The following is a 144,179-nucleotide window of genomic DNA, read 5'->3' on the forward strand; positions in this document are numbered from 1 at the left end:
TACAAGAGGACACGTGGAAATTACATCTTCACTGTAGTGATGATACTGTGGTTGCAAACATCTGTCAAAATTCATTCAACTATACACTTTGAATGGTATGTTTTATTTTGTGTAAATTTCACTTTAACAAAAATAAATACTCTATAAGAGCATTTATGATATGCTCTTGTATGGCATGTAATGGTAATACATGGGTTGACAGTATCAATCTGAGGCAATCTTGATAATGGACAGCTAAAATTATACTATTTGGAAAGTCTAATATAAAAATGCACCTATCTTCCAAAAGATTATGATGACTTCGAAATTCTACCAGTACTGAGCTGTGCCTATTGAATTTTTGAGCATTAAATTCCCAGAAAAATGTCATTTGGAAAGGAGAGTTAAGTTCTCAAACATCGTCTCATTTCTCTAGGAAGAAATAACTTTGGAGCAGTGCCAGCTACGGAAGTCGGTGAGCAAACAGGGGTATGTGAAGGCAGGGATCCTGGATGACCCAGAGTGAGAGTGTCCTTGGATGAGCACTGGCTGTTTCCTAAGATCTCTTCTGTTCCATTTCAGAGGCAAAATGTTGGAGAAACTCATTCCTGCACTCATACATGAGGGCCCGCTGAATTCAACTCCTCCATCCTAGACCTCTTGCCAAGGTTGGTGGCAAAGCACGTTAACTGCTTCTCTGTGCTTCTTCACATCCACCAACTACTTTTCCGTGTCATTAGGTCAACTCAATGTCCCTTGTGTGTCACTAATAAAGGTAGGTACTCTTAGCATTCCTGTTTCACAGATGGGAAAATAGAGAGCTCAGAGTTGGAAGGAAACACTGCACTGTGAAGAACTCCCAGAGACACTCCCTCGGGGAAACCCTGAACCTAGTAAAAGACCACACCTACATTTAGCCACCTTTGACAGAGAGTTGAAAGTTCAGAGTAAATTATTGTGCTGAAAATAGGAATAAGGGGCAGGTTTTATCTTTCCATAAATTATTTCAATTTCCGTGACTTGGAATTAGGATGCTGAGACTCACGTTCTTACTTGTTGTATGTGTTGCTCTCCTAGACCTTATTTTCACCTACAAAATTGGTACACTAACATTCTTAATTCCTAGAGCTATTGAGATATCAAATAAATAATGAATACTAAAATGGTCTGTTTAGTGCAGGTTATTAAACTACTATTTATTGTTAATAATCCAAATCTATACAGGAATTATAAATATATTTTTATCAATATTATCAAAAGTATTTTTCCTATGCTAATTATAATTTTTACTCTTCTTTAAAATTTGTTTATTTTACAGCCAGCCTGGTCTACAAAGCTAGTTCCAAGACAGCCAAGGCTACATAAAGAAACTCTGTCTCACACACACACACACAAAAAAAACTATTTTAGTTTGCATATGTGTTCCTAAGTATATGTATACGCATCACATACATGCAGGTGCCCACGGAGGTCGGAAGAGTGCATTGGATGTCCCAGAACTGGAGTTATAGGCAGTTGTGAGCCACATGGGGTGGGTGCTGGGAACCACACTGGATCCTCTGAAAGAGCAGCTAGCACTTTTAACCATTAAACCATTCTCTCGGGCCCTTCAGTTATTTTTGCTTGAGATAGAGTCTCACTGGCCTGGAACTCACTATGTAGACCAGGCTGGCCTTGAACTCGTATAGATCTACCTGCCTCTGCCTCTCTCTACTGTTTCCCTCAGCATCATTGCCCTCCTCCTATCAGCCTTTTATTTTATTTTTTTGCCTTGGGAAAGTGTTTGCAGATCTAAGAAGTAGTCTTTTAGCAAGTTTGCTAACTCATTGTGACAAGCTACCAACCCAAATCTTCCTAAATGTTACCACTACACAACTATTAGATGCAGCAGTTATCCTGCCTGATAGAAGAGTCTCCATTGTCCTCTTTATGGCCCTCAAAAATCTCCTTACTCTAGAGTTACTCCAAGAAATTATTTTGTTTTCTCTTTTTCTTTGTCCCCAAAGTACTCTATTGTCGTAGTATAAATGCTGGCAGCCAAGGGCTGAGAATATAGGGAGAGGAAATTCATATAAAAAGTAATAGGCAAGTTTGACTCCATCTTTACAATTTATTTTATATGAAAGCTGTCAAAAATATTTATTGCTGAAGAGATAGGCTGTAAAAAACAAAAACTGAACTTAGGAGACTGAGTCCCCAGCTCCAGTGGTAGATAACTCTGACTCCATTAGGCAACCCTACCCCCATCCCCCATCCCACCCCTATGCCCCAACCCACATTACACCCTGCTACAGAAAAAGAACTGGTTGCACATATACATTCTACCACCAGCTTTTCACGTTATAACAATACACTCAACACAGGGTATTTGCAAGGAAATGGTGATGTAGCATGCAGTTCCAAGGGCTCAAAGCCCAAGGTTGAGTGGTGTCCCATTGTTTTGGCTTCTGGTGATGGTAAGGGAGAGTGGCAATTCTGGCAAGAAAATGTATAGGAGCAAGTGGTCCTATCTCCAACAGTAGAGGATGGGAAAGGCCTTTCCATAACAGCCTTCTTAAGAACTAATGAGAGTCCATAAGAACTACATCATGTCCTCAGTGACCTACAAACACATACAGGCATGCACATTCATTGACAGACTCACTTTCAAGCTATTGATATCTGCAAATTGACAGCTCCTGAAGCAAGTCAGCAGCAAGAAGACAAGTATGTTTCCTGTGATCTGCTTGTTTCAGATAGCCTGTCTATCTCTCCTTATGTGTTTTCTCCCCAAGAGAATCTCCAAAGAACCCAAGCTGTTACTCTCCACAAACTGACAGCAAGGCTCCATTGCTGAAGACAACACCTACACAACTCACTCAGCTGGTGCCCACATAGAGCCTTCGCCTCTATGCTCCAGCATCTTTGGTACAGGAAGGTACTCTGTGGACTACCAAAGGAGACATGTAAACACCAAACCAGCCACAAATCCTTTATTTCCAATGGTGTACTGCCTGCAAGATTTACTAGGACAACGATGGCACAAAGCTTGTGGGGTAACCAACCAATAACTGATTTGACTTAAGGGCCTACTCTACAATATATAACCCAAACTGCTTGGGTGACCAAGAACCTGAGACTAGATAGCCCAGAGACCTAGAAGAAAACCAAATAATATTATTGATCTAAAAATAATGTAGTAATAAAATGACTCCTAATGACATTCAACTATACTCATAGATCATTACCTTGTTCAGTTATCATCAGAGAAGCTTCCTCCTACAGTAGATGGGAACAAATATAGAGACCTACAACCAGACATTGTGCAGAAAGTAAGAAACCTTGGGACATTCAGCCATAAATGAGATATCCTCATCAAATTCCTCCCTCAGAGCTCAGGGAACCCAGGCAGAGTTCTGAAAGGTGAAAGAGTGTAATAGCCAGAGGTGGAGGAGGACATCAAGAAAACAAGCCCTCTAAATTAACATGAGCAAAGCTCATATGAACTCACAGAGACTGAAGCAGCAGCGTGCACAGGGCCTGCATGGGTCTGCACCAGGTCCTCTGCATATATATTATGGCTCCCTGTTTAGTGTTTTTACAAGATTCCTGAGTGAATGGACAAGTGGGTCTCTGATTCTTCTGTCTCATCTTGGGCTCTTTTCCTTCTGTTGGTTTGTCTTGCACAACTCCGAGGTGATGGTTTTGATTTTATTTTATCATATTTTGTTTTTTTTTTAAATGAATGAATAAATGAATGAGTGAAAACCTAACCACTAGGGTAAAGGTTAACACTGAACTGTCACTTACAGTACCTGCTGGGATAGAGAAAATCAGTTTTCTCCAATAGAGTGACATTGGGTATTATCAACCACTCCAGTACAGGCCTCATGTTCGGGAGTAGTTGGTCAACATATAACGAACTCCACAGTATTTTTGTGTACTTTTATTTGGTTAGAGTTTGGTAATTTTTTTTCTCTTTAGGCATGGTTTTGTTGTTTTCTTGTTTTAGGGGGATTTTGTTTTTGCATTGGGTATTTGTTTGTTTGTTTTTTGAGAAAGAACTTAAAGTTGGGTGAGTAGGGAGGGGGAAAGGATCTGGAAGGACTTGGTGGGGGGAGAATAAGGTCAAATTATATTTAAATTTTAAAGTTACTTTAAATAACAAAAAATATAATTGTTTAAAAAATGTGTTTTCTTTCTTTTTTTTTCTATGCCTTTTAAAGACCTGTTTCTGAGGGTAGATCAGAAGCTGGAATGTTGGTTTGACCCTCTATCCATTGATATAGCTTCCCTAACTATAGGAGCTGGGAACTGCGATAAGATGAGAGAGTTCCCTGTGGCCACCATGTCTTCTATCCAATAGAAATGAGCTTTTCAAAGATGTGTATTTCCTACTCCCAAAGATGCCACCCAGTGTCTTGATCTGAACAGGGAGAAAATTAGAAAATTCTCTTTCTGAGCAGCCAGCCCTAGACTGCCTGATGATAGATACGTTTAATCCTGTAGTGTTAGATATTACTTTCTCCCATGAGATCTGGGAACTAGCTCAATTTTAACGTGAACTGGGACACACGTGCCACAGGAAAACAGTTGACTGGAAAGCAAGAGAAAGAATTTTCTCACACCACAATCAATAATCCCCACCTTACCCACAAAGCCTTTGTCATTGTCCTAAAGTCTTATAACACAAATCTTAAATGGTCTTATAATTAAAAGAGCCAGATATTGGGGTGAAAGCTGAAAGATCAGAGAAGCAGAACAGCCAGCCACTAGCTTACCTCTACAAAATCCTCAGCCTCAAGAGAGCAAGTTCCTGTTTCCTCATGTCTTATATACCTTTCTGTGTCCTTCCATATTACTTCCTGGGATTAAAGGCGTGTGTCACCACTGTCTGGTTCTGTTTCTCTCATGTAGCCAAGTGTGGCCTTGAACTCACAGAGATTCAAACGGATCTCTCCCTCCTGAGTGATAGGATTAAAGATGTGTGCCACCATTGCCTGACCTCTATGTCTAATTTAGTGGCTGGCTCTGTCCTCTGATCCTCAGTTAAGCTTTATTGGGGTACACAATATATCACCACAAAGTCTTGCTAAGGGGTCTGTCATAGGGTCTGTATCTGCTCCCCCCACTTCCGTACTCCAGAACTCCCTCCATTGTGCCCTCTGCACCCTGTACTACATGAGAATTGCATATGATCCCAGCACTTAGGAGACTTAGACAGGAAGATTACCATGAGTCCAAGGTCAGTCTAGGATACAGTCAAAAGAAGAAAGGGAGGAAGGGAAAGAATGAGAGAGGGAGAGGAGAGGGGAGGGAAGGGAATTACTTTTATGCTCAGCTTTTCTGTAAAGTCAGTAGAAACTTGATTCTGCCCTGAACTTGTTTCTGCCGGGGAGTCTCAAGTAGCACCTGTTACCTCTCCCCTGCCTCTTAGGCTACTAGACCAGATCTGCTGGAGTATGCATCATGCCTCTCACTGCTGCTTGCAGCCCATCCTCACTCCCTTCCCCTAAAACTTCACAGCTTTGAATCTGCAGCGCCTGCCCATCTCTCCCCATCTCTGCCTCTTCCTGTCGCACCTATCTGCCAATCCCTTGGTCACTCTCCTTGTGTTCCAGAGATTTTTAGCTCACAATTCACTGCTACTCTCTAAGAAAATGCCTCTGAATTCTTGGTGATTTCAGTTCCATATTGATGATCCACTAAACACTTTGGTGTGCTCCCTCCAGTGATTTCATGTTAACTTCTACCTCAGCTAGTCTTCTCACGGTCAATCTTTGGTCCTTGTCTCTTCCAAGATATGCAACCATTAATCATCTCAGACACGTCATACTCAGCTCTCAATCTGCTCTTTCCAGTTCATTCCCTCTAGTCCCTCTGCACCAAATCCTTCAGCCACTAGGACCTGCTCCATTAATTCTACCACTGGCTCTTTGTCCTTCACCCTTCATGCCCTCTCTTTCCTCATCCTATTTAAGTGCCACGGTCTATAATTGTGACAATTCTCTTGCACACACCCTCAACTTCTTGTTTCTTCCTCAGTTTTTCAGCCCAGATGCACAATCATGCATGCTGACAGGAACTGCTTAGAGTGAAGAATTCGGGACTTGAAATGGACCTAGAACTACTGTAGTCCCGTGCCCATGCACTCTCCTAGACGATAACTTCCTATTTTTCCTCTCTCCTCAAGCCTCCAAGGTCTCTTATCTCACCCTTCTTGTCAAATGATAAAAAACAGAAACAGTCAGAAGATAAATTCTGCAGCTCCCATTGCCTCAAACACTGGTTTCCCAGCTTCTGTCTCCCATTCTCCTTCCAGTCTGGTGTTTCTGCAAGTGGACCACCCCAGCTTGTAAGGCTAACCCCTCCATATGTGCAGCTGCATCCTTCTCCCCATCAGTTTTCCTTCCTGTTGGGTCGTTCCATCACACACAAGTATACCATCTTCCCTCCAGCATATCGTCTATCACTTTCTTTCCTGTCAAGATTAATGGAAATCATTCTCCCAGCTGCTGAAGCCAGAACACACACGGTCATTCTTTGGTTTGGTTTGGGTTTTTTTTGCGGGGGGGTGGGGGGGTGGGGGGTGTTTTTGTTTTCAATAGACACTTTATCTTCAGTGATATAAATGAAAGTTCATTGATAACATAATAAACTTTACTTCAATAAACTTTTTCAAGCCCAAAGGATGAGGTCTGTCAGTTGTAATCTAAATTTTGCCTCAAGTATTACAAACTCCATCCATGTCAACACTGGAATTTTCAACTTGCACATGGATAAACTCTGATCAGTGACCAAATCTGAAAAGCAAGTACACACTTCTGTCATCTGAAAAGTCCTTCAACAAATCCCATGTACTCACTCTTACTTTTTATTTACTTAGATGCCTGCTGCCTGTTGGTGCTAAAAGATGACTGACCTAGTAGTTTTCTCAAATACATTTAGAGAAAATCATATCGAAAGACTTACATTTTTCAAAATCATTAGATTTAGAATTGATTGATTTGGACACATTTTTTAAGGACCAAACGGGGCCAGGGATGCTCTCAGTGACTTCAGCCAGAGGAGTCTCTGGTGAGGAGGTAAGCTAATGTACAGGTTTAAGAAGGCGGCCATTCTATACTCTTTTAAAGTTTTCTAGTAACTGGATGAAAATATGGGATACAAGTTTGACGATATTGGCATGACTGCCATGGCTAACAAAGATAATAAAAGTAAATAACCTGATTTTTTTTTCTTTTTGCTTGTTTTCTGTTGTTTCTTACAGCAGTAGGGTCCCTTGTAGCCAAGCTGGCTTAAACTTTCCACGTAACCAAGCTGACCTTCAACTCTTTAGCTCCACCTCCCAAGTAGCAGGTTACAAGTTGTGCACTACAAGGTTAACTTGAATTTGTAACTGAAGTTATTTAAATGGTATTTGCCTGTAGATATCCGTAAGAGGCAGCAGGCTTGCCTGTCATGCAGCAAGGCTCTGGACTGAACATCCAGTACCACAATGGACGTACAAAATAGCCTTGCTCTTAAAGATGGGTATTTTTGAAAGACCTTTTATTGGTACCCTCAACCAAAAAAAAAAAAAAAAAGGTGTTTTCATCTCCCCCTCTGGGGTGCATGCAAGATTTTAAAATGTTTAAACCACACACACACACAAACTACAGACTATATGTTTTTTTTTAGAGAGCCGGGTTATTTTTTTTTAAGTATCGGTTTGCTAAAAGTTAATCTTACATGCTTGGAATTTTTAAATTATTTCTAATATTAATAATTATTCATTTCTATTCTTTCATAAGTTAAAATATTAAGAAAAAATCTTTACAAAGCATCATTTTGGCTACTGCATTGGGTGTAGTTACTGGAAGAATTAATGTGGACGTATGTTCTTCCATATTCTTTCAGCTGTAAAAATATTCATCTTAGAAACAAATATAGGAAAGTAACACACACTGCACAATGAGTGGGAACTTCAAGCCACACAGACCTGTAGTTACAGTTGTACTCAGTGGGACTTTCTGGAAGTCTAGAGTCTACAGTGGGGTAAATACATCTTTCTTCTTTCCTCAAAGGTTTCAGCCAGCGGAGGTGGAAAGCTGAACATGCTACTGACCTTAATGTTTGCTTTCCAACCCCTTTTCTTGATCTCACTCTCTAACTCCATACATTCCAGACTGCGTGGTGGATTTGTGATGAGCTTACAAAATAAAGGGAATTTTCTTGCTCATTTGCCTGAAATCTTGGCTCAAGTTCACCTTTTTAAACAAAATAATAAGCTCCAAAAAATGCCCACAAGTACAGCTGTTAAAACTCCTTTAAAGATCTTCCTAGCCAGTGGCCCTATGGTTTGGGTCTTCCTGAGGCCTGTGAGATCCACACGGCTCTCTTTCTTTTTTTTAAAATTTTATTTATTTATTATGCATACAGAGTTCTGCTTGCATCCTGCAGGCTGGAAGAGGGCACCAGATTTCATTATAGATGGTTGTAAACCATCATGTGGCTGCTGGAAATTGAACTCAGGACCTCTGGAAGAACAGTCAGTGCTCTTAACCTCTGAGCCATCTCTTCAGCCCCATGGTTCTTTTTCTTGACTTCTCTTTCTTTCACACCAAATATTCAGCCCACCAAGGAACCACTGGTTCTACTTTCAAAATCTGGTTGCTTCTCAGCTGTTCTGTGACTGCATATGGATCTAGGCAAATCTCATCTAGTGTCTAGATTACGACAATCATCTCCTCCCTGGCCTCCCTACATCCACCTTTACTACCCAATGCATTAACCAAAGCGACGCTTGTAAACGTAAACCCACCATGCTACCTCTCTCCACAGACCGCCAGTGTTTGCCTCACTCACTCAGACAAAATGCCAAAGTCAACACAAAGACTGACGAAGCCATTCCCTGTTCCCCTCTGACTGTCTCCAGCCATTCCCTTAGCTAGAGCCACCCCCTTTCCTTCTTTTTCCTGTGAAATGCTAGAACATTCTTCCCAAGGCTTTCACTGCTCCCTCCTCTTCATGAAACAGTCTTCCTTCAGATAGACATAACCGTCATGAGCCCTGTTTTCTCACAGCCCCCTTACGGTTTTACTTTTCCCAAAAAAATTAGTTTCTAGGGGACATTTTATTTAACCCCTCGACTTTAAACTGTACTATAACAGATACTTACTATTCTTCCTTGTTTTATTTTTCTTTATAACACTCATCTTCTACACAACTTTAAGCTTTTGTCTCTTCCCTACAAACACTGTAAAGAAACCAAAAGAAAAGCATTTGGTTCGTATCTATACTACCAGTGCCTAGCAGTTTATCACATATTTATTCACATTTTTGTTGGATACTCTTAACACCCCAGCCAGGTGATCTATATCATCTTGAATAGCAGCTATGCTCACCACTTTACTACAACACAGTCTAGCTTCTTAGTGACCAATCATAGTTCCCTGACTTCAGCCCACAGCACAAATCATACAGATGGGCTTCTACATTGTCTTGGTTTCCTCTCCTGTTGCTGTGATAAAAATACTCTGACCAAAGCAGTTTTAGAGAGAAAGGACTTACTTGGCTCAGAATTCCAGGTCACAGTCCATCACAGCAGGGAAATCAAAGGGGACGAGAACCTGAAGCAACTGGTCACATCACACCCACAGTCAAGAGTAGAGAGCAAGCAGTACGTGGATGCCAGTGCTCAGTTAGCTCTCTTTGCTTACATAATCCAGGTCTCCCTTCCTAGAAAATGATGTTGCCTGCCAGTGAGTAGATCTGCCCACTCCAGTCAACCCAGTTAAAAAAAAAAATCCCTCACAAGTATGTCCTCAGGCCAACCTCATCTAGACAATTCTTCACTGAAACTCCCCCAGATGGTTCCAAATTTGTCAACTCTACAAGCTAAACTAACCACATTGCATGACTATGTAACTGATCTGTGCTGTAGTTATTAACCTGAGCACCAAGCCTTCCTGAAATAACCCAAGAGACAATAAAATGGTTTTGTATTAAGACACTAGGTTTTGGTGCCACTTATTACATAGCAAAAGCCTGTTGAGACATTCTTATAACACAGCTTTTAGAAATTATGAATAATTCTCTTCTTAGTAAGTTAGACATTCAAAAATGCCCCCTAGTGATTTAGTTATCAATAAAATAGATTACTCTTTATCAGTCAAGTAGGCCACTTACGTAGCAGATGTATAGATCGTAAAATACAAAGCACCCTATAAGCAGTAAAAAGGTACTGTTTGCTTACATAATAGTACAGGCACAGTGAGGGGTTGCCTTAGGATTTCTATTGTTATGATAAAACATCAACTTGGAGAAGAAAGGTTCAGCTTATAACTCTCAGGTCACACTTTATCACTTAGGGAAGTTAGGGTAAGAGCTCAAGACAGGAACCTGGAGGCAGGAGATGATGCAGAGGCCATGGAGGAATGCCGCTAACTGGCTTGTTCTTCCTATCTTGCTCAGTCTGTTTCCTTATATGCCCCAGAACAACCTGCCTAGGGAGTGATAGCACCCACAGTGGGCTGAGCCATCCTACACATCAACCATTCATAAAGAAAGTGCCACACAAGCTTGCCTCCAACCCAGTCTTATGGAGGTATTTTCTCAGCAGAGGTTCCCTCCTCTCAGATGACTCTAACTTGTGTCAAACTGAAAACAATAACAAACAAACAAACAAGCAAACAAACAAAAAACTACCCATCATTGTGATTTTCTTCCATGTAACATGCAGTCCAGTCTAACAGATACACAGAATCTTCAACATGTAGATTCCAAAGTCACCGTGAAAGTTTTCTCTATTCTCACTAACCAAAAGAGGAAATGAGCATTCAGGAGCACACATAGACAATCTGCAAGACTGTAGCTTGCACCAATGGATTCACAAAGGAATGGAAAGATCCACTTAGGAAGCATGAAGACAGGAAACTATAGAGAAAGGGAAATAATGATGTCTCTGTCCAGCTAAAGATGATGACCATATCTGGAAAGATTTTGGAACTCATTAACAGAAATGCACCATTTAAGCATTGCAAGTGGACTCATTTGGTGATTACCTGTCGATCTCATTTATTCTCTGGCAAATGTTTGGTCTTACATGAAGCAAAGAGGAGATAGAGGACAGTAGAGAGAGCAGGTGTGAAGAACCCTCATAGCTTTCCACATGGAAACTATCAACCCTCCTCCCAGTCTACATCCCCTACCACAATAACAATTTTAACACCATCTTACTTACAGGAACAGTAGTGAGTCTGACAGTTTCCATCCACTCACATACCTTCCAGCCTACCAGATGACTCCAGCTAAGCCCCAAGTAACTGGTAATTAACTCAGGGAACATTAGGAATATAACATAGTATGATTGATTGATTGACAGGGTCATAAAACTACCAGTTTTGATAATGGAATTGAAATTTTCATTGTATGAAGATTTAGCCTTGGCTCTCAAAAGCATTTCAGAATGTTCTCAATTATTAGGGGAAAAAAGGTTAATTATTAGGGAAGACGTGTGGACATAAAGAAAATGTGACTACCAGGAAAAGTCTCATTGGGGTCTCACAGATCTCACTTCAGTGCAGCATTTTAATGCTGTTCAGTCTCTGAATCCAACTAACCCTGACATTCTGGAGAGGCAGCCTACTTATTTAGAAAGGTATCATGCAATATGGTTTCTATTTTCATATCCGTTTCCACAGTTCTGTTTTATTATAAATCTATTCTTGTAGCTTTAAAACCGAACTATGATGTGAGACTATTCTGGGGATGTTCGATACTCTCTTCTTCCAACAGGACACACATTACCATCCATTTGCCTTGAGAGGTTAGTGTCAGGAAGAGGGAAGGGCCGCACTGAAGGCGGAATCCAGTGCAAGCTAGAGAGGTTGAAATGCATGTCTCATTTGAGAAGACCCACGCGCCTCAACTTAGTTGCTTTGTAGATTTCTTTTTGAAGAATCTATTATCCATGCTCCAGTGAAGGAAAGGAAGCACAGAGGGCCTTCTTAATGCAGAAAGAAGACAAGCCATGGAGTTGTCAAAGGTCAAAGGTCCCTCAGAAACAAAGTCAGGGTTAAAAAGATGGGATTTTGCTGAAGCACTTTAGGAGATGCTCAGACCTACAGAGAGGGGTATGGGAGGTTCTACTTGTCACATCTGTTTTTCTAGGGCAGGCTTTAAAATAAAACTTAAGGACAAAAAAATTTAAATGTTCCATTAATAGCACAGTTTTCATAAATATTGCCTCTGAAAAACTATCTATTTGCACATCCACGCCATCACCTGGGGGTGTTTATTGTGCTCTATTTGGAAGTGGTAGCTGGCTTCATGTGACTCAGAGAGAACAAAATCTACATATGACAATCTGCCATCTCAATCCTGCCATTCAAGGACAAAGGGAGATCAATTTGGATTATTTCTGTTAAACTACAATGTAACAAGAATGAAACTGGCCGAATTTGTTTGGTCTCCAAGTTCAGGTTGTTTGAACTCAATTGACTTCAATCAGTTCCCAGAGCACCTACCAAACTGACTTGTATCTCAAATACTGTGAAGCCTGCAGATGTCTACAGGGCTCTCTCTGACTCTGGGCTGGGTCCAGTGAGCTCAGACCAGAGCTGTCAGCATGCATAGCAGTGTTTTGGTGTCCCAGATGGGATCATTTCCACTAAGAGTCACCCAAAGAAACCCGATGACATCACTTTAACGTTCGTTCCCTTCCTCTGTCAAGTTGAGACTGTGAGTCTCAACTTGTGGGTCACAACCCCTTTGGGAGTCACATATCAGATTCCTGCATATCAGATATTTACACTGCAATTCGTAACTGTAGTAAAATTACAGTTATGAAGTAATAAAGGAATAATTTTGTGGTTGGGGTCACCACAACACAAGGAACTGTATTAAGGGCCACAGCATTAGGAAGGTTGAGAACCAGTGGCCTAAAACTATCAACATTTATGCGAGTCTTTTGATGCTAAACCCTATTTTCTTCCATAATATTTTATTGTTTTGGGGGAAATTTCACATCACGAACCCCCCAGCACCCTCACTTCCCAGTCTTCCCAGATCCTTTCCCCTACCTTGGAACATGCCCCCCCCCCCCCAAAAAAAAAAGAAGAAAAAGAAAAAAAACAGCCAAACAAACAAACAAACAAAAAGTCCACTTGAGCATGGTCAAATTCCTGGTGGCCGGTCCCTTAAAGAAAACTGAGTCCTTCCCCGCCCACACCCTTGCCAAAACCATCAGTTGTGGAGAGCTACACTTCAGCATCCTTATCACAAATTCTAAGGGTTCTCTTCAATGGCTTTCTATCTAGGCTGTTACCTTTGGGAGGTGGGGGCAAGAGTTGTCACAGAAGCCTTTTATATTCCTCTTTCTCAACTGTGAGACCGTAGTCATCAATACTATGGAAAAAGCATCAATACTGTGGGAGCATGGATGTTGTACTTACACATGGTTTCTGGTGACATCGAGGACCACAGGCATCCACATGGTCTCTGGGGGTCAGCACATGCCAATGACCTCAGTATGGTCTCCAGTAGGAATACAGCTCAAGGACATCAACACAGCCAAAACACTATTTTTAAACTTTACAATAATTTGACAGTTAACCTGAGGAGACGAACACCATCATTGTCTTCTCTTTCTTGTGAGCTTTAGAAATAAGAGAGAACAGAAACATGCCTGGCATGCCACACATTCTTAATAGACTGTTCTCTACAGGAAAGCCATGCTCTATCTTGAAATTACTAAGATGGCAGTATATGCACACACCACCCTTACACAGATCACTTGTCAAAAGCATAAGCTAAGCTCACTCACTGCGACTTCTCTTTTGCATCAGACGTATTTCAAGTGCGGTAGAAAAAGTTACACAGAAACATCTCCACAGTTAGGTTCTGGCCTATCTGTTATCTCATCTCAAATGAATAAAGCACAATAAGGTAGTAAAAATACTCTTTTTTTTTTCCCCTGAGTCATTTAGCAAGCATTTCTTGAGAACCTTCAGAATTTAATGCCTAATATTGCTGGGAATAAAAAACAAAAATAAGAAATACAGATATAAATTCAAAGAGTGCACTGAAATGTCTTACCTTCATTTTCAAAAAGTTATTCCTAAACCTGAATAGATAATAACAACCCAACAGAATGGTTGGCACCTCAAGACCCTGTTTCCAGTGCAAAAGTCCATTCTTCCCCATGTTCCTGTTCACTGACCCAACCTAATGCTGGTCCCTCTCATCTGCATTATCTCATTTTGCAGATGTGTCTGCATTACTTTTTAGAGATAGATATTTCATATCTTACATTCCTTCCATCTATTGACATAGGAATTGACAAGCCATATGTATCTTTCTTTGTAAGTAGATGGCAAGCTTTTGAGGGAGTGGTGGCTATGTCTTGCCCATGTCAACCCCACTCCTTACTCTTTTTATGTATTCTGAAGGTCCTCAAGAAACGTTTGAAAGTGGATCAGCAAAAACCGATATGGGATTCATGCTGCCTGTCTTGCTTTTTTAGGGCCCACCCATCTTCATTCACTACGATCAGCCTACATCAGAGACAGCCTACATACTTGGGGGGGTCTCCAGAACAGCTGGTGAAGCAAATGGGAAGTGAGCAACTTACACTGGTAATCAATATTGTACCTCCCCTCCTTGAAGAGAAGCAGATGTTCTGCATCCTCACAATCAACATTTGCAAACCCTTTCCCAGCTTTCCAAAGCCTTGGTCTCATTCCTCTGTTAACACTGAAGTAGATAGAGAGTTGCTCCCACTTTACTGTTGGAAAAACACAAGTGGTGACTGACCTGCCTACCTGGTAACCTGTACTAGATATTCCTGTTTACACCCAGCTCTCTCTCCTTCCCCACTCTGCTGTCCTCCCCAGGAGACTGACCTGCACAGCTACTGTCAACAGCTCACCTATTCTCCAGCTCTCTCTGAGACCCTGCAGCACTCCTTATTGGTTCCCCAGAACCCTACCCTTACCTTTGTGAGTAATCTTTCTACTAAGTGTTCTTCAATTGCTGTAGTAGACATACAATCTGTCTTGCTGGGATCCTGAGTGCTATATAGCAGTCTTGATCCCACCTTCTAACTTTTGCTCCATCCTTTGGGCTCCAGCTCTAATCACTTGCTGGTCCTGATACCAAATGAGAAGAAAGAGCATCTTCACATTACACTCCACAACTCCTACTAATTGCTACACGTAAGGGACTGGCATGAGATCAAAAGCTCCTACAATCAAGGCTGCTCCACTCTGCTCATGAGCTCAGATGTGGGTACCTGCAGACAGCTGGAGCTTTTTCTCAGTAAACAAGCAGGCTCCAGCTGCAGGGACATTAGTGGAAGCGAGACAATGCAATGACTCATCAGAGAGGCTGAAGTCACTTGACCCCCCTGTGAGTCAGACAGACTCTGTTGTCAACAAAGCACTGATCTGAATAAAAACTAACCCAGTCCTTTGCCTCATCTGAGTTCCTGGCAATCAAGGAGTTAAAAGACCCTGGGAGTAAGAGCCTCTGAGATCCTCCCCTGAAATATTCTGTCCTTCAAGTCCTCCAAACTACCTTTGATAGCCCTCTCCTTTTCTCCCCACCTACAAAAAAAGGGTATTTCTGCAAATGAATCAGATAGAGGCTCACAAGGGCTGCGTTTCTGAGATAAGGAGCAGAGGCCAGCAGCCAGCCAGCCACTTTGCTTTAATCATTTTGTGGGGCTTGGTATCCACACCTCCAAAGCTTTGCTACTCCCATCTTTCAAATTTTAGCTCTAACAAGAAACTCAGTTTGAGAGGCAAGTACCCTCAGCTGGCTTTTCATACAGTCTCGTCCCTAGCTTCTCCCTCTCTCGGCTGAGCCTCCCTCAGCTTTTGCAGTTTTAACACCCTTGCCACTGACCTGCCTGGCCTTGCAAGCTTTGGAGTTGAACAGTCACATGATTTGGTGAGCATCATATGCTCAGTGAGATAACACTGAGCATATACCAGGTGTCCATCATATACTGCAGCCTTTGCTTAGCCATTGAATTGTCTTAATAACTCCAGCAGACAGCATATCTGTGTATGTTTTACAGATGAGGACAGGCTCAGAAAAGGGTTTGGCTACAGTTATCCAGTTAATGGTAAAAAGGAATTTGAATTCAGCCTTACCTATCTCTCAAATCCATACACTTAACTATTATCCCACTTGTGCATACATTTAATCATTTTAGTTTCAGTTATCTACAACTCTAGATAGAAACCCTCAGCACAGAGCAATATACTCCACTATTTCTGGCACTTAAGTTTAGCACCTGGTTATTGCGTACCTATTCAATTGCTGCGCAGGATACCAGGGGCACAAAGTGGGAATCTCTCTTCCAGAAAGCGCCCATCCTAATCAGAGGAGAAGCCAATCAACTTCTTTCAAGGCAACTGGATGCCTTTGCACCATGGGATCATGTAACATTGTATATCAGCATCAAAGCTGAAGGACTTCTGCTTGTTACTCTACAGCCATAACTAAGACCCAAACAGGTGAACAGTGATAGGTATACTTAAGGAAACACTGGGAAAGCAAAGAGGTCAGTACAGTAGCCTGACCAGAACTTGAGGGTAAAAACTTTGAAACAGACAGTATTTCTAAGTCTGGAACATAAAGTCACTCCTCCTCATAGCAGGACTCACTCATTAAACGAACGTTTTAGGACCACGTGTGAGCTATAAGTGGTGCAAAGGGAGGAAAGCCTGATGAGTAGAAAGACAGGCAAGTCGACATTTACAGCCCAACAGGAGAAAATCATGGCAGCCACTGCAGCATCCCATGAGAAGACAAGAAGAGAATGTCGTGAATCGGGGGAGTACGGGAAGATGAGGGGGTAACAGAAAGGAAAAGGAAGTCCCAGTGGGAGTCAGCCAAGGGAGACAGTCGGGCAGAAAATGCCAGAAAAAATAAGACATGTTTTTTTTTTTTTTTTTTTTTTTTTTTTGGTTTTTCGAGACAGGGTTTCTCTGTGTAGCCTTGCGCCTCTCCTGGATCTCGCGCTGTAGCCCAGGCTGGCCTCGAACTCACAGAGATCCGCCTGCCTCTGCCTCCCGAGTGCTGGGATTAAAGGCGTGCGCCACCACCGCCTGGCGTTTGTTTTTTTGTTGTTGTTGTTGTCGTTTTTGTTTTTGATTTCACCTCCATACACAGGAATGGAGGTAAAAGAACCTCAAGAGATTGGGTGGGAACCACTGAACACATGCCTAAGTTTCTACCATTAAAGTCAGCCAGAAGTTTATCCTTTTGAATTTAATGTTTTTAAATAATACAGTCATGGCAGCAGATAAACTATATAAAAGGAAATGCGTTGAAAACCATATTCCCATGCCCACCCCCGGCCTTACACCCCATACTCCCATCCTCTATCCTTAGATAACTGTAGCTAGAGTTTTCCTGCCTGGCCCACAGTCAGGACAAATCTCTCACCCGCCAGTCCCACAGCCGCTCAGACCCAACCAAGTAAACACAGAGACTTATATTGCTTACAAACTGTATGGCCGAGGCAGGCTTCTTGCTAACTGTTTTTATAGCTTAAATTAATCCATTTCCATAAATCCATACCTTGCCACGTGGCTCGTGGCTTACCGGCATCTTCACATGCTGTTTGTCATCGTGGCGGCTGGCAGTGTCTCTGACTCAGCCTTCCACTTCCCAGCTTTATTCTCCTCCTTGTCCCACCTATACTTCCTGCCTGGCCACTGGCCAATCAGTGTTTTATTTATTGACCAATCAGAGCAACACATTTGCCATACAGAACATCCCAAAGCAGATAACTACAAATAGTGCTTTGCTTTTCCTTCCTCTGATTGTAAGTACCAAGGCTCCGTGTATGCACACCCATAACTAAAGCTTTTCTGAAGATCCATGCAGTTGTCAGCATTGTGTTGCCTGGGGACAGTAAATTCTGCATTCTAATATTTTAAAAGAATGATTTTCTTGGATCGCTATTATGGTTTGGTAGTCTTCATGAATGGAATGCCCCTTGGATACATTATATTACCATCTTATAAACAAAGAAATGAGACTTAGAAAGGTCAAGTAACTACTTATCTATTTCCGAGAAGCAGTCCTACCATTCACCTGATGACTAAAGCTAGAAACCGAGTCTCTCTGTCTATTTATATAAGTCAATCACCAACTCTTTCTGATTCATAGTCCTTACTTTTCAAACCCACCCTCTTCTCCCCACCTCCATCACTGGCCCTCACTATCCCTCATCTGGTCAATATTATTTACTTTCTAGAGGTCTCTCTTTCTCTCTACTTACTTTCCAGGTCTCTCTCTCTCTCTCTCTCTCTCTCTCTCTCTCTCTCTCTCTCTCTCTCTCTCTCTCTCTCTTTCTCTCTGACCCCAGGCTGATATTAACTCTAATCTGTTCTTCTTTCTGCTGCTGGAATGATATAATACATAAACCTTGGGTGTCTTTCTGCCTAAAAATTTTTCATGGCTCAGTTTCTGAGTATATAAAGCTGCCATGTTTGCATAGCTGGGCCCCAACCATATTTCCTAACCTCCCACCACAAACAACGCCACAAAAAAAAAGAAAAAAAAATTCAATTTTCTAAATTCTCCAGCTCTTTTACGCTCTGGGTCTTTGCCAAGCCAATTTGTCCAGAATCCCTCTTAGTAAACTGCTTGTCCTCCAGCTCTTGGACTGCATTTTCTGGAAGCCCTTCTTGTCTCCTCCAAATAGAGACAGGCCCTTCTCTCTTGGGAATTGCTTAGATCTGATACTGTTTAAATGTCTGATACTGTTTAAATGTCTGTTCCCTAAAAATTCATGTATTGGACACTTTTATTTCCAAAGTCAGTAGGAGGTGATTGGTAGAGCCCTTGTGCCTGGATTAATCAATTCACAGCCTAATGAGTTATCAAGAAAGGGGCTTTATTATAAAACAAGCTCTCTAACATGCCTGCTCTTTCTTGATGTCAACCCTGCATCACAACTTCAGACCTGCAGAGTACTGTATCAGAAAGACCAAGCGCAGACTCTCAAACTTGACCTTCACAGCCTCTAGAACTGTGATAAATCAATTTGTTCTCTTTTTGTGTGTGTGTGTTGTTTTGATTTTGGTTTTTTCGAGACAGGATTTCTCTGTGTAGTTTTGGTGCCTGTCCTGGATCTCGCTCTATAGACCAGGCTAGCCTTGAACTCACAGAGATTCACCTGGCTCTGCCTCCCAATTGTTTTCTTGATAAGGAACCCAAAAGGAAATGTTCTGTTACAGCAACAGGAAATATAAAGATAGTATCCATACTACAACAGTTATCTCTGTATCTAATGGTTTGTGTGTGTTTCTCTACCCTAAACTTCATATTCTTTCAAAGTAAAAACTGTTTTCCTCCTCATTTCAGGTTCTCAGTCCTTAGGATGGTGCCTGTGAAGTGGTAAGTCTTCAACGTGTGCTTCTGAGTATTTACTACATAGATGACTCCAAATTCTAAGCTCTCCTCATCCATTTTTCCAGGTAGTCTCTCAAGATACAGTATTACCACTGGTACAGTTTTGCAAGGCACATAATTTGAAGAGAAGTACTTGTATTATGAGGACACGGTCTAATCTCAATAGAAATTAAGAAAGGTCCTGGCAGAGACCATGACAGAAAATTACAACCAATAAAATGCAGAGTTGTAGATCTACAACACAACTCTTGCACTTAAGGCTCATGTATCATTTCAAAAGGAGAGGAAGAAACACAGAGTCAGGAGTTACATCCACAAATTTTCACCAACATGACTGCCTAAATATGAGCTGAACAAGGACTACACGAATAGACAAGCTCACATGGACAGGGAAAGTCCACCAGGCCTCAACCCTACATAAAAAAACTATAGATAACTGAGAGATGGAGAAACAGTCTTCCCTAGAGAAAAGCACACAAGTTGATTATCCAGTACCAGATGGTCAGCCCTGAAAACATACACATACGAGTAACATTATACATGCTAAGCATGCTGAATTTAGGTATTTAGAAACACACACACACACACACACACACACACACACACACACAAAACGTGGTCAGCCCTGAAAACATACACATACGAGTAACATTATACAGGCTAAGCATGCTGTATTTAGGTATTTAGAAACACACACACACACACACACACACACACACACACACACACACACCACAACACACAATGTATGTAACAGCAATTAATGAAAAAAGAGGCCATAAATTTGAAAGAGAATAAGGAAAGGTCTATGGGAGGGTCTGGAGGAGGAAAGAGATGGAAAAAAATGTAGTTACAATCTCAAAAGAAAATCACATTGAAATATAATTTTTCAATTTGCAAAATAAATAAATAAATAAATAAATACACATTTCTTTTAAGGAAGAAAGAGGAGGGAGGGAGAGAGAGAGAGAGAGAGAGAGAGAGAGAGAGAGAGAGAGAGAGAGAGAGAGAGAGAAGAAAAGAAGAAAGGTCCTGTAAGACCTGAATCATTATGAGGGTGCAGAGAACCTGCAGGAAAAGTCGGGTCAGATGACTCTAAAATGAAGATAAATTTTACCAACTTCTCAACTTTGTCTTCAGCAGGTCTAGACTCAAACAGATGAAGGCAGGCTTTAAGCTTCATAACCTTTATTACTAATCATGTGCTGACCCCTGTTATGTTATATGGAGTCAAAAAAGAAATGCAATATTAAGAATCCAGAATCCTAGATGAAATTGCTACCACAAGTCTTGGGACTATAAAAAGAGTTTCCTCTAATTATCAATCCTAAAACCCGAGTGTCTGTGAGGATCATTCCCACAGCTTTCACGTTTTCAGGACCCTAGAGTCACTTTCCTAACAAGTATCCTAGATGATGATGATGATGATGATGATGATGATGATGACAATTTAGGTAATGCTTGAAGTTGTCAAGTCCTTTTTACTATACAACCATGTTTGAATTTATTTTTTGACACAGAGCCTCACTATATAGCCCTGCTGGCCTGAAACTCACTATATAGATCAAGCTGGCCTTAAACTCAACAGTGATCCACCTGCCTCTGTCTTCTGAGTGCTGAGATCAAAGTTATGCACTACTATGCCTTGCTGAATTTTTATTTATAAATTATATCATGTATAAATGTAAAATGAAAATAAATATAATTTATAATATTGTCCATCTGCACACTGAGGGCTCATCTCAAGTATACATCAATGTCCAGCCCAAGCATGGAGAGTGCCTCTAAATGAAACAGTCTCAATGGCTTCATTTAGGAAGATATATAACTTCGAAACTTAAAGTATCTATTTCAGTTTATCTAGGTACCAGACACTGTGCTAGACTAGTTCATCCATAGTTCATTTAATCACCCCATAACTGATAATATATTATCAGTTATATATAATATGGCTCATATGTATTCCCTGAGTCTGTGTATTGTAACTTAACCTACAATGCAATAGTATTGGGAAGTGGAGTATTTAATAGGTTGTTATGTCATGAGAGCAGGACTGTAGGAGTGAGTGCATGTGTTATGAGACTGGATGGATTCTCCTCCTTCTTCTTTCCCGTCCCGTGCCCTCTCACCCTTCCATCTTCTGATGCAGGATCATGTGGCATGAAGGCCCTCAACAGACATTAGTTCTGTGCTCTTAGACTTCCCAACCTCCAGAACTGTGAGCCGAGTAAATTGATATGATTTATGAGCAATGTAATTTATCATATTCTGCCATAGCACCATAAAACAGACTGAGGCAAAGGCCACCAAGCATGAGGACATTGCTACAATAAATAACTGAAAACAGGGAAGTAGCTTTGGAACTGGGCAATGGGTGAAGGCCGGGAGAATTTGAGAAATTGGCTAATAAATTCATATATTTCCATACATGGAGTGTTCATTGTAATACCAGAGGACTTAGAAGAGAAGGCATTTGGGGAATATCCTATGTGTCATGATCAGAATGTTCATAGAATTGTGAACAGTAAAGGACATTCTGATTTGATGTTGGTGGAAATAAGGAATAAGCCAGTTACAAGGAAAAACCACCTTTGTCATAAAGCAACAAAGAACTTGGCAGAACTGTGCTCACGTTCTAGCAAACATGTCAGTTTGGACAGTGTGACATGACATTGGCACCTCAAAGCTCATGCTCAAGAAATGCTCAACCGAACTTTTAAAGAAGTCTTACAGAGCCAGCTCACAACAGCAAAGAGCTTCAGAGCTCACTGAGTGCCGGGGCCGAGGTGCAGATGAGCCACAGCGGCTGAGGACTCAACTGGCCTCTGGCAGAGGCCGGATAAAGAAAAAAAAAGAAAAAGAAAAAGGAAAAAATGTCTTACAATGTTTTAAATAAGCTTGTGATTTTGTTAGACCACATTTGTAGCTATACTCAGCTTCATATAGCAGATGGACACACCTAGGTTTTTATGAGTGTCAGAATTTAAGCACAATGAACTAGCATGTTTGGAAGAAACTTCTTAGCAAAACATTGCAGGAGCTACATGGTGATCTTCATACTTGTCTATAGAGTAAGATGTTAGAGGAAAGAAATTATTTAAAGACTATGGTGATATTTTATTTGTGCTGAAATGTGATTTTATTTGTATGTTAATAAATAAAGTTGCCTGGAGATCAGAGGTCAAAGCGAGCCATAAAAAGAAGTCCAGCAGTGGTAGCACAAGCCCTTAATCCAATCACATGGCAGGCAGAGTCTCTGTGTGGTCAAGGACACAGTCAAGCGTGGTGACACGAACCTTTAATCCCAGTATGAACCATAGAGACCTGCAGATCTGTATAGACAGGCAGTGACAAGGAAGTCATGTGGTTGGGTTTAGAGCCAATGAGAAGGCAGAACAGAAAGGCAATAAAAAGACAAGTCAGACAGGAAGAAGCTCGCTCTCTCTGAGGAAGCTACTTCTGGTGGTAAGCTAAAGTTAGTCATGGCTATTTCTCTGATCTCTTTGGCTATTAACTCTGTATTTGGCTCTGTGTTTCTTATTTACTAAGACTGTTTAGAAATTCATCTACAAAAGACAATATATAATTTACAAAGAAATAATGCAAAACTATATGGAAAATTTACACCCTGTCTAGTTGGAAGTAAAGAAACATGTCCAAAAATATGGACAAATGACTCCTTGGTAAAGAACCTTCTCAGAACAGAAGACCCTGAAGACATATCTGAAATCTCAGAGGGGAGTGGGGACTGCCCATACCATCAGGTCTATCTTAAGAACAAGGATCTCAGGTACTCAACACTCATTCTCCTGGACTGCCGCAAGTGACTGCTCCTAATTCTAACACAAAACCCCCAGCTGCCCCAGATGTGGCTTGTGTGTGCACAGACATAGCTCTACAGCACCACACATGAAGTCTTGCCTATGTCCATGAGACAAATAATTCTGCAAGATGCAAGGACTTTGGAAGCATGCCACCCACATCAAGAGTTCAGAGGATGTTATCTAGAGACCCAGACAGAACCTGTCACAGGAATGGAGCCACTATGCAGAATCCCCATCAGAGCAATGCCCAGTAGGACATGGATTGCCTTTGAAACACCAGAAATGTAGTCCCCAGCATGTAACATAGTCGGGAAGAGCTACAGTCATAACACTGCATACCCAGAGAGCTGAGGTGTGGTTTCAAAGCAACACGACAGACTAAAGACAGAGAATGACTACTAACATTTACAGAAGTGGACACGCAAACTCAGTGAGAGATGTGAATTTGGCCTAATGCTTCATGGAAAGAGGCGAAAGAAACAGGATTTCAATGGAGGCCTTTTGAGTTCCTCATCATATTCTGTGAGTTGGTCATGAGCTTATGTGACTGCAAATGACACAAATTTGGCTAAACTTAACTAAAGGGTAGGGGTTCTGTTTTGTTTCTTAATAAGGAAATGTCTGATGTATGGAATCCAGACTAAGGCTCCACAGTGGCACCAGGAACACAGGTTCCCTCTCTTTCTCTGGACCACCATCTTTAGCAGGTTGCTTTGTTACAAATTGTCTGGCCGACTTCCAGGAATCATAACTATGTCCCTAACAGAAAATAAAAAGAGGGTGGAAGCTGAAAAGCCATGTAGGAGATGGCTCAGTCCACTTAACAGACCTTCTCAGAAGTCCACTTGGAAACCTGATCTCACACTTCATTTGGCCAGATCTGTGTTTCCAAGCTTTAAATTGTAAAAAAATAATAATAATAACAATAATAATTTCTTGTAGGCGAAAGAGGATGGGTTTAGGGACTGCAACAAGGAAAATCTGCCACATTACTTCTGCCTTAACCCTAGAACTACTGTTAAGATTGTGTCTATTGCATAAACTAACTCAGTCTTAGGATTCCCAAAAACACAGTACTGTCCATCTCCCCTTCCAGTACAAATGCAGTTCTCCCTTAGATGAGTATTTATAATCAGCTAATAGTTTCTGGAATGGGGAGGAAGATTTTCTTCAGTGGTGTGGCCACTGGTAAGGTACCCATGCTCCCTTAAGCAACCCCAGGAGGGAAAAGGTCAGGACTTTACCTTGAAACCCATTCTGTATGAAAGGAGATTCAGCTATTGATGTTTCCAATCTAACTATAAACAGACTATATATATATATATATATATATATATATATATATATATATATATATATATATCACCTTTACCCTCCTACACGAGCTTCTTAGCACTAGGAGCTATTACTTGTCCGTGTCTATACCCAGCATCACTACCACAATTAAGTGACCTGAGAAAAGATGCAAGAAATAGAGAAATTACTTTTTTGTATTAAGATTAAATTAGTCTTCTAATCATTAAGAAGTCTGTCCCTTCTAGGCCATCCCATTCAACTGTGCTGATACCTCAGGTAATAAGCAGTATGAGGAGGGAAATATTAGGTCACACTCCAGATGACAGTTGAGATAGTTAGAAGGCCCTGAAGAACCCTGGAAATGATACTAATTAGGAAGATGGCAGGATGAGCTTGTGATCTTGACACACACCACTGAGGAAAAATAGGGCTCTGTAGAGTCAATAACCCCACATCCAAAAATTCACCACTTTCCCCCATCTGTGTTCTTATCACAGCCTTTGGAAAAAGTTTTTAGCAAGAAAGACTCAAGAAATCAAAGAAAATGCTAGGTGATTATGTGTGTTCAAATGATTGTCTCTCTGGGAGGTGGCTCTCATCCCACTTTCTCAGGTAACAATCTCCTACCTGACTACTATCACTACACAATTTGGGATGGTCACATACATGAATAGTTTTCCCTCCAAGGCAAAGGGAAGGAAACAAGCAAAATGGAGAAGCAAGTTCACAAGGTTCAAGACAACCGAGACAAGTGGTTGGGAGCTATGTGCTTCCATCGGACAAAATAAGATCTGATTTGGGGAATATTTAATTTCTCAAAGTTTCTGGATATTCACTAGTAAAGGTTTGGGGAGGAGTGTTCCACTATCATTTCATCTAATCCTCTTGCATTCCTAAAAGACCCCACTTCCAAATACTATTAATATACCTGTTAATATGCTGGATATGAGGTCTCCAATAGATGAACTGGGGGGGGGGGGGCACACACTGATGTCCTAGCTCTACCTCATTCCAAGTGCATGCTTAGAATATACAGGACACCATGAGATCTAATGTCCCCCAAGGCTTCCAATATAATCAGTGATTAAGAATGTGAATACAAAACAATATAAATTCATGGTTAATTTGACAATAGATGTTGTAAACATTGAAGTCATTTAGAGAGAAGGTAGAGTGAGGAAGTCTGAATTACAGAAGCTGTTATGGAGAAGAAGCTCCCACTGAGGTCAGAAGACTACACTAAAGAGAGAGAGAGAACAGGATGACTAATAATAGATAGCCCTGATACATCTTGTCTGCCAGGCACTTATATCCATAATTGCTCAGAATCTTCCTGGAAGGCAGATGCTTTCTCTCTACTTTATGGAAAAGTAAACTCAGGGTCAGAGAGGTGAAGTAGTTTGCCCAAAGTCACAAAGCCTGTCAGTCATCAGTCCAGGATTCAAAATAAGGGTTTTCTAATACCAACACTGTATTTCTTCTGCTCTTGTGTTGTTTTCTGCTGTCAGGTAAAAGACAAGAGCTAAAACAAATGCTCCTAACCATAAGGAGCCTTTGGGGGCAGGGCACCAAGGCAAACCCTGGAGCTAGAATCACTATGTCAAAATTAGTACAATGAGTTAGCTCCTAATAAATGAAGTAATTCCTTTTTAACACTTTTTCTTTTCTCATCTAAGGAAAAAAAAAAAGATAGCCAGGTGGTGGTGGCACACACCTTTAATCCCAGCACTTGAGAGGCAGAGGCAGTTGGATCTCTGTGAGTTTGAGGCCAGCCTGGTCTCCAAAGCAAGTTCCAGGAAAGGCACAAAGCTACACAGAGAAACCCTGTCTCGAAAAAAACAAAAACAAAAAGAGCTGAACGACCAATAGCTAGGCAGGATATGATAGGTGAGACTTCCAGGGAGAGATAGGAACTCTGAGAAAGAATTGGATTTGCCAACCAGACACAGAGGAAGTTGGACGTACAGTACTGAGAGGTAATAAGGTACGTGGCAAAACGTAGATTAATATAAATGGGTTAGTTTAAGTTTTAAGAGCTAGTTGGGAAAAAGCCTAAACTAACGCCAAGTTGCATTATAGCAAGATATGGATCAGGTTTATTAAAATCAATAAGGTACACTCACGACACAGAACAAGGTTGATGCTGCCGCTGATCTAGCTGTGGCTGCCCTGCTGTTCAGCCCAAGGGAGATGGGAACCAAACTGCAAGCCACGCTTCCCCTCCACTTGCTGCCTGCTCTGACTAGCCCAAGAGAGAGCGCAGCCCTTCCTCCACAGGTTCTTAAGGGGTCTCTTATCTTTGGAAAAGACCACGCCTGTTGGGCCAAACCGTTCCATTCAATTGGTCATTGGACCGAATGGCAGAATTCCCACATTTCACAACTAATAAAAAGTCTCCGTGTAGTTATTTGTGAGCTGGCAGTCCAAAGAAAGATCTGTTACAGTAACATCTTTGAGATTTGAATAGGAAGGTGGGAGGGCTTGAGGGATCATGAGACTTCTTGGAGGACTCTAAACTCTCACAGGCCCTGAAGCCAGCAGTCCTACCAAAGACTACCCTCCTGGTCCTAAAGTGTTTCTACTGAGTGTTCTTCAAGACTAAGGGCCATGACTTTCACCAGACAGGAGGCTGAGGACTGCCTCGCCGAGTAGAGCCCCAACCTGAACATTCAGCATATACTCCATAAACAGAAGGAATTAAGCTGCGTGCCATGAGCCGTAGCAGCCAGCCTTTGAAACATCATTCTGTGGAATGAGGCAACGGAAGGTGTAGCTGCACCTGAAAGAAAGACTTAAATGTGCGTCTGAGGGAAAACTTCCTGGTCTGACCACTACAGTCTGTTCAACAGCCCACCGGCCTACAGAGAGGGCCCCCCGGCATAAAATGCTCCAGTCTCCTTGTACCGGCTGTGTTCCAGGAAGAGGCCTTTAATCATCTCATCATCCGGTCAGCAAGAGCAATTTAGGCCATGGATCTGTTAAGAAAAAAAAAAAAAGAGTCCGGACTGTCAGTTTCATGACTTTCTTCCTAAATGGTGACATTTACAGTCCCAAACCCCGCTCCAATCAGAACTGGAAACTCAGGTTTCTGACTTCAGGGAACAGAGTAATTGCCACCTGCTGTGGATGTAGCTAGAGTTAGCTCCTTCTGCCCAAAGACTTCAAGGCACTCCATGAATTCTTACAAAATACTGTGAGAGTGCAGAGAGGAGGAACCCTGCCAAAACCAGTGGGGGCCCTAGATCCCCGATGCTAATCAGATGTCAGTGGAGTGGAGGGATCCAGAAGTGTTGGGGCCTCCTGCTGAGTTCTTTGGAAAAGTCAGAAAAGGGACAGGACCCCATCCAGTCATGCAGGTACTTGCTCATTGACTCTTCCCACAATTGTTCATGGGCAGCATTTTACTTGACAAACCCTGCTCTACCTAAGTGCTTGGAGGTGACAGAATTTTAAAGAGGAATAATAGATGCAGGGCAGCGTTGGCGCATGACTTTAACCCTAACACTTTAGGAGGCCGAGGCAGGCAGATCTCTGTGAGTTCGAGGCCAGCCTGGTCTACAGAGTAAGTTTCAAGATAGCAGGGCTACATAGAGAGACCCTGTCTCTAAAAACATTCAAAAAAAAAAAAAGGAGGAGGAGGAGAGGGGAGGAGGAGGAAGAGGAGGAGGGGGAGGAGAAGGAGGGAGGGGGAGGGGGAGGAGGAGGGAGGAGGAGGGGGAGGAGGAGGGAGGAGGAGGGGGAGGAGGAGGAGGGAGGGGGAGGAGGAGGAGGGAGAGGAGGAGGAGGAGAAGGAGGAGGAGGAGGAGAAGGGAGAGGAGGAGGAGGGAGAGGAGGAGGAGGAGAAGGGAGAGGAGGAGGAGGGAGAGGAGGAGGAGGAGGAGGAGAAGGGAGAGGAGGAGGAGGGAGAGGAGGAGGAGGAGGAGAAGGGAGAGGAGGAGGAGGAGGGAGAGGAGGAGGAGGAGGAGGAGGAGGAGGAAAGTAACTTATCTCTTTAGAAGGGATGGGAAAGCAGGCTCAACAGACAGTACTTATGAAAGAGGTCGAGAAACCAGCCCTAGTCTGCAAAGGCAGGCTCCAGACAGAGCACCGGAAACGTTCAGAGGTGTTCCCTGGCATAGAAAACTCACATTACTTGACTAGAATCATGTGGATATTTGAAATCTGAAACTGGTCTAATGTCCAGCCTCGAGTGCATTTTTGATGAAGCTTATATTTAGGAAAGAAACACTTCTTAAAATGTGTTTCCCTCGGTAAGCTTAAAACTAAAGTTCTACAAGCCATGGTTTTCTCATACAAAAAAAAAAAATAAGGACAAAAATACTCATAGTAAAATAGGACTCTTTTCTAGATTAAATTTCATGATGGGAACTTTATTTCCAAGAACAATAGAGTGTCGGGGACCATATTTTTTTCTCTCCCAGGTGAAACATAAGTCAGAATACATTGGACAATAAAGTACCACAATCACAGGAGATAGATGAGTAACTGTGACCGAGGCAGGTTAGTACCTTGAGATGGCAAGGTGATAGCCCTGAGAACAGGGACAGACACGAGGCCTGGCAGATGCTGTGAAGTACAGAGACACAGCTGAACATCCAAATACATCAACCAGAACGTTCAGTGTAGAGGTCCCAAGTTTTCTGTTCTGCCTGAGAAGATGGAAATAATTCCAAGGGTTCACACAGAGTCAGAAGTAGCTCTTTTGTCCTGACTGAAAAAGTTCATGAGGTATGAGGTAAAATAATTAAAAGCTTTTACCACAAAAGTAGTGTAAAGTTGACTTTGAATACTGTTCTTTATTTCTATCTAACAAAATTCATGAATAAAACTGAAAAGGGTCAAACTACTTTTTAGTAGCTTATCTATATCTTGGGATAAAGCTCAAGAATATTTAAAGGCACACAAATATATCTAGCATCCAGTGATACAGAATGCACAATATCCAGTATTTAATCAACAATAAAAAGTATACCAAAAATCAGAAACAGAAGTATTCATAGAGAAGAGAATTCAACCCCAAATGCAGGACACAGATGATAGAATCAGTAGAAAAAGAGCGCTGAAGCAATTGTGTTCACATGTGTAAGCGCTAAAGGAAAGACTGAACATGTGTGAGTATCTATGACTCTTATGTGAAACTTTTCCTGGGGAGACGTATGCAACACACACACACACACACACACACACACACACACACACACACACACACACATACACACACACAATCTACTCACCCTAAATAGGAAACCTATGACAGACCAAAGTACTGATACCACCAAAGTCCAACTTGGAGAACCAACGAGTTTTACTGGGAATGTGGGTGGGGATTACTACAGCAGAAATGACTCAAAGACAAGCTGAATTACCAAAGCCCACCCCAGCATGGGTGACAGCTCACAAAAGCTGGGAACCCAGAGCACCCTGCACAGCCTGCAGGCAGCTCAAAAGGGAGAAGAGTGTTCCTTCCAGGTGGTTCAGGTGGTCTGAGCCTCTTCCAGGCAACGGGGCTTGTGTCTTAGTTACGGCTATTATTGTTGTAATAAAATACCATGGCCAAAGAAACTTGGGGAACAGGGTTTATTTGCCTTATGCTTCCCCATTCCTGTTCAGCATGAAAGGAAGTCAGGACAGGAACTCAAGCAGGGCAGGAACTGGAGGCAGGAGCTGATGCCGAGACCATGGAGGAGTGCTGCTTACTGGTTTAGTTTACTCCTAATGGCTTGCTTAGTCTGCTTTTTTATTGAACCCAGGACCACCAGCCCAGAGTTGGTACCACGAACAATAGGTTGGGCCCTCCCCCTCCCTCCCACCTCAATTACTAATTAAGAAAATGCTCTACAGTCAGATCTTATGGAGGCATTTTCTCAGTTGAGGTTCCCTCCTTTCAGATAACTCTAGCTTATGTTAAGTTGACATAAGATTAGTCATCACAACTTGTCTGAGAATCTTCTTTGCAGCTTGGATCCTCTGAGAGTGATCCTTATTGTTTATTCTTGGGAAGGAGGGGCCTAATGAATCTGGTCATTTTCAGGGACTTCCTGAAGTTACTTTATTTACTTCTTGTCTTAAGGCATTTCCCTGGGGAATAGAATGTTTCAATCTCCAGGACACTGATATAAAACAATGACAAACCTTATTTCTAGATAGGAGAGAACTACAGCACCAGAGATTTAAAAAAAAAATGCAGGGGCTAGAGAGATGACTAGGTGGTTAAGAGTAGGTACTATACTACTCTTGCAGAGGTTCCAAATTCCATTCCCAGCACTGGGTGTTGGGTGGCTCACAACTGCCTGTAACTCCAGCTCCAGGAGATCTGATGCTCTCTTCTGACCTGGGTGGGCACCTGCTCAAAATGTGCACATAGGCCCCCCCAACATATACACATATACATAATTAAAATTTTTAAGAACATAAAGATACAAGTTTCTAAAGTATATTTTAAGTATAAAATTAAAAAAAAACAATTGATGAGATTAATGGCAGATTAAACATCACAGAAGAAAACACAAGTAACTTTAAGAACATAACAGAAATAATCTAAAAAGAAACATGGGGAGGAAACAATAAGGAAAAAAAATGAATACAGCACAAATGAGCTTTGGAGCAAACTTGAGAATCATATGATATGTGCAATCAAGGGAGCAGGGAATGAGGAATGAAAAGAGCAGAAAAATTACTTGATGAAACAGTGGGGAAAATTCAAATGTGTTGAAAATTATAAACTTGTATGCAGATGCTCCCAAACTTGTGATGGAGTTACATCCTGATCATCCTGCTCTAGCTGGAAACAGATTTTTGACACCTAACATCACAACTTAGCAACACAGTGAGTGCACTAGGGCTCATTGGTAATTGACCCTGTGATAGTGTGGCTCACTGTGAGCAGTATTTTGACAGAGTATGTTCGCTAGGAAAAGACCCAAGTCCAATATTGAAACTATAGTTTCTGCTAAACATATCTTGGTTTTGTATCATCACCGTAAAATGAACAAGGTTCCAATTGAATCTTTAAAAATCAAAGACCCTTTGTCACCCCATGGGTGAGCCTATGTGTGAGGAAGGCAGTCTAAAGCGGGAGGGAGGGGGAACAAAAGACAGTGACATCGTGTCAGCACATGCAGAATCCAGATGTGCAGACAGACATCACAGTGGAAGAGGGCTGCTCTGAGGGGGAAGAGGACCAATGTTCGGGTGGGGGAACAAAAGGTGGCAACAGGCAGGTAAGTATGCACAAAGTACAGCGATATGCACCCATGTAAGGTGACACACGCCCTTGGGAAAGCACTTTGGTAGCATCCTGAAAGGCTAAACATACACCTACCATACAACACATTCATTCCAGGTTAGGTTTTTACCTTAAGGAAAATAAAGTATATGGCCATGCAAAAATGTGGTCATGAATATTCATAGTCGCCTTACTTATAACGGTCCAAATTTGAAAATGACCTAAATAAATACTCACCAAAATGTAGATAAAGAACTTGGAATGGCCACACAATGCAAAGCTTCCAGCAGCAGAAGTGGATGAACTAAAACACAACAGCCTGATGAATCAACGTGGCAGTCGCCAAACAAGAGATTACCTCTAATAAACTCCTGAACCCACATAACCTACCAAAGCAGAACCAAGAAAAAAATAGAAAAACCATGAGTACTGAAATTGAAACAATAATTAAAAATCTCCCATCTAAAAGAAAAAGAAAATTCTAGGACCTGTTGACTTTACTACTGAATTCTATAAAATGTTTAAAGAACTAATTCCAAAGAAAACATTTTTTTTTTTTTTTTTTTTTTTTTTTGGTTTTTCAAGACAGGGTTTCTCTGTGTAGCTTTGCGCCTTTCCTGGATCTCGCTCTGTAGCCCAGGCTGGCCTCGAACTCACAGAGATCCGCCTGCCTCTGCCTCCCGAGTGCTGGGATTAAAGGCGTGCGCCACCACCGCCCGGCCAAAGAAAACATTTTTAAAAAATGAAATGAAAGTCACTCTATTAAATGTATTTTGGGAAGGCTAGCATCACTCCTGACACAAAAACAGACAAAGGCTGGGGATAGGATGCATCCCTGCCATCTCTGCACTGAGGTGGAGACAGAAACATCATGAACTCAAGGTCATGCTCCGCCACAGAAGGATTTGGAGAATAGCCTGGGCTAAAATCGACCCTGTCTCAAAATGTAAATAAATGAATATTTTAAAACAAAGATAAACTTTTTTCTTTAACTAAAGATCCAAATCTGATGAGAAAAGACACAAAAAATGCTCAACAAAATACTAGCAGTAAACTGAGCTCAGTGGCACATTAAAAAGATCTTGTATTATAGCTTTACAGTGCTTTTAAATCACTTATCGCATGCCTTGCTGTAGAGGCTGAGGACCTGGTAATGGTTCAGTCCATGCTGCTGCAGCCACCGTCTTTGCCAACTAGGACCCAGTTTCTGCAGCCCTCCGACATGGACTGAAGACCAGCAACTCTCCAAGATCTTCCCCTGGGACTGCTGGGGCATTCAGCTTCATGGTTCTCTGCCCCACCCCACCCCAGCAGACAGACAGACACTGCTGGGCTATCCAGCCCCTACTGTGTAAGCCAATCTAATAATGGACCTTTTACAACATATGATCATTCTACTGTTTCTGTTTTTCTACAGGACACGGGACTGCCACAGTCATCCTCAGCAAAAGGAAGTCAGAGGCACACAAAGCTGAATTGAGGACATATTACAAAGTTATACTAACCAGTGTAGCATGGTACTGGCATAGAACGATACACAGACCAGTGGAATAAAGTATAGAACCCCTAATTTTATTGCAGGCTATTACATATTATCAAATTACCATAATGTACCCCATAAGTATGTATCTCTATTTAAAAAAAAAAAATTCTTCCATCTTGGCAGGAATCATGCAGATATGTCAGCTTGGACCCTCATACATTGTTTTTGTTGCCTACAACGCTCTAGCTTTAAGTTTCTTACTGGCATTCCCCCATCACTCTACCTTCTAAAATCAAAAGTGAGGGGCAAAGAGATGCCCGCTTCCAGGCTTGCACCATTAGAGGCTGATTGAAACAAACGCTGCTCTCTCCATGAACAGGGAAGGAAGAAAGGGAGGCCAGAGGAGAGTGGGCGGAGCATCCGAGAATGGAGAGAAATACAGACCACGTAGGAGAGTGTCCTCATACCTAAAAGAATCAGAAATGCTGCTCCTCCAGGAATGGTAGACACCACAGAACTTAAGTGTGATTTCTAGTGCCATCTACTGGGACGCATGGGAAACAGCTGAGGCTGGAGTTGGGGAAAGGAGGAGGAGGAGGAGGCAGGGACCAATTAGTTCAATCTTCTGTCACTTTAAGGAGGCAGCTTTTCCTGAGACTGGCTCCTTTTCTGCCTGTTCTAACAAGGATTTGAGACTCCTAGGAAATAGTCTAACCTTCTTCTGTGCTATCTCATGACTGTGTGGTTCCAGGACCCATCTGTGTAAGTTAATAGTTGCCCTAAAGTCTACAGAAGCTGCTGTCTTCCCTGTACATACCCTTCACAGAAAGGCATGGGATAGCCTCTCAAAAAAAGGGGAAAAAAAGAAAGAAAAAACTCTAATGAATAGGAAAAGGGGAAACTCAACTTACCAACCCGATTTCTTACTGACTGTTTAACAAGTATGTATAAACCAATCATCAAGCCAAGCCCCAAGAAACAAATTGGTCTAATTGTGGTTTCCTAGAAGCCTGGAGCTCCCTTAAGCAGAGCCTAGGATAGTACTCAGTGTTCTGTTACAGTGGAGCAGGAAGCTGCTTGCTTCACAGAGGAAATCACCCTCTGCAGCAAGTTCATGTCCTCAGCTGACTCAAAGGACATCTACTCAGGGCAAAGAACGGAGGATGGGCTAGCATATAGAGGCAAAAATAATCACCAATTACCAAGCGATGGCTGAACTTGTACCTTAGAACTACGCTGCTGACCACTGATGGCGACTCGTTCCTGATTCCCAGAGTATGCCCAATCAGGGACGGAGTCTTCAACCTCAGTGACCTTTAAAGCTGCCCAGATTATTAGTTTCCTAGGGCTGCTGTAACATGCTACTTCAAGCTTAGAGGAATGCTGTGGGATGGTCTGTATGTCAAATGTGTTGCTGATTGGTCAATGAATAAATCACTGATTGGCAGTGGCCAGGCAGGAAGTATAGGCGGGACTAACGGAGAGGAGAATAGAGAGAACAGGAAGCTGGTGGGGGAGACACTGCCAGCCGCCATCAGGATAAGGAAGATGTAAAGTACCGGTAAGCCACAAGCCACGTGGCAAGGTATAGATTAATAGAAATGGATTAATTTAAGCTGTAAGAACAGTTAACAAGAAGCCTGCCACAGCCATACAGTTTGAAACCAATATAAGTGTCTGTGTTTACTTGATCGGGTTTGAGCGGCTTGGGACTGGCGGGTGAGAGAGATTTGTCCTGACTGTGGGCCAGGCAGAAAAACTCTAGCAACAGAGGAACTCAAACTTTTTTTTTTTTTTTTTGGTTTTTTGAGACAGGGTTTCTCTGTGTAGTCTTGGTGCCTGTCCTGGATCTTGCTCTGTAGACCAGAACTCAGACCTCGAACTCAGAGATCCACCTGGCTCTGCCTCCTGAGTGCTGAGATTAAAGGCATGCGCCACCACCACCCAACCAAACAATATTATCTTATAGTCTTGTGTCTTAGTTTCTATTGCTGTGAAGAGACATCATGACCATGCCAACTCTTATAAAGCAAACATTTAATTACAGTGGCTTACAGTTCAGAGGTTCAGTCCATTATTGTCATGGTGGGACAGAGCAGCAGCATGCTGGCAGACATGGAGCTGGAGAGGTAGCTCCGAGTTCTACATCTAGCTTGGGCAGCAGGAAGTGAACTGAGACACTGGGTGTGGCTTGAGCATATATGAGGCCTCAAAGCTCACCCCCACAGTGACATACTTCCTCCAACAAGGCCATACCTACTCCAACAAAGCCACACCTCTAATAGTACCACTCCCTGTGAGATTATGGGAGCCTACTACATTCCAACTACCACATTCTGTAATTCAGAAATCCAAAAATGGATCTCATTGGCTAAAACTGAGTTGTTGGCAGTTTCAGCAACGCTGGAGTGTGCAGGGCAGAGAGCCTCATTCCTGAAATACCTGGCTAGTTTTCTTACATTTCCCAGCTTCTATAGGGCAACTGTATTCCTTGACTAGTGGCCTCCTTCCATCTCCAAGGCCAGCAATGACCAGTGGAGTCTTCCTCACATTGTTTAACTTTGATATTGACACTTCTGCCTCCTTCTGCCATTTAAACAACCTCAGGATAACACTGGACCCACCTCAATAATCCAAAATACCACCATAGTTTAAAATCAGCTGATTATCACCAAGCCCACCTGCTACATTGATTCCCCATCACAGTGGGCTGGACCATACTCAGAGATTGCAGACATTTTTAAAGAAGCGTTATTCTGCTTACTATGCCAAGTGAATCCAACGTGCAGTATGGATAAGAACTGTTTCTATACCCATACAAGACACACTAGGGAAGTCACCCAGTTAGCAAGTTAAGGCATGACAGGTTGGCACAATGACATTGGTACAGGTGTGGGGTAAGAGGCAACAGTCAACTTTAATCACTTTACATTGCTGCAGAACTTGTTTGGTAGGGACCAAGGTATCATATTACATGCTCATCCTGATCCCTGATTGTTCTGGAAAGCGAACACTGTATACTCTCTCAGATTGTGAGAACCATTGCATGCAACCAACACCATTCTAGAACACTTGAGTTAAAACAAGGTAACTTTTCAGTTTGGACTGCAAGCTATCAGCTTGCTCTTTGCAATATGCTCAGAGGCGGGGCGGATACCAGACTCTCTCTATTGACAAAATTATTAAAGCTGGAATGGCTACCCACTACATCTCTCTCTCTCTGGCATTCTGCATTTCTATAGGCTATCTCTTAGGTGGAAGATGAAACTTTCTGGCACACAGGTTAAATGTCTTCAAAATAGTTTTTGATTGACCAACGCTTTAATACACACCAGCTTACCCCCATACACACATTTGGAATTTCTGGCTCATGGTAAAGACCTAGCCACACTGGGGTTACCTTTCTGGCAATCTACAGGGATCTAAGATCCAGGAGGGCCTTTCCATGGGTGTTTCTTCTCTGGTTTGCCTATGTTCTTCCCCTAGCATTTGTTTTATTAACAAATGAGTTTATTAACTCACTTCGCAATCTAGTAACGGCTTGAAGCCCACAACTCTCCTTTCCCGGCACCTGCTAGGCCCAATGTTAGGCAGAATTCTTATAAAGGGGGAAGGCTCATAAGGCCCCACCCCTTCCCAAGGAGCTATAGTTAATATCTGTGGGGGAGGGAGTGGGAATAATACTCTACAGTGGAGTGGTGTAACCACTGGTGTTGCTCAAGTAAATAACCTCCACCTATGGTCATGCAAGCAATACTAATTAAATGCAGTGGTCTACCAAGAAAAAAAATGAAATTTTTGTTAGGAAAAAGGTTTGTTGAGAAGGAGAAGATGAGAGAATAATGGGGTGGGGAAATGTAATCAAAGTACATTACATATATCTGTGTGTACATACATACACACACACACACATACACATACATACACACATATATATCGAATTGTAAAAGAATCAAGTTTTTAAAAATTCTCATAGAATCGTTTGCCTGACACTAAGGCAAAAGTAAATCATTCTTTAGTGGGGAAGATGGGACACAGGAAGTGACTCTGTGTACATAAAACCTCTGTGAAGCTAGTGAGTGCCCCAGGAGTCCGATGAGGGCCTGGGTGAAAGGCCAGCAGCTGGAGAACATACTGGTCTTCACTGGTACAAACTTCCTTTGAACAGGAAATGAGACTGGAAACTGCTCTTAGCTTTCAGTTACTATAAAAATACTTGAAACAGACCAACTTTTAAGGAAGAACGGTTTATTTGGCTTAGTCTGGAAGTTCCAGATGGAGTGGGCAAACCCATTGTCTTTGGGCCTGTGATGAAGCAGGGCATCATGGAGGGACGATAAGGCAGAACAAGGGCTTCACCTGACAGCAGTCACAAAGCAAAGAGAAAGTCCTGTGTCCCTATAGCCCTTCCAGGGCACACTGGTGACCTAACTTCCTTCACAAAGCCCCTCCTAAAAGTTCCTCCATTTTCCAAAGGGGCCACAGGGGCTGGGGAGCAGTTTTCAACATATGACCTTTGGGAAGACACTGAAGATCCACAGAGGTGCACTCCCCGACTGTAACTTCCGCCCTCGGTCTTCCCTCAGTCTCCAGAAGCAGATACCAATCCTGCTCTTCTTCCATAATCACACTTTAAAAAAAAAATTACAATCATCCCAGGGGCTGCCTCCCATCCCAAAAGATGGGAGGCATGTAGCTGAGTATGAAACCAAGAAAAACGTGAGGTCTAAAAAAACTGTGCATCATACTCCAGCAGCCCATGAGTTCAAGTCAGTTGGGGCAGAAAGCTGAGAGGGCTGTCTGGCCCCACTGATCACACAATCTTCACAGTCTTCAGCATATCTGACAGGACATAGGTGTCATCCCAAGCCTGCCCAGGCTTCCTCAGGGTCCGCTCCAAAGCCTGGGCCATTTCCAGGAGTTCTGGGGTAGCAAGTTTCTGCTCTGGTTGCAGCTGACAGAACAGGATCTCATTCACTTCGCCCTCAATTCGCCGGACATACAGGAGAGGGAAGGCTGCCTTGAGTCCAGCCAGCACCGAGGCTTTTAACTCCAGGTCACGACACACAAGGTTAAGGATAAAGATCCCTGTAGAGCGGGAAGGAAAGAGCGGAATGACCACAGGTCCAGAGATACGCATAAGGAGAACACAAATTTCTGCACCAGGGAGGCTGGTGAGTGAAGAAAGGAAGTGGAGAGCTTGCAGAGAACCACAGCACACAAAAGCATAAAGACTATGGAAATGTGAATATGTGACACATAAAACAACTTTACCTTACTCTTCAATTTTCCCATAACTAACACATTACTTTAATATTCTTCAGACCTAAGAAATCTTTTAATAAAAAAAATAATTAATAACCTCCACAAAGACAAATTTCTCAATTCCACAAGGATGTTGTTATGTTCTTGACACACACACATCACATGGGTATTTACTATCCAGTGAGAAGGCCAAGGTTGTGTCTTCTGGCAATCAAGGTTCCAATCAACCCAGTTCACCAGAGGACTTTTAAAATGCAAAATATCTAGGGGGTTGTGGCCACAGGTTTCAAGTGACAAAGAACTACTTCAATTCCGAGGGTTACCGTGGCAAGTCTCTCAACCCAAGTTTCCTCATCTGAAAATGGCTTCTATGAATAGTAAGTAACACAATGCCAAGTCCAGAGCATCTGAAAACCATTCGCGTGGGAGCTGGAGTCACCAAGCTGCCTCAATGTGAACTATGACCACACTGTAGACAAAAGCTGAACACTTTCATAAACCATGAGCAGTTACAGGCCGTCGTACCTATTCAAGATACCTGCAAACAAAATTGTCATATAAATAGCACATACTAAGACTATTACTGGTAACACTACTCATATCACCCTCAAATACTAGTGCTGGACAAACGAATTGTAGCACAGTCACATGATACCAGCAGCAGTACAAATGGACAATATAAACACAACACCGTGGTTGAATCTCACAAACATCAGGTTGAGTGAAAGAAAGCAGACACTTAAAAGAGTCTAAGACCTGTGACTCCACCTATAGCAAGAAACAAACAGGCAAAACCAGGCTGTGATGACAATTAGTTTAATGCTTAGTTTAACCCTTAACAGAGGAAGAGTTACTGAGGAAGTAAGAGGTGGACTTCCAGGATGCTGGAAGTAGTGTTTGGTGCTGGTAGATAGTCAATTCGGAAAAATTAATCAAATTACACATTTACGTGCAATTTTTATTAAAGAATAATTTTGTGCCGGGCAGTGGTGGTGGCGGCGGCACACATCTTTAATCCCAGCACTTGGGCGGTAGAGGCAGGAGGATCTCTATGAATTCAAGGCCAGCCTGGTCTAGAGCGAGTTCCAGGACAGAAAGATCCTGTCTCGAAAAACCAAAAAAAGAATCATTTTGGTTTTTTATTTTTTAATTATGTATCTATGTGATGTGGGGAGAGGGGGGATTGCATGCTGTTTGCAGGCACCCAGAGTCTAGAAGAGGGCCTCGGATTCCCTGCAGCTGGAATTAGCGGCAGCTGTGTGAGTGCCGGAAACCTAACTCAAGTCCTCTGCCATAGCCGGCAAAGGCTCTGGGCTAACTCTCCAGCACAAGAACTTGTTTTCAAAGGCCCTTCCCTCTTTCCTTTCCAATCTCCAGGGTTTCTTACCTTCACGAGATAGGATGCTTTTGACCTTCTGTAGGAAAAGCTGGTCCACAAATGCTGGGGGAGGACAACTCATTCCCAGTGTTGGATCCTTACTGTCTACATCAAACATGATCACATCATACTGAGGTCGTGCTGCGAAAGAGGAGACAGTGAGGCCTTGTCTTTGCAGGATAAGATGACATCATTTCCATTTCCATATACACACCTGCTCTGAAACCTGCTGTGGGCAACTAAGCCTGGAAGATGACTGGAGTACCTTGCCTATTAAAGACTCAAATGTCACGGTTTAGAGCAGTCTTTCTCATGAAAGTTCAAACTGGCCTACAATACAGATGAGCATTTGTCCGCATTTAGGAGTGCCTTCCAAAGGCACACCTTAACAGGCTCATTCTATCATGAAGGATACATGCTATGCGTGTGGTTTTTAATGCTGAAGAAACGAGCATCACTTTTAAGTTTCCACATACTTGGAGAATGTGATGTCAAACCCCACGGTGGTGGCAAGAAGATGTGAGGAGATAGGAAGCCTGTGGTACTTTCTGCCAGTTCCCCAGGCAATTCTAAAGTATAACCAAGTCATCTGGTCAAAGCAGCTGCCCAGCTAAGGCTGACCAAGCACACACTAACTTTAACCAGCATCACCAGGATCCTATAGACAAAGTTAAAGGAGGAACAGGAGACGCACTGAGTCCGGTGTTTTACAGAAAAGTAATGTGCACTTATATCTTATGTCTAAGGCACAGAGTGAAGGAAATCCTGCAACAGTGTTTCTCAGCCTCACGCTGCTGACATTCTGGATAAAAGATTTTGTCATTGGTGACAGTAACAACGTTCCCTCCAATTTGTGACAACCAAAACCATCTTTGCAGACCTTGCCAACTGTCCCTGAGGGTGGAAGTCACTGACTTGTGTGAATGTAGCTTTACTCGATTTCTGACTTCACCTACAGCTGAATGGTTTATTTTAAAAAAAAAATCAACATATGCCCTATCTTTTCTTCCTTTTCTCTACTCATCAGCTACAGACTCCAGCTTCCTTGGAGTGGTAGGAAGAGGAAAGGTTGTAAGGTCAGAAGTGGGGACTTCTGGTCTGTTTTATCAGTGGCTACACCCCAGGAAACTGAATTCATAGCTATATGAAGACACAGAGGGAAACCTGACAGGAAGGCCTCAGAGAGATGGACTCTAGAGACCCCTGCGGGCCTGGCAACCTAGACCAACTTTCCATAACTACCACTCCTCCGAACGCTTCAGACAGTACCTTCTCCTCCTGCCAGGCTGGTAATGTAGTCCAGGCCATCTGCAATGTGAACCTTCATCCGGTCACTCTGTGAGAAGCCAAACCACTGGGTGGCCACTTCCAACATGGATGAGTCAATCTCAACGGCATCAACACAAGACTTGGGGAAATGATCATGAATGAAGAGGGGGAGGCTACCCCCACCCAGGCCCACCACCAATAATGTCAGTGGGGTCTCTGTAATAGAAGAAGAGAACATCATTTTGCAATCTGCTCACTGGAAAGTCTGTACAGGGAGAACAAAAAAGGGAGCTGAAATTGTTGTTTTGCCCAGTGATAGATATTTAAGGACCTAGAAACTGAGAAGTCTCCAGACATTGATCTTTCAGACTTGGCTTCATGTTGGCTAGAACCAGATAATGAACCATGCACTATATTATGGCCCCTTACAAACCCCAATGTAACTGGCTGACATGCTACCAAGAGTTCCTAAAGAGATATTGGATCTACTCCCATCCTTGGAAATGGAGGCACAATCTTATTCATAATCACAAAGTAGTATGAATGCAACATCCCTCACCCGCTCTTAACTCAGAGGGTCCCAACTACCTTTTCAGACACCCCAACAAAACAAGCACAATCCATTCAAGTTCTTTAAAGCACAGAAAACAAAGACCCAAATCCTGTCCTAAGCATAGAACCACAGTAACCACAAGAATACTAAAGGAAGGAAACAAACAAATCACCAAAATAGGCTATACTCCAAGATTAACTAAAGCAGAGTTAGGGACTTCAGGTGAAGACACTTGGGAGTGAATACATCAAGATCCTTATTAGTGCAAAGTTGTCATTTTAACTACAGTAAGAATTATATTTTATGCTCACATAAGGCACTACTGAAAGCCACACATTACCCAAAGGCATTGAAGACGTGAGAAATGTACCATCCAGTTAACACCACTATATACCCGTGAAAATTTATAAATAACTTAAAATTTTATGGATAACTTAAAACCTGTGTGCTTCACCTAACCTGGCTGAATGTATTTTATTCCTTAATTGTAAAGCAAAATAAACAGAAGAAAACAAAACTTATACCCCAACACAGGCAGCTATTTCAAGATGGCAGGCTGTTTGAGGCAAGTTACCTACAAGCTCATTAATGGAGAACGTAGTCCAGATGAGGGAGGATAGGAACTTATGTACATCTGTCAGTCTGTAGTAACTGTGTAAGCTACACTGTGATGTGCTCACCTCTGCAGGCTTACATGCTCTGACTTTGGAAGGCAGTGGCATCTCTTACCTAAGAGCAGCTCTGGGTTTCTCAGCAGGGTAAGGCCAGCGATCATGGCTTTATGGTGTTCACAACAGAGATAACTCTTATCGATGGACTGCCCTGGGGCAGGAGGGGAGTCCTCGGAAGTATCAGCAGGTCGCTGTTTCTTCCTGTCCTTTTTCCGTTTCTTCTGGGCTAAAGGAGAGAGTCACACTACTAAAGTCCTATGCTTTCTTAGGCCAGCCTTTGGAAATTAAGGGACAACAGCAGCAGTGTGCTGCAACAGTTTTAAACAGATCAGAAGAACCAACTATTAAGCAATTTTCTTGCTCATTGGTTGACATCATATAGACAGCCTGAAATTGACCACTGAGGGAATATTTACACCATAGAAATTGGCAAATTCTACAAATCAGACCCTCCTCACAAAGACATGGTTGTTTTAATATTCACCATATACTGCTGAATACCAGAGGGCCAGTAAAGGTACACAGCAAAAGCATATTCAAAACCTGGAAATATTAACTAAAGGGCCTCAAGGCCCTCCCCTCTGAGAATGCAAGACCAATTACAGGAGGAAAGTGGACTCATTATTCTTTTACAGAAATGTGAAGTCACTACTACCTCCCCAACACCACTGACTATACCAACACCTTTTACTCTGAGCTCCTCTCATAACTGTTCCCAATTCTTTGCCTGTGAAAAACTGAGCATCTCAGGTATTCAGTGAAGTACACAGTTAACAAGTGGTGCAGGTAAGACATGAACCCAGGACTGCTTGTACCCCATACCTATAATCTTCCTACTAAGTCTCCTAGACAGCATACCACTGATAAGGAAATCAGAGGGTAAAAACCCTATAAAAGACCACTCCACTTTGCCTACTCCCTGGAAGTCATCCTAAATGGATGGCTCTGAATTTCCACAGGAATCTGCACTTCCTAGAAGCATCAGAACTGATGTGAGGCAGGGGATACTTTTCAGATGTTAATCTCTTCTGAGTAATTGCTACTTTGTGGTCATCCATACTCTGTGATGGATACTGCTCCTCCCAGGGGAAGAAAAGGTTACCAAGAAGGCAAGAAACTTGATATGTCAGGCAGTGGTGGCACACCTTTCATCCCAGCACTCAGAGGCAGAAGCAGGCAGATCTCTGTGAGTTCAAGGCCAGCCTGGTCTACAGAGTGAGTTCCAGGACAGCCAGGGCTACACAGAGAAACCCTGTCTCAAAAAAAAAAAAAACAAAACCAAAAAAAAAAAAAAAAAGAAAGAAAGAAAGAAAGAAAGAAAGAAAGAAAGAAAGAAAGAAAGAAAGAAAGAAAGAAAGAAAGAAAGAAAGAAAGAAAAACAGAAACTTGATAATGTGGAAAGACTTGAAACTCAAAGTGGAAAGAGCAAACTGTCCTCTTCAGCCATTCGACAGAGGTGTGGGATGAGATTAAAGGAACTTGCAGCCTGAATTACCGGATTGAGGGTGGGAGCCCACAAGCATGGGGAATGCTCCAAAGAAAATCCTTGTGAGAGTACGGGCCAGGGCGGACCCCTGACCTCGGGAGTCTGACTTCTCCCAGATGTGAGAGAGGACAGCAGGTCACACAAGAGCAGTGACTGGGAATCAGGACACCCAACTTCAGATTTCTGTGACCAAAGGAAGTTATCCTGGAGACGGGGACAGCAACATTTCCTTTTGAATCTAGACTGGTCTCCTTCTGTAGTCCTGTCTGGCCTGCAATGATTCTGCCTTCTGAGTACTAGGACTAACACAACGCACCACCAAATCCAGCCTTAGTTTTTACTCTGAATGTCTGATTTTAAATTAGTCACAATAATACAAACATATATAGTCAGGAGGAAAGGTAGGTAAACAAACTAGTGATTTCTCCTCAGTGAGATTTCTATGTAACATCTTAGACATACTTTCCAGTCACCCTCAGTGGGTAAGAGCACTGGCTGCTCTTATAAAGGAACAGAGTTCGGGTTCCAGCACCCACACCAGACAGCTCATGGCTGCCAGTAACTCTAGCTCCAGAAGATCTAATGCTCTCTTAGGGTCTCCACAGGCACCTGTATCACATACACGCGCACACACACGCGCGCACACACACACACACACACACACACACACGCACAATTTTTTACTTAAAAAATAAATCTTAAAAGAAGAAAATGAGTGAACCTAAAGGAGGTCTAGATCTCACTGGCCAACACTGTAAACATCAGTCAGCTGTGACCATATTAATTAAAATATAAATTAATTAAAATTAAAATTCAAACCAGTGTGGTGGCTTATGCCTGTAATCCCAGCTTAAGAGACTGAGGCAGGGGGATTGCTGAAAGTTCAAAAACCTAAAAAGTGAGACTCTCTCGAAAATAAAATACATAAGTGAAAACCAATTTCTAAAAGAAATCAGTCACACCAACCATATTCCATGTGCTCAGCAGCCATTTCTAGTTAGGGGCTAGCATACGAGAACGGGAGCTCAGAAACTCTTTTCTTCATTGCACACCGTTCCACCAAACAGTGCTGGAGTAGATGGCAGCTAAGGTGCCCTCTCTAAGTTCCTCTGAAGCAGGCAACACTATGAAGAAGGGCAGAACTGGCTCCATGCAACCCTCATGTTTCTGGCTCATCTCCAGAGGGGCACAAAGGGATGCATATGCAGCAGCTTAGAAAACAGATTCCCTTTAAACCGAGGCACTAAAACCATTATCAAGCTTATTCAGCTTCACTACGCCTACTCCATATCATTTCAGAGGTAGGCTTTGCTCAAGATGTGAACAAACACTTCTGTTTGCTTATCTCCACTAGTACCCTGCCCAGATGGTGGGAAAGGAGAGTCTAAAGAGCCCTGTGCCTCCGATTACAAAGATCCAAGTCTGTCCTTCATCTTAGCCAAGCTCTAAGTTCTTTTGAAGCACTCTAAATTGAGTTATCCAGACCCTTCTGGGTCCCACAATCACATCTGTGATGTCTCACCTCTATGAGACACATCCTTCAGCAGCCTGGCTTCCGACTGCACCACATTCCTGTTGCTGAGGAAGATGAGGCGCCGAAAGTACCACCTATCTTCGCCTTGTACATCCTCGATAACATAGTCACCACTCAAGGCACTGTGGTCCTGATGCCGAACAGTCCGGACTCCAATGTCCCCACCCACAGACAGGAAGGGAACCTGTAGGAGCAGACAGAGATGTAGATAAAACATCCGCTCAATTTAGAATTATGTGACACTATACACTGCGCTTTGGTTGAGCATGAGAACCTCCCCATGCCAAGGACAACAGCTCCAAAGACTTGCCTTTCTAATCCAGTGCTCTCCTGGGCCTTTGGACAGAGACCAAAAGGTTTGACCCATTTTAGAAACTTGAATGAGGGGCTGGAGATGGCTCAGCAGTTAAGAGCACTGGCTGCTCTTCCAGAGAACCTGAGTTCAAGTCCCAGCACCCACATGACAGCTCACAACTGTCTGTGACTCTAATTACAGACACCCTCACACAGGCATACATGCAGACAAAACACCAATGCACATAAAATACAAATAAATAGAAACTCAAATGAACCCACAGAGGTCCCCTAGCCACTCGACACCTGCACTTGGTGCTGCCCAAGAAAGATGGAAGATTTTCATCAGTAAGCACACAGATTCCCCATCAACAACCGAGCCAGGGCCACCAGGGAGGGGCTGTAATGTGTGAGAAGGAGTCCGGACAGGAACAGAAGCGACAACAACCCTTCCTCTCCCCAACATAGTCTCATCTTTCGCCCATTTTTCCCTAACTCAATATGACAGTATATTTCCCCCTGAACGTGCTCCCTTTGTTTCTTCTCAAAGACCTGTCAGCTTATTTCCTAACTGCCAATAATTTCTGGCCTTGCAGACTTGGGGATGAGAGCTCTCCAGACAATCTGAGCCCTCATGAAATAAATATCCCTAATTGATAACAATCCTGGAGTCTGTCAGAAAAATCAGAGTCTTCATCAGCATAGATCGTAGGGTACCCAAGACCCAGGATAGGACTGCTTCAGATCCATCACTGCCACCCACACCAACCCTTCGGTGCCCTGGCTTTCCTAAAGTCCAGTTCTCACAAGAGACCTGTCAATTGCTCGTGGTGACAGATGGCACAAGACAGATGCCAACGGGTAATACCATTTTCGGCATAACTTTCAGTTTCCTTTCCAGCTGTGCTAACACCCAGAAGTGAGCTCTTTGGGTTCTCTCTTATACCCTCACATGATACTTCTGAGACACAAAACAACCAGGGAAGTCCATTACAAATGTGGAAATGAGGGGCTGGACAGATGGCTCCGTGGTTATGAGCACTGGCTGCTCTTCTAGAAGTCCTGAGTTCAACTCCCAGCACTTACATGGCAGCTCACAACTGTCTGTAATGGTAGTCCCATGGGATCTGACGCTCTCTTCTGGTGTGCCGACATACACGCAGAGGGAAAAAAAAAAACCCATATACATAGACTACGTATATAAATCTTTTTTTAAAAATGTGAAAAAGGAAAAAAAAAACACAGGCCCCCACCTCAGACACAGACGCTACAGTAGTATGCCTTCTTTTGCTCTGTGTGTGTGTGTGTGTGTGTGTGTGTGTGTGTGTGTGTGTGTGTGTGTTTCAAGAATTAAACCCAGGGCCTTACGCACAGCAGGCGGGGTTCTATTGCACCACTGACCCACCACCCCACCCTCTAGAGCGGCCCCCTTTCTCTCTCTGCCTGAGAACATTAACTCTCGCCTGACACTAACTCTCCAAACTCCGGTCAGAGTCTAGCCCTAACTTTCTTCTTTAATTTTTTTAAATGTAATTTTATTCATTATTATTTTGTATGCATTGGGGTTTTGCCTACATGTATGTCTGTATGAAGGTGTCGGATCCCCTGGAACTAGTCACAGACAGTTGGGAGCTGCCATGTGGGTGCTGGGAACTGAACCCGAGTCCTCTGGAAGAGCAGCCGTGCTCTTAACCATGCAGCCATCTCTCCAGCCCTTAGTCAATTGTTTGTTTTTTTTTTTTGGTTTTTTCGAGACAGGGTTTCTCTGTGTAGCTTTGCGCCTTTCCTGGAACTCACTTGGTAGTCCAGGTTGGCCTCGAACTCATAGAGATCCGCCTGGCTCTGCCTCCCGAGTGCTGGGATTAAAGGCGTGCGCCACCACCGCCCGGCGTCAATTGTTTTAAGTTAGCATACAAACTAATGGGTTTCATCCTGGCCTCTCTATACATCATACTGTCATTATACTTTGGTCTACATTGTCCCCTCCCCGGTCCTGGCCTTTTTAAGGCTCCTTCTGCCTCCTAGTGGCCAATGGAACTCCAGAAAACCATTGAAGCTGCTGCCCGAGTTTTGATACCTGCTGCTGGGGAGGCATCCCAGCCGGCGCCAGTTCCATGACCCTGGGTGACAGCTCTGCTTGAATGCTCTCCATGCCATCATACTGCTGGCCTCGGTGAAGAGCCACTGTGACCAGCCTCCTGAAGCCTGCACTGGCTGCCAGCTGCTTCCGGCCCTCATCCATGCCAAAGAGCCACTCCGTCTCTCGGCCCTGGGGTACTGGGACAGATAAAACTGGTTACGGGGAGCCCTGGGGGCAACTGCTCAAGCTCCACCATCAGTGTGGTCCACGAGACAAAGCCAGTCCCTGCTCAGGCCCAGGTTCCTTCCTGTGACCCACGGAGAGGTTATCAATTCCCAAAGCAGAGCAGCCCATCAAACATGAAGCTGGACTAAGGGAGATGCACGTGTAGGTACGTCTTAGGGGTTGGGGGAGCCAGGCAGATAGAAAAAAAAATGCCATTTTATCCATGCAGGCCTGATTCCAAGTTCTTTAAAAATACAAATAATGGAATCCTCACAACGGCCCAAGATAGACATGGCATTATTTCCATTTTTACAATTGAGGAAGGAGAAGCACAGAACTTAAAATTGTTTGTCTAAGTTCACAGAGCTAGTGACTGCGAAGCTCGGACTCAAACCCAGACAGGCTGGCCCATCGCCATCCTCCTATCCACTCCACTATTCATTTCCACAGGTGGGCGGCAAGGATTATGGACTACTTGGAAAGACGGCTCAGTTCTCAAGAAACCAGATTTCCAACATAAGCACACCTTGAGTTCATGTAGGATACTCACGGTGTCTTCATGAACTCTTTTCTCCAACTCTTTTCATCCCTCCATCCTTCTGGTACCCTCACTGCTCTACACAGTAACAGCTGACATTCTGGCACACTGATCACAGGGCAAGCATCATTTCTAAGAGTTTACACTTCCCAACTACACAAGACAGTTACAATCCCACTTTACTTAGGAGGAAAATTATCTGAAGAAAATAAGGCGAATGGGGAACAGTAACTTTTTCGGTGTCTTCTCCCCAGGAAGTACCTAAGCCAGGACCAGAATCCAGAGTCCGCTGCAGAGCTTATTCCGCTAGCTGCTACCTTGCACTGCCTCCTTTAAGTCTGCAGTGGCTTTGCTTCTGGAGTCCAACAGGCCAGACAGAACTCGACCTAGATCTCACAGAGGGCACCAACCTGCCCAGGCTTGACTCCATCAATCCACGTTCACCGAATAACTAACATTTCCATACAATGTATAACGGGTCTCAATTTATACTGTCTCCTGTATAAATTTATACCATCTCCATTCTCAAACTTCATCCAGCCTTTATAATGGACTATGACAAGAACAAGCTCAAGTCTAAGAAGGTTGCTGGAGACCTACTACTCCCTTTCTGTCATACCTTGGCTATCTCACCTTCTTAAGATAAAAACAGCCGTGACACACCCATCACCATCACCCAAGCCCAGCCCCAGCCCCTGTAAGCCAGCCCTTCCAGGGAAAGAGGCGGAGCCATCCCAACTCACTGATGAAAATGGCAAAATGATTGTCCCGCGATGGTTTCACAGTGGGGTTGTCCACCACGTGGAGGGTGTAGCGTGGCTCCCCAGTGTCCCCACTGCACAAGTCCAGAGACACACTCCCCAGCCCGGCCTTGCGGCGCAGCTGGCTACACAGCCAAGCATAGTGCTGCCGCTCCCGCACGGCCTCGGCCAGCCGGTCGGCACTCTCCAGCCGTACGGGCTTGCCCTGCTCCTGAGCACACAGCTCAAAGATCTGAAGGGCAGAGCCAGGGACCGGCCTGAACTTGGTCATGACGAAGGCAAAGACAGGCAGGGAGAACCGAGGTTCTGCTTCAAACACCTGGTGGTCCTGGCTGTCGGCCACTTGGTGTACCCTCACCATCCACCCCTCCCGAGAGAAGTGACCCACTGCTTTCTTCACGATGTGAGCCTGAGCCAGGGAGATGCAGAGGTAGCGACCGCCCACCTGCAGGACACGGCCAACCTCAGCCAGCATCCTGTCCACCTGCTGCAGGGTCTTTTCCTCCTCATCTGTCAGGACAGCATCCAGTGTGCCCTTGTCCAACACCACCTGGAACGTGGCGTCAGGAAACTCCATCTGCGTCATGTCCATCTTCAAGAAACTCATGTGGGGCCGTCGGCTGGCATTGCGCTCCTTCATTTGCTTGATGGCAACCTCACTGATGTCAATGTTCACTATATCTTGATAGCCCACGTCATACAGTTGCTCACTTAGCTCTGAGTTGCCACATCCAATCACTAACACCTACAGGAAAAAAAAAAAATCATGTACAAAATGGAAGTGACCAAGGAAAAGACATGCTCTTTGATACTTCAAAGAGGAAAATCTCACCTTGGCTATTTTGTACTCTTTTGACAGAGACACTACTGTAAGGAGAAAGCAACACTACAATTAACTCCTAAGTGCCATCTTGAAACTACCAATACAGGTGTGTACAATTTATGGCCCAGCACAACCATGATTGGAGTCCAAAACAAAACCATACACATTCTTAAAATATTGTATTGTTTTTGCAATTATTTTTTTCTATGTCACGTGATCACATGGTTCAAAAGTGTGAGCCTTGCAGATGACAGCCTTTATTACAATGTCAAAAGCTAGACCATACCTGGGAGGAATTCACTAATCAAAACAGTATTTTGCCGCCGGGCGGTGGTGGCGCACGCCTTTAATCCCAGCACTCGGGAGGCAGAGCCAGGCGGATCTCTGTGAGTTCGAGGCCAGCCTGGACTACCAAGTGAGTCCCAGGAAAGGCGCAAAGCTACACAGAGAAACCCTGTCTCGAAAAACCAAAAAAAAAAAAAAAACAGTATTTTGCCACAATAAAGGTGATGTGTGAACAGGCTTTGTGATGTGTGCTATTCAAAAATTAGTGTGGCTTGAGAGAGCGAGAGCGCACAGTAGGTAAGAGCACCTCAGTTCTTACAGAGGCTGAACTGCAAGGAGACAGTTCAACCCTGAAGGGCGAGGTATCCTGGACACCTCAAGCTGCTCAGAACAACAGCTCTGCCCTGAAGGTGTCCCGGACACCTGGAGCTGTTTAGCACAGCTCTGACAGCTGGAACTGCAAGTTCAGTTCTCAGCACCAACATAGTACAACTCACAATTGCTTAGGATGCCCATTCCAGGGAATTGGATAGGTTCATGTACTCACAGCACATAAACTCATGCGGGCAAACACACATATGCATAATAAACAGATAAGTCTTTTTTTTTAGTCTGTAGGAAGTTGCAAAATTCAAACACACCAGCTGCAATATCGTTATACTGTTAAAACTGTAGCCTGACATAACTATTTCCATCCACTCATGCTTCCCGTTTCCCCAGACAATCAACTACAGTCTATGAGATTTCAAAATCTGCTCCCATCACAGATTCCATCTCATGATATTTAGCTATTTTTCTGAAGCCAAACTTAAAATCCAAATTGTCTCTCTGTGGCATAATCTCCCATTCATCTTTCAAAAATTCTGGTGTCACCATCTCTGGAAGGAAAAGCATCATTTGGTGAGAAGTAACTAAGCTCTGGGGCCAGAGTGACCTGCTTTTAAATCTCCATTTGACAACCTACATGTGTGACCTCCAGTATTCAACTGTAAAAACAAAGAATAAAAAGATTGCACAAAACAGCTGTTAGGTTTTTGTCCCTACCGCCAATACAAACCCATATCTTCCACACCTACTATTTAACTTGGAACTTTCCACTTTCAGAGTGTGTGCGGTTTATGCCTTCCTGCTCTTGTAGCTTGAGTGCTGGGCACAATGTCTGAAATTTGATGAGCACTCAGCAGTGACTTAATAAACGTATTTATCAACGAAGTCACACAGCGCTGCCTATTCCACACTTGTGCACAGTGGCAGAACACCCTTTCAAACTACCGACGAAGTCACCATTCCAAAGAGGGTTAAATCAAGGATGAGCTTTTTTTGTTTGTTTGTTCTTTTTTTCAAGACAGGGTTTCTCTGTGTAACAGCCCTAGCTGTCCTGGAACTCGCTTAGTAGATCAGGCTGGCTTTGAACTCAGAGATCCGCCTGCCTCTACTGGGATTAAAAACGTACGCCACCAGGCCCGGCTCAATGATCAGTTTTTAACTGAAAGCTTTAAAAGGCTATTTTAAAGTTGTCATTTGGACTGCTTCACGGACTCCTGAATTGAGGATCCCAGGAGGGTACCCACGCTGCCTGTCTCCTAAGTTTAGGACGGCTACCTTCAGTCCCCACAGAGGGACTTCCTGGCCGCACGTCTTACCTTTTCCCTGGGCTTGATGTATTTGTGCAGCACCTCGCACAGTTCCAGATAGGTTCCATACCACTCGAAAGATTTCTTTCCTCGCTGCTGGAAGAACTTCTCCCAGTAGTCAACAGAGCCAAACTCCTTGGAGCTTTTAGGTAAGAGATTCATGTTCCCACGGCGAGCTGCGTCTTCGGGACTACTCCTGGTGACAGCTCATGACGGGGGCTCACTCCAGGAAGAAGCACCGAGATGCAGCAGCGGGAATCTCACCCACTACAGACACCATTGACTCAAAACCCAACCGAACGCCCCATCGCGGCAGACGCACGCGCGCACCACCGAGTTTACCACGCGCCGCCCCCTCCTTTGCACACTCAGTCCGCGCCCCACGTGCGGCGGCCCCACACCCGGGCTGCTACTCTCGGAGCCCAGCAACCACATCCGGGTAAGACGTCTCGGGATTGGTCAGGCGCCCATCCCAAACTAGCAGCTCATTGGTCACCGAGTCTTATTTTTGACACTTCATTGGCGGGGACTCTCTCGCTCTCAGGCTTGCTCGTAGGCGCCGCGCTTTTTACACAAACCAATTCGAGGGGGCGGGACTTCCTGCCGGAGTCCGGGCGGAAGAGGCCAACTGCCGGGAGCCGGGCGCGACTGCGCGCGCCGCCTTAGCGATCTCCGGGAGACTGTGCTCCGTCGCCAGCTGAGGGCGCACGGGCATTGGGAGCTCGTCTAGTCACCGTGAAATGACGTCTAGCTTGGGCAGGAGCAGGAGGCTCAGGAAGAAATCTCCCTCGTTCAGGAGGATGGGAGCCGTGGGGTGTATGTGCCTTTCTGTCGCACAGACCTCAGACCTGCACAACCCAGCGCTGTCCCCTTCCGCATCTCCTCTCCCCGCACTTACTTTGCCACCGTTCTTCGTTAATTCAGAGGGAAATGACTGCTTTTTCTGCTCCGAAATACAGGGCTCCGCTATCAGTACTGGAACAACGTAAAATTTCAGGAGGAAAGACTAACAACCGATAATTCAGAGGTGCCTCCTTTTCCCTTTCCCTCGCCCCTCAAAACACAGTAGCCGTACTGAAGATGTTCGTTTTATTATCGGCTTCCTTGAATTGTCATTCTGATGTCAACTGTAAAGGCATATTTTATGTGTCTCATGAGCACAGCGTCCTTTCAAATGTTCGTTTTAGGAAAATATTCCAAAGAGGTTCTTGGTGAAGGGCTGTTTTGAAAAGACGATGAACGAAACAGCTCTCATGATAAAGGAGTAAGAGAGATGGTTTATTCTGGAGCCAAATATGAGTGACCATAGCCCAGGAACACAAATTAAGGTCCCTCAGATACCATGTTCCCATGAGGTGGCAGTTTCATGGAATTTTTATAGTAACAACACACAAAGTAGTAATACATTGTGTAATGCTTTCCAAATACATTGGTGGGTATATGTGAGATGGTTACAACCAAGCAGGAAAAGCTACAAGTCTGTTCCTACTTTCCAGAGGTCTTACATAATGATGACAAAAGATGTTAAGTCATGTACAGAGGACACTAAATAGCTTTTAAGGAGGCTAAAAATGCCCTTAGATAATTTGGCTCTGGACTTGCAACATGTCAACCTCTTCACACCATTGAAATTGAAATCAATGAGCCTTTGCGGACAGCTACTTTCCAGTAATTCTTGTTCACAGCCTATGCACACAGCGCTAGCACAGACACTGAACAGTTAGAGTAGACATAATTTTTAATATAAAGTAATCTTCAAAATTTTCATAATCCTTTATTGGACTTCTTTTTTAATTGAAACTTTTTTCATATGATATATTCTGATCATGGTTTCTCCTCTCCCAACTCCTCCCAGATCTTCTCCATGACACCCCTCCCCGCTTTAGCAAGCAAACAGACAATAAAATAAAATAAAACACCCAGGATTAAAAAAAATAAATAGCCGGGCGGTGGTGGCGCACGCCTTTAATCCCAGCACTCGGGAGGCAGAGGCCGGCGGATCTCTGTGAGTTCGAGGCCAGCCTGGGCTACCAAGTGAGTTCCAGGAAAGGCGCAAAGCTACACAGAGAAACCCTGTCTCGAAAAACCAAAAAAAAAATAAATAAATAAATAAATAAATAAATAAATAAATAAATTTACACACACACACACACACACACACACATCCCATCAAAACACAAGATTGAAAACCATACATACAGGCAAACACCAGTAAGGAAAAAAAATGTCCAAACAAAATAATGTGAGACAGGAAGTCTACAAAAATATCCTTGAGTTTGTTTTGTGTTGGCCATCTACTACTGGGCATGGGGCCTAACCTTAAGTGTGGTTAATATATTCAATTAGATGCTATTGGAGAAAATTAATTTTTCCTTTGCAAGCTGGTATCAACTGTAGGTAGCTTCTTGATCAGGTATAGATGACAGTGTCCACTTCCCCCAATCAGGGCTGGGCTTCCACATGGCTTGGACCTGTGCAGGCTCTGAGCATGCTGCCACAGTCTCTGAGAGTTCATATGTGCATCAGTCCTGTTGTGTCTGAAAGACACTTGTTTCCTTGGATCGTCCATCCCCTCTGGCTCTTAGACCCTGTCTGCCTTCTCTTCTGCATAGCTCCCTGAACCCTGAGGGGAAAAGTTTGATGAAGCTGCATCATTTAGGACTCAGTATCCAAAATCTCTGTCTCTGCACACTGTCCAGTGGTAGGTCTCTGTGTTAGTTCCCATCTACTTCAAGAGGAAGCTTCTCTGATGGTGGCTGAGCAAGGCACTGATCTATGGTTACAGCAGAATGTCTTTAGGAGTCATTTTATTAATATGTTCCTGTAGCAGAGCAATATTATCTGGTTTCCCCTTAGGTCCATACCTATCCAGTCTAAGGTCATGACTACCAACAGTGTCAGGCATGGATTTCATCTCATGGAGTGGACCTTAAATCCAATCATAGAGTGGTTGGTTCCTCCCACAACATTTGTGGTGACCCCCAATCATAACATTGTTTCATTGCTACTTCATAACTGCAATTTTGCTACTGTTATGAATCATAGTGTAAATATCTGATATGCAGGATCTCTGATATGCAACCCCCAAAGGGGTTTTGACCCACAGGTTGAGAATTGCTGCTCTAGAGGCCTTCCAAAAATTTTGGCTGCTTCTTTCTGTAAAGGGAATGACAGCAGAAAAGACAATAGAAGTACTCTCTATTCAAACCTAAGTTTTGGATCCTTACATACTACCCCAAAAGGTAATTGCTGTTTGCAGTATGACCCATACCAAAAATGTAAGCAGCTTGTCTGTCTCCTTCTGTGCTGGCCTCCTTTCTTTAACTTAAAGAAAGTAATTAACAACCAGAGTGGTTTAACATGGTAGATATTTGCTAAAATGCAATCACTGATGCAGAGATATTTTAGAATATCCTGTAGCTGAGACTCTATCACTATTCTTTACTTTTTGAAACATTTCTTGCAAGATTTAACTATGATATATAATTAATAAGCATGTGTTATTACTGCAGTTAAAGTTAGATATTAAAATGCTTTGTCTTATTAGTATTCCCAGACTGATTACTTCTATGATTTAAAATGAAGACTAAAAGCCTGGAGAGATGGCTCAGTGGTTAAGAGCACTTGCTCCTTTCAAAAAGGACCCAGAATCAGTTCCCAGCTATCCACATGGTGGTTCAAAACCATCCATAACTCCAGTTCCTGGGGATCTGATGTCCTTTTCTGACTTCACATGCACCAAGCACATATGTAGAACACATACATACATGCAGATGAAATACTGAGATACATGAAATAAATCTAAAAAATTAAAATAAAACTGAGTTTAGACAAATCCATTCAACACTGTAGAGTTTACTTACAAAAACAGAAATCTAGACCTCTGGATATATAATTTACATATTATTCTTACTCAATTATAATATACACATTAGGTTTTGACAGCAATATTCAAAACTACTTGGTTGTTGGGGCAATTAACTAAGAAATAAGTAATAAATTAAATGTACTTCTGACTATCTGGAGGAGGTGGGTAAAGGATGGAAGGAGTATGTGGCAGGCAAAATAATTTTCCCCTAATGAGGTCTACATCCTAATGCCCCAGAATCTGTGAATCAGTTACTTGGTACAGAGGAGTTAAGGTTGTTGTGGTAGTTTGAATGTAATGACCCCCATAATCTCATAGGGAGTAGCACTCTTAGGAGGTGTGGCTTTGTTGGAGTGGGTAAGGCCTTGTTGGAGGAAATGTCATTATGGGGGCAGGCTTTGAGGTTTCCTATGTTCAGGAATCCACCCAGTGTGTCAGTTGACTTCCTGTTGCCTGCAAGATGCAGATCTCTCAGCTCTTCCACCACATCTGCCTACACACCACCATGCTCCCCCACCATGATGATAATGGACAAACCTCTGAAATTGTAAGCAAGCCCCAATTAAATGTTTTCCTTTATAAGAGTTGCTGTGGTCATAGTGTCTCTTCACAGCAATAGTAACACTAACTAAGACAGTTACAGACACAACTAAGGTTACTAATCAGCTGGTATTAAAATCAGATTAGCCTAGATTTTCCATGTGAGTCAGTGTAATGACTAGGGTCCCTTTAAAGCAGAAGAGCAAGAACCAGGGTGCTGGTGGCATGACAGGAATTGGTCTATCGTGTCTGGCTTTGACGATGGAAGAAGGAATCCACAAGCCAAGGGAAAAGGGTAGCCTTAGCTGGGAAGACTAAGCTGATTTCCTCTCCTACAGGGCACAGCCCTGCTGACATGCTTTTGTGGTCCATAGAAATGCATGTCAAGCTTTTGACCTTTGCAATTGAAAGATAATACATTTGCATTGTTTGCAGTACTAATTTTTTGGTCATTTATTGCAGAGGCAATGAAAAGCAATACAGAGCATAAACATGAGAGGGAGAAACCTTGGGGCAAGAGGAAAGCAGCATCAGGTCAAACTAGAAAATGAGTTAAAAAGCAAGTTTTAGTTTTCTATTTCAGTCCTTTAATGTAAACCTACTAGGCCACAAGAGGCTAACAAAGGACCAGGACCATGGTAGTTGGGAAGAAATGATCTGAGAAAGGACTGAAGGACTGAAAAGTTTGATGACTTACTGGGAGGGAATTAAAGACTGAGGGACTCAAAATGGTACCTACATTGGCCTCAGGATAACTGAGGAGCTAGTCTGTAGAAATCACCAAGAGAAAAAGAAAACCATCTGTAGAACTGATACTTGAAAGGAATTGAAAGGTCCCCGTGCTGTTGAAACCCAGAGCCAGAGGCAGAAGCGGATCTCCCCCGAATGTCCATCTCAGCTGAAGCCCTCTCCTGATCAGTTGTAACCAGTGGGAGGCACTGGCCCAAGGTCTGAAAGCACTTCACGAGTGGGGTATAAAAGGGACAAAGAGAATTCTCCATGGCGTACAGGGAGGGGCTCGTCTAATACTGGAAACTATTTCATGGGCTTGTTTTCTACACTTGAGTTAAGAAATGAATGGTCTCCTGTGTCTTGCAATAATGGAAGGCAGGCGTAACAAGCTAGAGTGATTTCATGCCATTTTATTAGATGGGTGTCAACACTTTCTTGAGGATACTGTTGACCTGAGAAGTTATTCCCAAGCTAATACCAGAGTCCTTGGATTGAAATTATAGTAGTAATGTGCTCAGTTTGTATAGCTCTTGTAATGTGCTAAGAGTTTTTCTTATACAACTGTTTAGATTCATGGTAAAGTGATTCAGAGCTGCTAAATTAATTTTACATGAGCAGAAGTGACCTTTCTGACTGGAAGAACTTTCCAGACTTATTAAGGATTAATTAGCATTATCCTAGGAGATGGTCACACACTAGTTATCATACACATATAATTGATAATTAACTCCAATTGCTTGAAAATAAATGAAGAAAATTATACTTATGTCTGGTTGAGTTCAGTCATAAGTGCCTCTAGGTATTACATTTCCCTTCCCATATTCTCTTTGTTCAGTAGTTTCTTGTATCTACCAAATCTGTAGCTGTACAATTTTCCTCCTATGTTTATATGGGTTTCTGAAGAATTCTCATCCACTTTGATGGGGGAAGTAAAGCACATAGAAAACAGGCAAGTTGTTTGCCCTTAGGCCTTGAGCAGTAACTTAAGGAACGCTGGGAAAACGGGTAGAGGAGGGAATGGTCCCCAGGTCAGTGATCTGTGCTTTGTGTGGGACCCCTACATCAAAGGACTCACAAGTCTTCTTTCTGGATCCTATGTACAGCCTAGATATTGGGGAAGATTGCAAGGGTACACTGTAACAATGTTTTCTCCATAATTTTATTGTAAACCAGTTCCTGTGCAGGAAAAAAAAAAACATGTTGAAAAACAACTTATTTTTCTTCAAAATTGTAGCACTCGGCACTCTGAACCATGAGCATCTCAAGTGTCATGTTTTAGTGTCTCTGTCCTCAGCCCATAACAAAATACTTTCCACAACCAAAGGAATGGATTTTAAAGTAGAATTCAATAAATAAAATTCACTGAAATGCTCCACCCAACATATTCATCTTAAATTTCTGATCCAGCATCCTCAAAGAAACAAACTCAAAATTCCCTTTAGTTCAATGTAATCCTTCTCTAAAATGGAAACTCTTTTCTTGCCATGAGGTAGCTGGGGTACAAGGAAGTTCTTTTCCTAAGAAAAATCTCAATTTATGGTGCCAGAACATTTCATTGTCACTAATAAACTTCATCTCCCAATAGTGCATCTTTCAGTTGGTTGGTTTTTGGTTGATCGGCGGGGTCTTTTGGTTTTGTTTTGCTTGTTGTTTATTATTTTGTTTTTAACAAGGTTTCACTCTGTAGTCCTGGCTGAACTAGAACTCACCATGTAGCCCAAGTTGACTGCAAAGTCCCATCAATCCTCCTGCCCTAGCCTCAAAAGTGCTGGGATTACAGGCATAAGCCGCTGGCCTGGCTTGAATAGTGTGTTTTTATCCTCATTTCTCGGACATGTGGTAGAAAAGGTTATATTTTTTGAAAATAGCATTTTAAGAATTGAAATATATATATTATATATATATGCAATCAGTAGGTTTTAGTGTGTTTATGTTCCTTTGCTGTCCTCACCACTACCTGTCCTGGAACAGTTTCATTAACCTCAAGGAGAAATCCCCTACTGTTGGAGAATATTATTTTAAGGTGTGTTACCTTAGTTTATGTTGCATCTGTTTAACTCTGTGAAGCTGTGTTACTGTGCCTGTCGAAAACACCTGTCGTTCTAATAAAGAACTGAATGGCCAATAGCAAGGCAGGAGAAAGGATAGGTGGGGCTGGCAGGCAGAGAGGATATACGGAAAGAGAAATCTGGGAGGAGAGATCTAGTACCAAGAGAGGAAGGAGGAGGACTCCAGGGGCCAGCCACCCAGCCACCCAGCCACCCAGCCACCCAGCCACCCAGCCACCCAGCCACCCAGCTACACAGCTGCACAGCAAGTTAGGGAGTAAGAATAAGATTTACAGAAGAGAATGGGAAAAGCCCAGAGGCAAAAGGTAGACGGTATAATTTAAAGTTAAGAAAAGCTGGCAAGAAACTAAGCCAAGCTAAGGCTGGATATTCATAAGTAATAATAAGCCTCCATGTGTGAATTTATTTGGGAGCTGGGTGGTGGGCCCCCAAAAGAGCCAAAAAACAAGTGACAACACCCTACCTTAGTCCTATCTGTCCCTCCATCTTCTCTATTCACTTTGTCTCCATAGATTTACATACTCTGCGCATGTCAGAAATATAGAATCATAGTAAGTGGTCTTTTGTGTTGGTCTTCTTTCACTTAGCATGTTTCCAAGGCTCATCTTTGATGTAGCATGTATCAGTATTCCATTCTATTTTGTGGCTGGATAAGATGGCTATTAACTGTTCCCACTTTGGGCTACTATGAATAATGCTGCTGTGAACATTGGCATTCATGTATTTGTATGAAGGTGTCCTTTTTATTACGATATATACCAAGGAGTGAGATTATGGATCATGTGGTCATTATGATTATTTTAAAGAATAAATCTGATGGGCTTGATCTAGAAAAGCAAGTTAGGGCATATACTTTTTCTCAAGGCATTGTTGCAATCTGTTCCATTAGGAGTACATATTATACAAAGAAAATCCCTCCATGAAAGATTCTACCATAACAAATACTGAGAAATAAAGAGAGAGGAGCTCAGGATAGTTGAAGCAAGAAGATTGTAAATTCAGCACTCAGTGTCCTCCAAAAACCAGGACAGATTTAAAAGTACATAAGACAAAAGGTGGAGGTTCACAGAGTTAATAGTCTAGAAGGAAAGACGATTATTAAAAAGCAAGAAGGGGGCTGGAAGTAGTGGCACACTTAGGAGGAAGAGGCAGGCAGATCTCTGTGAGTTCGAGGCCACCCTGATCTGTATTAGGAGGTCCAGGACAGGCAGGGCTACATAGAGAGACCTTGTCTCAAACAAACAAAAACAAAAAAGCAAGAAGGGTAAATATTGGTAAAATAAATGCATGATTTCTCTGAAAAGTTGTAAAGATGCTAATGTTACTTGCACATGGGATGTACTAAGTTTTTCTTTTTTTTTTTTAAGTATAAATCTGATCATGATGCTTTCTGGTTGCTAAAATATTGGGATGCTCTAAAGTCCCTTATGACCATACCTTATCTTCCACTATGCTCCTTTTTTACCATGCTCCAATCAACTGGCCAGCTTCCTCTTTTCTCATAAATATCAAAATCCTGAGTATTGAGAAACTGAGAATCCTGTTGTAAAAGAATGAAGCTGGTTTCCTATCTTAACCACATACAAAACTTAACCCACAATGAAGTGAAATAAGGACCAAAAACTACAAAACACAGGAGGAAGGCTTCATGCCATTGGATTTGGCAGGGGTGTCTTAGATATACCTCTAAAAGCATTAACAACAAAAGCAAAAATGGACAAATGGGACTAGATCAAACTTTGAAACTCCTGTACATGAGAGCAATCAATCAACAAAGTTAAGGGACAACCTACAAGACAAGACACAATGCTTATGAATCACAGCTAATTGGAGTTAATATCTAGAACATATGAACAACTCATATAATTCAACAGCAACAGGCTGTTTAGTAAAAAGATACAAAAGACTTGAATATACATAATGCTCCACATCACTACTGTGAGGAAATGTAAATCAAATCCACAAAGCCAGATGTGGTGGCACACACCTGTCTCAGTGCTGAGAAGGAAGAACCAGGCCAGCCTAGACTATACCACAAGATCCTAGCTTAAGAGAAAATAATTTAAAAACCATTAAATACCCCCAGGATGGCCACAGAGGGGAAAAGAACATAAAAAAAAAATGCTCCTGAGGATGTGGAGAAATTGAAACTCATCTGCACCGTTGGTGGAAATATAAAATGGTCCTGTCAGAGAAGTTTCTCAAAAATTTAAAGTTATTGTTTGATCCAGCAAGCTCACCTCAGAGTCTATATCCAAAAGGAGAAAATCCAAAGAAAACAAAGGAGGAGAAAAAAAGGTCTTTGTAAAAAAGATTTCTTTTTATTTGTGTGTGTGTGTGTGTGTGTGTGTGTGTGTGTGTGTGTGTGTCACCTATAGTAGAGTGCTCAGAGAGGCCAGAAGATGATGTCAGATTCCCCGGAGTTGTAGCTACAGGTAGTTGTGATCTGCCTAACATGGGTGCTGGCCACTGAACTTGGATCCTCTGCAACTGCTGAGCCATTTCTCTAGGCCAAGGAAAACGTTGTACTTATGTATCATGTTCACAGTAGCATTCGTCTCAATGGGCAAGAAAGAGAAGCACCACAAGAGCTTCTAACAGATACATGGATCAACGAAAGTGGCACATGCATATCGTGGAATGTTAGTGGATACGTGGACAAATAGAATGCAGTGTCCTGTGCCACAGAAGAGGAAACCCTGGCACATGCTCAAAGACACTGTGCTATGTGAAATAAGCCAGCTACAAAGAGACAAACCCCACATGATTCCACCTACATGATGTCCCTGACTTGGCCACACACACAAATAGAAGGTAGACTTGTGAGCTGGGCATGAGGGCACATGCCTGTAGTCCCAGCATTTGGGAGGAGGAGCAGGAATTCTGTGTTATCCTTTGCAACCTAGAAATTCTGAGACCAGCTTGGAAGGCATGAGATCCTATCTCAAAGTCAGGGTGAGGCTGAGGAAGGGGAAGAAAAGTAGAATTATGGTTGCTGGGGTTGGGAACGAAAGGAGTATTGTCAATAAGTATGCAGTTTGAATTTTGAGAGATGGAAGGGTTCTGGAGGTCTGATGCCTAACATGTGAGTGTAGTTATGACTAAAACACAACATGGTTCAACATAATGAAGATGGAGAGTTTTATGTGATTTTTTTTAAGCACAATGCTCAAAATAATATTTTTTCTAATGCCACATTCTTTCCTGCCTACTGGCCTTTGCTGTCCTTTCTGCCTGGAACATTCTCTCCCTCGTTTTTCACATGATTAGAGCCTTTCATACTTCCAGTCAGCTTAGATGTTTCCTACTTACAGGCACTGCCCTCAGGAAATCTTTTTTTTGTCTTTTATATTAAGTTCCCCTCTAATCTTACTGTCAATCTTTTTTTTTACTGTTTTCTAAATATTTGTGGCAATGTGTAATTATTTGTTTGAAATTTAATCTATAAAGAAAGCAAAATGTATTTTGAACTATGCACATGACTTAGTAGCAGACACACAATAGATACTATATATAGGAATATACATATATATGTATATGTATTCCAAATAAACAGAGTCAGTTCTCTCCTACCATACAGGTCCTGTAGATCTGTCAGAGTCCTGGAGAAGTACCACAGAAGACCACCATCCACATATGTAGTCAGCAAGATCGTTTATTTTTCCAGCATGCTGGGGCTGTCCATTCCACACAAGGCAAAATGGCACCACTAGAGGAGCTCGAAGGCTCTTTTTAAGCACAGCCAAGGAGAGTTCCTAGGACATATTATCTACAATTGGCCTAAGCAAGTGACAGTCATAGTAGTACATTCTAATTGTCTAGGGCTAGTCAGGGGCTGATTAGGGCTATATAATTTTCCACTTTGGGGCAGGCCTGGACAAGTCCCAGACTCTGTCCTTATTTGGTTATATCTCAGACTGACTTAGGTCTAAGTATGAGCCGTTCTCCCCATCCCTGCTGACAGGGGTTTTGGAGATTGATTGTCCTTTGTTTGTGGCTCTTTCAGAAACCGCTTGCTCAGTTCCAGGAAACTGAAATTGAGGCCTGATCGCCGAGAGAAGACTAAGCAGCCTGTTACGTCATCTGCTTGGTCCTCTCAGATCAAACTCAGGACACCAGACTTTGCAGCTACAGCCTTTACCAGCTGAGCTGCTTCACCGCCCTTTGTTTCTTCTTATATTCTTGAAATGTCAAAATAACCAAGGCCAATGGGCCAACACTCGCTAATCTATCTATACCTATAATAAAGCAGTGCAGAGCAAAAAAACAAAATCTATAAAAACGGGAAATTCTGTATTATCGAAGACCACCAGGAGAGTACCTAAGTATTGCATTAGGAGCTTGTGGCATTCTTAGAAGGCAATCCTGAAGCAGAGATCTCTCTCCAGCTTCCCCCTTTTATGACCTGGGAAATGAAGCCTGTGTTGAGAAAGCCACTTTGTAAAGATCACTATGCACAGGCTTCCAGGCTGCCAGGGAATGTGAAAACACTATAGCTTTCTCTTTCCCTAGCTTTTTGTTTGGGTTTGCTGTAATTTTGGTTTTTCTTCTTATTTTCTTTTCTAAATTAAATTTTATAAAATTACAAACAATTCCACAGATGTTTACTGTGTGATTAATCTATGCCTGGTACCATGAAGAATTCAAAAGGGTCTGAGAGAATCCTTGATTTAGAGGTGCAATTAAAAATCCCCGATTGAAGCCTTTAGTCCCAGCACTGGGAGGCAGAGGCAGGTGGATCTCTGTGAGTTTGAGGCCAGCCAGATATACAGAATGAGTTCCAGTCCAGCCAGAGCAACACAGAGAAACCCCATCTTGAGGGTGAGGGGATGGAGGTGGGGAATCACTGATTGAGTCTAGCCTGGGAACTCACAACTACAACACCATATTTTCTTCAAATTATTCACTAATATTGGGTTTCAAATATTCTTTAAGCAGCAACTCCAACACTTCTTCCCTCTTACCAAAAAGCCATACTTACCTTTGTTAGTTTACATTTGAAGCCATCTTGGGAGTCCCCTCATTTTCTCTTTTCCAGTTCGCAGTTTCTCATCAGTATCTCCCCACTGCCCCTTGCCTCTAAGGACAGGTCATCTCTCCTTCCTTCTAATGTACAACTCCACATCTTGCATTCTTAAACATCATCCTTTCATTTTTTATAGCTATTTTTATTTGGATGTTCAATCTCACTCTTCGGCTAAATCTTTATTAGTAAATATAACTTATTTATTTTTAGGGTAACTTGACTCCACAAACCAAGTCTTAGTTACTGCGGTGGTTTGAAAGAAAATGACCCCTAAAGGGAGTGGCACTATTAGGAGGTGTGACTTTGTTGGAGGAAGTGTGTCACTGTGGGGATGGGCTTTGAGGTCTCTTTTGCTCAAGCTTCCCTCAGTGTGTCTGTCAGTTCCTGTTACCTGCAAGATGTAGCACTCTTAGCTCCAGCACCACATCTGCCTGCATGCCACCAAGCTCCCCATCATGATGATAATGGACTGAACCTCTGAAACTGTAAGCAAGCCACCCCACTCAAATGTTTTCTTTATAAAGAGTTGCCATGGTCATGGTGTCTCTTCAAAGCAATAGAAAACCCTAACTATGATAGTTGTTGTTATATTGCTGTGAAGAGACACAATGACCAAGGTAACTATTATAAGAGAAAGCATTTAATTGGGGGTTTGCTTACAATTTCAGAGGTTCAGTACATTGTCATCATGGTGGGGAGCATGGCGGCAGGCAGGTGCTGGAGCAATGCTACATCCTGTTCCATAGGCATAGAGAGAGACTCTGAGCTTGGCATGGGCTTTTGAAACCTCAAAGTCTACCCCTATGGACACACTTCCTCCAACAAGATCATATCTCGTAATCCTTCTAATTGTTTCAAATAGTGCCACTCCATGGGTAGGAGAGAGATGTACACCCCCGCCCCTGGACATCCATCAATGCCTAAGGCAGGTGGGAGAGCTGGCCCTGCCCACCACCAGCTGCAACACTCAGGAGAGCAGGCCCTGTACCTCGCCTGGGCAGCACAATAGAACCAATCCTGTTGGCTAAGGTGTGGGTGAGCCAGCCCCGAAATTGTGAGCATGGGAGAGCTATCTCCATTACTCATCTGTCATGTGGCAGCATGGCAGGGGAGAGATGTTGCCCCCCGCCAACCAACAATGCCTATGTCAGGTGGAAGAGCTTGTCCTGAGGACAGAAGGGTAGGAGAGCTGCCCCTGCCTGCCACCAGTTACAACACTCAGGAGAGCAGGCCCTGCACCTTGCTTGGGCAGCACAATAGAGCCAACCCCATTGGCAGAGGTGTGGGCAAGCCAGCCCCAATATTGTGAGCATAGAAGAGCTTTCCCTGTCACTCACCTGTCATGTGATGGCATGGGCAGGAGAGAGATGCCCCCTCTCCACCTCCCATGCCCCGCCATCAATGCCTGAGGCAGGAGGGAGAGCTGGCCCTGAGGTCATAAGAGTGGAAGAGCTAGCCTTGCCCCTCATCTGCTGCAGCACTCAGGAGAGTGGCCCCTGTGGCACACCTGGACAACACAGTAGAGATGGCCCTGAAAGTATAGGTGTGAGAGATCTGACCCTGAAGAGACGAAATCGGGAGAACTGGCCCCACCCCTTGCTCATTGCTGCAAAAGGTGAACTCACCAAGGCAATGCAGGAGAGCTCACCCTGGTAGTGAGGACAAGGGAGAGCTGACAGGCTTACCAACCCTGCAACTACCCAGGCCCAGAACCAGGGTTATGGGTTGGCCCACCCCAATATCCAACCATGTGATCTGCTGGAGCACATGAAGGAACCAGTCCTGCAGACCCAAAGCTGCAGGATTTCCACAACACAGGGCAACAGCAGGACAACCAAGGAGTTCCAGTGAGGGCCCAGCATCAATGGTGTAGCAGAAACCAGAGGCCTTGAACCAGACCAATGACTCTTTGCAATGAACACTTGCAAGTAAAGATATATGGACTAAAGAGTTTACAGTATGACTCACTGTGTCACACTACAGCTTCCATGATGAGATCTGCCCCACTTCTTTTCTTTTTTCTCTTAAATTTTATCAGGGGTGGTGGGGAGGGATGCAACAAGGGCAGAGGGCAGATATGCAGGAATGGGAAATGAACGGGCTCAAGACACATGATGTGAAAGACACAAAGAATAAGATGTTAAAAAAAAAATCAAACAATTCTACTTCCTGGTGACTAAGAATTCAAATATATGACCCTATGGGGGCCATTCTTATTCAAACCACCACAAAAAGGAATCTGTAATTCCACTGGAATTTAAACTTGACAATGTGGCTTCTATTTCTCCCTTGTTAACCAAAATACTTCTGAAAGATCAATAACGGCCTGGGAGTCCATATCGAATGACTTTTCTGGTATCTTATTTTCTCTTAAGTGTTGGCACTAATGGCCACTCCATCTCCCTCCCACTTCATGGGGACAGGAGGAGAGCTTGGAGGACTAAATTCTGCTAGACAAGCACTCTACCATTCTCCTCCACTCTTCTTCTATTTTTAATTTGTTTTCCTTTCTTTTTTTTTTTTAAGTGTTAGGGATAGAACCCAGACCCTGGATGAGGCTGGGCAAGCCTTCTCCCAGCTTTCTTTGTGTGCAGGTGTGTTTTATTTTGCATTGCCGAGGCAGTCCTTGGTACCTATCCTCAGACTGGCCTTAACTTTATCATCCTTTGCCTCGGCCTCTCCAGTGTTGTGATTGCTTTCAGGTACATACCACCAAGCCCGACTTGTCTTATTTAAACTGTCCTGTCACAAGTGATCTGTACAAGTCTGACTATTGATGACTCTTCATACTTTCACCCCCAGATGCTAACAAATACTCACTCTTTTAATTGCTACTCTTTTCCTTTCTATGATTTGGATATGCTTGGGTATACGTCACAAAAGTCCTGTATTAGCCCTCAGCACAGCAGTGTTGAAAGGCAATGGAACATGTAAGAAGTGGAGCTTAGTGTAAGGAAATTAGATCATCAGAAGTATCGGGATGATGGAGGAGACTATGGGGCCAGACTCAAAATGAAGTGGCTGGAGGTAGTGCCCTTGTAAGTGTGGTAAGGAACAAGACTCGGTCCTCCTCACTGTGGCTTTCTGTTTCACCATGTAATCCCCCATCTTGTATGCACTCCTTCCGTGAGGCCATCAGCTATATGATGTAGAAAAGAGGATACTGACTGGAGGTCAAACTGATGGAGCTATTGAATCTTGGATATTCCACCTCCCAAATATAGTTAAATGAACCTCTTAAAAAATACCCAATTCTGATATCTCAAAGCACCAGTAGAAAATAGACACTCTTGTAAATACTCTTCCTTGGACTCTTCTTCCTAGAGATGGCAGTTGGAAGGATCCCTGTGCAAAATGACTTTCTACCCTTAAAAAAGAAAAAAAGGCCTAAGGAAGAAAAGAGAGACTTCATGATCTTTCTTTCTGTCTTCCACTACTATTCACTTAGTTGACAAGAGAAGTGGGAAGCGAAATAGACCAAGACAGGTTTAGCAATGGCTGTACTCCAGGACCAGGCATCCTTTCTCCTTCAATCATGACTTTGTCATTTGTCTACTGAGCCTGCTCTTGCAGGAGTTGACTCATGCCAAGGCAGTAATGGCTTCCTCTTATTGCTACCCCCAAAGTATGGCAGCACTCCCCCTCGATTCCATTGTAGTTTTTAGGTTACTATTAAGCTAGCAAATGTATTGATGCCATTGTCCATCTGACTCTAAACCTGACTATATTCCTTTTTGACTGTTGCTCAGTGCTGCAGTTTGGATCTTAAATGTCCCCCAAAGAGCCATGTATTGGAGGCTCAGCCTGCAGTGCTGTTTGAGATAGGGGGACTTTAGGAAGCGGGCTTAGTTGGAGGTCCTAGGTCATTGGAGACATTGCCTCCAAAGGAATCGTGGCAACTAAGTCTCTTTGACTTTTTCTTTGGGCCACCATGAAGTGATCAGCTTGCTCCTCCAAGTGCCCCTTGTCATGATAATCTATGTCACTACAGGCCTCAAAGTAATAAGCCCAAGTTATTAGGGACAAAAACCTCTGAAACTCATTAATCCACTGACCTTGCTTCTTGTTATGCTATCTCATGCTGTATTTGTTACTTTTAAAACACCACAACCAACTATAGAACTTATAGAAGAAAGAACTTTATTTGGCCTTATGGTTCTGGAGAGTTCCAGTCCATGATGGGGGAGAAAAGGCATGACAGGGGCAGGAAGCTTGAATCACAAACACCAAGCAAAGAGAGCGAACTGGACATGGTATGTGACTTTTGAAACCTCTAGCCCCATCCCTAGTAACACTTCCTCCAGCAAGGCCAAATCTCCTAAACCTACCCTAACAGCAGCACCAAATGGGGACCAAAGTTTCAAACATCTGAGTCTATGGGGGAAATTCTCATTCAAATACCACACACAGGCATTTTATCATAGTAATGAAAGGCTAACACATGCAGTTTTGTGTTGCTGTATAAGACTGAGTTGCTATATAAGGAAGAGAGTATATAGTTCACCATTTTTATATCCTTAAACTTTAAAAGAATGCCTGTCACATATATCTGAAAGATTAACCAATTCACTTTGATATTGCACCCAAAACTAGCATTACCACTTTCAGCAAGAAAGTAATGTTTGATCTTCAGCATACTAAAGCCTTCGAGAACAAGTGGGATCACCACAAGACACTAAGTTTGAAAGATTGCTTCTATGTGCTTTAAGAATAAACTGGGGTGTGTAGCTTCCCCTCCAACAGCGGATGGGCCACAGGAAGTCCCAGCTACCACTGCAGGATCAGGCTAAGGTTCTGCTGGAGCACCTAAAGATAAAATAGAAGAAGCAAGAGGAGAAACTAAGAGGATTCTCTGTTGACCTGCCATCTGAAGTTGTCGAAATGGTGCAAATCAAAGAAAGACTACAAAAAGATGAAAATAACATCATGAGTCAATAATCAAGAGCTTGCTTGCCAGTTTGGAAGAAATCCAGCACAGGGGACATTTCCAAAGCAATTCTAAACACTTGCACCTTGCTGTACCCTCTCCCCATCTTACTAAAAGTATATAGATAAAGCCATGGGTACCAGTTGAATGCTGTGGTATATAATGTTGAGTAGCTACCTCCTCTGAATTGGAGCATTCCTCTGTGAAGGAAGAGGCTTACAGGATTTAAGAGGCTATAGAGGAAGCTGCAAGGGTTAGAAGTTACAGGATTCACAAGGGCCCCAGGGTTATAAAAGCAGTAAACAGTTGTTAGGAGGAGGCTCTCTGGTGGGATCATCTGCAAGTTAGGCAAGGAGCTTCAGGGATGCAACTTTGATGAGTCATCACCTATGTCATGGTAGGCTTTCTGGTGATACATTCTGCCCTTGAGTCGCCCATGCTCCTTTAAATAACCCCAATAAACTCTTCAGTTCACCAAAGTAGACTTGGGTGGAATTACTCTTTGTGTCTGGTGCTGGTGCCCTATTCAAGGTAAATAGACGTTTATTCACATCTCTCACACACAGGAAGTCAAACAACATAAAAAACCACTACTAGTTAGACAATGTGTTTATTCATGGAACTTTCTACTGTCCCCAGGTTGTGGTAGCTGTGGTCTGGCCTGCTGTTAGGCCACATAGCATTGTTCACCATGGCTACTCAACACACCTCATAGAAATTGTGTCTTTTGGGGCTGGAGAGATGGCTCAGAGGTTAAGAGCACTGACTGCTCTTCCAGAGGTCCTGAGTTCAATTCCCAGCAACCACATGGTGGCTCACAACCATCTGTAATGAGATCTGGCGCCCTCTTCTGGCTGGCAGGCATACATGCAGACAGAACACTGTATACACAATAAATCTTTAAAAAAAATGGTGTCTTTTAATCAAAACTTTTTTGATAGTTTTTATATAATAAGATTATTGTTCTTATTATTGAGATAAAATATTGTCTCTTATCTCCCACTTTGCATTAACTTTTAGCTATAAAGTTGGCAAACAGATTTTTACTACCCCTTTTCTCTTATTATTTGGCTTACAAAAGTCATCTTAAGGATCAGAAATTTTCCTTTATTAGGAACAATGTATCACAATGCAATATTTAAAAATAGTTTAATTTGCCTGTTGATTCTGTTCTATTTTCTTTTTTAAGTGTGTAGACCAGGCTGTCCTCGAACGCAGAGATCCATCAGTTTCTCTTCCTGAGTGCAGGGATTAGAAGTGTGTTTCACCATGCCTACCTCCTGTTTTTAAAGCCTCCTAACTACAAATATGTGATAACCACTATGTCTCCCAGTCTACCTTTGTGTGATCATGGCATTTTAGCATGTTAATTCTAAACTATTTTTGAGGGCTTAGTAGTAGAATATCTGGAAAATTCCTAATTTGCCAATGACATGTGTATCTATTCATTACTGCAATAGATTTAACTTACCAATATATTTCCACAATTAAACATTTTTATCCTTCCTTTAAAAAAGTGTAAACTGCTGGGCAGTAGTGATGCATGCCTTTAATCCTACCACTCAGGAAGGCAGAGGCAAGCAGATATCTGTGAGTTTGAGGCTAGCCTGGTCTACAGAGTGAGTTTCAGGACAGATGAGGCTACACAGAGAAGCCTTGTCTCAAACAAACAAACAAACAAGTATAAACTGCCTAATTTCTATTTTAGGTAAAGCATGGGACCCATTTAGATAAAATACTTAGTTCACCTCAGTATAAGCTTATAGTTGTGCAATACTTATTAATGTTGGACAGATTACACAAGGTTTTCTCAGAATCATGTTCTCTAAATTGACAAGGAAAAAGATACTATCACTAGGTTGTTGTGCAGAAATATCGAGTGTTAATTAGGACGGTGCTGAAAGACAGTCTTTTGACAAGTGGTGGCCAGTTTTAACTTAACAGTATATTAAACTTACAACACAACTAGATGAGTTTCTCTGATGTCCTTATCTTTGTGCGAGGGCATTTCCCTAAGATAAAACTCTTATAACAGTCTATCAATAGACACGAAGAATTAAGAGGGAAAACCGAGTATCTCCATGAACCCTTCTCATAATATCACATTTACAGTTTCTGAAGAAGTCATCTGAGCATTCCCAGTACATCATCTATATTTTTCAGAAAAGGTACAGTCAATCTGTCTTTTAAAGCCAGGCTCCACATAACTCACATGATCAAATTGTGCAAAGTTGGGACAGATTTAGGTTACTTAGTTGCTCCTTAGATAACTCCTGACTTGGGTGCATTTCTTGTTCAAGAAAATACATGTGCTTTCTAAGTAAGATGTACAGTCACCCCACTAATACAGAATGAGTTAACTCAGCAATGAAACAGCTGCTAAGTACTATTATGCTATTACATAACTTTTTGGTTTTTGAGACAGGGTTTCTCTGTGTAGCCCTGGCTGTCCTGGAACTCACTCTGTAATCCAGGCTGAGCTCAAACTCAGAGATGCACCTGCCTCTGCCTCCTGAGTGCTGGGATTAAAGATGTGCACCACCACCACCTGGCACTATTACATAATTTACACTGCTATTTTCCACTGATTTATATCCCTCGACTCTATAGATTCCTGATGTACTCAGCATAAATAATCAGCTCATGGACATATAGCTAAAGGAAGTCCATAGATATGAACTGTTCTGCCAGCAAATACTACTAGTTTATTAGCCAGGGAGTCTGTATTACTATATTTCTTTATAAAATCCCATTCCTGTCTGCTGTCTTAGGAGCATTCCCCTATGAAGGAAGAGTAGACTGCATATTTTCTGCTGAACTATCTTTTGCTGTCATTTACTGACAAGTGAAAAACAGTATTTTTTTTTATTTCTTTTCATTTACATTTTGAGTGATGTTCATTTATTCACATTTTTATAATTGATTTACATTCCATTTTTTTACGTCACAGGAAACAATAGCAGATCCAGATGTAGAACTCTTAGCTCCTCTCCTGCACCATGCATGCCACCATGCTGATAATGGACTAAACCTCTGAAACTGTAAGCCAGTCCCAATTAAATGATTTCCTTAATAAAAGTTGCTGTGGTCATAATGTCTCTTCACAGCAATAGAACACTAAGACAGTGACTCGCATTGACCACAAAAATCACATTTCCTAAGTATTCACAAATGTTAGTGATAGTCAAAGGGACTTTTTCACATTATTAAAGAGTAGGGGCATGTGTTCCTGGCCCAAAAGCAATCAAAATAATCAGCAAAACTAAAGCATTATGACTAAAAACAAAGAAAAATAATAGGTGATTCATTAAAGCTAAAAAGTGACATGTCTATTGCAGCTCTTTGATCCTATTTCCCTACACGTCCGCAGACAAGGGCTGTAACTGGCTAAGGAAATAAAGCACGGAAACTCCACATAGTAAGCACATATACACATAAAAAATCAACTAAAGGGGTTGGAAAGATGGCCCCATGGGTAAAAGCACTTATATTCTTTCAGATGTCCTAGGTTCAATTTTCAGCACCCACATGGCAGCTTGCAACAGTCTGTAATGCCAATCTCAGAGGATCCAAAGTCCTCACCTAATCTTTAAGAGCACCAGGCACAGGAATGGTGCACATATATACATGAAGCCAAAACACTCATACATATAAATTAGTACATCTTACAAAACATTAAATGAAGAGAAGAACACTTCTGGGCCATCTAAGGACTCTGATAATCTCACCATCATGCCCTGACAGATACACAGACTACAATGATTCCATTCTGGGCAGGCCATTTCAGTCCAAGTCAGCAAAGGTGTATAGGAGTCAACTCAACTAGTGAGTCGAACATCAACCCTATGCTAAAGAAATTTTTCTCCTCCTGTTTATTGTCTTGTTTCTGAACATCCTTTCTTATTTCCCCACAGTTAAGACAGTAGTACCAAAGGACTCATAACTTAAGTTTAAAAGACGTGCAGAAGCCGGGCGGTGGTGGCGCACGCCTTTAATCCCAGCACTCGGGAGGCAGAGCCAGGCGGATCTCTGTGAGTTCGAGGCCAGCCTGGGCTACCAAGTGAGTCCCAGGAAAGGCGCAAAGCTACACAGAGAAACCCTGTCTCGAAAAACCAAAAAAACCAAAAAAACAAAAAAAAAAAAAAAAAAAAAAAGACGTGCAGAGACAAGAATAAATAACAAGAGAAAATAAATACAAAATTCAAAAATACAAAACCAAAATTTTTGGACTAAGTCTAGCGACATGAGATTTGCAAGTTTTAAATAAATACTCCAAGCGGAGGATGGGAAGGAGATAAATATACTGGTGGAATGACTGGGCAAGGGTGTTTTTCCCACCTAAATCCTGTATCTGGATCCTGATGTTTTAGGCTACAACTAAAGGAAATGAAACTGAGTAACCCTTACCATGCTCCTCAAGCCAAACCAATTTTGTAAACGGCGTCAAACAGCTCTTCCATCAGAAAATGCCATGGGCATTTTCACTTCTACCCGGCTCTCTCAGACCGTCTGAACCGACAGACACTCCAGTCACCCCTTCAGCGCCCGGCTTTGAGCGCCTTCTCCTCAACGTTCCCTACGCAGCCCACGTACGATGCTCCTCCATTGGATCGGAACCTCACGTCTACTGGGGATTCTCCTAGGTTAAAGAATGGCCGGAGTGATCGACCCGCTCGGTGTCTCCACTGCCTGAACTAGTCCCCTTCGCCCAGCAACAAGACGCGGAGCGCCGAGAGGCTCGATCTCCGCGGCCCGGGCCCGCCCCCATGAGCCCGCTCCAGGCCTCAGAGTGCCGAGCGGCTCGATGCCGGAGGCCTGAGCCCGCCCCCTCCGCCCAGCGCCAGGCGGCTGAGCGCCGAGTCGCTCGATGAGCGGGGGCGCTGCAGCAGCTCGGAGCGGTGGCTGGTCGGCGCCCTGGGTCTCCCCCCTCCCACCCTCCTTCCTCCGCTTCCCGCTCCCTCCCCCGCCCGCCCTGCGCAGCCAGCAGGGACTGCTGCCCGGAGCTCCCCCGGAGCCTCAGGTATCCCGCCCCGGCGCGCGTAGGGAGGAAGGAAGCCAGGCGACGCCCCTGCCCGCCGCCCCCCAACGTCCGCTGGGGCTGGGAGCTGATCTGCGCGAGGACCGGGTCGCGAGTGGGGAGGGATTGGGGCCCGGGCTGCCGTGAGGAAGGGGCGCGAGGACAGGGGGTGCGGCTGGGGCGGCCGAGGAGCTTTGGGATCGAGTTGCCCTCCCCGGCCTGCACCGGGAGTGGGGGGCCAGAGTTCCTAGCAGATGTCGGGGTGCGGGGCCTGGTGTGGCGGCGGGGAAGAGAACCGAGGAACCAGCCGTGAGGCTGCCTGAGCTCCTTCCTCAGGGGTTCTGGAGAAAGCGCGCAACCCCGCTGTGTTTAGAATGGCCCCAGGGTGGAGGTGAATCCTTTACACCTAACAGGTTCTGCGAGTAAGATTTCCGGTCTGAGTCCATTCAGATCACGATTTGCGTGGAACTGCCACCAACCAAGACTGCAGATGAGATGAGAAATGAGGAAGAACCAGAAAGGGAATGGAGGCTGAGAAAAGGGAAGCCGGTGCCCAGCCAGATTTGAGCATTTTGTGAAACGAAATACACAGGGCTTGTTTTGTAAAGTAAAAAAGCCAACATAGGTTAAACAACAGATTAGAAGTGTATTACGTGTAAAGCCATTGAATAGAGAACGTGCTACAAGAGATACATACGTGAGATTAAGCGAGTGATAAGTACACGTCAGAGCCCTGCGTTGTTGACACTTCGGTGAACCCTGTAGTGTTCTATCCTCGACAGGGACAGACATCAGGCATGGCTGTTACTACGTAGACGCTTTAACTGACAAGAATATTTTTGGTCGAGGAACTGTAGGCAGAATAGAGTTAACTCTAATTTCTGAGCACAGTTTATTTCTGCTACTTTTTTTCCCCTACAAATATCATTAGTTTCGGGTAGTTTGTCAAGAAGAGCTTATTTATCGGTCTACTGTTTGACTAGTGGCTTTGTCTGACCTGAGCTGCTTCCTTCCTCAGACTGCTAACTTGGATTTAAGAACTTGAATAAGGGGTTTACTCCTCATTAAGGCTTAGCGTTCTGTCCTATAGAGAGGTTATGTAAGTTCGTTGGATCACGTCTTTCCCTGGTGGCTAAGATCACTTGGAGTATCTGTTCTTAGCAGTGAGTTGTTTCTTTTGTGCTGTCGAGGTTTAAAATATAAAGTCCAGATATAATTAAAAGCTCATTTTCCTCAATTCTTGCTTTGCCAATTTTTTTTCAGTGCGTTCTGTAATATTTCTGCATAAAATTTATTCCGAAATTAGATGTAAGGAATGAAATGGACCAGATCTATCTAACAGAAATAGTGCAGAGTAAAGAATCCTGGAGCTGTCACTCAGGCGTGGGTAGTAATTTAATGTTACAAGTGGTTTGAAAACAAGTGGTTTGCTGGTTGGAAAACAAACGACAGGAAGCTGATTTTACTGATATTTCTTGGACGTGGGTTTCTCTTAGTGCTTACCAGTAATAAACTAATCTCTAACAATTTAAAGATCTTCAAGGGTTTTTTTTAATAGAAGATGGTAAGTTGTTATAAGAAAGTATATCGTTCTAGAACAGAGTTGTGTAACATGATGGCAATTCAATGAATAAATATTAAAACATAATGCATAGTCACTTATTGATCTGTTTGAGTGGAGTGACACAACACTGTGGGTTATTTATCCTACTAAATTTTCTTAATGCTTGCTTGAAAGAGGCGTCAGAAATCAAAAAGAAAATGCATGTATAACACTGAATGCTAAAAATGCTTCTGTGTTACTGAATATGCACGTACTTGTTCAGCACATACTAAAGCTTTTATGATTTTTCGTCAGCCATCATCTCCAAAATACTGAAAATTTGTATTTGCATAACAACTACTCCAGAAAAATTTTGATTATGTTGCATACTCAAGTGTTTCCTGAAAAAAAAAAAAAGCACATTAACATATAAAAGGCCGTGGGGTGGTGCTGCTGCAAAGAAAACCAGCTTTGTTTAACTTCCTTGTTTTTATATATGAAAAAGAAAATCCCGTTTTCTCTCAGAAAATGTTTGTGAACCCAGAATGTGAGGAGGGTGGTTTCCCTCAGAAAGCAAACCATTTTGCAGGACATTTTCCGGCAGAGACCCCCTAAAAGTCCCCTTAGTTTATTTCTACCACAGTCTCCTAGGAAATAGCCACAAATGGCCCCCAATTCAGGTGTCAAGCCCCAAGTTGTTATACCTGTTCTTCTAATTGGCTATAAATTGAGATGGCCACAGCCCCTTTGTTGGTTTCAATTCATTTGCTAGAGCGGCTCCCAGAGTTCAAGGAGACTCTTAATTTTGCCAGCTTATGATAAAGGTTCTTATGAAGGGTGCAGATGAATTATCAGATGGCATAGATGGAAAGGTGTAGAAGAAGGAGCCCAGAGCTTTCCTGGCCCCTCCAGGGGTCCACCCTCTAGGAAAGTCCATGTGTTTATACCTCAGAGCTCTCTGGAGTCCTGACCTCTGGGATTTCTATGGAAGCTTTGTTTGTGAAAAGAGTAAATTATAATAGCAGCTGTTGGGGATCACCTCAGACTTTAGCCCTCTACCTTTTCCAGAGGTTGGGGTGGTGTGGACTGAAATAGCCCAACCTTTGTCCTGACTTGGTTTTTTTCAGTGAATAGACTCCATTCTGAAGCTGCTTATAGACTGCCAGACCATCTGTCAATCTTATTAGCATAAAAAACTCACATTTATCACTCATAGGTATGGGGCTTTTAGGATCTACATGTCAGGAAACAAGAGGAAAGCCAGAGAGAGAGAGAGAGAGAGAGAGAGAGAGAGAGAGGGAGGGAGGGAGGGAGGGAGGGAGGAAGGAAGGGAGAGAACATGTGCATATACACTCACATATGTAAATATGTTTGTGTATATGTGTATGTGTTTTGTGAGTTAATAGATATACACGTGTATATATAAATACAGAATTGTTATTACCGCCATGTTACACTAGTACTTACAAATTAGCCCCTCTCATGGAGCACCAGTGGACCATAGCTTGTGAATGTTTTTGCATGTGTTAGCTCATGTGACCACCCAACCTCATGCAGAATCCTGGAAATCACTGTTTTACAGATGAGGAACTAAATCATTGCTTACGCAACTAGTTAGAAGCGCAGTGACTAGAAGTATGCCGCTTCCTTACTCCAAGTTAAAAGTCAAAGCTTTTTCAGCATTTAGGGACCATTCCCGTTTGCTCCCGCTTTGACAGTATCTGCTCCTCCATTTTATAAAATCCCAAATTTACCCACTTTCTCTGCATGTTTCCTTAGGGGAGTAGCATTCATTTTTATTATGGTTTTAACTATTGCTTGCAAGCTAAGGCTTAGCATATAGATTATAGTCAATGGAATGGAGCAAGTCAAAGGGAAGGTAGTTAGAGGTTAAAGGTGAGGAGACCCTATCATGCAGGGCCTTGTACAGTTTTAGGCACTTTAGCTAGCCTCTGCCTCAGAGTTTCTCCTATGATGAAATTCGTTTTCTCCTTAAGGTGGCGAATACTTACTTGGTGGGAAATAGAAGAGCGTTTGTGAGCAGAAAGTATGCCTCCCAAGTTCAAGCGCCACCTAAATGATGATGATGTCACTGGATCTGTGAAAAGTGAAAGGGTAAGTTTAGAATTAGCTTTAAAGAAATTCAATGTAAGGTGCATTTCTTGTAAATGATAGAAGGACATCTATAATGTATGGAACAGAAAAGGGGCGACCCTTTTCCTGTTCACCTTAAAGGGTCATGGCTGATACCCCACAACAGAAGAAAGGTTAACAAAGGAAAAGTAGCGCATGCCTTTAATCCCTGCACTCGGGAGGCAGAGGCAGGTGGATCTCTGTTAGTTCGAGGCCAGCCAAAACAAACAAAAAACAAGTAAAAAAACAAAACAAAGGAAAAGTAGGACAGATTTTATCTGATCATGGTTTTATTTTACGTGACACGAGAGCCTTCAGATTGAAGACCCAAAAAGGAGGGTGAATTGGCCTGTTTTTATGTTGAGGTTTAATGACGCATGGACAACTTTGTAGAAATAGATTGGACAGAAAGGTGTGGTTTAATAGCAAAGAGGAAGGAGGAGAAAGAGAAACTGTTTCTCCACTTCTTCTTGGCCTCTCTGTTCCTTTCTGCTGGACATGGGACAAAAACCTTTGGAATGGATATCTTTTTTTTTTTTTTGGTTTTTCGAGACAGGGTTTCTCTGTGTACCTTTGCGCCTTTCCTGGAACTCACTTGGTAGCCCAGGCTGGCCTCAAACTCACAGAGATCCGCCTGGCTCTGCCTCCCGAGTGCTGGAATTAAAGGCGTGCGCCACCAACGCCCGGCTGGAATGGGTATCTTAAGACCTGTCATCAAACAGGGTAGGTCAGAGCATGTTTTTATGATCAATTCCTAGGTAAAAAGATAGGAGGAGATCAGGGTAATATTTTCAGGCTTCTGAACACTTAAATTAGATACATATAGTTGAGTGGCTTTTGATATTTTCATAGAGTTGGGCAGCTACTACCACAGTCAGTTTTAGAGCATATCTATATCCCTGAAGGAAGCCCTGTCCCCTTTACCAGTCTTCCACATTCTCTCCATTCCTTCAATTATAGACAACTAAACCTCTGTAGTTTGACTTACTCTGAGTATTTTGTGTAAATGAAATCATATGATATATATCTTGCTGTGATTGGCTTCTTTAATTCATAATGTTTTCAAAATTGTCAGTATTATAGTATTAGTACTTTATATTCCTTTTTTCTAAATATTTTCTCCATTTTTTATTTTATGTATGTGTGCAGTGCCTACATGTATGTCTGTGTACCGTGTGTGCAGTGCCTTGAGAAGGCCAAAAGAGGGCTTTAGACCCCCTGAAACTGGAGTAACAGATGATTATGAGCCACCTTGTGGGTACTGGGAATTGAGCCTGGCTCCTCTGGAAGATCAGATAGTATTCTTTAACCACTTTGCCACCTAACCAGCCCCTTTATGTGCCTTTTATTGCTGAATAATATTCTATCATGTAGGTGTACAGCATTTAGTTAATCTGTTCATTAGTTAACGGATATTTTGGGATGCCTGCCCTACCACACCCCCATAGTTCAGTTGTTCTGAATACTGCTGAATGAATGAATACTAGCTAACATACACATTTTGTTTGAATGTAGTTGGAAGTTTTCCTGTGTCCCGGCCTGCTGAGAGTCGGGACAAATCTCTCCCACTCGTGTCCCCCGAGTAAACACACAGAAGCTTATATTAATCATAACTGCTCGGCCATTAGCTCAGGCTTATTACTGATTAGCTCTTACATTTAAATTAACCCATAATTCTTATCTATGTTTAGCCGTATGACTTGGTACCTTTTTCAGTTCTGCCTTGTCATCTTGCTTCCTCTGTGTCTGGCTGGCGACTCCTGACTCTCCCTTCCTTTTCTCAGCCTTCTTCTCATCTGCTTGTCCCACCTATACTTCCTGTCTGGCTACTGGCCAATCAGCATTTTATTTATCAACCAATCAGAGCAATACATATTCACAGCGTATAGAAAGACATCCCACAGCATTTGAACATATGTTTTCTTTCTTGTATTTTTAGTTATGAGCCTACCCTTTAATGGCTGAGCCCTGTTTTCATTTGGTGGGGCTATGTATCTAGCAGCAGAATTACTAGGTTTTACAGTAACTATGCCCAATGTTTTGGGAAGGTCTCAGACTTGTGTTCCAAAGTGGGTGTACAGCTTTAGATTTCCAGCAGTGATGTGTGAGTACACCCTTATCACACTCACACTCTGCTGGGTGAGAATTTCTTACTGTATCCTGTTGTACACTCTTTATATTGTATCCCTAACACACATCTGATCAGTGAATATTGGTCTCATGTGTGTTTCTCTGTAGACAACTGAGATAAACTCTCTCTGTCTATCTTCAAAGAAGCCTATAACTCACTGGGCTTGTAATTTGATATGACTTTTGTTTTATGTCTTCCAAACTATATTATCAATATATGAACATTTTTAAGTCTTCTTGGTAGATGGTGCATTTTATAATTGTTATTTATTGTGGTGCTTTAAGGTTTGGCTTTAGATTACTAATACTCTTTATGGTTTGAGCTGACCACTATATCTTTTCTCCACACCCCACCTTCTTCTTTATTTGGCACTGCTTTTAGGTGAGTCTTGTGAAAACAAATAAACATTGGCTGGATTTTGTTTTTAATAAGGTCACTCCCTTGCTATGTTAAGTAATACCGTTGGGATTTTTCTGCCAGCCATTTTCCTGGGGCATTGAGTGCCCTGTCTCTCATATTTGTCTGGGTCTTTGTTATCATTGAACTTCAGCTTAAGTTTCATCTCTTCAGAAGGATTTTCGATGACAACCTAAGTGTCACGTAGTCACCTGTCACTTCCTGTCCCATCACTGTTGGAATTCTCTGCATGGCATTTTTCTTAGGAACACCTTTTTCTTTAAGAGCTGAGACCATGTCACAGCTCATGTTTGGTGTTTACACCCATGTCTAGCACGTATTCAATGCTCAGTATTACAAGTATTTGTTAATGAACATTTAATAGAGCCTTTCTTTTTCACTCTTTAGTATATGTTACATATTGTTTTACATAGATAAATGACTATTATACATACATGCATTTCTTTTAAAATTTCCCCTCATACTTTTACCAGATTGGTTATTTTTACCTCATCTCTTATCTTGCCCTGACACCAGGAGGCACTCTAGTGAATTTATTCCCTTACTTCTTCCTTCTGTTTTTAAAATATTAGCTAAATATTTTAACAGTGATATTTAAATCTCTGTTGTCAACTTACCAAAAATTATTCACCCTCATTGGTTTTCTGTTTTCTTCCCCTTCCTGCCTTCACGCCTTACCAAGGTGAGCACATTAATACACTTGTACTTCCTCACTTCACCCCACACTCAGCCTCTGAGCCTCAATGGGAAAGCTAAGCTCTCCTAGAGACCTGTTCTATGCCATACTTTTCATTAACTTACTGTTCACAATGACATTATCATCTTGTGTGTGTGTGTGTGTGTGTGTGTGTGTGTGTGTGTGTGTGTGTGTGTGTGTGTGTTGTATATGCAGGTGTGCTCCCTATGTGTGTGAGTGTGAAGACTAGAAGTCAACATTGGGTCTTTTCCTCAGTTGCTCTACACCTTATTTTTTGAGACAGGGTCTCTCATTGACCCTGGTACTTGCTGACTGGTTAAGCTTGCTGGCCAGAGAGCACCAAGGGGCCTCCTGTTTCCATACTCCAGCACTGGGTCCAGGTGCATAATGCCACACGTGGCTTTTTGACGTGGATGCTGGGAATCCAACTCAGGTCCTTGCGCTTGTGAAGCAGCTCCTTTCCCCTCCCAGCCATCTTCTTTTTGGCTGGCCTAATTCCTCAAGCAATGTTCTCAGAAAAGATGCATAGGTGATTTGTTTCCCGCTTCTGGAGAAACGAGTTACTGCAAAGCAACTTTGCAAAAGCACTACCAACCTGCTATTTCATATTTTCTTAGGGAGAAATTGCTTTTTGCTTTTCCAAGCTGCTGGAAGTGGCCTGCCTTTCTTGGTTCATCTCTTCCCCGACTTGAATCTCAGTTCCTTAGTGTCTCTCTCTCTGACCCTTGTTCTCTTTGGAGGAACTGTTGTCCTTAGTTGGGACTCAGATGACTAATCAATAAGGACCTTCAGGCTCCTTCAACACATTGCCAAGTCTCCTTCACCCCAGAAGTTAACAGGGTCCCGGACGGGTTTGGTTATTGTGACAGGGACATCTTTGGGAACCATTACTCTACCTACAGAATAGGATGTATTAGTTATGTCTGAAGATCTGGATTTCCTTGACTTTAATCTCCTTCTAGGACCTCATGTTCTCCTTTTAGGGAGAATGTGGCCCCATCTTCATTTCCAGGAGGACTTTCTGTTTGGTTATGTGAAACTGTAAAGTTGCATTGTTGGAAATTAGCATATGTATTGAACTATTTCTGGACTAAGTTTCAGCTCTAATGTCACCCCCCTTATTCCTGGGGTAGCCGTTGAACTCCACAGATCAGTGCTGCCGATAGAGAGAATGGAGGGAAGGGATGACTGCCATACCAGTCATCTGGAATTGAGAGCATTTTCTCTGGAAGGTCCACAGTCCTTGTCCCATATCTTCTACTGCCAGGACAGCATCTGTATTTACTCCTCCCTCTTCCTGGAAGCTTGTTTAAAAAATATCAGCAGCCTAGAACTTGTTTCTTCTCTCTTCCCTGACATTTTGTAATTCCTCTGCTTCAGAAAACTCAAGTATTTTTCATTTTTTGACAGAGAAATCTCTTGGAAGATGATTCGGATGAAGAAGAGGACTTTTTTCTGTAAGTTAATTTTTTTTTCAGTTTCAATTAGTGTATAAGAAAGTGCACATAGTTAAAGTGTTCACTGTGGGTTTTGACATATACTAGAATAAATCTATACTATCATCCATTTAAAGAAGGAACACAACTCTTGCCCTAGAACTGTCTTTATACCGCTTTGTAAGCTGCTGCTCTTCCAAGCTGTAGGTTTCCACAGACCTGCTTTCTGTCACCACTGTTTCTGTCTCTGAGAGTTTTCTCTAAGGGAAGCCATATGGTGGGCCCTGCCCCCGCCTTTTTAAAATTTTTAAACTGACTTCATTTGCTTAACCTGCTTATTTTGAGATTCATCTGTGGGTCAGCAGGTTGGTTGTTTTTCTGAGTGGTTTTCCATTGTGTGAATACACTGTGATCCTTTTCTCCATTCACTTGTGTGTGGATGTTTAGTGGTTTCTAGTTTTTTACTAAAGCAAATAAAATGGTTGTAGATGTTTGTGTGCAGGTGTTTGTGAGGACACATGCCTTAATTTCTCTTGAGTAAATCCCCAGACATGAAGGCCTGTGCACAGTCACATCTGTCTTCCAAAGTGGCCACACTGCCACTAAAGCTTTGATTTAACTGAAATCAATTTTTTAAATGTCTTCCCTTCGTCCCATCCTTCCCAGGGTCTCATTCTGGTCTCAAACTCAACCATCATCTTGCCTTTGTTTCCCAAATGCTGGGATTATACATGTGTGCCACTGTGTATCTGTTTGTCTGTCTGTCACTCTTTCTGTTTCTCTTTCTCAGTCTTTCCCTCCCTTTCCTTCTCCCTATCCCCCTCTCTCTTTCCTCATTTCCTCCCATATTTCTTATATCATAAATGCTATATTGAAGAACTAATATCACTATAGTAGATTTAATATATCTTTGGTTTTGTTCTTGGTTTTTTTGTTTGTTTGTTTGTTTGGGTTTTTTTGTTTGTTTGTTTTTTGTTTTTTGTTTTTTTTGGTTTCTCTGTGTAGCCCTGGCTGTCCTGGAACTCACTGTGTAGACCAGGCTGGCCTTGAACTCACAGAGATCTGCATGCTTCTGCCTCCCAAGTGCTGGGATTTAACTGTGCACCACCACACCGAGCTTTTGGACTGTTTTAACCTAATGATTTTTAGGTAACTGTCTTGTCTGTAGTATCCTTATTTAATCACTACTTTTTCATGCTTGTCTCTGGATTTATTCCGAATTATCTGGTTCAGAATATGAAATATAGTGCTTTGACCTGTCATTTGGCATAGAATGCTGGTCCAGAACTCCAGTACTTAGTTGGAGCTCTGAAGACTGAGAGGGAAACACTTATAGAAGTTAAGGCAAAGTGATGCTGTCATCCTTATAAATGATACTGTTTTAATGAATAGTTTTAATTTTTCCTCTAAACATGTTTTCTTAGAAATGCATATTTTGCCTTCCTTTAAAAAGTTTCATGTCAGCCGGGCGGTGGTGGCGCACGCCTTTAATCCCAGCACTCGGGAGGCAGAGCCAGGCGGATCTCTGTGAGTTCGAGGCCAGCCTGGACTACCAAGTGAGTTCCAGGAAAGGCGCAAAGCTACACAGAGAAACCCTGTCTCGAAAAACCAAAAAAAAAAAAAAAAAAAAAAAAAAAAGTTTCATGTCTAAAAATTAAGAACTTAGGGTTGTTTTGCTTTGTTTTAGTTTTGTGCTTTAAACCTTCTCTATCTTCAGAAAAAAATTTATCAAAATACCCTGACGTTCCCATTCCTAGAGCACTGGGTGGATGAAGGTGTTATACACTTGACTGTGACAAGAGACGATAGTAATAACTTGAGATGGCTAAATGCTTCCTTGTGTTCTTGCATTTTCTTCTTGCTCTGTGGATATCTGTAAGAAAGGTATTTTAGAAATATACTTCAAATTTTTAATGTTTTGAAGAAATTCAAAGTAAGTTGCATTTTTAGTTCTAGAATTGACTGCAAAGGTATTCATAGTCAGTGACAATTTAGTTGATATGACATTTCAGAGTTTAATGTGTAGGGGGAAAAGTATCACTAAATATTAGGATTATGTACTCCATATTTTCTCAGGAAGTTTTACCAATTGGAAGAATTAGATTATGGCCAACAGTATGTACCATGAAGTAGATACGTGATTATGTAACATTCATTTCTACCAGGTCCTGTGAAATGCAGCTCTGTATGATTAATGGTGATCCATATTAGAATCCAGCTTGATTACACACATAGATGTGTTTCTTGTTTTCATATTTGTGTGATATTGTCATTACTAACATATACTGGCTATTTTATTTCAGACGGGGACCATCTGGACCAAGATTTGGACCTAGAAATGATAAGATTAAGCAGTAAGTTCCTAGACAGTCATTCATTTAAATGATTGTTATAGTTCTCTGTGGACCAGGGCTATCAGACTACAGCCTGTGAACCAGATCTGGCTATTGTTTTTATAAACAAACTTGGTAGTTGATTTGTTTTGTTTTTTAACTGGAACACAGACAAATATCCATTTGTCTCCATATTATTTTTAGCTGTTTTTGAGTTACAATAACAGTGTCGAATAATTGTGACACAGAGATCATATAGCTCACAAAAGCTAAGACTCTTTGATGGAAAGTGTTGGTTGGGTGAGCGTGGTGGCACATGCCTGTAACCCTTGCCATTATAATACAAGCTCTTTTAGGTTCATATTCTATAGAAAAAGGAGAAGGGGCCAGAGGTGCTGGCTTCCTGCACCATTGTCTCACACTTCAGCACTAACACCAAAAGGGGCCAGTAACTTCACCACCAGTTGTCGATACTGTGTCACAAAGGAGTTGTTGCTAGAGGCAGCTAAGTGGTTTTTATAGTCTGCAGCCTGCAGAAAGGGCATACCTCATCAGTACCTGGGTGTTGTTGGTTGTTTTTACTCTTTGCCCTTTTTAGGGGCCTGCTACCCAGCTCCCAAATAAATCACACAGCATCTTATTATTACTTATAAATGCCCAGCCTTACCTTGGCTTATTACTAGCCAACTTTCCTTAACTTAAATTATCCCATCTGGGGGACTGGAGAGATGGCTTAGTGGGTAAGAGCACTGCATGCCCTTCCAAAGAACCTAGGTTCAACTCCCAGCACCACAGGGCAGCTCACAACTGTCTGTAACTCCAGTTCCAGGGCATCTGACACCCTCACACAGACACACATGCAGGAAAAACACCAATGCACATAAAAATAAAAATAAATTATTAAAAAAAATTATCCCATCTGTCTTTTGCCTCTGGCCTTTTATGTTTCTCTATTCTGTATACCTTTATTTCTTACTCCGTGGCTTACTGTGTAGCTGGGTGGCTGGCCCCTGATACCCTCTTCCTTTTCTTGCTCCTTCTCCTTCTATTTATTCTCTCTACCTGCCAGCCCCAGCTGTCATTTCTCCTGCTTTGCTATTGGCCATTCAGCTCTTTATAAGACCAATCAGGTGTTTTAAACAGGCACAGTAACACAGCTTCACAGAGTTAAACGAAAATGCAACATAAAGGAAGCAACACATCTTTGCATCATTAAACAAATGTAACACATCTTAAAATAACATTCCACAACACTTGAGAGTTGTAAGAAACTGTCTAAGATGGTTCAAAGTACACATGGAGTGGAGTGAGACTGGCCTCACAAGCCCCCCATTATCTCAGGTGCCAGTGGATTCACAGGACATTGTTCATGAGTATGCCTGCCAAGTGTCAGTATGGAATTGTTGAGAGCCTAAGGTGTCCCTGGAGCAGAGGAATCTATTGATGACACTCCTAGGTTTTGTTGTTGTTTGTCTAGCCGATATGCTTTGTTTCCTGTCTGAAATGCTTCCTCAGAGTGAATCTAATGTAGAATATGGCCTGTTGTGTCTTTTGAGACACACACACAAAACGCATGTATATATACCGTATATAAATTATTACTGTGACTTTGAGTGATGTAGTGGTTCTTACTCTAGAACTGAAGGCTGGTTGAATTTAGTTGGAAATCAGGCATCAAAGAGCAAACTGAAAATTTACTGATGGCCCGGCCTCACTAACACTAATCTAATGTGACATGACTCACCAGTGTGTACAAGATGACAAAGGACAACTTGCCGTGCCACATGCTTAAGGAAAACTCCCTGACATTAGTCTAGTACACCAGATAGGTCATTTTTTTTTAACTAAGATGCATTATTACCACTTCATTTATAATAATTCAATGGAGTATTTCCCAGCTTTGTAGATCAGCAACATTGTTGCGTTGTTGGAATTATATGATTGGCCAGTAATAGTTAAAGTTGGTTACAGTTTAATATAAAAATATCTATTAATACTTTTTAAGAGATATTTTTTGAGAAATACTTTAAATATTTACTTGCTCCTATAAAATTCATCATTTCATTGTGTCATTTTCTTTTTTTTTTTTTTTTTTTTTTTCCAGTCCTAGGGGTTGAGCCCAGAGCCTTATGCATACTAGGCAAGAGCTCTACCACCGAGCTACACCGCCAACTTTTCTAAAATCCTATTTGAGGCAGAGTCTTGCCAAGTTGGCCAGGCAGACCTTGAAGTTGAGATGCTCCTACTTAACCTCCTTGCTGAAATTACAGACTTTAGCCATCAGGTTGACAAAGTTTGTGACTTTTATTGGAATGTTTCCTCTGCTTTTAAGTTGAATAAAAGCATCATAAATGCTACTTTGATAAATTTTAGATACTTTCTGTCACAGATGAGCAATCTGCTGTCACCTTAGTCCAACCAGTTCAAACTTTAAAAGGCACCGAAGGATTTCCCATGATATGACGGCAGTTGTAAGAGTACAAAATAATTTTAAAACTTCTTATGTTGGAACCACCAAGATGGCTCAGCAGGAAAAGGTATCTGCCCCGTGCCTGAGGACCTGAGTTCAATTCCTGATATCCATATGGAGGAATTGCAAGAGAACTGACTGCTGCACGAACACACACACACTGAATGAATGAATGAGTGAATGAATGAATGAATGAAAACATCATTTCAAACAGCAAACCCTCTTTGTTAACAGTACCTTAAAAGGCAAGATGGGATGTTAATGAAAAATTAGTATTTTCTTTATAAAATAAGGAAGAATGTGTATGTGGCAGAACATGAATTTTTTGTTTGTCTGTTGTTTTGTTTTTTGAGACAGGGTTTCTCTGTGTAGCCTTGGCTACCCTGGGACATGGGCCACATGTTGTGGAGTCTGGTGGGAAAGGGGTGGGTAAAAAGGACACAAAAGTAGAAGGAAGGTATGGAATGGGAGAGGCATGGAGAGAGGGTGAGAACCAGCAGCAAAGGGATGAATGAATATGCTCAAGGTACACTGTTTGGAAATGTCATAATGAAACCTATTTCATTGGGAGTTTTCAGCCTTTTGACCTAACTTTAAAGTCATGTATAATATGGCATATTAATATCCATAACTATAATCTGATTGTATGTAGCAGCTATAGTACGTTGTTGATCATTTCTGCCCTGCTAGTTGCCACTTGTGTAAAATACAAATGACTACTTGGAAATGTCATGACTGTTCAGGCATGGCTTAGACCCACTGTGTAGCTGAGGACAGCCCTGAACTCCTGACCCCCCTGTCTCCACCTTTTAAGTACTAGGTTACAGGTAGACACCATCGTACCTGGGACTATTTTTCATTTCTTTCAGCAGCCTCCCCATTGCTTTCTGTATTGGCTGGATTAATTTACATCCCTCCCAACAGTATATAAGCCTCCCCTTTGCCTGCATTCTCACCAGCATTCATTGTGAGCACAGACCTGCTTTCAAGTCACTAGGTCAGCGTTACAAAATTCATGCTCAGATTGTTCACTTACTCAGCACGAAGATTTTCAAATGCTCTGCCATACGCTTGTTGTAGGTAAATCAACAGGCACTCTCACTTTGTGTTCAGTCCTAAGGCGGGGCAGGGCCCCTGAGCGGGCTGTTTTTCAGCTTTAAGATTAATGAAATGTGTTGATTGTACATGTGAAGAGTTGCAGAAATATTCATGCCACTGTTCTTCAGAAGGATAAACATCTTTAACCCTCTGCTTGGATAGTTAGGATTTGCAGTAAGACATCTCTTAGAGATTGAGCGGCCACGTCAAATCTGTTTGGGTGTATCCCTGCTTGAGTTTTAGTCTTAGAGCCTTCAGGAGAATCAGGTACAGAAGGAGACCTTTGGGAAGCCGTGATGAATCCTACAGGCTATGTGTGGATAATCCATGGGCATGCATGATGTTTTTAACATAAGTGGAAGATGGGATCATCAGGCATAGTAATGGCTGCTAACGTGTGACAGTCCTGCCTCTTGATCACCTCTGTCTGAGTGGGCCTTCTCCTGTTTTTAAAGCACACATTTTGACCAGCACAAATAAAGGATAGAACTCTTTCAGAACTGCACATGGTCCCTCATCCCCAACTCTGGGTTAATTTGGGGGGATAGTGTAGGATAGGACAGAGAAGAGATGTGTATTAGGATTTTTTAAAAATGCCCAAGTGAATTCTCATCTCTCTCTCTCTCTCTCTCTCTCTCTCTCTCTCTCTCTCTCTCTCTCTCTCTCTCTCATCTCTCTCTCTCTCTCTCTCTCTCTCTCTCTCTCTCTCTCTCTCTCTCTCTCTCTCTCTCACACACACACACACACACACACACACACACACACGAAAGACAACTGCATATTCTTACTTAACTGTATGTGTGTTTCTGTGTGTATATAGTTGTTAATAATCATTGTGCTCTAAACAGTTTTTGAGTTATAAGGACCAGAAGTTGACTTTATTTCTCTTTTTAGATAGTTCATTGCCAAGGCTTACTATATAAAGTAATTTAAGCAGGGTTCTTATCTGTGGTTAGAGCATCAGAGGAATACTAGACACTCCATTAAGCATTTCTGTGTTTTATACTTTGGAGGTAACGCTATGTGACAGTGGGTAGTTGAGGACCGTTTGGCCACTTCTTAAGTTTGTTTCAGTTTTCACTGAATAGTCTGAAGTTTAATTAGAAGAGGCTGCCATCACATAAAAGAAGAAAACATTTTCATTTTGAAAGACTGAATTGTTTTTCATTTTTGCCTTTTGGTGGGCATTTTCAAATATTCTGGGGTGTTCCAGGTTATCTTGAATCTTGCTTATATTTAAGAGAAAACGAGTGAGCAGTGAAGGGCTATCCCCATTGGGTATCCAGTGCCTCCTAAGTTGTGCTGTATGTTTCCATTTTAGAAACTAGGTATTTTTCATTAGCCCCCCAGTAAACCTGGCCAAACATGTTGGTAAGTCTTTTATGGTTGAAATGCATTACCAAGAAAGGTAAGTTATGATTATTAGGTTTACCTGCTGTTTCAACAGTCTATTAAAAAGAAAATGAAACACTAAGTCTCACTGAGCATTCTGTCAATGTTTGATTTGCTTATGAGATACATTCAAGATAGAATCAAGACAAAAAGTAAGCTTTCCGTTAAATATTATGTTAATGTATAGCCTTTATCCAAGTGGAAAACCATTGCTTAATTTTATAGGTTAATGGCAAACCATAGTTCTCTGAGAATTTGCCACATCTAGTAAAAGTCCTAAAAATGTGGTTATTCCTAAAAGAAGAATAAATCTTCTCTCTTTTCAAACTAGTGTTCAGAATCAGGTGGATGAAGTTATTGATGTGATGCAAGAAAACATCACAAAGGTCATTGAAAGAGGAGAGAGACTAGATGAGCTGCAGGACAAATCAGGTACAGCCATTTCCGTATCTCTTGATATTATGACTATGTGTGTAGCTAATATACCTTCCATTTGTCTCACTGATATTTAGGAATCATGGCTTAGGAAGTTAACATTCAGTTCTTAAGACTGATGGCCATGGCTTAGTTTCTGCCCATTAATGCGAATACTGTATTGTTTCCTCCTTACTCAGTTAAGAACAGAGAATTTAAAACTTAATTGCCAAAAGTTAAATCCCCTCTTTTCTCTTGCCCTGTTATGTTGATATGCTTTGTGTTTTTTGTGATGTCAAGATGTTAGTCTGTTTTTTTAGTACTCCTTTCAAACTTGCCTAATATTTTTATTTTATGTCTTCTCCGGTAATTAGGGAGTCTTTCTTTACTGACAGGTGTTGGTCTCTGTGTCTATAATGATTCCTAGCACATATTTGGACCTCAGTATTGTTTGAACGATGACTTAGGCTTTCCCTGGAAACTGAGCAGCTTTTGTTTACAGGCAGCTGTTAGCCTTTGAGCCTGTAATGGTTTGGGGCACATACTAGCCATTCACGCTTGTTTGAATGGTGAGTGGCTGCAGGCCAGATTCATTCTTGATAGATTTGCCTAACCAGAAACTTGCTTGATTGCTTATTCTTTTCACTCAAAATCAGTTATCTTTGTTTTCTGAAAATTTCATTTTCTCTGTGTGCAGAGTTTTTCTAGAGTTGTGCCAAAGTATTTGTTTTGTTTCTGTTGCTGGTATCTAATGTGTACTATCAGGCATCAGCCCATGAGCAACAACCCCATCCCCTACTAACTTAAAAACGTTTATTCCATTAATTTGTGTGCATGCGCATGCGTTGGAGGACACAAACAATGATGAACATGTGGAGGCTAGGGTCTTAGCTCTCTCCTTCCATCTTGTGGGTCCCTGTGTATCAAACTCAGGTCACAGGCTTAGTTTCCATCTTGCGTCCCCCAACTAGTCTTAATTTTAAACTATTTTCTTACCAGAATTAAGAAGTTTGTGTATATAAGCATTGAGGCCGTAGGAAGGGTTCTCAAAATCTTGAGTGGGGATGGGGATGGAATTGGTTGAACAAACTGACCTTCCGTGTGTTTTGTGTTGGTTTTTTTTTTCAATACAGACTAACAATTTGTGCGAAAAAATTGAAAAAGTAGAAATTGATGTATTTTGTCTTTGTATGACTAGATAAAAGAATCCTGTTTTGTTATTTAATCCTTTTCTCCACCCTCTGTGTGATGCAGAAAGCTTATCGGATAATGCAACTGCTTTCAGCAACAGATCCAAACAACTCCGAAGGCAAATGTGGTGGCGGGGATGCAAAGTAAGTAAATGAGGAGGTGGGGGTGGGGCAGAGAAGGATGCGAGGAGGAGGAGGAGGAGGAGGGGCCACTAGTCTGAGCTCTGTGAGCAGGACAGATGCTGCAACTGCCTTGCTTACCAGGAGATTTCCTCAGCCTGGGACGCAGAGGAGTGACTGAGGATTCAAGCAGTGTCTGAAAGGATGCCTCAGAGCTGCTCCCTGAAAGTAGCCCCGTTTCCCCGGTGGTTCCGCATCTGCACACATGAGGACAGACCCTCTGCCCTGCCTAGCAGCACTTCTGGGCACTTTTGAAACTGTTCATTATATACAGAATGGTTTTTTCTTTTCTTTTTTTTTTTTTTTTTAATAAAATGAAAACTAGACAGAAGTGTGATTTTTCTCCTAGGGGGGAAAACAGAAGCAGTTTGTTTGCCAGGAACTCTCCTAACAAAAAGATTATGGAAAATGTCCCATTTTATTCCTTCATTATTTCAATGAAATAAGAAATAAAAGAAAAATTTTAATAAAAACAAATGGAATCACTACATACTAATAATCCTGCAAAAAAGAATTTGCCTCTTAAATCAAGTATGACCAATCATGAAACAAATATCTTTTTTTTTTTTTTTTTTTTTTTTTTTTGGTTTTTCGAGACATTTCCCTGTGTAGCTTTGTGCCTTTCCTGGAACTCACTTGGTAGCCCAGGCTGGCCTCGAACTCACAGAGATCCGCCTGACTCTGCCTCCCGAGTGCTGGGATTAAAGGCGTGCGCCACCACTGCCCGGCGAAACAAATATCTTTTATGATTTTATAGCAAAAAAAAAAGGCTGGCCTAAAGTCACTCTGTAGGCCAGGCTGGCCTTGAACTCACAGAAATCCACCTGCCTCTGCCTCCCAAGTGCTGGGATTAAAGGCATGAGTTTTTCAATTATATGAAATTGTTTAATGAAAGCAAGACTTTTGACTCATCAGTGAAATGAAATTAGTTCAAATAATGTATGCATTTAAAAAATGAAATGATGATTGTGACAATTTTATATAGAAAGGTAACATGAGCTTAAAATGTCAAACAGCTGACTGAGAAATGATCTTAAGCTTCTCTTTTTAATTTGAAACTGACACAATTAAATGTTGTTATTCATAAAGAATTTAAAGTATAGTCTTTAAAATGGAGATTAAAACATCGTGGAGGGGTAAAATTACTGTGGAGAAAATACGGTCAGGAAACACCTGACAGTATTCCCATGTACTTGGAGAGAACTACTGTGATGCCTGCTGTCAGTGTGTAACAGTCCCCATGCAGCCCGTGTGAGTGTGTAACAGTCCCCATGCAGCCAGTGTGAGTGTGTAACAGCCCCCATGCAGCCCGTGTGAGTGTGTAACAGTCCCCATGCAGCCCGTGTGAGTGTGTAACAGTCCCCATGCAGCCCGTGTGAGTGTGTAACAGTCCCCATGCAGCCCGTGTGAGTGTGTAACAGCCCCCATGTAGCCCGTGTGAGTGTGTAACAGTCCCCATGCAGCCCATGTGAGTGTGTAACAGTCCCCATGCAGCCCATGTGAGTGTGTAACAATCCCCATGCAGCCAGTGTGAGTGTGTAACAGTCCCCATGCAGCCCGTGTGAGTGTGTAACAATCCCCATGCAGCCCATGTGAGTGTGTAACAGTCCCCATGCAGCCCATGTGAGTGTGTAACAGTCCCCATGCAGCCCGTGTGAGTATGTAACAGTCCCATACAGCTCATGTGAGTGTGTAACAGCCCCCATGCAGCCCGTGTGAGTGTGTAACAGCCCCCATGCAGCTTGTGCCAGTGTGTAACAGTCCCCAGGCAGCCTGTGTGAGTGTGTAACAATCCCCGTGCAGCCTGTGTAAGTGTGTAACAATCCCCGTGCAGCTCGTGTGAGTGTGTAACAGTCCCGTGCAGCCTGTGTGAGTGTGTAACAGTCCCCAGGCAGCCCGTGTGAGTGTGTAACAGTCCCATGTAGCCTGCTGTCATGTAGACAGCAGTCCCCTGTCCATGGTTTTGTTCTCCATTTGTTGGTTATCTACAGTGAGCTGAGATTAGAGAACCTAAATTTGCCTTGGAAGAGAAACACCAAATTCCTTTTACCTTATTTTCCACGTGTTCCATTTTACTACTGGTTGTTAGTCTATTCTATCTAATTTATCAATTTATTATCATAGGTATGCCTTCACAGGGAAAACCACATACAGAGGATTTGGTAGGATCCATGGTTTAAAGCATTCATGGGGTGAGGGCACATAACTCCCCATGTAAGACAGGCCATTGTACATAAAATAATACATGGACTACTGGCTGCCTGTGTTTCTATCCAGTCCTGACCAGAACTGCTAAAAGTACCGTTTTTATGTCTCACATTAGAAGTAGCCCCAGCCCCGAGAAGGCTTCGTTGTGGCTGCTTACTGTGTAGTACAGCCGTAGATGGTAACATCCACCAAAGCAAACCCTCACATTTGGAGGAACTTTGATTATTTACACAAGAATATAAACCAGCCATCAAATTCATGTGAGAAACAACAAATTGGGAACCCTGCAGGGAGTGTGCCTGTTTATTGATGAGGTTGTGTAGTACCATAAGTAGCAGACAGAGAGTCTTGTCTTATTAACAAGTCAAATCTTTCATTTGCCTTTTGTGTTATAGATAAAAGCCATCATGGCTTTGGCTGCAGCTATCCTTTTGCTAATGATTATCAGTAAGTATTCATTGGATCATTGTTTCTCGGGGTATTGTGTTTTGTAAAGCTTAGGGTTTGATTTGGTCTTGATTTTTTTTTCCAGATACATAGTCTCATTATATAGCCCAGGTTGTCCTAAATGCCACTGTGTAGCCCAGGCTGGCCTCTGGCTAGGGTTTTATTTTAAAGTTATTTTAATTCCCTTTCATTTCAGTTGACCTAGTGTATATAATGTCAGCATCGAATAATGACATATGCCTTGAATAAGGAGGGAACCTCTACCTAGACTCTCCCCATCTCTGAGAACGGCTTTAAATGTCTGAGGTTCTATGTGAATATGCATGTGTACATTTCTGTGGGGAGTCCATATCCTTTGTTAGATTCCCAAAGGATGCTCCCTCTCCTGCTCCTCAGCCATGCCCCAGTCACAGCACAGGACTCAGCCATTTGTTTAAGGCTAAATCTGGTATCTGATATACTTAGAGCCAAAAGATACTTTTCTGTTTACTGATGTGTTCAGGAGACAAACCTGTTAATTTCTCCAGATGACTTTGTTTGTGTATTTATAGATTTGAACTTAGTTTTAGTTCTGAAACCATAACTCATTCTGTTTTTTCTTAGTATTTTCTTCAAAGTCAGATCATTTTTTAATAAGTACCTTTCTTCAAGATCTCTTTACTTATATTTACAGAGATTTTATGAAGAACTAGGAAGGGTCTCCAAAAAAAATAACAATTAGAAATTTTTATAAGGATATATTTGAGGAGGCGTTATTTTGCTTTTTATTTTTTTTAGCAAAGTTTTACTCTGTAGTCCAGGTTGGTCTGAAACTTAGTACGTTGTTCCCAAGTCCTGGGATTTTAGGTGTGAGACACCACACCCAGCCCCAGGATAATTTTGAAATATCAGGTAGGTATATTCAGGCAGATAAAGATATTTTTTAATCTTAAAAAGTGTTACAAAGAACTATGATCCAGTCTCATTACCTGGGTTGCTGTGTGCATTTGTTTACTAGTTGAAGCGTGTTTGTAACCCTCAAGTTAATGTTCATGTTATTTCCATGGTCATTCAGAACAAGAAGACTTTTGACTCCCTTGCCCCGTAGGTTTCCAGCCAGGGTCAAATGGAGATCTGCCTTCTTATTTCAACCTTCATTGCCTAACCAAGTGTCCTTATCATAGACTGCTTGGTCCACGTTTTTGCTGACTTACGGTTTGAAGTGGATTCACGGATAGACTAGAAATGCTATCTCTGTTACTAATACTGTAACAGACCTTCACAGGAAATATGTGGGCTTCTTCAGGGATGAGCTACACTACTGCTGGCCTTGCCTTCCTTGTAATGTTTTAATTCATGACATCTATTAAACAAGATGTCTTTCAACAGAAACACACATAAAACAAGATTATGTGTTAATTTATTGACTAAAATGTAGCAGCCAGAGACGCAGAGGAACTTAACCCTGTGTTTTCCCTAGGAGTAGTGGTTCAGGAGTCACCAGTTCAATGTTCTTGATAACTTTGTAGAATATAAATATCTCAGATAACAAGAACCTACCATAAATGGTGGGCACCATGCAAAATACAGACTAGCATAAAAAGGACTGTAAAATTCAACTGGACTCACTATACTACTGTAGCTGCTGTCAGTATAACTGTTTTATGTGCTTTTCCTATTGGTGTGTAAGCATGATTTTCAGAAGCTAAGATCATATCAGATATTTTCCAATAAATATTTTATTCATTTTTTCCCATGTCATTAAATACTGTAATAATATTTTAGGAGCTAAAGGTACTGTTTTGCCATGGTTTATTTGCTCAAGAGGCCAATGTTAGCCACTTGGGTTGTTTTGTAATATTTCTGCATTTCCTCTTATTTCATAGCTGTTATCTCAGATCAGAGTTTGGCTTTGGTTTCTCCTTTCTAACAATGGCTGATGCCCACACATAGGAATTGTGCTGCTGACCTAGCTGTGATATGGTTCTGATTTTCATGCATTCTTTTTCTTTTTCTTTTTTTGTTTTACTTTTTTCTCTTACAGTTCTTATAGTTGTGAAAAACCGTACTTGATTTGATGACAGAGATCCTCATTAAACAAGATCTGGGACAGTAATAATTAAAGATTGCTGCATAATTTAAATGAAACCTATGTATATAACTTTCAAATTTTCTTTTTCAAGAAACTAAAAGGCAAGTACCACTTCAAATTGGAGCATTGAGAATATCCAATAATCTTCCCAACTAGCAAAATGTGTTTTGAATAATTATATTTAAGGCAAAGATAACTCTATTTTGCTTTATTCCAAGGATCTAATTTGAAACTAGATACTTGCCAGTTTGTTATATGTATATATAGTTAAACACTGATGACAATATCCCATATTTGTGTCTTAGTGGCATTAAAAACATTTATTATTATATTAAAATGAGGGTCAAGCTGGTGGTCAGGAAGCCTGTGTAGAGAGTCCTGACTCTGATGCTGAAAGAGATTCATAACCATCCCATCAGTATATGAAAGAACATCATTCTTTTCATATTACAGTTGCTTTGCAGGCCATTTCCACGTTTATGGATTGACAAAAGCTATGCGTTGTAAATGTTTCTGCCTTCAGCTCTACCTGAACACATTCCAGTAAACCTATTCTGACTGTATAAGGGAATGCGTGGTAACTTTTTGGTATTTGCATTTTGAAAATGGGAAATTTAAACAGTGTGAAAGCATAATATGGTACCATAAAATTGGAGATAATAAAAGTATTGGACAATGTCACTGGAGTGTTTGAAAATGAGCAATATGTAGCACCCAGTCTTGGTCCAGTCGATTGTCAGTTAAACTACAATAAAAAGGGACCAATTCTGATGTAAGTGCAACCTGCAGGTAATTTTTTCCTTGATTTAATTTGTTAATAGTTTTCCCTCTTTAATTTTAACTGTGCCAGAAGAGCTGAAGTTAGCATAGTCTTCTGCTTTGAATGTCATGTTTCTCTGACACTCTCGGTGTATCCTCTGACACTTTTCAGGACATAGATGGTGCACAGTCCAAACAGCCAGTGGCAGTGAGTGGCAGACTGTCAGGAGCTTAGGTCATCTGTACATAATCAGTCAGTAGCAGATGCTTAGGGGTATAACAAGATGTGTTCATTGTAAAGAGTGCCAACCCCTGAGTATTGTTTAAACAAGTCAATGTGAAAATGCATCCTGATGTATAAGAGGAAAAGGCATGATAATCAAATTGGAACCTTCGGGAATTTCTTCACATGGACATCTTAATCTAGAAATACAGTTCACAGGGATTGTCAGTATTGAAGGGGAGATGGTGGTCCTGTATAACATGTGTTATTTCTGTGATCATTTTAATTCAAAATGTATAAAACAATTTGGATTTTTCTTTGTTTAATTCTATAGTGGTTAATACTAACAGACAAGAATATTTAGAATGGAAAGAAATTTGAAAGGTGGCAGCCAGATTAAGTGATGCCTAGACCCTTGCAGCATCTAGATATAACTGCTGACTTTACAGTTTCTTGCATATTATGGAAAGTTGACTCTGGTCTGTTCACTCTGTTCGTCAGTTCATGTGCACAGCATCTGAACTGATGATAAATCCTCTTGAAAACGATGGGCCAAGGAGTGTTCTCAATCCCAGCAGCTGGTAGTTCAGGGACGGAGATGTTGTACTTAAATCAGCAGAGCTGGTCCCAGTGTGTGCTTGTCTTGTGTTTGTCTTGAGTTATAACTAGACTCATAAGTCATTAGCTTGCCATTGATTAGTGTAGATGTTTAGTGTCACTCAGTGTCTATTAGTGAAGATGGAGTTTTTTTCTAAGAAGACTCCATATTTCCAGTGCTTATTTTAATAAAGCATGCCACTTTTAAGGAAACAATTATTAAAAAATAGAATGATAAAATTATTTTCTAGACATTAAGTATAAAAAAGTTTAGATTACATAACTTTATATATGTAGTTGTTTGTATTTAAATTTATTGCTACTGAGGAAACCATGTTGGCATGTGACTGAGAATTTTTTACAACAGTGATGACTTTACTCAGTTTATTTATTGTTTTATCTTTTTTGATCGTACATAATCCTGAGACCTTAAAATGACTGGCATGTTTATGACATTATGTGAAATACTGGAAATATGAGCATTCCCACAATAAGAAGCTGAGGAGAGCCAGGTGTGATGGCTCACACCCATAATCTCTGCTCTCTGAACACTGAAGTAGGAGGGTTGTCATGATTTCGAAGCCCTCCTGGGCTTCATGGTGTGTTCTGGACCAGCCTGGGCTATAGAATAAGAACCTGTCTCAAAAAACCTAAAAGCAAAAAACCAGAAGAGAAGTGGTTGTTCAGATTGATGCCAGGCCTGCCTTCATTCCCTCCTTAATCATTCTTTTTCTCATTCAGCTCAGATCATCCTGCACTTGAAAAAATGAAGTTTTACCACCATCAAAACTATCATAATTTAACAACAGTGAAGATCAACAGAACCATTCAAGTAGCTTTGCTAATGTTAGTTGGTGCCCAGTGAAATCAGGTCACTACTTCCATGCCTGAAGCGTGCCCTTGTGATTTGGCTAACAGAAGCCTCCTCCCTTGTAGCAGTTTGTGATGAACAGGTTCTTTCTCCTCGTCATAACTCAGTGATGCCTGTGGTCTTTGTTTCCTTTGTCCTAACAAAAACCATTGGGAACTGTCCCAAAAAATTTTATAAACTGAGAAATTTACTGATTAAAAGAAGGTCCAGTATTGATGGTGGAACATGGTTTAAAATGGAGAAAGAGTAATGTACATCAGGTACAGAGGTTCCTGTGACTGTCATTACAGTTCATTCCTGGGCTCTGTGTTAGAAAGTAATGTTGGCATTTTGATAGCAGAATCGACAACTTTCTGTTTTGTGTAGCATGTGAGTACCCTGTAAATACACACACACAGGCTGAGGATCAGACATGGAAAGAGCTTGAAATTGCTTCTTGCTACTTCCACATGTTCTGTGTCCTGTCAGCACTGTAGCCCAAACAGACTTGTCACATCTTGTATATACTTTATGGCTAGAAAATATACAAGAAATCTTTTCAGTGTTAAACACAAAGGTCATTAGTTGTATTGAGTCAGAGTGTTGCTAAATTAAGGACTGTACTACCAATCAAATTTTGTGTTTTCACATGGAAATGTTATTGGAATCATTTTTACTTTTCTGTGAGTGGTAGTAAGAACATGAGTCAATTTAAACACATGTTTTGGGAAGGCAGTTGCCATTAAACAGTGTAAAGTGGGTCAGAAGGAGCAGAAAGGGGCCATCTTAGTCCATACAAATGTCTGGACTTAGACTGACAGTCTGAGCCTATTTTGTGTGTATTGTTTTTGAGACTGTGACCCAGGCTGGCCTCAAACTCACAGAGAGCCACTGGCCTCTCCCTCCCGAGGGGTGGCATTAAAGGTGTGTGCCACCATGCTCTGCAGTGCTGTGGACATCACCTGTATGCTGTGAAAGCGGCTGTGGGACTGGCGGGTGAGAGATTTGTCCCTGACTGTGGGCCAGGCGGGACACAGGAAACTTTCAGCTACACTGCAGCCTTTTTCCTTTTGTTCAAAGGAAGAATTCCTGGGCTCAAGTGATCTTTCCAACTTAGCCTCAGAAGTAGCTGAGACTCCCCACGGGCACCACCACGTGTAGATGGGCCTTCTCTTTAAACCTGATGTTAGTCTTACTCGGCTCCTTATTTTCATATGTCAAGTAGGATAAAGGGTGGAGCACACTTGTATGCTGACTCTCATTTTACAAAGCTACTTAGAACAAGTAGGTAAGGACGAAAACATTGCTAATCCAATTGGGATAAGGGTAAGCTTGTAAAGAAGGACCATGCCTTAGCAGATGCCAGACAAAGGTGTCAGGGAGAGGGTTGTGCTCCAGAAGTCACTGTGCTGGTGTGAGAGCTGATTTCCAGTGTGTCCTGAGAGGTGACGTGAGTGATCTAGGTGATTACCTGGAGATAAAAGTGTTCTTGTTACAGTTGATACAGAAAAATTCTGGTTTTACAGTGTTGCATTAGGTTCTTTTCACTTGAAAAGATTATGAAATAAACTCACATTATTTTACAGCTGTAAATTGCATATGTCCAAGGATCTAGTAAAATGTTAGAGATAAGAAAATTCAAGCATTGTTTTTATGTCTTAGTTATATGTTATTATTTTACACCCCTTAATCCCTAATTTAACCACTTCGGCAAGTGCCTTTGACATGTAAGGGGTATGATGGGAAATGAGCATATAAAAATGCCATGCCCCTTTTCCTGGCTTCTCAATTCCTCATAACCACTTATGTTTTATAGTGCTACAGAGTTCAGTCCTTTGTGTTCATATGGAATGTATTTGTAGCTTCTCCATAGAAAACAGCAAAATAAACCATTTTGTAGAAAATGAAAAGTAAGCACTTCGGCTTGTTCGGTATGTATATCCTGTTGACTTCACTGCAAACCAGAACACCTGTACAAGCACCCTGATTTCATTGGTCCCTGTTTTCCACTGAGGTACATGGAATAAAAGTAAAACCTATGTAGAAAGGATTTCTCGATATACAACACCAGGTGTCAACAGCAGGGAAGTGATTGGGGTGCTCATGCTTACCTCACCGGTGTCCATTTCAAAGAGAGGAAGAGGACAAAGTCCGCCTAATTGTAACAATTCAGTCCTGATCAGAGCTGGGCATGGTGTTATATGCCCATAATTCCAGCACTTAGGAAGTGGAGACAGATGATCAGGAAGTAGTTCAAGGTCAGTTCAAGGTCATGCATAGTTTCATGTCAGCTTGGGCTACAGAGCCTATTTTTATTTAAAAAACAAGTAGTCCCAGTCAGGGCGCCTGGTACTTGACCGTCAGCAGTGTGGTGCCTGAGTAGTGGTCATTGTCTCCAGCCTCCCTCCAGACCCTAGCGTCATCTCTGTAGTACTCCAAAGAGGGTTATAGAGTGCTGTGGTCAGGATGAAGATAAGAAACAGGTACATTCTAAGAATGACACTATTTAATATAATATAATATTTCAACATTCTAAGAATGACACTATTTAATATAATATTTCACCTTATGAGAGAACCCGTCCAGAAGGCCAGACCTTTCCTAAATCCAGCAGTCACACTTAGACATGACATGTCCTTCAGATGCTAAGCACTGCTGTGGAGCACCATTCTGCTTTGCTGCTGTAGGTACATGAAGGGATTTAGTGCACTTAAGTGGTTGTGTGAGTGGGCCAGATCTCATCAGAGCATGTCTAAAGAGATGCACATAATGCCGGGTGGCGGCGCACACCTTTAATCCCAGCACACAGGAGGCAGAGGCAGGTTCATCTCTGTGAGTTCGAGGCCAGCCTGGGCTAAAGAGTGAGTTCCAGGAAAGGCGCCAAAGCTACACAGAGAAACCCTGTCTTGAAAAACAAAAGCAAAAAAACCCCATTACATGAAGCCTATGATTAGTGCTGAACTTCAGAAAGAGAATGTACTCGATTGATCCTTATAACACAAGAACTTGCCATTCGCTCCATTTAAAAACTGGGGCTAGGGAGTTTGTTCACTGGGTAAGAGTGCTTGCCCTACAAGCATGAGGACCTGAATTCAAATCCCAAGTGCCCACATAAAAAAAAAACAGGCATGGCTGCATGTATCTGTAACTCCTGCACTGGGCCGGAGAGGCACATGGGTTCCAAGAGCTCACTATCCAGCCACTCTAGACAAAAGAGTCATCTTCCAATTTATTGAGACTCTGTCTCAAAGCAGTAAGGTAGAGAGCCAGAGGGAGACATCCGAGGTCTTGCTCTGACCACTGTGTGCACATGCAACCACACACTGATGTGCTGGCATCATACAAATACATAAACCCCATCATCTTTTTAACCCACTTATCACCTACCGGTATCTTTGCTCTGTGTTGAGTTTTTTGTTCATTCTCTTAAAACACTTCAGTTAAGTTTTGCATGCATAATACACCCAAAAATACTCTCAGGAAGGTCATCAGTGGCCTCTATGTTGACAAATCCAGAGGCCCCTATTCTGCCTTCATGTTTGCATATCAGCATGTGATACAGTTAGTGACTCCACTTCGGAAAGTCCTTTTTACTTTACTGGTTGACACTCATCTCCCCAACTGTTGACATCGTAATACTCCTGGATTCAACTCTTGGTCCTCTGAGAATACATTCCCTTAGTAATCTTACCTAATAGTATGAAACATCTTTGTTCTGACATATCCCAAGTTCATGTCTGCTCCTCTTGAAATTGGACTCAAGGAATATTCCATTTGTCATGTTTCATTATTACTCATTTCCAATTGCACATACCCAAAATAAAATTCTAATGCCAAGTGTGGTGGCACGTGCCTGTAATGTCTATGAAGTCTGCTCTGAGTACCTCATTGATTCTCTGCATGTCTTTATTTTTCCAACTCTTCTAACATTTTTTCAGAAGCTAATTATTTATGCTTGTTATCTCTCCCTTTATTCCAAATGTAACCTTCATAAAAGGATTTTTGTCTCTTGTTCATTAATATCTCCCAAACCACTGACTGTAACAGCAGTAATTGCTGACTGAATGGTTCCATTATCCTGAAGATACAAAGGAAGGTCATAATTTTGAAAATGATGTACTTAACTACAGGAGCTAAATTGATTTTTAGAGTATGTCAGCAATAGGATGAAAGACATGGCCTCCATAATTCAGAAAGTCATAGAGAAAAGGTAAAAATAGAATTAGATACATGATGAAGGCAACTTAGGTCAGCTACAAGAGAAATGAATTAACTTGTTAGCAGTGCATGTGGCTCAACCTGTGGGTCACAACCCTTTGGGGACATTGAAAGACCCTTTCACAGCGGACACCTAAGACCATAAAAAAACATTTATATTACAATTCATAGCAGCAAAATTACAGTTATGAAGTAGCAACAAAAATAATGTTATGGTTATGGGTCTCCACAACATAAGGATCTGTGTTAGAGGATCTCAGCATTAGGAAGGTTGAGAACTACTGTGCCAGAGGGTGCTGGAGAGATGACTCAGTGAGTCTGCAAGCATAAGGATCTGAGTTCAGATCCCCAGAAGCCATGTAAAAATCCAGAAAAAGTGAGTACTTATGACCCAGCACTGTGACGAGCAGTTACAGGTGCATCTACACAGTTCACTGGTCAGCCAGCCTACCATAAGTAAACCCTATTTGAAGGTGATAAAGTGGAGAGCAGTAAAGCAAAACAGCCAGTGTGCACATGCACCACACATACCGAGTACATGCATATCACACAACATATGCACTAATAGTCATTTGCTAGAAAGCAACTGCAACATGCACATTAATTCCTACACAGAAGCAGTCAGGGATAGAATTGCCTAAGAAAGTCAGTGGTGTAACAGAGATGTTCTAGCCGGGTGGTGGTGGCGCACACCTGTAATCCCAGCACTCGAGAGGCAGAGGCAGGTGGATCTCTGTGAGCTCAAGGCCAGCCTGGTCTACAGAGCTAGTCCAGGACAGGCTCCAAAGCTACAGAGAAACCCTGTCTCGAAAAACCAAAAAAAAAAAAAAAGAGGTTCTAGTCAGGCGGTTGGTGGTGCATACCTTTAATCCCAACACTTTTAAGGCAGAGGCAAAGGCAGGCAGATCTCTGAGTTCAAGGTCAACCTTGTCTAGTGAGTTCCAGGACAGTCAGAGCTACAAAGAGAAATCCTGTCTCAAAAAACCAGAGAGAGGGAGAGGTTCTAGAGGCTACCACAAAAACAAAGATCAAAACTAAATGGAAAGGGTGATAATTGGATCTTTAAAGTTACTGAGAATCATGTAGTGTTCTAAAACTTGTAGAAGTGAGCATCATGTTTTCCTTTGATTAAAGCTTCAATTTTGAGAAACTCATCCCAGGTAAAATATTTTGTCAAATACTTGTAAGGCTGAGACTAGCTCAGTGGTAGAGCACTTCCTGGCCATGTTTGAGACCCTAGGTCTCAGCATTAAAGAGAAAAATCCTATAAGCACTGAGGGTACCTACAAGGACAAAGACATTAAACTTGAAATCTTAGCTACATATCACTGGGTTATCATCTATAGAGCTTTGAGAATAACTATGAATAGGGAATTTCATATACAAATCATGTGCAAAAAGGGAGGTTCAAAAATATGGAACATTCTTTTTCCTTGGAAAAATTACTTGGAAGTCAGCATCCTACAGACAAACAGAGATAAAAACTGAGAGTTAAATCATTTCATTCTGCTGAAAAGCCTTTGATGGATTCTCGTTGTACATACAGTAAAAACTAGACTTCTGGTCTTGTTTCCCCCTGCTGCTGTCAGATTTCTTGTTAGCTCACACCTCACCCATGAGGGAACAGGCAGAGCTTAAAGAAACTACAAGAATAGCACCTAAGGACATCTGAACAGAAACCCCCGAGAATCTTAACTCCTCAGATTCTCTTAGAACCCCCAGGGTCTGTAGAAGTGGCTGGGCCCCTGCCCCCTTGTCGAACAATGAAATGCCACTTCCCACCTGCCTCTTGCTTATTTAAAAAAAAAAAGCCCCACAGAAGCCTCAAATAAGGCAAATGCCTTCCAAGATACTGCTGACCCATCTAGAGCTTTGTTCCCACCTTGTAGGCCAAGTACCAGACCTACAATCCCCTTGGAACCACCCTACCCCTTGGGAATGTGGGCATCGTGTTCTTAAAATTACTTCCTGCTGTCTGGGGCCAACAGTATCTTTAGGGGACCATGAAAAAATGGGGTAATTATCAAGTCCTGGGAGAACTAGCTATATCATCTGTTGTCCAGTCTCTGTGTAATGGGAAAGTGCAGGCTTGTCACAAGTCCTAGCTAAAGTAGTCTCTGAGGCTGGATCATCTCAGCCAGCCACCTTGAAACTGTCCTGAGCAGTTTGTAGTCCAAAGCCAATCTTTAGGTGGTGTTTGTCAGCTTAGTAGCATTACCATAGTCCAGATAGAATTGTCATTGTGGGATCTCATTATCTTTTTGGATACGTCAGAGATCACATTAGGTCAAATTATTCCTTTTCTTGATAATTTTCTTCCAGGTAGTTCTCCCTTCTTCTTTGGATGCTTATTTTTTCCAAAGGTCTTTAAATTCCTCAAGATAGTTGTTTTTATTTTCCTGTAAAGACAAAAATAAAACCCTCCCCAACCCTAACTTTGGCGAGTTTCCCTTTTGGCAAGTTATATCTGATCAAATGAAAAGCATTTGTTAATCTTATAAATCAGTTTAGAGTGAATGGTCATGCTGGTCGATGATCTATCACCTGTTCTAATCAAGAGGTCTCTCTTGTTCAAATCTAATCTTTATAATATTTATTTTATGGTTTCTCCTGACATTTTTGTTTTATTTCTAAAGCTGTTCTTTAATCTAGAGCAGTATGGTTTTTTTACAATAGGCATTAAGTCCTTTAATTGCTCTGGGAAGAAGTTTCCCTCATGGTGACAGAGAATGACTGAACCAAATTAGACATGGGGCCTGTGAGCGAGGGGGGGCGGGAAAGGCATTTCCTAACAGCAAAGGGTTACCCTGTCTGTCCCTTGTTGATCTGCATTCATTGGTCCAATGTCTGCCTTTGCCACACCTTTTGCATACTCCAGGAGGGAGGGGCCTTCTCTTTGGATTATTCTTAGAAAAAACATTGTTTCTAGGAAGCCCTGTCTACAATCCATTTTTAGGTGACCTTGTTTGCCACAATTAAAACACCTAACATTTTGATTTTTTTTCAAGCCTCTGGAAATCACCTCTCCTATCCAAGCATCATCATGGTTATGAGATTCAATATTGACTGTATATTGGATCCATTCCTCTATGGATGCTGATCTTGCCTTTAAAAACCTAATTACCCTTTTGCATTGCTAATTAGCATTTTTTTTTTTTTTTTTTTTTGGTTTTTCGAGACAGGATTTCTCTGTGTAGCTTTGCGCCTTTCCTGGAACTCACTTGGTAGCCCAGGCTGGCCTCGAACTCACAAAGATCCACCTGGCTCTGCCTCCCGAGTGCTGGGATTAAAGGCATGCGCCACCACCGCCTGGCACTAATTAGCATTTTCAAAAGCCAAAGATTCAATTATTATTTGTCTAGCATCTGAATTTGGTATCATTCTATTTACTGCTGAAATAAATCTTTGTAAAAAAAATCAGTGAAGGTTTCTTTTGGGCCCTGTATAACTTTAGTAAATGACTCAGTTCTCTTTCTGACTTTTTAAATTATGTCTTAAGCATTCAAGGCTGCTTCATGGCATAAAGCCAGGGTGTGGTCATCATGTAGAGACTGTTTTTGTACAATAGCATAATCACCCTCTCCAAGAAGTTGGTCTTGGGAGATTTTAATACCTCTAGCCCTACTTCATTGTTCAATGTTCCTAGCCTCGTCTTTCCACCAGGTCCTCCATTGCAGTTGAGGACCAGGCTCCAATACTGCTGTAACCAAGTCTTTCCAGTCTGTTACTAGTTGACATCTGCTTCACAAAAGGTGAATGCATACCATATAAGACTACCACTTCCTTAAATCTCCTCAAATCTACATTTCCATAGGAATCCAGTCAGTTCTTATACCGCCTTGAGGATATCTGTTGTTTGGCAGGTGTAAGGTGATTAGATAAATTAAGATTGGTTGTTTGAAAACCTTGGGCTGTTCCTCTCTAATTTTATAGTGTAATGATGAGGTTGGTTCTCCTTTAAATTCCTCTGTCTGGGTCTGAATATCCCTATGATCTGTTTTAATAAGTTTTTCTAAGACCTGTGTCTTGACACTCATATCAACCAGCTTTTTTAGAGATAAAGCAAGAATTATCAAACCAATAATAAGAATTTTCAAAATGATAATTAACATTATGTCAATCCCAGTTGATTATCCCCTCATTTAGTTGTTCCACTTTTAAACCATGCATTGTGTAATCATACAGAGACCTAACTCCTTCCATCATAATAGTGTTTCCCATTTTTTAACATGGGAAAAAACTTTCTCTCTCTCTCTCTCTCTCTCTCTCTCTCTCTCTCTCTCTCTCTCTCTCTCTCTCTCTCTCTCTCTCAAACTAATTCCCCCATTTAAGAATTCCCAGTTGTCTCACCTGATGAAGGTGAAGATGACAGTGAAGTGTGAGGCTGACTGCTGTTGCACAGAACAGTAGAAGCCTGGGCGGGTGTCAAGGCAGCTACCTTGTGTGGCAGCAGCCTGAGGAGGGGGTCCAGGGAAAGCCCACAATCCACCAGGAGAGAAGAAGCCAAAGAGTCAGCCATCTGCATGGGGGAATGTGCAAAAGTGGCTAATTCTGGCATTTGGAGCCCAAGTGCCTGCAGAGTTTGCTGCAGAGAGGCTGCAACAGAAAAGTCCCAAACTCACTCAGAGGCTTGAGGGAAAAAAAGAAAGGAAAACCTAGCTGATGGGGCAGTGACTCAGGCAGGAGCCCCCACGTTCAGCTCTGGTGGCTTTTTTTATGAATTTGTGCCCCAACAGTTGGGCACCAGATGAAGTGTAATCCTAATTAGTCTTAACAATAATAACCCAGAGTCAGATTTTGAGGGTGAAAGCTGAAAGATCAGAGAAGCAGAGCAGCAGCCACTAGAAACGTCTTACCTCTACGAATCCTCAGACCCAGTAGGGCCAAGATCCTGTCTCCACCTGCCTTATATTCCTGTCTCCACCTCCCTAGTGGTCTCCACCTGCCTTATATTCCTGTCTCCACTTCCCTAGTGCTGGGATTGAAGGTGTGCACCACCACCACCCCTGTTCTGTTTCTCTTTTAGACTAGTTAAATCTCGTGAAGCCTAGGGTGGCTTTGAACTCCTGATCTTTCTACTTCCTCCCGAGTGCTGGGATTAAAGGTGTGAGCCACCACTGCCTGGCCTCTGGTTAACTAGTGTCTAGCTCAGCCCTCTGATCTCCAGGCAAGCTTTATTTGTCAGAGCACAGACAAAAGGCACATGTACTTTTGCTGCATTTCTCCTTCTCATTCAGCCATGTGTTCAACCACAAATACTTCCTGAATGTCTCTGCCAGGCCTTCTCTTCTCTCCCAAGCCCCCCTGCTCATTTCTCCTCTCAACGTTCCCTGTGGATCAATGAGGAATGGTGGTGATTGTCATTAATGTCAAACTGAAGAAAAGTACTACCACATTTCCACTCCACTCCTCTGAAATGCCTTCCCATTTCTACTAGCCATTTACTCTGTGACTGGTACCTGGATCCTCTTAGTATTGTACGTGTGGTAGTGTGGCGTGCAAGCTCAATGGAGTGTATTTGCACATGGAACTCAGTCCTTGGATGGAAGTGTTAAAGTGCTGGCTCCATACAGGGTGGTCAAGTGGCACAGCAAGGAGGTGGGAAGATGATCATGCACCGGCCCCAGGGTGTGGCACTGTGGGACTCTGGGCAGCAAATAACTGCCATGAAAAAGGAAGGAGTTCAAGAACTTACAACCGGCATAGCTGCTCATATGAGCCACTGGCTGACATGGGTCTGGCTCAAGCACTGTCCCCTTTCCACTCCTGAGGGTCCCTCTCGCTCTCTGTGATCCATGTAAGCACAGAAATGGATCACCTCTGCTAGGACTCTCTCAATGTGGTACTTCGTTAACATCCTGAATAGAGTGGAACTCTACCTACGTCCTTCCTCGAGCTGATGGGCTAAGGGGTGGGAAAAGGCAACAGAAGAAAAGGAAAGTTGCCAGTCAGTGTGGTGCATGACTTTAATCCCAGCACTCCGGAGGCAGAGGCAGGCAGATCTCTGAGTTTGAGCCCAGCCTGGTCTACAGAGTGAGTTCCAGGACAGCCAGGGCTACACAGAGAAACCCTGTCTTGAAAAGCAATACAAAACAAGCAGGAGGAGGAGGAGGAGGAGAGTAAAGGAGATAGAAGGTAGGTATCCAGGTATCCTCCATTTCTCAGGAGCCATGTTGTTGGTGTTCAATTTTAAACGCACAGCTTCTGAAGAAGGGTGTCACTGCTCTGGCAGAAAGATCTGTGGGAAGAATAATACTAATGTGAAAATAACTTTAGTTTTCTTGGTGTTGTATGGGAGACTTTTTCTGAGGAGATGCAACACACACACACACACACACACACGCACACGCACACGCACACGCACACACACACACACACACACACACACATGTGCGTGCACGCGCATCTACTCACCCCAGATAAGGAACTCACAGGCAAAAGCAATGGTTGTACCAAAGTCCAACTTGGTGAACCAATAGGTTTTTGTGTGGTTGTGAACAGCAGTTACGTGTGAGGAGTCACTTGCAGGAGAACAGATGATTCAAAAGCATCATCCCAACGCCGGTGGTGACTCAAGTTGTACCTCTGGAGTTCTCTGCATGACTCGTCTGAGAGATCTCCTCTGTGTGGTTGGGCTGGCAGTCTCCTTTCACAGCAGCAGTTGAAGGCTTCTCTGAAGCTGTTGAGCCTTCCAGACTCTTCCATGTTTCAGCTTTTCCAGACATGTGATGTTTGTTGACCTCCTGAGCCTCATGATCTTGCCCCTTACCCCTAGAGAGAATGTTTCAGTTAGAGGCAGCTGCCATGCAGACAATTCACTGTCTGAGTCTTCTATTGTCCTCTAAAGTGGAGGGCAAGGATTACCTCTCAACATTTCTCGTATTCACAACAAAGAAGCTGATCAGCATCTGCCCATTTACTGGTCTTTGAGTGTTGTAACCAATTACTTATTGAATCTCTATGCACAGTGGATGTGGATTTCACTGACTTTAGATAACTTATGAAGAACCTAAAAGCTTTATCAAGCCTGTGAGTAATACACTATCTTCCTGTTAGGTTTCAAACCCAGGGACAAATGGCTAACTAAGGTGCCACTTAACATCAAAGTAGACCTGGCTGCCAGCTTCTCCCTGAATCCCCTCCCCAACCATTTTGGTTACTTTGTCCTTTTTGTCTACTCCCTTAGCCCAAGCTGCCCTTTTGGTCAGTGGTTCCTCTCCTCTCTCCCCTCCCCACTTCTTACATGACCCAGCTTAGTCTGGTCATGTTCACTGGAATCTCCCAGATGTTCCTGCCTCTGGCTATGCTCTCCCTTTTATCTATAACAAACCTTCTCTATTTTGCCTAGGAGCAGTCATGTCCTTCCCTTTTTATGTCTTTTTCCCCCCTCTTCATTCACCTAGATTTATTTATTTATTATCAATAAAAAGGCTGGGATGTTGTCTAAAATCCTGGGACAAATGACTGAGGTACCTATTTAACATACCAGACCAGACGTGGCCTCAGTCCCTGCCTGTTACAGGGTTTGACTTGCATGCCCCGCCCCCTACACTGAACTGTCCAGTCCAGAGGGCTGGGTTGCTCTTCCCTACATAATCCAGCTATTTTGTTTATTCCTCCTCTTTTGGACCTCCTGGCTCCTGCACCTGAGTCTCTTTTCCCCTATCCCTTCCCCTCTTCCTCCCACTCCCTCCTCTCTTCACATGGCTCAGGGTCATGTCCACTCTGGACTCTCCCAGATGTCCCTGCCTCTGGCTGTGCTCTCCCACATATCTACAATAAACCTTCTCCTCCACCATACCTAGGAACAGTCATGTCCTTCCTTTTTTATTTCTTTTTTTTCATTCACTTCCTTTTCTATATCTTCCCTGGAAATAAATTCTGTCTGTTGGGTGTGTACTTCTCACAAAGCCAAGTCTGTATTAATTGGTACCAGAAGATGCCCTGAGTATAAAAAAGTGAAGACCTGGAAAAAAACAGAACAGGACAAGGCCAATTTTGATGAAAAGCCAGTTCAATCCTTCTGTTCCCCAGTACTGTTTCTTTCTACTCCACCCTCTCTTTTTACAAGCTCTGAGCTGGTGCTGAGTGAGAACCTGGCATGGAAATCCTCTCTGCTGTCCCCTCCCTTCCCCCTTCTTCCTGTTCCCCTCCTTGTCCATCACCATCATCAACATAGCATTTTTAAATGCTGACAGAGCGGTGTCTTTTATTTGCATACCCCAACATTCTTTACTTTGTTAGAAACAGTCTAATGAGGACATTTATTAAATAAGCATACTGATTTATTTTGCAATCAGAAGGTAAATATTTTTATTTTATTTTTTGGCAAGCTCTTGTTATATAGCTCCAGCTGATCTTCAACTCCCTCCTCCAGAGAGCTAGGATCACAATCATAAGTGTGTTCATGCCCACAGCACTCTACCCAGGCTCAGAGAGTGAATTATAAGTAGTCTATCTTATAAGTAGCATCTTCAAGGTAAGTCAACGGTTGAGAACTGGGAAAGACTTTGCCCCTCATAAGATGTTTGTCAGTGTGTGGAGACATTTTTGGTCCTCGTAGCTGCTAGTGGTGGGGTTGCTGTTGGTGTCTAGGTGGTAAAGCCCCTAATATCTACCCATGCACAGAATGACCCCTCATGGCAAAGAATTATCTGACCAAAAACATCAGATAGACTCGGGTTGATGAACCTTAGGATAAACCGATCTTTTGTAGGGATAGGAAGCCACACACCACTAAGCAGAGCTTCAATTCCCATTGAGGTTAAAACATCAAATCAAACAAAATTACCAGAACCATTTTTCAAAGCCTTGAGAGAAATTCAGCAAGGTGCTCTTTAACACACACACACACACACACACACACACACACACAAAGTAGATGGCTTAGCATCATAAAAATACCATTTTTTAATGAAAAATTAAATGTTATTGACTCAGTGAGGCATGTCTTCTTTTACAAGGAACCTGGGAAATTTTCATTCTTTTTTTTCCACCTTTAACCTCGGTGTTACTGGCTGTCTCTAGACGGAACCTGTTTCTGCTCTCTTAAGGCTTCTTCCAGTTGAGGAGCTTCTTCAACATTGCAACGAGGCGGGTTGAAAGAAAGTTTAAATTTTTCTATTTCAAACAAATTACAGGCACCAACAACAAAGCCAAGCATTTCCTTTCATTTTAATATTTAACCTTATACTTATAAAATTTTGTCAGTTGATTGTTTTCTTTATTCTCTATCTTTTCTTCAAGCAATGCCAAATTTTCCCTGGCTTTCCTACGCACTCGATGGCCTGCCCTGTTTGCAGTCTGCTGCCCTCCCTCAAAGCACACGGTTCCTCTGCACCAGCCTCTGCACCAGCCGCTACAGACAGACCCTGACTCCCTGTCCTTGATGGCTTCCACACTTGACTTTCCTTGGGTACACTGCCAACTGGGCCTAGCCAGTTTGGCTGAGGGTTGTGTGTGCCTTGAAGTTGCCTGGAGGTGTGTTAGTGCCAGGACCAAGCTCCAGGCTTTTTCAAGCCTATTGTTTACTTTCAAAGGGCTTTCATTTGGTTTAAGACTGCTTTTTCTCTCCCTTCACCCTTTTCCAAACTAAATCAGCTTTCAAGGCAGTTCCTTCTGGGCCACCTTCTAGAGCCACAGGAATGTGCCAGCAGACTTTGCATTCTGAACAGCATGCCCTAGCCTCCTTGATGGGGAGCTTACTGGGGAGAGGAAATAGCTTTCCCAGAGGCATGCCACTAAAATGCTAACCCACGCGCTTTTCAGAATTGGGCTGATTTCTTCTTTCTTTGTTTTGTAAGAAGGGTGGGTTGACAGCCATCATTGCTTGATGACTTCCCACAGTCCAGGCATGTTTTTGTGAACCAGTTGTCTCTTGCTAAGGGCTCTGGTCTCTAGTCTTCGGCATCTCCATCTTCTATCTTTCCTTCCATAGTCTGTATTAGTTATGAAAGGACTTTGGGGTGATATGCTCTCTGTACTATATTAATTAGACATACAAGTAGCTCTAATGAGGTAGATAACTTCCTTTTTGACATTTAGCTTATAATTGCAGTTGATATTGCAAAGTAAGTATCAGGTCCTTGCATCTTCCAGCAGACCCACTCATAAACTTACTCCAGATGTGACTGAGGGCAGATGTATGACTTAACAATGAAAAGTTTAAATATTTTAATATTTAAAAATTGAATATTTTTTCATTTCTCCACAAATACTTTGCTTACTATAAATACGTACGTGGAGTAAGACTTAAATATTACCACTCAGGTAAAGCTAAGCCTCCTTCCCTTAAGTTCAAGAATTAAGCATCATCACCATTTGACTCTTGGTTTGTCTATCCTTCATAAAGGGTCTTAAAATTGCTTCTACTTAGAGGTTGTGTTTGTTCTGTATGTTCTGCATGTAATCACCATGCTAGTAATTCTGATTCTCTAATTACATAAGAAAATTTCATGGGATGCATTAAATTTAGAAAAACCCTCCCATCCAATATTCCTTTTGCATTTATCTGTGTATTTACTTGTGGACAGATGTATGTGGTGGTGGGATGCATGTGCGCATGTATGTGCATACATGTGGAGACCAGAGAACAACCTCAGGTTGCTCTGTGAGACAAGGTCTGTCATTGGCCCTGGAGCTAACCCTTCAGGGTGGGCTGGCTCTACCTCCCCAGCACTGGGATTGCTAGCATGCACTAAAATCCAAATGTCCTCTCTATTTCTCAGTAAAAGGAAGATTTAATCAGGAAAAGTGTCCCCTGCCTGGTTGGGAATTTCTGCGTCTTTGTAAATTATTTTGCTGACCCGAATGCCTTCCTAAGACTTTCCTCTGTATGGTTTTCTTTTTGATCTGGGAAAGTGGATAAAAGAATTCTCTGACCTGTAATAGACCCCATCTATCAAGCAGGAAAACCGCTCCAAGGCCACATCTTAGCATCGCTGTTAATTCTCCTCCGAGCACCATCTGTACTGCCATATTTTCTGTCTCTTGGTTTCTCTGTGAGGGTGTCTTCACAATACACTGTGAATTATCTTTTTCAATATTTTCCCCAAAGGCCTGTTACTTTTTCAGTAGTGTTGTACTTTTTTTCCTTAGGATTTCAAGTATTTTTTTCTAAGATGTCAATTATTTTTTCCTTTTATTGTTTGCAACATGTTATGGCTGCATCAGTAGTGAGGATTTGGGTCTGTACTCCCCTGTTACTGCAACGTCTGCGGTTTCTGCTGATGGTAAATGGTTGGGGAAGGGGGAGTCATCACAATTCACAACCCTGAGTCACCATTCTCACTGTAGTCCATGTCCTAAGTGCCATACGCATTTGTGGTAGAGTTAATGGAGTCAGCCTTGCCTTACAGATTTTTATTAGTGATTTGACTTTAATGAGGTTTTTTTTTCCCCCTTTAGGAATTCCACAGAAATTGATTTCCAGTTTTACAGACTTCTGCCCAGCATTCAAAGAATTCTATCAGTGACCAGCCTTTAAATTAGTCTTTTTCACACTGTGTGTATGTGGTGTGTGTGCTAACATCTCCTCACGAGACAAACTCAAGGTTCCTTTCTATTTCCTTGGGTTAGTGAATGACATTTCCCCTCTTTAAGGTGTACCCATTCCAAAGTCCCACAATAAACTACTTAAAGTGAACCCATAGCTTCTCCCCAGTGCACACGTGGTAGCAAGCCCCAACTGTATGCAACAAAACTCCTTTCTCTGCAGAACATGATGGCAGACAGATGCAGGGTTGGTTCATATACCCAGTTCTCATTTACATCCCTCTTTATTCCTAACATCATGAGATTTTCTTGTATCTTTTAAAGAAAACTTTGCTTTCAAAATTGTTTCTGTTTTGTTTTATCCAGAAGAGCTGATGCTTACTTATATGTCAAGTTTCCAGAACAAAAACTACTGTTGAAATTTGGGCAGGGGAGGATTACTTTATACAATATACAAATATTAACTCGAAATAGACCACAGGCCTATAAACTTAAATTATAAAATTATTAGAAGACAAAAATTTTTGTGATGTGAGTGATTATATAAGTTGATTTATTATATGTCACAAGAATATGTATTTAAAAAGATCAGCAATCCCTCTATTGACCCAAGAAAAGTGAAAATATCTGACTATACAAAGACTGACATACACAATGTTTATAGCAGCTTTTGGTATGAGGAGAATTGTGTCCCGTGACCAATTAACACATTGAAGTGCTAAACTCTACGTACGACCTCAACATGTGACCTAATTTGGAAATACAGAAAGAATCAGGTTAGACAAGTCAGATTGAAGGCAGGGACCCTGGTGTCTCATTGAAGAGGTATCTGGATACAAGCACATTCAGAGGCAGTTGAAAGAAGGCTGTGTGATCATGAAGGTAGCTATTCTCCAGCCAAAGAAAAAAACCTAGAACAGACCCTTTCCCCCAAGCCTCAGTAAAGTCAAACCCTGCTGTCACCTTGATTGGGGGCTTCTAGCCTTCAGAACCATTAGATGATGCGTTTGTGTAGTTTAGGCCATCTTGTTGATGACATGAATTAGGGCAGTCCTAGCAACATTGAAAACAAACCAAATGCCCACCAACTGATAAAGAATAAACACATGGCCAATCCAGTCCACAGAACACTACTTATAATCAAACAAAATGAATTACTTGAAAATGCAATAAGATGAGTGTAGCTGGAGAATTTTTTTCCAGCTCCCACCACCAAGTCCTGCCAGTCCCGGAGCCCACTTATAAAATAAACACACAGACTCTTACATTATTTAAACTGCTTGGCCATTAGCTCAGGCCTATCATTGTCTAGCTCTCACTCTTATATTCAGCCCATTTCTATTAATCTTTACTTTGTCACATGGCTCGTGGCTTACTGGTACTTTACATCTTCCTTGTCCAGGCGGTGGCTCCAGCCAGTCTCCCTTTCCTTCCTCCTTCCTCAATTCTCCTCTCTCCTTGTCCCGCCTATACTTCCTGCCTGGTCACTGGCCAATCAGTGCTTTATTTATATAGAGTGATATCCACAGCAGATGAGTGAATCCTAAAGTCATGTAATGCTAAGTTACAGAAGCCAGAAACAAGAGGCCACAGAGTATAGTTTTTGTTTACATAACATCCCAAAAAGCAAACCCATGGGGATAGAGAGTAAGACCAGCGTGCATGGGGAAGTGATTGCAAAAGCATCAAGTGAACATCTTGAGCGAAGGAAATATTCTGTACATATGCCCCTTGATTTATGGTGGAGTTATAGCTCCATAAACCCTTTTGTAAGTTGAAAATACATTTAAAATATACAACCTGGTGAGCACTAGAGAGCACATACACTGTGAGGAACCAGATGTTTATATTTGTGAGAGGAAACTGGGGCTCCTTGCCACTGCCTAACGAAACAAGAGCCTATCCTACTCCATATTAGACCCAGAAAAATCAAAGGTAGGAATTTGAATTACAGTTTCTGTGGAATTCACATGGCCCTATAGCTTGAAAAATTCAAAATTCTAATTGGGAACACTATAAGTTGGAGAATGTCTATATTTTGATTGTAACTATAAGTTGGTCAACATTCATAAACTCTGTCCTCATGGTTTTGTCCTCAGGGATGTTGTCTTAGTCAGGGTTTCTATTGCTGTGAAGAGACACCATGACCACAGCAACCTTTATAAAGGAAAACATTTAATTGGAGTTGGCTTACAGTTTCAGAGGTTTAGCCCATTATCATCGTGGTGAGACATGGCAGCATGCAGGCAGACATGGTGCTAGAGAAGGAGCTGAGAGTTCTACATCTTGATCCCCAGGCATCAGAAAGTGAACTGTGTACCATATTGAGTGTAGCTTGAGCAAAGGAGACCTCAAAGCCCACGCCCACACTGACATACTTACTCCAACAAGGTCACACCTACTCCAACAAAGCTACACCTCCTAATAATGCCATTCCCTTTGGAGGCCATTTTCTTTCAAACTACCACATTCCACTCCCTGACCCCCATAGACTTGTAGCCACATCATAATGCTAAAAGACTTTCAGTCTAACTTCAAAAGTCCCCCTAAAGTTCAAAGTCTCTTCTGAGATTCATGCAATCTCTTAACTGTAATCCCCTGTAAAATCAAAATCAAAAAACAGATCACATACTTCCAACATATAATGGCACAGGATATATATTACCATTTCAAAACATAAGGAAGGGAGCATAGTGAGGAAATATTGGACCAAAGCAAAACCAAAAACCAGGGACAAACTCCAAACTCTGCATCTCCATTTCTGATGTCAAAACAATCTTCAGATTTCCAATACCTTTCAGCTTTATTGACTGCAACACACTTCTTTCTCTTGGACTGGTTCCACTCTCTGTTAGCAGCTCTCCTTGGCAGGTATCCCACAGCTCTGACATCTCCAACATCTTGGGGTCTCCAAGGCAGTCCAGGCTTCACCTTCACAAGCTTCACACAATGGCCTCTCTAGTCCTCTATTCAGAGACAGCCCTGACACATGCCTGGCCTCAGCAGCTTTCTTCAGTCACAGAGAACGATTCCATAACCCCTTTCTTCTATTCTTGACTCTAAAGTCAGACTGCATGGCCGAAGATGCCAAGTTCTGCAGTTTGCCAGGGCTGGAACATTGTCCCCTTATTCAATTACATTTTCACCAGTTTTCTGTTTTCTGTGGTTTCCTTCACTTCCTAAGCTTGGCTCTCCTGGAACTGGATCTGTAGACCAGGCTGGCCTCAAGCTCAGAGATCTACCAGTGTCTGACTCTGGAGTGCTGGAACTAAAGGCATGGACTACCATAATCCAGCTCTAAGCTTTTCTTTAATTCTTTTTCACAAGTTGGAAACTTAGCTGGGTGGGATCTTGCCCTGAGGTCACTACTCCTTTTATTGAATTTCTTAATCTATTTATCTCCTTGAACACAGGATTTAGCTCCATTCCACTTCCTGACACCCCTTTTCTCCTCAAATTGTATATTTTGTATTTTTCCTTTCTCATCTTACTCCTTTTCATTATATATCTTCATTAGAGTTAACACTGATAACCACACAATAGAGTCTATACTAGGCTATTTTGAGATTTCCTCTGCCAACAGAATTAATCCAAATCTCTTCACTTTAGCCTCAGGCAGATTCTTCACCAAAATATCATAAAACTAGTTTCTAGCCACATAACTAAAATTCTTCTCCTCTGAAACCTCTTGAGCCAGGCCCACACAATTCAAATCTCCATGCCCCTACTAGAATGTCCAATTAAGCAGTGCTTAAAGCATTCCACGGCTTTCCTTACCCAAAGTACCAAAGTCCAAATTCCTCCAAACAGAAACATGGTCAGGCCTATCACATCAATACCTTACTCTTGATACCAAAATCTGTATTAGTCAGGGTTCTCTAGAGTCACAGAACTTATGTAATATATTATATTATAGGCTGCAGTCCAACAATGGCTAGGCTAGCTGTGAATGGAAAGTTTAAGAATCTAGTAGTTGCTCAGTCCTTTGAGGCTAGGTGTCTCAGCTGGTCTCCTGTATATGCTGCAATCCCAAAGAAGTAGGCTCCAATGCCAGTAAAGGAATGGATGTTCTGACAAGGCAAGGCAAAGGCAAGCCGAACTTTTCCTTCTTCCATTTTCCTTATCTAGGCTTCCAGTAGAAGGTGTGGTCCAGATTAAAGGTGTGTCATCCTACTTCAAGATCTGGATCAAAAGCCTGTGTCTTCCAGCCTCAAGATCCAGATCAAAGACATGTTGTCTTCCTGCCTCAAGATCTGGATCACAAGTGTGCCCTCCATTTCTAGATTGTAGTTCATTCCAGATATAGCCAAGTTGACAACCAAGAATAGTCATCACAGATGTTATATAAATAAAAACTCTCGAAAAAAAAACCAAAAACCAAGCCGGGCAGTGGTGGCGGCGCACGCCTTTAATCCCAGCACTCGGGAGGCAGAGCCAGGCGGATCTCTGTGAGTTCGAGGCCAGCCTGGGCTACCAAGTGAGTTCCAAGAAAGGCGCAAAGCTACACAGAGAAACCCTGTCTCGAAAAAAATAAAATAAAATAATAAAAAATAAAAAATAAAAGCTACACTATGTGGTCTATTGTTTCTGACTTCTGTGACTTAGCATTATATGTTTTGGGGATTTATTCATCTTGTTGCATTTTCAAGGAGTTCATTTTGTTTATTAGTGAGTAGATTTTATTGAATGTAAATTATACTTCAACAAATCTGTTGAAAATTACTGAAAACATAAAGATTGAAATGCACCAGACTATGTGCATTCTTTTTACCTAAATATAATCACTACTAGCATTTTTGCTATATTTATATCTAACTTTCACTTATAAGTGAAAATTCACTCTTAAGTTAAAATTTTTCATGGTTATATTGTACTTGATAGTTATAATTTACTTATTGCATTTAACAAAATATGCTAAATACTAATATTATTCTGAAACTTCATTCTTGACTATTCTTCTGTTTCATGGTATGTGCTATAAATTTCTTTGACCTCCCCTCTATTACAGAAAATTAAGGGTTTCCCAGATGGGGAGATGGCTTAGTCAGTAAATTGCTTGTGTCCAAGCACAAGGACCTGGGATCCACATAAAATCCCCAGAATACACATAAAAGAACTGGGCATGAAGTCAGGAGCAGTAGGCAGATCTATGAGAGTCTGAGGCCAGCTTAGTCTATATAGTAAGACCTTGATTAAAAAAAAACAAATAAACAAATAACAACAACAAAAAGTAACTGGGCATGGCAGTGTACATTGTAATTCCAGTGGCGGATATGTAGAGACAGAAGGTGGAGACAGGATCCCCTGGACTTGAGGGCCACCAAGTCTAGCTGAAGTGGCAAGTTCCAGATTCAGTGAGAGACCCTGTCTCAAAAAATAATGTAGAGATTATTGAAGGAAACATCAGACATTGGCCTTCTAGCCTCCACATGTCCATGCACATGAGTGCCAGTTAACCTGTTCACAAGAAATATGCACACATATAGGAACATGTAAACACACAAGTGCATGAATGCACATGCATACACACACACATACAATTAAGCATTTCCTTGTACTGTTTTACAAATTTTAAATATCAGTATCATTAATGTTTATTGGTTATTCACAAAATAAAAATGGAGCCTCTTCAGAAGAGTTTCGGGTGATGAGACCAGTGTTACAGCTCCCAAGGGCATCCCTTACTTGATTTTGGAATTTGCATTCCTATTCACTGGATAAGAAGTGATAGAGGGGGCTGGAGGGATGGCTCAGTGGTTAAGAGCACTCAGCTCTCTTCCAGAGGTCCTGAGTTCTATTCCCAGCAACCATAAGTTGACTCACAATTATCTCTAATAAGATCTGATGCCCTCTTCTGGCATAAAAGTGTAAGGGCAGATAGAGCACTCATACATAAAATAAATAAAAAATTTTAAAAAGTGATAGAGACTAGGTCTAAGAATGAGGAACCTAGAGATCCCACATCTATTGTATTTCACAATATTTAAGTGTTTAGAGATGGGTGATGATGAATTTGGGCAACATAGATCGGAGCATCACTCAACCTCATCAGAGACGCTTCTCCTTGCAATAGATGGGAACTAATACAGAGATGCACATCTGGACAATACATAGAGAGTAAGAGACCACAGCACTCAGTCCTAAACGGCATACCTTTGCTAAGCTCCTCCCTTCAGGGCTCAGAGATCTATGTGGAAGAGGAGACAGAAAGATTATAAGAGCCAAGGTGCTGGACGACTCCAAGGAAAGTGTCTTCCAGGCACAACAGGGCTGGAATGCATACCTATGAACTCACAGAGATTGCCATCATACACAAGACTCACACAAACTCAAGAGGAACAAAATCCTAGCATAGAGAAGGACAAAGTCCCACTCCTAACCAAGAAGCTATTTGCAATTGATACCTGCTAGGAAAGGGAAAGTCAGTTTTCTCCAACAGCGTGTCATTGGGTATATCAACCTCACTCCAGTACAGGCCTCGTGCTCAGGAGTAGTTGACCAACACAAAGGGACTCTGTGTTTTACCATGTTTGTTTATTGTTATTGTTATGGTTTGGTGTCTTTAGTCTGTTTGGTTTGGGCTTTATTTTGTTTGTTGTTTTTGTTTGTTTTAAAACAGAACATGAAGTGGATAGAATCTTGGAGGACTTAGGGGAAGGGAAAAGAGTATGATCCAAATATATAAAAACTTTTTTAAAAATAATTTTTACAGTAATTTTAAAAAGAATTTGGACAAGTCAGTAGCCATTCCACGTTATTTTCACCAGTTTTGACATGGGGATATATGTGTATTTATATTTATCCTGGTATTTACTGGGTGCTCATAAACAGGAACTTGGCTTCCACCCAAGAAAGGAGTCTACATATTTGCATTTGGGGACATAGTGTTTCAGATCCGTGTTTGTAAAAATCATCACTCATTGTATAACCTTGGACAGATCCTAACTTTCCTCATCTGTAAAGCATTATGAGAATAACAGGACTTACTTTATGAGTGTGTTGTGAGAGCTTACTGAGGTAATCCTGGTAGAGTGCTTAGCATGGGTCCTGGCTCATGGATATGCCTAATAAATACCAGCTACTATTATTATTATAATCTGCCTTGTTGGCCCTTTTCTCCTAGCATATAAACACATTAAGTTTTTTTCCATCTTAAAAAATGTAATAGTCTGGGCCTAGAGAGATGGTTCAATGTTACTTGCTGCTCTTCTAGAGCATCTGAGTTCATTTCCCAACACCCTTATCAGATGACTCAAAACTGCTTATTACTCCAGCTTCAAGGAATCTGATGCCCTCTTTTGGCCTCCATGGACACCCAGACACACATGGTATATACTCACACAAAAACATACATACACATAAATAATAATTTTTTTGATGTAGTAAGGACCACAGAATTTGGGATAACCTGAATCTGTGTTGCTGGGTCTGTCACTCATATTTGGCTTCAAAATAAATGATCTCTTACACGCTTTCGTTTCACAGTAGGAGTCCTGTGGATTTACTTTTATTTCTACACTTCTCCCTCTTTTTCTCCACTTGTATCCTTCACTTTGCCTTTGGCCACATATATGTAGTATGGGATAATGCTGAAGGAGGCATTAATGACCACCTGGCCATACTCCAAACCAAGTATGATAGACAAGGCAAGAACACAGCACAAAAGGAGCATGAACTTGTGAGTGAGAGGCTTGTATGCCTCACTCTTACAGCTGCAGTGTCCTCGGTATGTAATGTGGGGCAAATTTCTTGTTATTTCTGAATCTCAACTTCATCACCAATACACTGGGGATAAAAACATCTGCTTTGCAGGACCACAGTGAGGTCAAAATAGATAATGTACATAAAGCACACAGCAGCATGGAAGAGCAAAAAATAAATAAATACCTTTCACTAAATATAAAGATCATAGTGGCTTGCAATTTAATTGAGGGATAAGACATGCGTAGGAAAGACTTGAGGAGAATTTGAAGAGACCGGTTTGTCACCATCTCAAGAACACAGAAGGAATGTCTGTGCTGACTTGAAAGCAGTCTGTGTTGAACTCTACAGGGTGTTTAGGGACAGTAACAAAGAACATGAGTACCTAGCAAAGTGCCGAAGGAGGGTGTGCTTGTCTGGGGTCAAAGGTGTGTGCAGGACGTGTTTTATCCTTGCTCCTACCTGCCCCAGGCCCACATTGCAATACTGGGCCCAATCAAAGACTTCTTGTGAGTAGTCATTTCTTCAGCACTTTTAGCAGAGTGGGCTGGGCTGGAATATGAAGGAAGAAGCCATTCACTGGAGACAGCAAATGGCCAGCAGCTGAGCCACAGAAGCAGTGGAGAGGAGAGTAGATATGGTTTTGACAGCTGCAGAGGAGGTACATCTGTGGGAACAGTGTGGTGATATTTTGTTTGTGCTCTAACAAATAAAGCTTGCCTGGAAATCAGAGGGCTGAGCTAGCCACTGGTTAACCATAGAGGCTAGGCAGTGGTGGCTCACACCTTTAATCCCAGTGCTTGGGAGGAGGAAACAGGAAGTGATGTGGCTGGGTAGAGAGAGGAAGTGATAAGGCAGCGTAGAGACAAGAGCTTGTCCCCTTTTCGGACTAAGGAGTTGGAGAGGTAAGGGGTGACTATGGCTAGTTCCTTACTTCTCTGATCTTTCAGCATTTACTTCTATATCTGACTCTGGGCTTTTATTATTAAGACCAATTAGAATTCGAGCTACAGCGGGGACTGCCAGTGACCTTGACAATGGCAGAGACAGAGCTGCAAAAACCAGCAGCAGAACACTAGAGAAGCAATGGCAACAGGCTGCAGGGCTGACAGAGATCAGTAAAGAAGGTTGTGGCAGCCCAGAGACTGGAGAAGTTGCTGTTCCAGCCGCCGCCGCCACCTTACAGTCCATCGTAGACCATGGAGCTAGGATGCTTGCTACTATCAAGAGATGCAAAGTCCCAGTTTCCTAAGATCATTCATCACCCCAAGACAAAAGATCTCAGACCCTAGAAGTACACAGAGACTGTAACCTGCTGCTGCTGCTGCTGCTGCTGCTTCCATCCATCTGCAGTTACCACTTGCTGCTGTCTACAATGGATACTGAAGCTGTCAAGGACCAGCGCTGAAGAGCCTCTCACTTGATTCCCATCCAGGTACCAAAGAAAGGCCCCCAACCAGCTGAGTGGTAACAAAGGCATGTAGGTAGGATGCTTTGAAGGAGAAGCAGGTTTGGAAATGATTAAATCGAGCTGTTGGGAATGGGAGCTGATCAGAAAAATAAATAATGGCTTTGATTTTGGCAGGGCCATTCTGGCAGTTGTAAAGCCGGGATTACAGGGCAACTGAGGAATTCCAATTGGGAAATTAAATGTGGAGGCTGTACTTGTAGACAGAAGAAGGGACAGTATGTTTTTGTCTACTCTTAAATAATAAATTGCTTTAAAGCTTAGTTGATTAACACAGGCATCTTTGGACTAGTTTCTGTAGATGCCAGAATGGCTTGGATTAGGTAGTCCTGGCTTGCAGACTCTCATGAGGGTACAGTCAGGGTATCTAGACTGCAGGATCCATGTCCCAGCTTATTGGTGGTGTTGTGTTGTCTGCTTCCTTACTAGACAGGTCCCTCCATGGGTGGCTTACCACACTGCTTCTCAAGTGAATGCCAGGAGAGGAGGAGAAAAGCCTGAGGCTCAAGAAGGAAGCCTCAGCCCTGTATAGTTCCATCACAGAGTGACATGCCATCTCTCCTGCCAGTGTTACCTGTCATGCAGACCAACCATGGTGCGACGTTTGAGGTGACTCACAGAGGGTGCAGGCATTGGGAGCAGGGCTGTGTGGGATCCTTAAGGGCTGTCTCAGAAGTTGGAGAGCATAGGTGAGTTCTCCAAGTAAGTTTCAGATACGGTTAGATCTGAAAATGCATACATTTGCAAAAAGCACAGGACACCCACCAATATAGACTGGAAAGAAGAAGAACTGAACTGAGCCGGAGAAACAATTAAAGACCCAAGAGTGCCAGTATAGCCTCAACAAGAGTGCGGCAAGATTCCAGGAGTGCAGAACCACCTGAAATACTGCAGTGAGAAAGAAAGAAAGAAAGAAAGAAAGAAAGAAAGAAAAGAAAGAAAGAAAGAAAGAAAGAAAGAAAGAAAGAAAGAGAGAGAGAGAGAGAGAGATTGAGAGAGAGAGAGAGAGAGAGAGGGAGGGAGGGAGGGAGGGGGAGAGACGGAGAGAGGGAGAGAGGAGGAGGGAGGGAGGGAAGGAAGGAAGGAAGGAAGGAAGGAAGGAAGGAAGGAAGGAAGGAAGGAAGGAAGGAAAGATAAAAAGCTTAAACAACAACAAACACTAATAAATAAATTAAAAACCACTTTATTTGAGCTGCATTGTGTTGTTGGAGTCTGGTTTTATTTTTAGCAGATTTACCATTTAAATTCAGTCTTGCTGTTGCTAGTAGTAAAAAAAGTCATCTGAATTCTCTGGCCCAGAGGCTAGATGCTGAGGTAAAGTGGCTCGGGGGATTAAGAGTTTATTAGGAGCTGGCTGGACCTGCATTGTATCCACAGATAACCCACGATGCCTGTAATTCCCAGAAGGACGTCTCAGAGCCAGTGACAGGAAGACATCAGATTTTCCACATCTGATGTTTTCCACTTTTGCATAGGCCAAAAAGGCACAAAGAAGATAGTTGTTTCTGTTAAGATGATCTCCCCCTCTGAGAATTGGATGTAACCTCCCAGAACTAGATTTTTGAAGGACAAGCTGTTCTTGCTTACAGCTAGACTTGGAGTGTGTGCACCTGCTCCCTAGAGGTCTCCTCGTCCCCTGACTTTGCTAGTGGAAGGTCACAATCTGTTAAAAAACAAAGTACGTTATAATGTTCTCTTAATTAAAAATGCTTTGAGTCACGCTTACTGAAATGTGTTATGTCATGTAGCTGTGGGGAAGAGGTTTTATATTCTCTGCAGAATTAAATAACAGATAGAGGAAAGGAATAGATGAACATCTCAGAGCAGTGATGTCCCTTCTTTTACCATACATGTCCTATTGAACTGCTGTCTGTGGAAAGCTTTTTAAAGGGTCACTCAGACAGTCCAAGGCAGAGAATTGCTGGTTCCCATCCCAGCTCTCATAAATACCAACATGTCTTTGGAACTCAGAAACTGAATTTTCTTTTCTTTTTTGCAGGGGTGGGGTGAGGTGTTTGTTTTGATTTTTGAGACAGGGTTTCTCTGTGTAACAGCCCTGGCTGTCCTGGAACTCACTTTGTAGTCTAGGCTGGCCTTGAACTCACAGAGATCTACCTGCCTCTGTTTCCCGAGTACTGGGATTAAAAGTGTGCACCACCGCCGGGCGGTGGTGGCGCATGCCTTTAATCCCAGCACTTGGGAGGCAGACAGGCGGATCTTTGTGAGTTCGAGGCCAGCCTGGTCTAGAGAGCGAGATCCAGGAAAGGCGCAAAGCTGCACAGAGAAACCCTGTCTCGAAAAACCTAAAAAAAAAAAAAAAAAAAACAATACTTAGCCGGGCGGTGGTGGCGCACGCCTTTAATCCCAGCACTCGGGAGGCAGAGCCAGGCGGATCTCTGTGAGTTTGAGGCCAGCCTGGACTACCAAGTGAGTTCCAGGAAAGGTGCAAAGCTACACAGAGAAACCCTGTCTCAAAAAACTGAAAAAAAAAAAAAAAAAAAAAAGTGTGCACCACCATACCCAGCTGAAATTGAATTTATCAGCAATGTGGGGAAAGCCACAGGTCACCTGTTATAGTAGATGATAGACAGTGTGTGTGAAGCCAATAATGTTTACCCGGACACAAATAAATAGTGGCTATTTTATCAGAAAAAGGGTCTTGTACATGCTAGACAATCTCTCTATCACTGAGCTACATCCTCAAACCAGGCAGCAATTCTCAACACTTGCTATCCACCCCACAGTGTTTGGGGAGTGAATTCTAGGCTTGATCTCATCCTGCTTACCAGAGGCAAGTGAGACAGGGGAGGGTCCTGACCCTGCTGCAGAGCTCTAAGGGTGACATCTGTCCTTCATGAGAAGGAGAAACTGAGGCATGGCCAGTCAACTGTGCTTTTAGTGACACAAGGAGTGAGCAGAAGATGCTGACCCATCTGGGTCCCTTTTCTAGTTAATCTGCTGGCTCTGAAAAGAGAGAAATAAAAGGGAAAAGATTGGAAGAACCAAATAGAAGCCTATGATATTCTAGAATATTCCTCGAAAAGAGATGAAAATAAATTATTTAATATTCACTTTAAACAATTTCAGATTGTTTGTATAATAAATAGATTACTATTCATCTTCCCATACTAAACTAAAACAATTGTTTTAAGGTGTGTGTCAGCAGGTAGGGTGGTATATACCTGTAACCCAAGGGTGCAAGCAGAAGAGGCAGATGAGGAAGGAGTTCAAGGCTATTCTAAGCTACATAGTGAGTTCAAGGCCAGGCCCAGCTTTGTGAGACCTTGTATTCAAGGGGGAAAAAAGAATATGTTAGTCTAGCATGGACACACTCCTGTAATTCTAGCACTCGGGAGCTCAAAGCACAAAGTTCTAGAGTTTGAATTGAGCCTGGTCTATATGGCAAACCCTGTCTCAAAGTAGCGAAGGGCAATATATTTAAATTTTTATAATATAAGGTTTTTATAAATATCATTTTGAAAATAATATTTATACCAATTACAATTTTTCCCGGAAAAATCAGCGTTGACTTAAAATCAATGAGGGCTAAAGTTTTAAATGTTGATATATTTTGTTGGTAAGGTAAAGAGGTGCAAGCAGGAGCTTCGTGGGAGTGGGGGTTCCATGAGGAGACTGCACATCTCATTCTAACCCCTGCATGAGTTTACAAATCACTTCATTTGTCCTGAGAAGTACAGTCAAAGCTATTCATCTCTCATCTGCTCCTAGGTTTCAAAACTAAAGCAGGTTGATACAATTCATACGTCAAACTCTATGTGTAAGTATAAGAGACTATTGAAACAGATAAAGCCATAGTCAAGCTATCCAGAAACTTCCTCAAAAGCCAAAAGGCTTTGCTTGGATATTTTTACACGTTCATGTCACTCTGCAGCTTTACATGGGATTCCCATGTGTAGCTCCTGTGGTGCACCTGGGCTTTCTGAAATTCTTCTGTCCATTCTCCTGAGTACCAGCATTTAGTTGACATTATTAGGCCAAGAGCAGTTCCAATTCCATATCAAAGAGAGCTACTACTTGCTCTCTACTTGATTGTATTTGACTGGTAATGTATAAGCTTCCAAAGTATGATGAACCATTGTAAACGTCATAGTACTTCAAAGCTCCTTACCAACTAGCTGTTAGGCTGGTACTATGCGTTGACTAAGAAAACACACATAGCATAGGCATGTATAACTTACTCAGTCACAATGGCTATTCATGATGTGTTTCTTTGGCCTTTCATTACCCTCCTGGAGACAGTCTTTCTGAAGCCCCGAACTGTTTTCTTCTTCTTCAATGCAAACCATGAGTAGTATTTCATCACAGGAAGATGTAAAGAGAAGTGCAGTTCCAGAAAACCCATCACATCTCTTCTACCACTGGCTGCTCTCTGACCAGCACATGCAGTTTCTCTTTTTCTCTCATGTGTGGCTGAGAAGGGGGCACAAACCATCAGTAAGCTGTCTTCTTAGTCCTCTTCTGTAGCCAGAAGTTTCTCAGGTCCCACCTGGCCCTGCAGTCCCACGTTCCTCTAGTTCCGCAAAACCCCACGGTCCCTCAGCCGCTTATAAAATAATCACTCAGAGGCTTAGTATTAATTATCAATTGTATGGCCTATGGCAGGCTTCTTGCTTGATAGCTCTTATAATTTAACCCATTTCTATTAATCTATAAATTGCCATGTGGCCGTGGCGTTACCAGTCTGCTGGCTTCTTGCTGCTCCTTTGACAGTGGCTAGCATCTCTCTCTGCCTCTCCCTTCTTCTCTCTGTATATCTGCTTGGATTTATCGCCTGCCTCTAAGCTGCCTTGCCATAGGCCAATGCAGCTTTATTTATCAACCAATCAGAGCAACACATATTCACAGCATACAGAAAGACATCCCCCCAGCACTCTTCCATCTTCCAGGTTACCAAGAACCTTGGAAATTCCTGTCAGTCACACAGAGGTGTAGTGTTGGGTGAATGCTCCACGGCCCTCACTTTGGGGTAAGAAATGCCTAGTCAAGATGTGGAAGAGATTGGCTTGGTTTTGGAGCACTAGTGATTGCCTCTGGATAAGCCACAGTGCTCTCTCTTCAAAGCAGTGGTTCTCAACTTGTGGTCGTGACCCCATGGGGGTCACATATCAGATATCCTGCATACCAGATGTTTATGATTTATAATGGTAGCAAAATTGAAGTTATAAAGTAGCAATGAAATAATTGTATGGTTGGGGGTCACCACAGCGTGAAGAACTATATTAAAGAGTAGCAGCATTAGGAAGGTTGAGAACACCGTTCTAAAGGGATCTTTGCTTCTCTGCCCATTCTCTGTTCTATTTCTAGCCCTTGGGCTCCTCAACAAAGCATAACTCGCTAGATCCAGGTGGAGTGTCTGTCCCAAGACAGCAGTTTGGCTGCCTACAGGACAGCTTCCAACTAGTGTGGCCACTTGAAAACATCAGCTTGGTTGCTGAGTGTGATGCCTCTCAAGAAAGATGGTTTAGGAAACAGAGAATGCTATTAGTAAGCAGACTGAAATATGCTACAGATGGGCTCACGTCATAAGGAACTAGCAAGAAGCTGGAGCCAGCAACCCGGCTGGTGCAGAATGGATGCACCACAGAGCAACATGCTGCCACGATCGAGACACTGGACAGGCAGAAGAGCATACTTAACCTTCTATGAAAGGTCATTGTCAGTTCCTGTTCAACTGGCTGTGCATCGACCTGGACGCATGCACATATCCTTCTGCCTTTTCCTTTAAGGAGCTTAAAAGGGAACCTGCACCTTAAACCTAAGATGGTAAAACTTTGGTGCACGACCTTGGGAAGCTGCATGCTGCCAGCCTCTCACCATCTCACAAAGGTCCTCAGGGTTGACTAAGACTGCACTAGTGCCATTGAGAGCCACTAGAAGCTTGTCATTTATGTTGTGGTCCTTTACAGTGCAGGGCACATATATAACACTATGGGGTGATCCCACAGCAAATATCCTATGGCCATTTGAGCAAATCTGGCCCTTAAGATACAAGTCAAGAGAAGCTATACAGCCATATTTACCTTTATGAGCTATATGACCATGATTCTACAGTTCCTTAATTTGCAAAGGAGAAATTATTATTTTTTACCTAGTTTATTTAAGACTATTATGAAAATTAAATGTGTCACATGGGTATGTCTAGTAAGCTCCTTAGCCCTCCTCCAAATGGATGCCTGGTAGGGTGACAAAGAGCCCGAATGGTACCTCCTTTAATGGCCAGAGTTACTCCTGATAGCAGCTGCTATCAGAAGGAGAATTTGCTCCTTCAGCAAGAATGAGCTCCCATGTGCTCCATCCATTAAGAAGTCACTAAGATGCAGAAACAAAACAGGCACTTCTCCAAGGGAAAACATCAGGACAGCAAAGAACAAAGAAAAGGAGGCTGACCCTTATTTTCAATTTCAGAAGCTAAATAAATAAAAAATAAATTAATGGTGAGAGCCAGCAGTCAATGGATGAGGAAAACACACCAGAGAAGAGATATTTCCAAGTTAAGAATTAGGATCCTGTTCTTTAGGAAAGGACTTCCATGCCAATTGAAAGGGGAGTGAGAAAGGTATAAAAACCTGGTCTGATCACAGCCCCAAAGTGGGTCTCTCCCCTTCCCCCATTTTACTGGCTTATGTGCACAGGTGTTTTGCCTACATGTATATCTGTGCAGCACATAAATGCAGTGCCTGTAGAGGCAGAAGGGAACATTAGATCCCCAGGGAATGAAGTAACAGACATTTGTGAGCAACCACATGGGTGTTGGGTATAGTACCTGGGTACTCTCACCAGCCCCTGAATCACTCTTTTAAAAACCACATGGCAATCTGGGTGTGGTGGTGCATAACTTTAATTTTAGCACTTGGGAGGCAGAGGCAGGCATACCTATGTAAGTTTGGGGGCCAGTTTGGTTTACACAGAGTTCCAGGCCAGCAAGGGCTATATAGTGAAAGTTTGTCTCAAAACAAAATGAAACAACACAACCTACCAAATAACTAAACAACAAACAAAAAACTAATTAGACAAACAAATAACACCCCAAAAGTGAGACTACAGAGGGGGCTGAGCAGTACTTGTTACTTAAGAGTACTTGCCACTCTTATATGAAGGCCAAAGGTTTAATTCCCAGCACCCATGATGGCTTACAACCTCCTGTAACTCCAGTTCCAGTAGATCCAATTCACTCTTCTGGCTTCCATGGGCACCAGACATGTACATGGTATGCCTACATACATGCAGACATTCACACATACACATAAAATAAAAATAAACAAACTTAAAAAATATATGGGCTCGCTATGAGGAGTCAAGCTGGGAAAGACCAAGCCAGCCAAGACAAAACTCCCAGCAAATCCAAAGACAGGCAGTACAGCGGCTGGGGTGTTTTAGTTGCTGAGGGGACAGGTGGGTACATGTGTCCACGGCACCTGCCACTCTTACCAGGAGACACAGACAGATGTTTAGATGAAGCCTGGCTTTTTAAAAGGAAGGTCAGAAAACAGAATAAGTCAAGGACTTGAAGGCTAACTATACATGATGTCAAATCAAATCAACAGAAGCTGTCTGCAGGGACCCACGGCAAAGGCTTCTGTCTGCAAGTCCAGTTTTCCTCAAGAGTCTTCAACTCTGGAACAACCATTAGTTATCATCTCAAGTGCAAGATAAACATGACATTCTTCATTATTCGTTTAGTAATGGTGATAATTTTTATAAAATCTTGCACATGAGGCTCCCAGAAATCATTAGAGGCCGTGGCCATCTCCACCTTATCCTTTCTAGACTGACCTATTAGGACCTCCATACAGTGACATTATGCTCTTTCCAAACTTTGGGCTATTTTTCAGTCCTTTGAATGGCCTTTTCCAATCCCTGTGTGCCTTGTGGACATCCCCTCCACAGCTGTAGTAAATATCGGTTTAGCTCACACTATACCAAGCTCATGGAATGAAGGGTAGAAAGTGCTGACCTTCGGTTGCCAGAGGTCCTTTTAGAATGACATGTGTGTGGTTTGTCTTTAATGAAATGCCAAGCATGACATTCTGAGCTCTCAGGGATCTGCTGAGAAGGTGGTTGCTGTACTCAATTAGCCCGGTAGTGTCCTGCCTCTTGGACCAGGATCATGCTTCTGGGTTATGTGACATGTCGACAGCTACAGAGCTGCACTCTTGCCAGCCTTGCTCTTCCCTGATGGGAAGAGGATGCCCAGTACCCAGGACCAGGTCTGACTCCCTGAGCATCACTAGATGGCCATTGAACAAACACTTGATCAAAGAGACTGTACAGAACTCTCTGTTTGAATCCCTCCCTCCCTCCCTGCCTTAGGCTCAAGAGTGTCAGAGGATAACAGTGGCGGGAGGCTCTGGAAGTGACCCTGAATTTCTTGATCCTAGATACAACCTAGATGCAAAGAACACAGGGCAGATCTGTAATCGAGTCTCCAAGAGGAGTGCCTCATGCCGTCTTCACAGACTCCATCACAAATGGCACCTTCCCTTCAAAGCCTGTCTTGTCCAAAGGCCATCTCCCTCTTCTAGATTTCTCTGACATTTGTTTGAGGCAAAGAGCCTTATGCAGTGTTACAGCTTGAAAGTTCTTTGCAGGTGGGGTCGGTGTCTTCCATATCTGTATGTGCTCCTCAGCCTTCCAACACAGTCAGTGCTTAGTAATAGATGGATATTTCATCTCTGTAATACTAGCACCCAGGAAGCTGGGGCAAGAGGAACATGACTTTAGTGCTAGTCTGGACTACATAGAAAGTAGTAGTCCCAACCCAAATTGTTTTTAATGGTGTACTAATCCATCCAGGAAACAGATGAAAACTGTTAGTATCACAGGGAGCTTTGCCAGATAGAATAGAGGAACTCCAGTTCAAGACTGCATGCTCTCCTCAGCCATTTCCTGGTCCTAATGTTCATGCTATTAAATGACCATCATGTTCACCATGTTTCTGTGGTAAGTCTCCTGCTGCTCCTTCATAAAGAAAAGCACACACACACACACACACACACACACACACACACACACACACACACACACACCCTTTCCATTTGAGACTACCTGTGTGTTTGCAGGAGGAGCTCACCCCCATGAAACCCTCCCAGTTTCCTCCTCAGCATCAGGAGCTCTGCAAGCTACCCCAGGGAGGTCCAGAGGATCCCCAGCAGCCTATAAGATGCCACCATTCGTCACTCTGCTCTCATCCCTTAGGGCCCTTTTCTATTTCTGCCTGCCTGCCTGTCTTTGTTCCTCACCTTGTCCCATCTCCTGTCATCTGGATTTTTGAGATAAGGTCCTTCTATGTGACTCAGACTGGCCTGTAACTTACTATGTAGCCCAGTCTGGCCTTCAACTCACAATCCTTCTCCCTCAGCCTCCTGAGTGTTGGGATTACAGACATACGCCACCACACCTTCTGCGTGACTCAGCCATCCATCCATCCATTTGTCCATTCTTCCATCCAAACCTCTGTCCAACCATGCAACCATTGAAAGTTTATTAAGCAACCAGCCATGATGGTTAGTGTTATCAACTGGACATGATCTAGGATCACCTAGGAGACAAGCCTTAAGGCACACCTGTGAGGGATTATCTAAATTGTCTTAGCCTCTGGGAATGCCTATAGGGGATTATCTTGATTAAATTAACTGAAGTGAGAAGGTCCACTGTTGGTGGAACCATTCCCCAGGTTGGGATCCTGGGCTTCATTCAAAGGGGAAATTGAGCTAACCACAAACAAGCATTCACTGATCTCTGCTTCTTCTTTTGCTTTGTTTTGTTTTTGATGCTATTTTGTTGTTGTTTTATTTTGTTGGTTTTTTTTTTTTTGAGACAGGGTCTCAATATGTAGATTAAGCTGGCTTGGAATGCACAGAGATCCATCTGCCTCTGCCCCCTGAGTGCTGGAATTAAAAGCGTACACCACCATGCTTTGGGGCTCTCTGCTTCTTGATTGTGGATGTAATGTGGTCAGTTGCCTTAAACTCCTTCTGTCTTGACTTCCCCCAGCATGATGAACCTACCTTTGAACTGTGAGCTAAATTAGACCCTTTCCCCCTTAGGTTGCTTTTGTTAAGCTATTTTATCACAGCAACAGGAAAAGGAAGACAATCAGCAGTACCAGCGCATCATTTGGGGAAGGAGACCCACAGAGACCACAGTAGCCAACAAATTTAAACCCACTGCTAAGAAAAGCAGGGGGGTCGGGGGGATGCAAGTGCAACCTTGAATAGTTGTACAAGTGTCTCTGAATAATGTCACCCCTCTAGAGGCCCCTGCTGCCTCCACCTCTCCAGGCATGCACCCTCCAAACTTTTTCAATAACAACTAGGCTGCAGCTGGCCTGACACACCCCATGAGCATCTTCCTGGCACATCTGAGCTGGAGACTCCCTGGCTCCTGATTTCTGGCTCCTGGCTCCTGGCCCCTGGCTCCTGACTCCTGGTTCCAGAAAGGAAATGGAAATGGAATCTCGTCTAACTGAGGATTTGGAATGGACAGTGTTTCCTCAGTGGGAAAAGAGTCTCTGTGTCCAGCACTCCAGGAGGTGGAGACAGCAGGGAGTGGAGCTGCTGGCCTGACAGGAGTGACAGGAAGGTGAAAAGGGCAGGCTAAATCTCACCAGCTGTTTACTGCTGTTGGTGGAGTGCGCTGGCTACTGTTTCTCCCAGAGAGCCCTTTTCTGTGCATAAAGGAAGATGGTTCTATCTCACGAAAGGATGCAGTTTCACAAAATCACTTGCTAAAAGCTCAAGGGTGTTGTGTGACTGACTCCTCCGGCACTGAGAGTTTCTATTTACTGGGGACAGAGGAAGCAAGCTCATTTCCTAGAGCATGGGTTCATGGAAGAAGTGACTGCTGTGTCTCATGACTTCTAGGCAAGTAGTGGGTAGTGTTTCTGACATGGCTGATGTGAGAAGGTGAAGCTTAGGAGTCAGGAGAGTCCAGTTTCCTTTTGGCTCCCCATTCATGGGCTATGTGACTCTGAGCAAGGCCCACTGACTTCAGTTTGCTCACCTCAGAGGCCTGTGGCCCCAGTGCTCTGTGTGAAGGAGACACTGAGACCTGACAGGAGGCTGAGCCCCAACCACGGAGCTGTGAGTGGTGACAGTTGGCTGATAATGGCAGAAGAATATCCATCAGCCCCACCTACCATCCTAGGTGGGGGAGGGATGATGGTGGGGAGCCAGAGTGACTGAAGAAGGCATGTTCAACAACAGAAACCCCCATATTCTTCCCCCAAGCATGTTCTTCTGCCAGGAACCATAAAGAGAAGAAAGAACAAGTGACGGTCTGCGCCTGGTATCACAAGCAGGCCTGGAATGAGCAGAAATGCCAGGACTATTGTCCATTTCACCCCTGACCAGGACTCACACAGCCGAACGAGGCCTGAGATGCTACAGACTAGCCTGCAGCTTACAGACAATGAAGAGGGATAGATTGTGAGGGAGAGGGACAGAGATTCCACATAGGGCAATGAGAACTGACTGCCAAGGCCTGGGGAAGTGTGGATGGTGGGCCACAAGCTGTGCTGTGGAAGGAAAACCGACTGAAGTCAGGAGCCCCACTCTAGTACTGGGTTATTCCTTTGGAAGCAAAGTTGTCTTGCTTACTTACATTTTTCTCTCCCAGAATTCTTTTCTTCTATGCAGCTGGCAGGACAAGAATCATCTTAGTCCTTTCAGAAGAAAGACATTTAAGAGTAAAGGCAAACAGATTTGAACGTCATTTCTGCTGACTATATGATTTAAAAAAAAAATCATTTTCAGTGATTCTGATTTACAAAGTGAGAATAGCACTGTTTAGTCAGCAGCTAAACAGGAACTATTCATCGATGTCTCAGGCTCAGGTTTAACATTAGAAGTCCTGAACAATAACAGCTTAGGGGGAAGGGAGATGGCTTAGTTAGTAAAAGGCTTGCTATGGCAGCATTGCCACGGCCATACAGTTTGTAACCAATATAAGTCTCTGTGTTTACTTGATTGGGTTTGAGCGGCTTGGGACTGGCGGGTGAGAGAGATTTGTCCTGACTGTGGGCCAGGCAGAAAAACTCTAGCTACAAATGGCGCCCAACGTGGGGCAAGAGTTTCCACCTAAAAACTGAGAAAAAAGATTCTAAAACGGAGCTAAAAACAGTTCCTAATTGTCTCTCTCAAATGAGCAGCAGCTGCCGGTTTGAGCTACTGGCGGGTTCCTAGCGTGCGTGCATGCTTGACCTGCTGTATGGCGGAAATGAGGCCTCTACAAGTGGCACATTAAGCTGCATGGTGGATTTAGCCTTTGCTAGTACAAAACAAAAAAAGAGGTTTCTGGGCTACATGCTGCTTGGATAAAAGCATAGACCCACGATGGCTCCCAGAGCTGGCGGTAAACCACCGCCATGTTGGGAAGCTGAGGTGGACAGAGCCAGCAGCCACAGCTGCTGCAGTTTAAGACAATAGATTCACAATAAGACAGATTCAGATGTAATAGTTTACAATGTGTGTAAAATATACGTAGGCTTAAAAGAGATTAAAAAGGTGATATATACAGTTATATAAACAAATACATAGTTTTAAAAAATAAAGTCTTTAAAGAGACAGTAAAATTAATATAAAAAATAAGCCACGTAAAAATAAATATTACACAGAGAATCTGGATTATGTTGTCTTTGGGATTTTTAACTGCAGAAAAACATTTGATTGTAAAAGCTGTTAAGTTATGCCAAAATGTACATTTTAAAGGTACCTTGACTTCAAAATTTGGATGTAAGGATATGTTGCTTTGGAAAGGAGGCTCTGCTTTTGTTTCCACAGAAAGCCAGAGGCTACGGATTCGTTCCAGATTAAGACACATCAGGTTTGATCAGCCAAGACCCCCTGAAAGGTGACACCAAGGCCCAGATGATCCAACATCCAAAATGGTTTAAAGGCAACTGGCTCAGACAATACAGCCTCATGGACTATTCCATAATCCTAAAATTTTCTTTGTGTCCCCATAAGATACAGCGCCCCCCTCCAGCAGGAAGTAGTAAGAGAAGCTACACCCAAATTCCCAAATATACCAAGCTGACTTTGGAGATGTGTAAAGGTTAAAACCTTCCTTTTTAAGAAAAGAAAAGGGGAAGTGATGTGGGATGGTCTGTATGTCAAATGTGTTGCTGATTGGTCAATAAATAAATCACTGATTGGCAGTGGCCAGGCAGGAAGTATAGGCGGGACTAACAGAGAGGAGAATTGAGAGAACAGGAAGCTGGATAGGAGAGACACTGCCAGCCGCCATCAGGACAAGGAAGATGTAAAGTACCGGTAAGCCACAAGCCACGTGGCAAGGTATAGATTAATAGAAATGGATTAATTTAAGCTGTAAGAACAGTTAGCAAGAAGCCTGCCACGGCCATACAGTTTGTAACCAATATAAGTCTCTGTGTTTACTTGATCGGGTTTGAGCGGCTTGAGACTAGCGGGCGAGAGAGATTTGTCCTGACTGTGGGCCAGGCAGAAAAACTCCAGCTACACAGCATGCTGGCCTGAGTTTGATCACCAGCACCGATGTCAAAAGCCAAGACTACACCAGCAATCCCAGCCCTGGCGAGGCACAGGCAGAAGAGTACTTAGTGCTTGCTTGACCAGCCAATCAAACCAAATCAGTGAACCCCAGGTTCGGTGAGAGACTCTGTCTCAAAAACTAAAGTGCAGAGTGATAGAAGACAAGACCTGGCCACCAACCTCTGGCCTCCACATTCATACCTATACATACACCCACTTAGATGAACACATATATACCCACGCCCACACCCGCACCCACACAAGAACATATTTAGAGCAACATGTGATTGTTCCGACTTCAGGTGACTCTGCTAGGGGACATCAGAAATATTTATTACACAAATATTGAAGATGCTGTTAGGATCTGATAACCCCAAATTGCTCAAATGCAAAATTGGCCTTAAGGTACTCACGAGGGGGCTGGTGATATGGCACAGCAGGGGCAAGTGTTTCCTGTGCAAACCAGACAGCCTGAGTTCAATCCCCAGATCCCACGGTGGAAGGAGAAAACCGGTCCCCAAAAGTTGTCCTCTGACCTCCACATGGAAAACATGGCACATGTGTGCCCGCACTCACATACCCACCATATATACACATACCAATCAGTATGCCTTGCATGAACTTCCTAAGTGCTTGGTACTTGGTACTTGGCACCTCTGCCAAGGTTCCCCGCCCCCCTCTTTTGGGTTTCTTTTGGAGTGTGTGTGTTTGGGGGTGGGGGTTGGTTGGTTGTTTACCACTTGTTTTTTTAGGAGAGGAGGTCTCATTCTGTTCCCCAATTGGCCCTGAACTTTTTCAGACTTAAACAATCTTCCTACCTCAGCCTTCACAGTAGCTGGCTCTCTCTGAAAAGCAGGCATTATTAGATTTCAGCCCATGAATCTGAATTGGTAAATAAATTACATCTTTATTTTCATGACCTTCTCACTCAGTTATTTTATCTAATCACAGATGCATCCATAAACCTAAAGTTATACTAACAATAACCTATATTTTGATTCCTACATTGCAGTTGATATGGCTTTCTTGAAATATTGTATATACTCAAAAGTACTTTGAAATCAGACCTTATATTAAATATGTTATACAGCACATATTTCAAGTGTTGAAATATTTTCATATTTGTAAACTTAGTATCCTGTGTTTCTCTGGTTCCTTATATTTTATACATTGGAAAGCATCTTTCAGAGATGGTTGCACAGGTCTCCCCAGTAGGCTTTGGGGGGCACACCCATCATAAAACCTGGTCCAGAGCACTGGCACAGACTCCTGAGACAAGAGGCTATCGTTAGGGAGCATTTCTAAGGATGTCCACATATTTATCCTAAACCTAGGGTAGGGGAAGAATCCTGCTCTCAGTTCCTCTGTAGGAGCCCAGAGCCTGTGGGGTACTAGCCTCTTCTTCAGGCTTTCCTTTGTCTCTGCCTCTGCTCCAGGGCATGTCTTCTCAGGCACATCTGTTCCCCCAGTTTCTTACACAGTGACTGGTCCAGGGTGGGGTCCCCAATGAAGCATGAGCTAGACTTACATCTCTGTTCAAACAAGCACACAACCAGCTACTCCTGTCAGACCAGGTGGGCATATATGTATATGTACATACAAACAGGCTAGAAACTTAATGGGTATGACTGGAGAGTGGGGTCCATTTAGTGGGACTTCTAAAAAATAAATTCAAAATAACCTTTATTTCCTAAGAATCTTGCTGGCAGTGTGAGTACAACACTCCCCCCCCACACCCACACACACACTCCTGTGGCTGGCCCAACCCAGCTTCACGTGGTCACCTCTCCCTCCCTCCAGGGCTGGCTCCCCAGGACATATAAACCTCTTTGGACCTCAGGCTTGAGCCTGCAGGACCACCCATCCGGATACCTTGCAGCAGAGCTTTCCAGAAGAAACTCATCCAGCCTCCACATCAATGTCCTTCTGTGCGTGCCGTTGCAGCTGTGGTCCCAAGATGCCAGCTCTCCAGCTGCTGTTTCTGGCCTGCCTGGTGTGGGGAATGGGAGCCAGAACCGCACAGTTACGGAAGGCCAATGATCGGAGTGGCCGATGCCAGTACACCTTCACTGTGGCTAGCCCAGTTGAATCCAGCTGCCCCGGAGAGGACCAGGCCATGTCAGCCATCCAAGACCTTCAGAGAGACAGCAGCATCCAACATGCAGACCTAGAGTCTACCAAAGCCCGGCTCAGCTCCCTGGAGAGTCTCCTTCACCAGATGACCTTGGGTCACGCTGCTGGGACCCAGGAGGCCCGGGAGGGGTTACAGGGCCAGCTAGGTGCCCTGAGGAGGGAACGGGACCAGCTGAAGATCCAAAGCCAGGATCTGGAGGTGGCCTATAACAATCTCCTACAAGACAAGTCAGCTCTAGAAGAAGAGAAGCGGCAGCTGGAACAAGAGAATGAAGATCTGGCCAGGAGGCTGGAAGGCAGCAGCCAGGAGGTAGCAAGGCTGAGGAGGGGCCAGTGTCCCTCAACCCAACGCTCCTCTCAGGATATGCTGCCAAGCTCCAGGGAAGGTAAGAATGCAGGGTGGAGGGGCTGCCCAACCCAGACAGTGGCATGTATCCTGGTGACCGGTTACAGGGCTCCTGGGCTTCTCTCTGTGTTTTGTCTTTTCTCTCTGAAACAGCAGATCCAGCACACAATAGCTGCGTTAAGGTGAGCGAAGCAAACACTTTTGCATGTTTCTAGCAAGTTGGCTCCTTGTTTAGGTCAGTGGGATGTGGGTTCTTGTGTCCGTTCATGACAAAGTCATCACTGCCTACAGCCAGATGAGAAACACAAGGCCAGGTGAGGGCATATGGTGAGTAGTCGGTAAAAAAAATGGCCAGCTGTCCCCTTTGGATAACTCTTTTTCAGAATTTGTTTTTTCTCAGAAATTAGTATTTTTACCAAAATGGCCTCTATTTATGAACTGCCAAGTGATCTGTGCAGTGAAAACTGGTGCTGATGTTATTACTATTATTATTATCATTATTTATTTGTTTGTTTTTGAGATAGGGTTTTTCTGTGCAGTCCCATCTGTCCTAAAAACTCATTCTGTAAACTAGGCTGGCCTTGAACTCAGAGCTCTGGCCGCCTCTGCCTCATGAGCGCTGGGATTAAGGGTGTGCTTTACTGTGCCTGGTGGTGTTTTGTTTTTAAATCTCCTACCTTGGTAAATAAAGAGGAAACAATTTCTCTATCAGTCCCTTGGTGTGGGGCTTTGGAAATTTTGCCTTTTGTTGCTGAAGCAAAGGTCCCTGGACAGCTCTGAAGTAGCCCTTCTCACAGAGGGGCTTTTCCATTTGTCTGTTCGGGCTCTTGCCTGGAGATGGGTCTTTGGGTGGATTAAGAGACTGGTACATTATTCTTGATGGCTGGAAAGCAGTATTTTGTTTTCTAAGTATTTTCTTTGTCGCTTTTTATGTTCCTAAACAGTCACTTATTTCATGAGGAAACAAATTCAGATGTGGGACAATTAGTCTTGACCCTTCAAAGGCATTAATGTCAAGAAATAATGAAAATGAGGAGGGCTTGTTTTAGACAGAGGAATGTAAAAGACCTGGAAACCAAATATGTGGACATCCTGAATCAGCTCCTACACGGACAGGGGACAGTTACAGGAGGGGTAGAGTTGGGGTGATTGGGGAATTTTGACATGGAATAATTATTGGGGAGGCCACTATATTAACATTACATTTCTCAGGTAATATCGTAGTTATGAGGGACACTGTCCTAAGCACATGCTGAAACACTTAGAGCTCAGCTTTCAGGATCTATGCAATTTACCTTTGAGAGAGCGAGAGAAAGAGAGGTCACAGCTGAAGAGTACCTTGTATCCAAGTAAATGGTGCATGGGGAGTGCAGCATCCTACCATCTTCTCAGGATTGACAATCTCCAAAATAACACAATGGGATAAGCATTTTCTAAAAGAGATCTCCCGTCGGGTGGTGGTGGCGCACGCCTTTAATCCCAGCACTCGGGAGGCAGAGCCAGGCGGATCTCTGTGAGTTCGAGGCCAGCCTGGGCTACCAAGTGAGTTCCAGGAAAGGTGCAAAGCTACACAGAGAAACCCTGTCTCAGGAAAAAAAAAAAGAGATCTTCTCTTGAAAGGTAAGATTTGCATGGATGTGAGGTTAGAAAACTCGAGTCACTGCTAAACTTGGCAGGGGACAAGCTATTTTGTTCTCAGCATGCTTGGTTCTTATCCGGAACACAGCAAAGATTTCACACTGTGATCACTGATGTGGGGTCCAAATGAATAACTTTAAAATAGGGATGATTTTTTTCCCTGCTTTTGAAATTTAAGTTAGCACACAAAACGATGAGCTTCCATGGTCTTTTTAATACATGCTATTATACTTGGTTGAAAATCTAACTCCCTCCCCAACTACTGCCCTCCCTGTGCCCTTCCTGATGTCTGCCTCCCCAGACAGTGCCCACTTCTGCTTTTACAGCATGTGTATTCCATCGCTCCCTCTCTTCCTCCCGTTAATGATTAAATATTTACATTCAAATTGGAAGACATCCAATTCTGAATTTGACAGTGGAGGAGAGTGAGGTCCCAAGGAGCTAAGGGGCCAAGAGTCACACAGCTGCCCTGTGGTGGCTAAGACATCAGCTGGGCTCTGAGAGGGCAGATGGAGAAGTATTATCACTAAGAGTTCTATGCAGGTTTCAGACTTGAATGAAGTTACACTCTCAACAAAAAACTATGTAAGTGATTCCAGGAATGAAAAGTTCAAAATGGAAAGAAGGGGGCCTCATCAAATTGTTTACTACATGGGGAACAGAAGTTTAGCCCCAGGGGACACTTATTCCTGCATCTGACAGTCCCTCATCTATGACAAATAGGATGTCAGGCTGCTTCTTGTAGAATTATACAGTCAGAGAAGCTTGGGCAGGGAGCTGACATGTGGTCCTAGCAAGGGATACCTCTTAAGAGTCAGGTTGCCATAGTAACTGCTGGGGAGAGGTGAGCAGGAAGGGGGTGAGCACCAAAGGTGTTCAGCAGGACCTTGGGTTATCATGTTGAGCAGGGGTAAGAGGAGGAAGCAGCCTGGGCCATGCCTGACAGAGTGGCCACCCAGGCAAAGGGTTGTAATTGCAATGTTCCCCTCTGCCTGAGTTCCACCATTGTGTGCAAATGTCACCCAGTCATTAAGAACCTCGGGCCATCCTGACCCTAACATCCCTGCAGCACACACTGGATCTAAGGACAGTACCCAGGACAACTGAGACACTGGCTGCTCGCTAACTTTCGCTTTCCTGAAGTCTTGTGTCCTGGAAATAGCATAGCATTCTTTTAACCTCTTCTCTGCATTTAAATAATACTGTCTTTTTCACAGTAATATAAAACATTTACAAAAATCTTTACAATGCCATTTGCATTGGCATACAAATTAGTTAATAATGGGCTGAGTCCCTAGGTCCAGATCCCCTAGAGTATGAGGTTAAGAACAGAGTAGGCGGATAGTCTCAAAACATTTTAATGATGGAAGGACTGAACTGCAATACCACTAAGAACAAAAATAAACACAAGGCTCGAAAGCTTCAAACATCTGATACAATACAGATATTATTCTCCTAATCATTTGTTCTCCTTCTATATTCAAAATGAAATGTTAGTGATTTTAAACATTACAGAAAAATCAGAGTTTAGACACTTCCTTATTCAGGATTATTTTATTTATAGTTCCTATATAATTCTCAAAAACAACCTGATATATTTGTACAGCTCACAGTACTAGGCCTCAGGAGGTGGACTCTTTTGCCCAAAGCCCCAGAGCTGGGCCAAGGCAGAACTGAAGGAAACTACAACATCTGGCTCAGCCCAGGTCCCTTTGCACAGAGCTTCCAAGCCTTCAGCAGACATGCCAGATGGCTCTCCCCAGGGAATCCCAATGCTGCCAGAAGCTCCTGGCTGAGATGACTACGAGGCCACCAGGAGGTTCCTAATCCAACCACTGCACCTGCCAACTGGAAATGAGCCAAATGGCCTCTGGAAGCCTTTCCCTGATAGTCTGTTACTACAGCTCTTGTTTACCACAAGGAAAGTGTATGAGGCGTGGTTCCCTGTAAAGAGCAGGGGAAGGCAGGAAGAGAAACGACAGAGCTGAGGTCTCCTGTTCCCAACTGTGGGCTGGGGGGTTTATGGTGGGACCAGGCTAGAACAGAATTCTGTACTCCTGTGCCTCTCTGGAAGAAGATCTGGTGAGTGACTGTGCTATGTGGATGGCCTGAGCTCTGCCCCAGGTGGGGGTCACTGGACAAGAACTCAATGGCTCTCCTGAAGTCACCAGCCACTGTCTGAGCCCAATAAGGATGCAGTAGCCACATAGTACATTAAGCCAGGGAAGTTTAACAGAGAGAATTACTCTTTTTCTTTTATTGAAAATAGATTTTTTTTATATAATATATTCTTATTATGGTTTTCCTTCCATTTACTCATTCCAGTTCTTCCCTAACTCCCCTCTCATCCAGATCCACCCCCTTTCTGTCTTTCTTCCTTTCTTCCTTTCTTCCTTTCTTCCTTTCTTCCTTTCTTCCTTTCTTTCTTTCTTTCTTTCTTTCTTTCTTTCTTTCTTTCTTTCTTTCTTTCTTTCTTTCTTCCTTCCTTCCTTCCTTCCTTCCTTTCTTTCTTTCTCTTTCTTTTCTTTCTTTTGAGACAGAGTTTCTCTGTGTAACAGTCCTGACTGCCCTGGAACTCGCTTTGTAGACCAGGCTGGCCTCGAACTCACAGAGATTCACCTGCCTCTGCCTCCCAAGTACTGAGATTAAAGGCGTGTGCCACTACCACCCGGCTTCTGTCTTTCATAAGAAAACAAACAGGCATCTAAGGTATAATAATAAAATAAAATATAAAACAAAATCAAGCCAGAATAGGACAAAACAAATACACAGAAGGAAAACAGCCCAAGAAAAGCATTCAGGAGTCCCATAAAAACACACAACTGCAAGCCATAATATATACACAAAACGTGTAGGGTAAAAAAAAGAAAGCCCTGATGTGACA

General features: G+C 42.6%; 3 protein-coding genes and 1 pseudogene across 5 annotated transcripts in view; 2 read left to right on the forward strand and 2 right to left on the reverse strand.

Annotated features, from left to right (window-relative positions):
• Positions 1 to 8,066: 8,066 nt before the first annotated feature.
• On the reverse strand, positions 8,067 to 9,004 carry LOC128109304 (protein CEBPZOS-like; annotated as a pseudogene).
• A 28,426-nt stretch (positions 9,005 to 37,430) lies between these two features.
• Mettl13 (methyltransferase 13, eEF1A lysine and N-terminal methyltransferase) lies at positions 37,431 to 73,936 on the reverse strand. Of its 2 annotated transcripts, none has more exons than XM_052737392.1 (8): positions 73,568 to 73,936; positions 49,239 to 50,001; positions 47,730 to 47,929; positions 45,347 to 45,542; positions 42,397 to 42,564; positions 41,115 to 41,330; positions 39,855 to 39,986; positions 37,431 to 38,290 (listed from the first exon to the last, which is right to left on the reverse strand). In XM_052737392.1, exons 1-8 carry the CDS (start codon positions 73,568 to 73,570, stop codon positions 38,016 to 38,018), a joined length of 1,953 nt encoding a protein of 650 aa, XP_052593352.1. In that variant the 5' UTR covers positions 73,571 to 73,936; the 3' UTR covers positions 37,431 to 38,015. The 2 variants fall into 2 exon arrangements, with proteins under 2 accessions (XP_052593352.1, XP_052593351.1); XM_052737391.1 differs by lacking the exon at positions 73,568 to 73,936 and adding an exon at positions 52,008 to 52,424.
• A 124-nt stretch (positions 73,937 to 74,060) lies between these two features.
• Vamp4 (vesicle associated membrane protein 4) lies at positions 74,061 to 100,680 on the forward strand. 2 transcript variants are annotated; one of them, XM_052737395.1, is made up of 8 exons: positions 74,061 to 74,180; positions 77,718 to 77,835; positions 82,509 to 82,555; positions 84,838 to 84,888; positions 90,159 to 90,259; positions 91,496 to 91,575; positions 94,215 to 94,266; positions 98,658 to 100,680. In XM_052737395.1, the coding sequence occupies exons 2-8, from the start codon at positions 77,770 to 77,772 to the stop codon at positions 98,684 to 98,686; spliced, it is 426 nt and encodes a 141-aa protein (XP_052593355.1). In that variant the 5' UTR covers positions 74,061 to 74,180; positions 77,718 to 77,769; the 3' UTR covers positions 98,687 to 100,680. The 2 variants fall into 2 exon arrangements, with proteins under 2 accessions (XP_052593355.1, XP_052593353.1); XM_052737393.1 differs by having other exon boundaries at positions 74,064 to 74,180; positions 96,290 to 100,680.
• Positions 100,681 to 138,943: 38,263 nt separating this feature from the next.
• Myoc (myocilin) overlaps positions 138,944 to 144,179 on the forward strand; it is an 11,272-nt gene continuing 6,036 nt past the window's right edge. The window contains exon 1 of the mRNA XM_052736602.1: positions 138,944 to 139,697. Coding sequence (XP_052592562.1) covers positions 139,097 to 139,697 — 601 coding nt within the window. The 5' untranslated portion in view covers positions 138,944 to 139,096. The remainder of the gene's footprint in view (positions 139,698 to 144,179) is intronic.

Source organism: Peromyscus californicus, unplaced genomic scaffold (genome assembly GCF_007827085.1).
Source record: "Peromyscus californicus insignis strain IS unplaced genomic scaffold, ASM782708v3 Scaffold_14__1_contigs__length_90479793_seg_2, whole genome shotgun sequence".
In the NCBI taxonomy this organism is placed as follows: domain Eukaryota; kingdom Metazoa; phylum Chordata; class Mammalia; order Rodentia; family Cricetidae; genus Peromyscus; species Peromyscus californicus.

Coding starts and splice junctions, on each gene's coding strand:
- Mettl13 (XM_052737391.1), bottom strand. CDS start 52,160: ATGAATCTCTTACCTAAAAGCTCCAAGGAGTTTGGCTCTGTTGACTAC. Junction 47,930..49,238: donor TCATTTTGCCATTTTCATCA/GTGAGTTGGGAT, acceptor TATCTGTCCCAG/TACCCCAGGGCCGAGAGACG. Junction 41,331..42,396: donor AAACCCAGAGCTGCTCTTAG/GTAAGAGATGCC, acceptor CTTCTATTACAG/AGACCCCACTGACATTATTG.
- Vamp4 (XM_052737395.1), top strand. CDS start 77,770: ATGCCTCCCAAGTTCAAGCGCCACCTAAATGATGATGATGTCACTGGA. Junction 84,889..90,158: donor AGAAATGATAAGATTAAGCA/GTAAGTTCCTAG, acceptor TTTTCAAACTAG/TGTTCAGAATCAGGTGGATG. Junction 94,267..98,657: donor CCTTTTGCTAATGATTATCA/GTAAGTATTCAT, acceptor TTTCTCATTCAG/CTCAGATCATCCTGCACTTG.